Genomic DNA, 144179 nt, shown 5'->3' with positions numbered 1-144179 from the left:
ATTTGGTTTAATAATATACAAAGTCGTATGAGATATTTATTTTTATCATTAATCTGACATCTGACAGTTACTTTCTTCAGTAATCACTTGATTGTTCAATGTAGAACACGTATGTTTGACCAACAGTCTGCTGGTTGTTTTTCTGGGTGTCGGAGGAAATAATGAAACTGTCAAACGCTAGTGGGAGTTAATCCCAGCATGGACATGGACCTACCTGGACGTGATGAGAGGGAGAATGAGCATCTTCAACATCCTCATCAGCAGCTCTCCTGGAAAAGAGAAGTAGATCTTGGCCTGTGGTGAGAAATGAGAGAAATGTTTTCATGTGAATGTTCACATCAATCATCATCATCATCATCATCATCATCATCATCATCATCGTCATCATCATCATCATCATCATCATCATCAGCAGCAGCAGCAGCAGCAGCAGCAGCAGCAGCAGCTGGGAGCTACAGTTCATCCTTCAGTATGATGCCTCCATCACTCTCAGGTCCCTCAGATTCTGCTACTGTGGTGAAGCTGGAGGTTGAACTGATAGATCAGCTGCTGTGGTTTGTCTACTGTAACAGCCGCTGAGGCTCATGGGTACTGTAGTATTTAGAGACAGAAATAGACCAACCTGAGGGGGAAAATGAATAACATCTATAGGATCACACTTCAACTTGAGGAGGAACTGAAGTTATGCGATGCTGCTGTTAGTCGGGTTTGTTATGAAGGAGCCGTGAGCAGTTTGCTGGGCCCCTGATATCAACCTCAAACCCTGAAGGAACTCTAGTCTATTTATGTCCAGGCATTTAAAGCTGCACTTATCAATACATGTTATATGAATAATGAATCAAAACTACTTGTGAAACCCACAGGGAATTACAGAGTCTTTAACTCATAATTACAATAAAAGATTTCAAAATAACACAATGCTTTGTTGAAAATAAACTTAATTATATTGATATTTACATGGATTTTTATTATATAGGATAGCCAATTAAATCAGACAGTACCATGGAACATCTGGCTTATCAAATGTATAACCATCTTAATCTTTTGATCATGAGGTCCAGATCTCATCATTATGACAAGTCATAAGTACGAAATTAAGTCTCCAAAATGTTTTTATTTCTACTTTCTCAAATAAAATGCACTTCTGTAATAATGTCATTAATATGTTTTTATCTTGTTAATCTGCCCTCAAGAGACCAAAATAAATCCATTTACACAGCTTCATTTTCTTAATCTTGTGCATTTGCTTGTTTTTAATGTATTTTATCACTACAGTCTTCCTGAGTCTCCTGATTTTATGACTTTGTGAAACTGATATTTTTACTTTTATTTATTCAAATGAGTTTTTATTGTTTTTAACACATCTGTTTTTTAAGATTAACTTACAAATGTGCAAACGTGCAGAAAAATAAGCAATAGAATATATAAAATATAAATGTACAAAATACAACGAGATAATTTAGTTAAATCTGAGTTAAAAAAAAAGATAAATATAAAGGAAGCTAAATAACCCTCCTCACTGTTGCTTATTTATTCTTCCTCCCTCACTCTGAGCTGAGCACGAGACACGTCTGCAACCTGCTTACACCTGAACCTGGGAAACTACCTTTTAACACCAGACAGATCCTGTGAATGTGAAAGACAAAGTCCACATGTGAAACCAGATCAAGTGTTTTCTCCGTGACCTCCATGTTTCTGTCCACTCTATATTCAGCTGCTGTTGAACTTAGTCTTCCTGAGACGGATCAATTCTTCCTGGAAAGACAGTTCACAGAGAAACAGCACTATTTTTAACTAAAAGTCCAAATGCTCAGTATATTATATATGATTCATTTAAAAGGCTTTAGTGTGAATAAGATTAGGACGTTCTGAGAATTTTTCACCCAGTCTGATGAAGATCATGGTCATCAAAGTTAAGATTTAAATTGATCTAATGCAATAAATTGACTTTAACTTTAATTTAACTCTTAGCTCTTGTTTTTATTCAGTGCTGTAGCTTTTTTTCTTTGTTAGTGCAACTAATAACTATTTTTATTATTGATTAACCTGCTGAGTTTCACGATTGATTGATTCATCATTTCATTCAGTCATTTCATTCAGTCGGGAAACAATGAAATATGTTGATACTGGATATTAAGCAGTTCAAACATTTCCTCCTTAAGTTAATTTAAAAAACATAATCAATTGGGAATTTGCTTTCATGTAAAATATACAGTAAGTCTTAATAATGCTTATTATTTGCAGGGTTGAAACATTATTTTTTTTTACTGATTAATTGTTGTTGTTAAATGTTAAATGTTCTATTCTATTGATTCTTCTAATTATTTTCTTTGGTTTTGAAAATAGAAAAAAAGATATTGCCTAATAAAAGCTTGTTATAGCAATTTTTTAAACTTATTTTAATGATTCATGGTTCATTTTATGTCTTTTCATGTAAAACACTTGGTGTAATTTCTTTGTTGTAAAGCACTTTGTGCTACATTTCTTGTACGAAAGGTGCTATACAAATAAAGTTTATATTATTATTATTATTATTATTATATTATCACCATTATTATTATATAAAATCATTTTTAAATTATTTAAATTCTTTTATTATTTATAATGTTTTTACCTGTAAAGTGATTGTTTACTAAATGCCAATGAAGTGATTGTTTAAGTGCTAATTCAATTAGCTCCTCAACTATTTTCTGTAATTTATTTTCCCAAAATGTACTGTAGGTCTAAAGTTGAGTTAAAGCTATCGCCACACTGCTTGGGATAAAATTCCTGTTTGAAATATTGATTTTTTTATTTAATTTTTGTTCACTTATTTGAATTTAAATATTCTGAAGTCAAAAATAATGGAATCAGGTTTTAGGTCCCAAAAAGCTGCAAACTGCCTGAATAAAATACAGTGTACACTACCTTGGCGTCTTTATCTGGCATCTGTATCTGTCCTGTTTTAATCATTTAATTCAGTTGTAGCTCCTCAAACTCATCCCTCACTGAGAGGAAGAAAGCGACGAAGTGGCTGATAGCCACTTATTGAATGGAGGGATTAATGACTGTGGATTTGACTGGCTGCAGTCTCTCTGTGCTTGTTAATGCTCCCTGACACTGTTTTTTACAGGAACAGCATGTACTGCTCAGAATGAATGGGTCAGTAGCTCCCATGTTGATAAGGAAAAAATAACTTTAATTTTAAGTGCAACTGTCATTAAAACTTTAATTACCAAAAGGAAAAAAATAAATTACATTCTATTGATTATTGATATTTGCCCCAGTTAGCTATTGTTGCTCTTCACTCATTAACGTTTACAGTGATAAAAGGGGTAGATTCACCGTCAGACTTAAAGTTACTTGTTAAACAACAGGCAGACAAAAACAGCCTCTCACCTCTGGCCAACAATCGTCCATTTTCCTAAAATGACTAACTTTTGCTGCCACATTAGCTAGTTAATTAAGCTAATGCTAGCTGGATGAATTGGTTGAAAACACTAGCTGTCTCTGGTTGATTTTTTTGTTTTAAAACAAGAATCTCGTAAAATAGTTTGACCTTTGCCTTTGAAGGCTTTATTAGCTATGTGCTAACAGACTGAGGCTAAAGCTAACAGCTCTCAGCAAAAGCCATACTTTTGTAGTGCAATATTTAGTCCTTGTGTTATTAGTACAATAAGGACATATTTAAGATCAGACTGTTATTTTATTTTAATATCAATTTAATTAAGGTTTAATTACTTAACTTACTTGTTTTTATTCTAAAACAGTATGTTTCACATTTGATGTTTCCGAATGAGGGCTAACCGACGGGTTCAGCTACCGTAACTGCTGGAGTGTAAACTACCCCAAGAGCTACAAACATTAGCCACTCTGACAGCATCCAGACTATACAGCTACTGTACAGTGGACATGCTTTTAACCCAAAACCCAACAAACATAGTTAACTAATGATATACTAACTAGCTATGCTAGCTCTTGCTGCTGGAAATTGTGCTCAGTTACTACGCCCTTTTAAGTTTAAAGGAAAGTATCAACATATGAGCTTCATGGGAAATTTCAAGTTAAGTATCAACAGGAAATTTAAAGGAAAGTATCAATGGGAAAGAGTCAAAGGAAAGTATCAATGGGAAATTTATGGAAAAGTATCACCAGAAAATGTATAGTATAGTAAGTAAGTATCCATATGGGAGCTAATATTTCATGAGTTGTTCTTAATGTGAAATTTTAAGGAAAGATTAAAAAAATCTTGAATCCTGAATCTTAATTGGAAATTTAACAGAAAGAAACAGGAAGTTTGAAGGAAAGTAAAAACATGAGCTGAAATGTCCATTATAGCAGGTTGAGTCTTGACAGGTAATTTAAAGAGAAGCATCGACATGGATGTTTGATGGGAAGGTATTAGGTTTATCTGGGACATTTTAAATTTGGTAAATGGGGATTTGGAAGTTCTCTGCAGGTGAATCCTGGCCTGAGGTGGGTCACCCCGCCATGTGAACAGTACCTGTGTGGAGAGCTGGGTTCCTCTCAGCATGAAGCCCAGCGTGCAGCCGGTCAGCACGGCGATAACCGACAGCGTCAGCAGCGCGTTCCTCTTACAGAAATCCCTCACGTTCCTGCTCAGATCCCCCTTCACCGTGACCCGGAGGAAGGACTTGAGTCGGTCCCCCATCGTCCTCCCTTCGTTTCCCGGGTCATAGGAACTGTGCAAGGAGCGCGCCTCCTCCTCGCCGCTCGCTAACAGAAGGTCCTCCATGCCTTCCAAGTTTTCTGTGGTTCTTCTGTCTGCTTGTGTGGGCGGCTGGCAGGATGACAAACCTGAGCAAGCCAAAGACGAGCGAAGCAGTTCCACTGAGGGATTAACTCATCACGGTGTGACTAGAGCCAACGGCAGCGCTGCAGGGCGGCTGCAGGCGGGCAGGCAGGCGGGCAGGCAGGCAGACTTACAGGGACTAAGAGGCTTAAGGAGGTGAAATAAAACCTCACACGCCTTTGTTGTGGCATCTGGTCGTGCTCCTGGACCTGGTCCTGTTGTTGTTAAAGTTTTACTCCTTTTGGCTTAAGTGCCGGGGTCAAAGAGTCACCAGAGGGGTCAAAGGATCCTGCAGATTTACATGGAGCTGTTGAACTCTCTCTTTCAGTGAGGTTTAACATGAAAAGGCTTCAGTGTGCAGTTATAAAGTATTTCTCTGTGCTTTAAAGTCATATGGGTGTTCAAGTTTGATTCTGCAGATTCACAAAGTTAATATCACAGAATGATATTTAAACCTGCTTCATGGTCATAAAGTATGAAAGATGACAGTGAAAACCAGAAAGGTTCATTAGGCCTTGAATTACATACAAATTACACGAATACTGACATTTACATGACCTGTTTTCCCTCTCAGCTGTCTAAAGCCTAACAGTACCTCCTAATAACATCATTAATTAATCATTAAACAGAGCCTGGACCTGGTTATTAAGCAGAAAATGAATGGAAGGATTCATTAATAAAAAAAATGTATAATGAAGGTCCACATATGGATTTTAAATAACATCAGAGGTGTGGAACATTTCAAAAACATTCAATTCACATCATATTATTGTCCTGTGATGGGAGACACAGTGTTCTCTGTTTAAGCTGCTGCATTTTCTATTAATCTCTCTAAAACAAAAGTTACCGCATGAAAGAGCGACTCAGCTACATATACATATATGCATATATGAACAAAACTGTTTACAACTGTATATTTTACTTGTAAATATAGTATAGTTACTTTTAGGTTTATTTTTCCATCATCGCTAATAAAGTTTTCTCTCTTCACCTTTTATTCTTCTATTTTAAAGCCTTTCTCTAAAAAAAACTCTGTAACACAAAGTTAGGGTTAAAAACAAAGTGCTTAATATTTTCAAAAAGACAATAAACGTATTTAAATAAACATTTTTAACAAACACAAGCAGAAAATGTTAGTAATAATAATGAATAAGAGCAGATCAGGGCAGGAAGCTTCAGAATGCAGGTTTAGAGATCTGTTGTTCCTAATACTTTTGTTTATACATTTTCAGTGAGAGTAATATAAAGTCACTACAACTGCATCTCATTGCGCAATCCTGTATAAAGACAATGACACTCAACCATGGGACAATAGAGAATGTGTAAAGGAAATTTGTCCAATAAACACTGAGGTTACAGTTTCTTGTTTTAACCTTTATTTAAGCCTGTACTACTTTAACAACTCACCTTTAAAGACTTCACAGCTGTGTGTCAGTGAGTCCTGCTGCAGATGTAGATGCTGCTCCGAGGAAACATGAACACAGGACATGGACAGAGACAGAGACAGGAGACGTGACTGAGTTGCAGTTGTAGGAGCATGTGAATTTGACCCATTGTGATTAACACTGATTAATTCATCCACACCTCCATCAAACAAGGAAAAATAAATAAGATAAAACAGTGCACATTCCTTTATACACATGTCTTGGTCTGACTCTATATGTCTGATCCCGCATGATTTTAGCTGCTAAATAGCAACGACTTTGCTGATCTGTTAGCAAACGAGTGTCAATATAATCTGATTTAAATCCTGTTTAGGAAACACATTTGAGAAGTGGTTGATTCTGGTGAGACACAGTGAAGCCTGTCATATAATGTTGTTTATTTTCGAAAAATAATTAAAGAATTTTTAATGCATTCTGGGAAGTAGCCTATACATTAAAGACCCCATCCAATAAAAATCAAGTTCTTAAAGCTCCATATTTTCCTCTTTTCCTGTGTTTTTTCTGAAGTGTTGATCCATAAGAAGATATATTTGTGGTTTTAAGAACCAAAAACCATCTCAGTGTAGTTTTACATCTCCTCTCTCAGGCTTCTCTCTGGAGATCTAGTAACAACAGGTCGGTGAGCCAATCAGAAGAGAGGAGGCTCTGAGCCTCTAGGGATCTAGAACTACCACCTCACAGACTATGACAGACCACCAAAATCTAATCAGTTCATCATTGAGTCTTAGTGGATATGTGCCAAATTTGTGCCAAGAAGTTCACTCAAAGCGTTACTAAGATATCAAGTTCATGAGAATGAGACGTGTGGTACATACTGAACCACAGTCTGTTCATGCAACATTACTACAACAGTAGCACTCCAAAATGTAGGATCCTAATCTAGGTGGCTGGATTGAATGTGAGTTTCTGTGCTAGAAAAACGCCATCGTTTTGAGACTGCACGTCACCGTGGCAACTGCAGGAATCAAACTCCCGCTGCACCACAAGGCACAACTCTAACAGATCCTGTCTGATAGGAGAGAACTCTGAGATTAGAAAATCTTCATGCACAGAAAGTTAAATCTTGATCAGCCAATCAGACGACTGCTAAGCTCCCTCTCTGTGATCTCAGGTGCAGCTCTTGTTGATCACATTACAGCTGACATGAACTCTGCACAGGTCCAGGTCCAGACCGTGACATTAGGCTTCACAGTATCAGAGCTCGCTCTAAACTGTGTCAATAAACAATCAAATTTAGGTGCATCAGTCCTAATCCAATCACTGCTGTGAGAGTCTGGCATCACGCCTAGATCGGGTCTGATGCTTCAGGATGTGGAGCTGAGGAACAGGAAGCAGCTATGATATAATGACTGACCTGGAAGTCAATGCAAACTGATTCAAAGTCACAAAGGAAATATTGGATTCCAGGACTCAGGTTAGGGTCAGGGATGAGGGATCAGGTTTAGTTAAGGGGATACTGTCTTTACTTGACCCAGAATCTACTCCTGAACACCGGTGTCTGATGCTGGCCAAGTGACAATGAGACCAGGTCAGACCAGATCGGCTGCAGGTGAACTGATTCCCTCTGCTGTCTTCGGCCTTTTAGCCACAACTAGATGACAACACTGGAAGATTATCCATCAGTAAAATGTAAATTTTAAAGTGTAACGTTAAAGTTATTACTGATTATAATCAGTTTATTGGTCAAATTATTTAAGATCCATATTTTCCTCTTCTCTCGTGTTTTTTCTGAAGTGTTGATCCATAAGAAGATATATTTTTGGTTTTAAGAACCAAAAACCATCTCAATGTAGTTTTAAATCTCCTCTCTCAGGCTTCTCTCTGGAGCTCTAGTAACAACAGGTCGGTGAGCCAATTAGAAGAGAGGAGGCTCTGAGCCTCTCTTCTGATTGGCCGACTGTTTTCTGAGTGATCCAATAAAAATATAGCAGATTTCAGGTAAACACTCAGAGAAACCAAATCCTGCAAGGTTGGATGGTGGGTCCAGGAGGGCGGGGCTTTGTTGACTGCTTTGTTGTGATATCACAAAGTTCCAGACGTCCTCACAGCTGGTTTTAACATGGACATCTACCTTAATACTATATGGACCTTTAAGGGTTTCCTTTGCGATGTTATACCTTTATTATCAGTAGTTATCAAAGCCTCTCCACCAAACTCCTACTGTCTACTGTCAAAGGTTAAAAAACGTTAAAAATCACATGGTTCAGGCTGAAGAGCGTCGTGAAGCAGCAGAGCTCCTGCTGAAAAAAAACAGTCTGCAGCAAACAAATACACTGAGCTATTCAGAGGTTTTAATCATGACAATAATCGTCCAATGTCAAATAACATGAGATAAATATCAGACAAAAAATAAATACAACACTCACAATATGAAAAAACAATGAAATCTCACAAAAATAGAAAGTAGATGTACATGTTTTTAAAGGCTCCAGTGTTTTTACAGTAGAAATCAACCTCTGGATTCATACAGATGTTCATAAAGATAGAAGAGGGGTCTTATTAAAGCCTTAATATAAACTCAGTGACCACTTTATTAGGAACCCTCCCAGAACAGCTGGATGCATTACACTGTAGGGGTGTACCCTAATAAAGTGAACACTAAGTGTATCTAAGACAAAATGACCAACAGACCTGGAGAAATTAATTTCTTACGAATATATTATTTCATGTATATTTGTTACTAACCATAGTTCACTGTTTGTCAGTGTTTTCAGTCTGAGTGCTGCACCTGTAAGCACACCCAACAGTGATGTCACACTGGACTACAACCTGTGCATCTCAGCAGTAGGTAAGAGGTTAAATGTACTCTGTGGAGTTTTTGACCACTAATAGCAACATTTATAGGAGAGGGTCCCTGTTTCGTTTTCAGTTTGTGCCGGTGACACACAGACCTGCAAGGAAATTAGGAATGCACCAAAAAAAAAGCAGTGAAGAAGAAAGTAAACATGAACATGTCATTTTAAAAACATTGTCTCAATAACTTTGATTTGTTATATTTCTGTTTAAACACATTACGGACACAGCTCAGGATTTTCCTTCAGAGGATAATAAATGGCTTCTTTCCATCCAGCTGCTCCAGATGTTTCTGCCTTTCACAGCTGGACTCAGTGTCTTTATTAAAAGAGAAATTAAAAGGAAAGTTCCACATTTCGGGGGCATTTTCATATCCTCTCTCTCTCTCTTACTCTCTGCCTGAATATGAATAAGAATATTTTCCAAAATGCTGAACTGTTCCTTTAAGATTTTCCTTTGGTATTGTTGTGAATCAGTCACTTCGTATCCATCACCACTTGATGAAGATGAGGACGGCGAGTGCTGCGTATCCAAGGATAAGGAAGAGCACTTTGAGGAGCCGGTCTTGTTTGTCATCCAGCTCTCGGGACAGGATCTCAAAGAAGGTGACAAACAGGAAGGTGCCGGCAGCGAGTCCCTGCAGCACCACCGACACCACGCTGCCCGCCAGAGTCTGAGCCGACTCAATGCCCATTCCCACGACCATGCCCAGCGGAATCATCATGCTGACCGTGACGCCCAGCTTGACGGCGTCCTTCATGCCAAGCGAGGCTTTCGCCACGCTCACCCCGAGGGCAACAGCAGCCAGGGTCTCATGCACGGCCACGCCCAGGAAGAGGCCGCCCAGCTTGGCTCCGTCCTCCTGCAGACCGAGCGCCAGGCCCTCAAACACCGAGTGAGCTGACAGAGCCAGGACCAGGCTGGCCAGCCGCAGAGGCCCCGCCCCCGCCAGCTCAGCTGGGCTGAAATGTCCGTGTTGGTGTCCATGGGTGCAGTGACCGCTGCCGCTGCCCGGCGATTCCCGCGCTGAGGAGATGAAGGGTGTGTCGTACTCTGAGTCGCTGCCAGCCTCAGACCCGCCGGCATTGAAGGTCTCAAGGTTGATGAAGGAGGGTTTCTCCTTCCTGAAGGTGAGGACGGTCTGCTCCACGAACACGGTGAGGAAGAACCCGAGCATCATCATCGTCTCAGCCAGAGGATAATCACTGCTGATCTGCAGCTGCTTGAAGACGTCACCCACCTGAGGACAGGACACACAGACACACAGGATAAGCCACAACTCATTATTATTCTTATCATTAATCTGATCATTATTAAAATTTATACCAGGTTCCCAGGGCGAAATCTTTAAATGTTTTCTTGTTCAGAGCACAGACTGTGAATGGTAAATAAAGGGGGACGTTTCTGTCTCTGTGACAACAGGTTTCTAAAGCTCAGAGTGAGCTGCCACACCGTTGTCATCTTGGTAGTGACTAACTCCGCCCCCTACTACCAGCTAATCCAAAAATGGTCAAAGAGGAGGGGCGTGTGTGGAGTTGAGACTTCGATGCATGATGGTTTGTGACAAACATACGCTCACCCCCCTGTCACTCAAAGAGGCCACACCCTCAATTCTCCATGACCTTAATAAAATTAATAAAAAACAGGTGAGTTATATAAACAGTCGTCATGAAAGAGGAGATTAGCTCTAGAGACCAAAACCGTTTTTGTACCAGGCTGTAAACATGTTTATTTCTGCTGTGAAGTTGGACATTTTAACATGGGAGTCTATGGAGACTGACTCACTGTTGGAGCCAGACTCTAGTGGTCATTAGAGGAACTACTTTTGGTTCTTCAGTGCTGGCTTCATGTGTCAGCCTCGGAGGTTGATGCTTGATACACACCGATACTTTACTGGTACCTCCTAATACATGTATGTTTAGTTTTTTACAGTATTGTACAGGACAGTCACCAAACGTGTCAATAGCTTAAAAGACATGTTATACAAATACATAAAGTCAACCCATTTTTAACAGTAAAATATTGTAAGTTAACATTTCCCCTGTTTGATGTTATTTCCTGTTGGTTGGTTTTGGATTTTCTTTCATTAAAAACATCCAAAAGAAGCACAAAAGTGTGGAGTTTTCCACAATTTGAAACAGTCAGAACATCTCACAACATCTCCCTATGTGTACGACATTACGACATGATAAACACGGTGGGATATTAAAGTCCAGCTGCAGTGTGTGTGTGTTACCTTGTCTCTGACGGCGGGCAGCAGAGCGTTGAAGCATGTTGCGAGGAATACGCCTCCTCCGAACGAGTTGCAGAGAGACAGAGCTCTCCTATACCTGTGTGCCTTGTCATAGTCCACCAGCAGGAGCCGTACTGGGACCAGGATGCCAGCCAGCATGAGGCCAAACAATCCCAGCAGGCCGAGCAGCTTCGCCACCAGGATCCTCATCCTGAAGCAGCAAACACTCCGCAGACACTAAAGTGAAGACAGCATCCTCACGCACACACCTCCACTCTGGTGCGTCCACTGGACTCTACTGCTTCTACTGCAGGAGACACACACATAGACAGAGGCTGTTTTACAGAGCAGGAAAGTGAAGACCAAAGCAGACTTAACCAGTCCACCTTGATTCTCCACCTGAGGACTGTACTGTGACACTGTGAGGAAATGAAATCCAATACCAGTGAGTAAAGAATCAGGGTCTGTCATAGTGATTCAAAAACACAGTCAGTCACAGTCAAAAACACAGTCAGTCTAACTATTAAGTTAGAGCTGGATATCAAACCTAGACACTGTAAAATGTATCTGTAGCATTAACTCTTTAAAAGTATTGAAGGTCTGATTTCCTGGTGTAATTGAGGTAACTTCATTTAGGAACAATTCTTTATTTAAGCATTTTGAAATACACTACGCCACCAGTGGGATGCTGTGGTGTCAGTGGTGCTGCATGAAGTGTGTTTTGGTCTTTGGTGTATTCATTTCAGGCGTGTGCACAAATATGGGGGTGTCTGGGCACAGGATACAGCAGCAGCCACAAGTGATCATCACTGTGTGGGACAATGGTAGAAGATAAGACGTATAATGCAGCAAATAAAGATTCATAAAATCAGACCCAGTCAGACACACACATCTGTGACAGTGAATTTCTTTATACAAGTAACAAGTAGCTAAACACGTCACATAAATATAGTACAGTGAAAAGTACGAACTACTTTTACTCTGAAATGTGGCATGAAAAGAAAAACTAAAGTAGAGCTGCACGTAAATGCAGGTAGATAGTGTTTGACACATTAAATAACTAAATGATAATTATAGTTAAATAAAACGCTCCACCCTCACGTTTTGAACCGGTTGTAACGTGAAACACTTTAAAACTTCGTCGTTACCGAGATAAAGCTACAAACCCGTTGTTTGTTTGACTGTTATGGTCCGTTTTTAACGTTAAGTTCACGTCACCGCTACAGGAAACATCAACCACTTCAAAAATAAAACATTATCACGCTTCATAATTATTTACATATAAACTTTTTGACTTCCTTTTTGCCACATTTCTTCGCTTTTTATGATACATTTCTTTAGCAAGTGTATCTTCACCTTTTCATTTTTGATTAAAAAACATTCTAATAGTTCACGTTGAAAATAAAATTCCCCCCATTTCCGCTCCTGGTCCTGGCTAACAGCGACTAACTTGACTGCTAAACGTTCTTAGCTTCCCTGCAGCTAAATGTGACGCTAAAACCTAAACTCTCCGGTCATAAAGAAAAGCAGCTGTCCACATTTGTGTTGTTCAGGATAAACAACTCAACGGCTCAACTCAACATAACAACATTATACCACAAACATGAGTCATATAAGAGGTGTTTACCTGTCCGAGCCTCTGTCCGAGCCTCTGCAGGTGCATGAAGATACTTCCGCGGTGACATCACGCACTCCCTGCGCACTGAGTGGTGGGTTTCCTGATGACGATGGTTAGCTGTTAGTCATCCTTGGAGCTTTACAAAAAATATATGATATAGGCTATAAAATCGAGATGTCGTTCATTGAGGAAAATAGAGGATTCTTTAAAGACGTTCCCCGGAAGTCTAAAATAATTATCTGGATAATAGAGAAAAAAAGCAAAATTTTTTTTTACAGAAAAATTAACTATGATCCCTGTGAATGCATCAGCTACACCCTGACCACCACCCTTTTGTTAACATTTTTGTAAGGTCTGAATCAGTTTAATATTTTCCTCTGCAAAATCTGTATTGTCAAAATAAAATATTCAAGTACTTTTCAGTTGTAGAAAAGTAGAAACAAAATTAGCCCAAGTAGCTTTGTTTGCCTAATAAAGCAAAATAAGTTTATTTCATTTATTTCTCCAGGAATGTGGATGTAGATCACGTGTATTCATTTGTTCTTTCAATGTGACAAAAACTGACATTGTCTTGATCTAAATTCTTTTTCAGAACCACCAACAGTACTAACCATTTTAATCTGATGTATTACTATAACACGAATAACAAATCTCTAGATTGTTATTGGGAAATGTTTTATTCATTTACATTAGGTTTTAAGTTCCCAACCCTCATCTCTTTTCTCCATAGTTTAACTCGCTGTCTAATTTCTTTGTTCATTAATTATAAAATAAAGCAACAGGTTTTTAAATATTACATAGTGATTTTATTTATTCAAATTCTTTATGTTTACATATGTTGCTTGGAGGAAGCCGGACATGATGCTTACAACTGATTTTCCTGGAAGTTTCTACCATCTCCACGCAGGTTCTCTGGAACTTAGAGAGACCATCAGGTTCTTGGTCTCCTCCCTTCGCCCTGATGTCTAAGTTAGTCCAGGTCCAGCTCTAGAAGAGTCCTGCTCATGTTCAGACTTCTTGGGATACTTCAATGGAGCAGAAATGTTTTTGAGCCTCGACACAATCCTGTCTCTGAGTTCTGCAGCAGCTCCTTCCTCCTCACGGTGTGATCTGTGTTGTCAGCTGTGAGACCTTATATAGACAGGTGTGTGTCCAATCAGCTGACTTTACCACTGGTGGACTCCAGTCAGGGTATAGAAACATCTCAGAGATGATCCAGAGAAATGGAGGAACCTGAGTCACAGTTAAGTGTCTGAATACTTGTGTCTGTGAGATTTCACTTTTTAATACATTTGCAAACATTTCTAACATGCCATCATCATTATTATATATGTGTTTATATTTAATTGAAATAGTTATCTGTTTTCTTCCCTCTGTGAATTTAAAGCTGCCGCCCAGGAAGATAAAGCACGACACATTTGATTGACAGGAGTGAAAAGTCATCAGACAGGAAGTGTAAAATGTTGAGATGCTCTTTTAATTTCCAAACTGTGTTTAAACAGCTCTGTCTCCGCATAGCTCCATGTCACCTGCCACACACAGGATTAGCGCACACACACACACACGCGCACACACACACACACACACACACACACACACACACACACACACACACACACACACACACACACACACACACACACACACACACAACACACACACACACACACACACACACACACACACACACACACACACACACACACACACACACACACGAGAAGGTACTGGACCAAACGTTGCATTTAAAGTTACACTGTGTAGTTTTTAGAAAAAAAAAAAAAGAAGACATTTCAAGCTGTTTTAACCTGCTTCACTACAGCTGTTTAACATCTGGGACCATGATGCTATCAGAGCACGACTTATTAGAATTAATCTGTGTTTGATATCAAAGTGTTCTTCCTAAAAACTACACAGCGCTGCAGAAAGTGGGTGTAGTTTTTGGTGGCGTGGCTCCTGAATCTCTCTCTCATGCAGGAATTATTCAGTGATGGAAAAAACAAAAAACTTCCTTTTAGTCCTTCGAGTTATAATGATCCAAATCAGAAAGAAAAAAGGGCAGACGGTCTGTTCGTCTCCTCCACACACACACCTGTACAACCTGAAACACAGAGGAAACACAAAAGATCAACCACCGCTGAAATAAAACCGGAAACAAGACAACGGAGGAGAAAAGTCAAAATAAAAAGGAACAGACTGCATCAAAATGTGCTGATGTCAAAGTCTGTTTATAACCTGTGAGGCTGAAGAATATCAGGCCAGGTAACAGCTTTATTGTAGAGACTTTATTTCTACTATTTTGTCTTTTATTTGAGTCCTTCCCATTTCCTGACCTCCTGTTTACAAGGAAATCTCCACACTTCCTCCATGTTTACCTGTTGTCTTGATAAATATTGTATAATGTTCATTTCCACAGCAGTGATCCATCAGTACAACAACTAAGTCACCAACAGTTTCTGCTCTCTAACAGAAATTCACAATTAAAAAAAGAGGAAGTTGTAGAGATGAAATGTTTAATGTTGTTAAACACAAATTGTTCTAAGTTAAAAACAGTAAAATAATTATATTTAAAAAGTTCAGCATTTTCCTCTTCTTCTGTGTTTTATTTGATCCATCAGAAGATATATTTGTGGTTTAAGAACCAAAAACCATCTCAATGTAGTTTTACATCTCCTCTCAGGCTTCTCTCTGGAGCTCTGGTACCAACAGGTCACTGAGCCAATCAGAAGAGAGGAGGCTCTGAGCTTATCTTCTGAATGGCTCACTGTTTTCTGAGTGATCTGATAAAAAATATAGCATATTTCAGATAAACACTCAGAGAAACCAAATCCTACAAAGTTGGATGGTGGGTTCAGGTGGGCAGGGCTTGGTGACTGCTTTGTTGTGACATCACAAAGTCCTGACAGCTGGTTTTAAGGCTCAGTTTCTGAATACAGGCTGTGTGCATTTCTCTGTGGACTGAGACTTTGATACTTTCACAGTATTAATAAAGAACATAGACCTGATCTATAATCAAACAACACATGGGCATCTACCTTTAGACTGTAAGGACCTTTAATTTCACAATAAATGCACAGCCCTAGCCGATTGTCTTAGTTTTTACTTGTTTTTAATTGGCGTTTTAACATTTTGTGATATGTTTTAATTAACTGTTTCTTATCGTTTCTATTGTTACTGTATAAATATATCTATTATTTTTCTTTTTCCTTTTTTCTTTTACGGCTGCAAACTAAATGTTCTCTGTGGGAGGGTAAAGACAAGGATCAGGCGTCTCTGATCTGTCACCAGGTGAATGTCAGACTTCTCACCTGGACAAACTGACCTGAGAACAGTGACTTTACCGTGTTGGGACCCACAGTCTTCAGTGAGTATTTACCATATCTGATGTCACTGCTGCTCCTCGTTTCCGGCGCTTGGCGTTCGGTTGCGGATTTGACTCCTCAGCTGTTCGATAAGTTCGGGGTTCTGCTGCTGCATCTGCTGAGCGAACTGCTGACCTCTGCAACACAAACAGCAACAACACCTGTAAACATCAACCGCCAAAACAACACCGTCTCCCAGCTCCACAAGCCTGCTGGGAAACACGTCTATTCTGATCACCATTACACTTTGATTCAATACGTACGCCTGGATCAGTCCTGATAAATCTCCTGCTCCAGCAGCTCCGGGGGCTGCAGCCCTGGGGGCTGCACCTGCACCTTCACCTGCACCTGCACCTGCACCTGCACCAGCACCAGCACCAGCACCTGGACCTGGACCTGGACCTGCACCTGCACCTGCACCTGCACCCAATCCTCCTCCCAATCCTCCACCTCCCCCCATCCCACCGTATGCTCCGGACATCATCCCTGACATCCTGGAAGAGAACAAGTGGACAGGAAGTCAACTTTAAGAAACCAGAAAAGAAAACAATGACTGAAGGAGCGAATAAACTCGACTTACAGCTGCTGAACCTGAGGGTTGTTCATCAGAGACGACGCCTGCAGAGACAGAGACACAAATCAAGATTAACAACAAATGAGCACTGAGCTGAAACTCACTGTAAAGCTCAGTGAAGCTGAGAGGAGCAGCAAGTTCAGATGATGATGCCTCTGCCACGGAGGTTATGAATTTACTCATCTGTTTGCCTGTCTGCAGGATTACACAAAAACGACTGAACTGATTTGCACCAGACTGGATGGAGGGATGGGTATTTTTAATCACTTTCCTTAACATTGTCTGTCGGGATATTTTTTACATTTTCATCAATTTCTCAGAAATTAAATGACCGGATCTTAATGCAAAATATTCATGGTGTTGATCTATGAGTTTGTACGAGTCAGTGCAGATTCAGATAATAACCTGGATCTCACACTTGTGTAGGACTGTAGGTTCATCACCATCACAGATACCTTCCACACTGACACATTTCATACAGTAGTATTATTAAAATATTTATTATAGCCACTCTAACTGTAACAACTGAAAGAAAAAAAAAAGACATAAAGAAGAAGATCTAGAGCTGCAGTCTGACAATGATCCACTGCTTGGTTTATGTGCTGTGCTCTCTGGTAACACCACATGTGACAGTGATAGATGTTTGGGTTGATGAAGATAGTCCGTGTGAATGTGTTCTATCTGAAGAAGAGAGAAATGAGCTGAAACAGAGTCTGAGGTCTCACCATGTTCATGAAGCCGGGGTTACTGAGCAAACCGGCCAGGTCGACTCCGCCCATCCCTGCCGTCTGAGAGAGGAGACAGAGGAAGAGTGAACACAAACCCAGCTCAGAGTCTCTGCTCAGAAAAGCGTATGTGGTCTGTTCTTACTGGACTGGAGGTCTCCATCTTCTCCTCAGCGATCTTCAGGTTGGTTTTGTAGGTGTCATTGTCGGGGTCGAGCTCCAGAGCTTTTTTGTAGTAACTCGCTGCTTCTGTGTGTTTGTTCAGGCTGGCCAGAGCCAAACTGAAACACAACAACAGGAAACATGTCAGTGACAAGGACTGCGACAGTATCTGTAAAAATTCAAATCAATGAATCAGTAGTTGAAAACACCTCCGTGCTGTTTCTTCAAACCAAGTTTCATTTTTCATAATCTAATGCTCAGAGTTTGGTTTGTAGATGTTTGATAGTTTTATATCGTTAAACACTGACAGCTACCAAAAGGTTGAGGTACGGTGGCCTGGATGTGTCGAGTAAGAAATAAATATGAAACCAGAAAAAAAAAAAAGCTTTTCTGGAGAAAAGATTGAATCACTGAGTTTTCTTGCAGGTTTCTGCTCTGCTGAATCTCTCTCTCTCTCACTCTCTCTCTTGCTCTCTCTACTCGTTTACAGACTACGGAGCCTCTCGCCTATTTTTCACATGACTGTGAATGACTTTTGCTGTGTCTCCCAGCAAAAACAGAAAGAGAAAAGACCAGTTGATGTCATAGTGACATCATTGCAGCAACATCACCTCCCACTATAATTTCTCTGTCTAGACCGAATCTGAATATGATACATATGAATATAAATATATTTTCTAACCATTGTAGCAGTTGCATGTGGAGATAGTGACATTTTAGTGATGTTTTCTGTCAAAAATAAATCAGAAATGAACTTAGAACGAAAAAAAATCCATCATTCAGTAACCTGCAAACTCTATGTAGAGAGAGAGAGAGCTGCAGCAGCTCAATGACGCAGCCATCACACACGCAACACAGGCAGTGGGATCTTGGAGACAAGCAGCTTTTCTTACCCCATCCTTCCGTAGGCTTTGCTGTAGTTTGGGTCGATGCTGATGGCCTGTTCACAGTCCTGCACTGCTCCAGCATAGTTCCCCAGTTTACTGTATGCTGCAGCCCTGCACAGGAAAAAACAACACCTCAACTTAATGGTCAACTATTTTGATAATAGATAAACTGTTTTATGTTGGTCCCAGTTTATCCAGTGTCTTTCATGTTTAGTTTTCTCTTTCACTGAACTGAATCTCTGACAAAAAAGACATTTAAAGATTCATCTGTGGGAAATGATGAGCGGCTTTTCTCAGTATTGTCTGACATTTTATACACAATACAATTCAGAAAATAATAAAATGGATAATATAAATAATTGTTAGTTGCAGCCCTATACATAATTCAACCGTGGGCAACACAGGAACCATAACGTCTCCTCAGAGACAGAAAATACAGCTCATTTCCAGCTGATATGAACATGTGATCTGTTTAAATCCATCAGGATATTTTACAATTTGAATGTGACCGAATCAACAAAACAAGATGGAGAAATTTGTTCATTTGTGATATTTTACTGTTGAAGTTTTAAGCATCTGAAACTGTTTAAGATCTGATCTCCATCATGCCTTTGTGAAGCCCGTCACCACACTGACCTGTTGCAGTAGTAGACGGCGTTCTGAGGGTTGAGGGCGATGGCCTTTGAGTAAAACTCAACAGCCGCTCCAAAGTTCTCCACCTTCATTTGGTCATTACCTGAAGACCAGACGAAACAAAACACATGAACTCGTTACTGGAAAATAAAATGGAGAGAAGAAACCACCAATCAGCTGTGTGGACACTGTGGACCTCCTCTTCCTCCTCGTCTTACCATCTGTTTTCAGCCTCTCGGCCTCGGCTCTCTGTTCCTCACTGACGGAGTTTGGGGTGGAGTTGTTGTTGACCTGTGACTCAGCTGGATGCTGGGATAGACACAAACACTGAGTCAGACACATCCAGGAGAATGAGCAACGACAGCACCACTGCATCAGATGATGACATCATTTCACAACACACTAGAACAGTCCTCATTCTTCTGTTACAGGCGAACTCCACCTATTTCACACGTCAGAGTCGCCTCAGCTGTTCATATAACATCTGTATCACCAACATGCAGGACCTGACAACAGGCTGTTTCTGTACCTTGGCTGTGGCTGAGGCAAAGATTTCTGGTAACGTCATGGGGACGGCGAGGCTCTGGTCATCGGTCGACACCTCAAACGCCGTCTCCAAACACTGAACAGCCACTGCAGAATAAGGTCATTTTAACAGGGAGGAAAGACACAAAGTAAGATAATCAAGAAGAAGAAGAACTGATTCATCTGTAAAATCAATGTAAAAATTCCCAACACTTGATTATTCTTAAGTGGTGTCTGCATTCTAGAATCATACATCTTATTTACATTTTGTTTGAAAAATAACTTTTTGTTAAAACTAAGGGTGGCAGCAGGATCACAAACAATATCACAACTCAGTATAAAATAAACAGACATTTATTTTTTAAACATCAGGTCAGGTTTGTGCAGTAGTCAACCACAATCCTGTAATTTTTGAAGACAAAAAAAATCATCACAGAATCATTACATTTTTAACCATTAACATCTTGATTTAAAGCAGCAATTTATATTTTTTTTTGTCAGCAGCAGATGGTGGTGATTGCCTCCTGACAAGAGCCTCAGTCATCATTGTCTTTATAAGACAAGAGGTTATAATACGTCCTCTGAGCAGCTACATCTTCAGGACAGACTGGAGGTTGCAGCGATGAGACAGACTGGGGCTAGCTGGTTAGCATGCTAACTTCAGTAGAAGAAAAGCTGTGATAGAGACAAGAGTTAACATTGGTGTGTGTTTCCACCTCTAGAGACAGCTGTTGGTGAGTACAGGAATGAAGATTGATGCTGAACTCACAATGTTTCCTCTAGACTGGTAAGTAAACAGCTGCTGATGCTAACGTTAGCTATGTAGAAATAGCAAAAACTTATAAATGACTCCTTTAAAACCTTTTTCATAACTCAATAATGTGAAGATTCAGGAAGTTAACGACCTGTAACCTTAACTGTTAAGAATCATATCAGTTTTAGTATGTTCATGTTTCAGACATACATCATAAACAAGGCAACAGTACTAACAGCTCAACTTCCCTGCATTCAAGCACTGGTTATCCTACGCTACACAGATGCACGTGTTAAACGGTTGTTACTGTTATTGTTTTTTTAGAAGTCGATGTGTGCACATTCGCTGTGCTGCTGCCAAACTGCTGAAAGTAGCTTAAACCTGGGTTTAGTTTCACCCACAAGCAGAACCCTAACTTAGCTCCAGGAGCTTGTCCCCAAAGGAGAACCAACAACATTATGTTCAGTTCCTGTCACAGGATAGAACCGTTCCGCCAACTCAAACCGGATCGCAGGACTGGCTGTTTTGGTCATGTATCCCCACATCAGCTCTGACTCACCCTCCAGACTCTCCTGGGCCCCTGAGGACAGATTCCCTGACTGGAGCTGATCGTGAAGGAACTGGATGATGGAGAAGGCGAGACGCTTGTTGTCTGTCATGGTGACGGAGGCTCAGACCTCTCTGTGTTCACTGAGGGAGGGAGACCCTGAAACAGCAACAAGAGGAAGAACTGGTTGTTATTTAGCTAGTATATACCATGATAAATGTCTGATAAACACATTATTACTCATGTCAGAATCAGAATAAGCTTTATTGTCCAAATGTTTATGTGTACAAAGGATCTGAAAAAAATTATATAAAAAACAGATACAAACTATAAATTCTAGTTTTACATGGTTGTTATTGTTGTTTGCTGTTATTACGACTGACTCACGGTTCATGGGACTGATGTCATTTCAGACTGAATCTCACTGCTGTTTCTGTCAGTTTAACTGGCTCCCGTTAGCATTAGCCTGGAGAATATTCTGCCAGCTCAGACTCACTGTAACTGCCTAAGCACCGCTAAAAGCAGCCAGCTAGCAGTCGCTGTGTTTGATCATGAATCAGGGTGAAACTGAACTGCCGACTTGCTGATAACAAGCGGACAACTAACTAACTGTGGGTCCGAGATGACATTTGAAACCGCAGCTGCTCACTGTGAAGAGGTTACTTGAACTCTTACTCATTTTAAATGAACAAAGGTTCATTTTTAGCTTAGCCTGCTAGCATGCCAACAAAACAGCAAATGCACAGCGCACGCTCCAATTACGTTTGTATACCGTCACTTGGAAAATAAAGTTTTTACGAAACTCCAGCCAAAATCCTGACAGTTAAACGCTTCCACGCATATCAGCCACGGGAAGTGAGTGTCACAAAGACATTTAGTAGAAATCGCGACACGCTCATATCTTGTAAGGAAATTCGGCAGATAGTTGACTCATAGGGTGGGAACACTTTCTGATTTAAGCCAGTCACGACCAACGGTCACTAATGTAGGTGTTTTAACAACAGGCAACCCCCCAGCTAAAAGCTGCAATTGAATAAATATAAATGTTACTTGGTCCATACAACTTATGCCGAATTAAAGATTGGTTCATAACAGTTTATTGTACGTTGTGACTTGTGTTCTAATGGACGCATGGTTCTACTCAGAATCAAAACCGTGTTCTATATCCAGAGTTTTGGAAGGAGCTTGGCGTGACGTGTTCTGCCAGCCACAGCGGCATGATGCTAACGGCTAGCTAGCTCCAATATCACTTTCCGTTGACTGCAACGATGTTGCCATCTACAATAAACTGTCAGGCTGCCAGATCTAACGGCAAAACACGGTAACGTTTTTCCTACCAGCTGTCTTTCCGGTGTGGATTATCCCGGTAACGGAGAGTTGACGTTAGCTCCGCTGCTTCGAGTGGTCGTAGCCGCCTGCTAGCCAATTAGCTTGTCGCGGAGTTATGTCGTCATGTGAAGGCGTCGTTGTGGTGTGCTTTGCTATGATAGACCGGAATACCGGAAATGTGGCAAACTCACTTTCAGAATAAAGTAGTAAAAACTTCAAACTAATATACTAGCATAAACATTTAGTCCAAATTAAAATACCAAACTGTTAGTTCAGCAAAGCAGTGCTAAATAGTGTCTTACACTGTATTATTGTAGTAAAATTTTGAAGGACTCCCATTTAATGCTACTATATACTTCTTCTCCACTATTTTGCAGGGCAAAATATTATACTTTTTTACTTACGCTGCTCAAAAAACCTAAAGGAACACTTAAATCACACATCGGATCTTGATGAAAGAATTACTCAAGTTGAAAAATCTTTACTGATGTACATTGTATAATTTGTTGAGAACAAAATGATGTAACAACTGTCAATGGAAACCAAAATCATCAATCCACTGATGGCTGGATTCACAATCACACTGAAAATCAATGAAAAAAATAGAAGTCACAGGCTGATCAAACTAGCGTGAATTTCATCACAGCAAGTCATAATGTGACTCAGTAGTGTGTATGGCTCACGCATGGCTGTATGACTCCCTACAATGTCTGGGCATGCTCCTGCTGAGTTGGCGAATGGTGTCCCTTGGATCCTCTCCCAGACCTGGATCAAGGCATCAGTGAGCTCCTGGACAGAATGTGGCAGTACTTGGCAGCGGCAGATTGCACCGATGCATAACGTCCTATAGGTGCTCAATTGGATTTAGTTCAGGGGAACATGTGGGTCAGTCAATGGCATCAGTGCCTTCATCATCCAGGAACTGTCTATACACTCTGGCCACATGAGGCCTGGCGTTGTCCTGCACCAGGAGGATCCCAGGGCCCACTGCACCAGCGTCAGGTCTGACAATCAAGGATTTCATTCCGGTACCCAACAGCAGTCAGGGTACTGCTGGCTGTGACATGGAGGTCTGTGCGGCCCTCCAAGGATCTGCCTCCCCAGACCATCACTGACCCACCATCAAACCGGTCATGCTGGATGATGTTACAGGCAGCATAACATTCACCACGTTATCTCCAGACTCTTTCACGCCTGTCACATGTGCTCAGGGTGAACCTGCTCTCATCTGTGACGAGAACGAGGCACCAATGGCAGACCTGACAATTCTGGTGTTCTCTGGTGAATTCAAATCTAGCTGCATGGTGCTGGGCTGTGAGCACAGCTACCACTATAGGATGTCAGACCCTCATGCCACCCTCATGGAGTCTGATTCTGACACTTTGGTCAGAAACATGCACACCAGTAGCCTGCTGGAGGTCATATTGTAGGGCTCTGGCAGTGCTCCTCCTGTTCCTCCATGCACAAAGGAGCAGGTACCAGTCCTGCTGCTGGGTTGATGCCCTTCTACGGCCCTGTCCAGCTCTCCTCGTGGAGTCTCCTGGTATCTCCTCCATGCTCTTGAGACTGTGCTGGGAGACACAGCAAACCTTCTTGTCACCATACATATGGATGTGCCATCCTGGAGGAGCTGGACTACCTGTGCAACCTGATTGGGCTGCAGGTACCACCTCATGCCACCAGTAGTGACAAGGACACCAACAAAACACAAAACTAGGGAAGAACCGGTCACTAAGGATAAGAAGAGAATGTCTTTTGCCACCACATGCAAAACTCTTTCCTTTTTGGGGGTTGTCCTGCTTTTGCCTCTTCATTGCACTTGTTGTTACTTTCATTTGCACCAAAGCAGGTGAAACTGATTTACAATCACTTGTGCTTCCTAAATGGACAGATTGATATCCCTGAAGTTTAACTGACTTGGTGTTATACTCTGATGATTTAGTGTTCCCTTCATTTTTTGGAGCAGTGTACATTTATTTGGTAGCATTAGTTACTAGCTACTTTTTAGAATTTAACAAAATGTTGAAGTTAAGTCCACACAAATGTGTTTCTGAAAATTTGCTTGTTTAGCAGTTCATTTCTCTTTCTCTAAAACAATATACCTAAAGATGATTAAAACTCCAAAGTAAATTGTTACACACTGATTTATTAGACACTGTTAAGTTATTATTAAAAAGAGACCACTGACACAGACAGTTTATATCTGTTTATTCAGCACAAATCACTTAAAGCCATATTCATAAGAAGCAAGCAACATTATCTGGTAGCACTTGCTTTGCATATAGGAAACATGAACCCACATATAGAACCATTTTCATGACAGCAACTTCAAGTTTATCTAATTAAGATACAAAATAAGTTTCAGGGGGTTAAAAGCTGTTTTAGTAATTAAGAATGATAACTGATCACTAATATTTTACATAGATTAAGACGATTTCATAATAACTCAACTAGTAGTTCCTTGTCTTTAAAGCGGCATTAATCAATGTCTTCATATTAGAAACAGGTCATGTGAGACTGTGATTGAAAATTAATCAGTTGTAGTGATGCACTCACTGAGAATCTGCAGCTTCACTGAGCTTTTTAGCCTCTTTAGCTCCTAGTTTTGGTGATTAATTAATTAATTGAATTCTATTTAATTAATTAATTAATTAATTAGTTAATTAATTTAAACTCAGTTAAAAAGATGGAAGAAACAAAGACAAGAAATAAAATAATGACACCCCAACAAACCAAAGAAAATGCAAAGACATCATCATTATGTACAGTATATCATCTTTGCTTGATGATTTATAAAACATCATCTGATTTCTGGTTGTACCAGAGTCCAGAAGCCCTGAGAGAAAACATTTTAACTGATGTGTGCACAAGCTTCATGCTCGTCTTGATATCAGATATATACCTCTGAGCACAATAATGAAACTCTATCAGGTCGTATATGAATAATTCTCCCAGCTTCCACAGCAGAAGACGAGTAACACTATCTATCAGAGTGACTTTGACAGTCGCCACCACATCTTGTGGTGACAGTCAGATAAACTGATATCAACTTCACTGACGTTCAGGTTTCAGAACGTCATCTTCCTTTATTTGTTTATTTATGTATTTATTTAAATCAGCTTGTTTATTTCCATTCCCTTATCTGTCAATCATGGATCATTTTTTAGTCACTGCATTATTGTTTAACTGTGACCTCTGACCTTTGGCCTCCAAGATGGAGCCTCATAAGATTTGGGATTTAGGATACGAAGCCTGTTTCATTGATGGAGTCGCTGTAGCTGTAGCCCTGATACACCAAGACAACCACTGTTACTGAGGACTGTTGGGTCTGAATCCAGAAATGAGTCTCGATCAATTTGAAGTTCTCATAGAGTCCAGTTAGGTTTATTTTTAAACATTTTCCAGTGAGTAATCTTATTTTTCATGAGCTACTTGCTCCAAATATTGTTGGTTCTGATTCAAAATTATTAAACCTATAAGTTTGAAATATGATATGATACAAATACGATAAAAACTAAAGGAAAAACTGAGCTTTAACAAAAGCTATAGTGTGCCAGTAAGTTAAGAGGACAACTTTTAGTCCTGTCTTGACTACAGTTGTTTTCCACCAAATGAGTCTGAGATCCTCTGAAAGATCCATTCTGGTCTCTCCACAGACCAGGCTCACCACTTAGAAACATTAAAAATATCTTTTTTAAAACTGAAGAAAAACAGAAGAAAAAATTCAGTATACAGAAAATCCTGTTCTTTCTTTTTAAACCCTTGTGTTTTTTATGAATATTTGTAAAAACAGAAATCAGCGAGTATAAAATGGTCTGTCTCTCTTTGGGCTACTGGACTTTATATATATATATCATTATTATTGAATATATTATTATATTATTATTTATTATTATATTAAGCAATTTAAAACATTTTTAATGATAAAAATATATAATAATAATAATAATAAAGTGCTACAATATTATTTTTAATACTATTGTTGTTTAAATCACTCATCATAGGATCAGCCAGACTTCATCCTTGTTGAGCCACTGTTGTGTTTTACCAAATCAAATTATATTATGTCTTATTTGTTTTCCAATCTGAGTCATAGCAGCTGGAGTCTATGACACTGGCAAGTCGGCAGTCTTCTACGCTTGGAGCATTTGGAGATAACAAACCAGATGACCAGACCCACAATGACAACAGCAACTATGATCCCGCAGATAACAAGTCCAAATATCAGATTGTGCAAACGCTGAGTCTTAGAGAGACAGATCAAGGAGGTGTTCACTGAAAGGAGAAAAAGACAAGAGGAAACAGATCATAAACACTGACATTGACTTAGACTCAAATATCTCAATAGCTGTTTGATGATTGTGATGAAATGTGGTTCAGACATTCATGCTCCCAACGGGATGAACAGTAGTAACTTTGCTGATATTCTGACTTTTCCTCTAGTGCCACCATCAGGTCAAAATACTTTGCTTTGTGACCAAACACCTGCAAAACTAATGGGATTTCCCATCAGCCTTAGCTGTACTTTGTGTTTACTAATAAGTATGAAGTGTTAGGATGCCAACACGCTAAACTACAATTGTGAACATGGTCAACATTATGAAAGTGCAAATTTTGAGCTAATTCAACAATGCATATTTTCATTTTATGCTACTTTATACTTCTCTCCTACATTGTTTTTTTTTATCTCTGTTACATTTATTTGACAGACGTGATTATTGTTACTAATTACTTATCAGATTAAGATTAGATAAAAAATGATGCAGTGTTTTACTTTAAACTAACCTGTAGCATGTAAAGTGCCTAAAAATTGACAAGTCACAATATCAATAATGCCCCAAAATAATAATAATAATAAAATAAATTGTTATTAATAATATAACAAAGGAGTTTCTGCATAATGAGTACTTTTACTTTTAAGTACATTTTGAATGCAGGACTTTTACTGATGATGTCCCCAGTATTTGATTATTTTATATACCTAGACATATTCTATATTATTAGGAAAACATAAAAATAACATGCAGTAAAGGTTGATATTGATCATGATTGATACTGAACATGTGAACTGTCTCTGACCACAGGCCTTTGTATTTAGACCTGGTACACAAACACTGATAAAAGGTCAGTCTGCAGATCAGGTAGTTTATTTACACTTAGTCCCACACACTGTTCTTCTGCCCCAGATGCTCACTACAGTTCCACAACAACCATTAATCTGCCGCTAAAAATAGTCCCCAACAGATGCTTAATGTGTTTCTTCCTGTTAGTCTTTTAAGATTTACGTGTCTAACATGTGGTAACAGTAAATACCACTATTTAGAGATGTCGATTACACCTGGCCGCATCCAAATAACAATGTGGTTTCAAATTCTGGAAGCAAGATCTGAAACCACAGCAGCATGAACACTTCATTAAATCTGACATGTGTGGTAACTCACCAATGCACGAGGGAAGATCCTGTTCCAAGTAAAGGCTGCAGTTCACTGTAAAACAGAAACATCATGTCAGGAACAAATAAGTACATGTGTTAATGATGAGTAAAAGCTATGATGAGAAAGTTGGACTGTCATTGTTCATCATCATGTCATAGTTTTTATTAAGATTAATTTAAATGACGCTTTCGTTTGCCAAAACAACAGCGGATATGATTCAGGTTTCCCTCCAAATTTAGCACAGACTTTAAGACTTTGATCTGTCAAAAGAAAAAGCAATTGTTTCCCGCCTATGACTAGACTGGTTGATGGAGACAAACAGCTGGTGGAGCTGATTCTCCGGTCGCTGCCAGTAAACCACAGAGTTAGAAGACGATGAGCTTTTCATGATATTTCAACTTGTTTCCAAATTGAAATTTTGCATACACACAAGTGGATGGAAACACTGACACACATGTAAAACATGACTAAGGGAAATAACCACAACTACCATGTGAAGTTGTGGTTATTCTAAATGGTCACAAGTGAAAGAAGCTGAGAACGACCAGATTAATTTTAACAATGCATTGTATTTTAAAAGCTTATTGTGTGTTTTTTATTTTACGTTTTTTATGTAAAATCCAAAACTGTAGCAAAAAAGAAAATAGTTCCAACCACTGTCAGATACATGTAATGGAGTAAAATTTACTTAAAGGTTCTGTAATGAGATTCTAAACAATAAGCAGCAAACAGATAATATTGGTATAGATAGATTGATATGTTGAACTTGTGATCAGACAAATGGAAAAATGCATCAATAAAAGCAAAATGCAACAAATAAGATGCAAATGTTCACTTGTGCCCTTCTCTAATGCAATGGTTTAATGCTGTTTATCAACTACTCACATTCACATCAGAGCTGTGGATGAAAATGTGGATCCATTTGCATTTTCTTTTGCTGACTTTCTCAGAATTTGGTTAAACTTTGCACGACATTTGGATGGAAACCTGGCTACTGTAAATTGTATTTTTGTGTCATTGTTATTATTATAAAAGTATTATATATATCTAGGTGTAAATATTGCAGCTGCTTTAAGTGCAGTACTTGGGTAAATGTAGTTTGTTAAATGGTGTTCTACTCTGCTGAAACACACAATGGTTTGATTTTTAAAAGTGTAAGTTCAGTATGACAACATCACTGAGTTCCTCAGTCTTTGTAGCTACAGTGTATTCAGAAAGTTCCCAGACCCCTTCGCTTTGTTCACATCTTTTGATGCTGCAGCTTTATGCTAAAATCCCTGCATATGATGGAGCCAGACTCGCTGAGTCATCAGGGGAGAGGCCCTTTTAATAAATTTGCAAAAATTTCAAAAATGCAGACTTCACTTTGTCATTGTGGGGTATTGAGTGTAGACTGATGAGGGGGAAATTTGGGAGTTTCAAGAGGGTCTGACTGATCTGCAACTTTGTTTTGCGGTGTTGCAAATGTGGCAAATTCTCATAAATGACTTTTATAACCTTTATACTGAAAACAGATAGTTTCCGTTTTGCAACTGGAGGTTTTCATGCAGCACTCACCCATGCAGCGTGTGGTCTCCCTTACCTAAAAACAGAATAATGGAGAAGTGAGAGTTAAAATTAGATTTTCAGTGCGGAACTCAGGTCTGCATGTAAAACTCAGTGCTGGTGTTTTAGTTTGGTGTCAGTTTAATAGTCAGTGACTTTTCTCTTTTTAATTGATAAATTGACTTTTGACTAAAAGTCAATTTAAAAAATTTGTTTGATTTAAAGTGGACATTTCCGGACATGTCAGGACATGTCCAGGTGTGGGTGGCAGGAATAAGTGATTACTATAATGAGATGTTGTTACAGTGGTGACTGATGACAAACAAACATTCACCTGGACTCAAGGATGAACTGATTTTGGCGTTGTGAACGCAATATCCCAGTAACACCTTGAGGGAACTTCTTGAAATTTTGTGCAAATATTAATTTGGACTCGAGGACAGACTGATTAGATTTTGGTGGTCAAAGGTCAAGGTCATGGTGACCTCACAAAACGCAATTTTGGCCTTGTGAATAAGATATCTCAAGAACACAAAAAGTGTTTTGGCAGAGGCACAAACAACTGTGAAGCAGTAATTCTATGTTTTTTTTAATTTATTTGAAGGGAGTTCAACTACTTGTATTTCCACCTCTACTCCCTTCTGCTTTTTTCATCAGGTCAGTATGAAATTTGACTTTTGTGTGAAAGATTGTAAGGGTCTGATGTTGGCACTTAGTCTGAATATGAAGCTCTTGTTTACCCCAGAACAGTCCCTTAAGTAGGTCAGGTGGTCCAGGCAGGACTTCAGGACAATGGACTGGTTGGTGAGAGTCTGGACCAGGTCTCGATCATAGTCAGCGTTACGAGCAATCACAGTTTTCTGAAAAATGAAAACAAGATAGACGCCCATCGGCAGTCGAGTCAGTTTGTACACGCACAGACCGTCGTGATCAGGTGGGGCTTCCCCCGGATTTTTATCATCACATTGTTTATTTTTAAAAAAAAAAGAAGGCGGAAGAAGAAAAGAGATGTGTGAGTGGGGTTGTCATTGCAGAATATTGTGGAAAACATCAAACACGGGGAAGTAGATTAAAACATCTAGACTCTCCTTATGACAATCTTTCATCACAACATCTGAATTTGCTGCTCATCAGCAACAACTCAACAGCGTTGTCTTAGGAAAGTGAACACACTGTGGAATCCACAGAAAACAAGAGTGACAAGCAACTAAGCCAAGAGACAGACTGGTGCTGACTCATCATGCAGCTGTTTTATTCCTCCGGCAAGAGTTAAACTCCCTCCGGCACAGATCTCAGGGTCTTTGAGACACACAAGTCTCTCCACCAAATCATGACCTCAGCATCAGAGCTTATTAAAGATCCTCACTGCAAACACATGTGGGGCTGAGTGTGTGGGACTTACGTTGCGGTCCTCCCAGCAGGTCGTACACCTGGATGAAAGGGGCGGCTCAGTCAGCTGGTACCTGAACGTGGCATCAGACTGTTGTGTGACGTTGCACTTTAGAGACGATGAAGACTCGGCTGCAGCTGAAGAAAGCTGAAACAGCTGAGCCACAAGAACTGAAAATGAATGACAAAGAAGGCAGTCAAGACACTTGAGTAAGACTCATGTCTCTGCACGTAGAATCAGAATCACTTCCTTGTAGTTTCAGGTGACATCCCTGTTTATCTAGAGTCATATAAAATATGAACCATTTGTGTGAAATATTGTCATAATTGCTGTGTGAAGTCTTGAATAATAGCTAAAAAGTGTCTTGTGGTTAGAATGACCTCTGACCTTTGACCACCAAAGTCTCATCAGGTTGTCCTTTAGTCCTAGTGGACATTTGTGCCAAATGCGAAGTGATTCCTTTGAGGATTTCTCGAGATATTGCATTGACATGGCCAAAAATCATGTTTTCTGAGGTCACTGTGAACTTGACCTTTGACCCCCAAAATCTAATCTGTTCAGTGAATGTTTTAGCCAAATTTGAAGAAGTTCCCTCAAGGCGTTACAGAGATATTGTGTGTTCTAGAATGGGACGGACGGGCGGACAAGTTGAAAACAATATGGCTGCCGCTCTGACTGTCACCACCGCGGAGGAATAAAAATTAAGTAAAACCAGCATGTAAAGTTTTTATGAACGCACGTAGCAAAGGAGGAAATGACTTCAACCGGAAGGAGGTGAAGCGGCACATCAGTCAGAGTGAATCTGTCATTTACTATAGAGTCTGGTGAAATGAATGTGCTCCTGCAATATAGTTTTGCATTTCCATTCACTCACAAGACAATAATGCAGGTAAAACTTAACAATCCAGCCTGTGATTTATCTGATTCACACAATTTCATATGAATCAGGTGCCAATAAACTCCTTTCTCCTGGTACTTACATGTAGGGATAGTGGAGGCAAATAGGGGAGAAGGAGAATTAAATGATGCTCTAAGCTCGAAAGCTTCAGGCTGGAGGAGTCAGTTACTAGCTTCTTGTCTCTTTTCTTTCCCTCTGCTGATGACAACACTTTCCTCTGACAAAAACAAAACAATAATGAATCGATGAAATCAAATTTAAATCATGTTATCGGACCTTATCTTTGTGACTGTAGGACGTGAGGACGTTTGCAGACGCCATGATTGCTTCTAACTTTACTGCAGGATTTTATCATTTGTTTATGTGTTAACTTGCAGCGGCGCGATGCAGCTGATCTGTGTCTGTGAATCTGAACGTCAGCTGAAAGGAATTTTCCTCAAACACATAGGCGGACATTCCCCGTCGAGGGCGTGTGAAAATGAAAACCAAAAGACTTTCACTTGCGCCTTCCGCTGTCGGTGTGTTGGTGACTGATTTTTTAACTGACTAAAAGGAGAATGAGCTCATTCTATTAGAGAATTAGTCTGGTGACACAGTGGAGGACTTGTTAAACTGTGATATATCTGATTCCTCAAGTGTCAAAGAGCATCACTGTTTCCAGAAACTATTAAAACTCCCCAAACAATCACTACATCACCAAATGTGGATTCATCCGCTGCTAACAATAGTCCAAAGTTCCTCCTGTTTGATAAAAAACTACAGTGAACAGCTGTTTGAGGAAACTAAGCTTTTTAAAAATGAAACTATGTTTCACTGACAAATTGGGCGCATGTGCACAAGCCTCGATTCCACTCCCACAATTAACCATAAATGGATGAAGACACTCCCTTAATCAATCACATTGTATAAAAAACTCTGTCTCCACCACAAGTTATCAGACACAGAGAAGAAAGATGAGACAAGAACAATTTCACTGATTGTGAAACCGAGGTATAAAAACCTGCATCAATTTACTTTAGTACAATCACTCTAATGTAAAGTCCTGTTTTACTCTGAACTTCATTTACTGGGACTAGAGAGTCTTAACGAGGCTCCAGAGGTTTCAACACTGGGATTAGTCAATATTCAAATAGTATCAAACAGTTGACACAATGACTCACAATAAATAACAAGGACATGAATAGTATAATTGTTATTGCTCTGTAAACTAATGATGATGATGAATAAAGCTCTGTGAAGTTAGTTTTATTTTGTTAAATTACAGGTCTCGGCTTATTTGGTTTTTTCACTTCACTGTAACTCGGATCACTTTGGAAAACTGTGTGTTCACATGGTCAAAGGAATGAGTGACATATTCTACGTTTATAAATTCCATTTTAAGTGTGTGTACGTATCATTTATGTGTTTGTTAAATGGATTGTGAGACACTTTCATCGTTTTGAAGACTTGCAGACTCTAATAAAGTTTCTGGAGTCACCACAGGTCTTTAAAGTCTTGATTTATTGACTTCAGCCCAGCGATGTGATTTCACACACTTGTGTTTCTAAGAGATTATGTCAGGGCGTGTGGAGATTAAACACACTCTGACGGGACGGTAAAACCTGAGTGGTTTGATATGAGTAATGTCATATAAACGTGAATGGAAAGAGTCCTCAGCCGCTCACCACTGCTGTGATCTTGGTCTGATTTCCCGCCACTTTTACACTTTATCACCAGCTTGCTGACATGCTGCTGTAGCCAGAGGTGCACGACTGACTGCATTGCATCAGAGTTGCGTCACTTAGTCTCTCTCTCTCTCTCTCTCACACACACACACACACACACACACACACACAGGCCCTCATTTATCAATCTTGCGTGAAAACAGGCGCAGATCTGAGCGCAGAATTGGTGATTCATGAAACATTGGTATCTGAGCAATCCCAGCGTACGAATGATCGGGTCCTGATAAATGCGGCGGCTGAATTCGATCGTCATTAACATGTTACGCCCTTAAATATTCCTGGTTCGGAGGCCTCGCCCACTAAGGTCAAACATGGAGAGAAGCGTTACTGGCAAAAAACCAAACTTTTCAGAGATGGAGATCGACATCCTGACATCCGAGGTGGCGCAAAATAAGGATGTGCTTTTTGGCAGTCTGAAGAGCGGGATCACAGGAGCTCATAAAACCGCTGTGTGGAAGAGGGTAAAAATAAAACAAAAGAATCGTGTGTGTGTGTGTGTGTGTGTGTGTGTGTGTGTGTGTGTGTGTGTGTGTGTGTGTGTGTGTGTGTGTGTGTGTGTGTGTGTGTGTGTGTGTCGGCCACCTGCCCACCACGTTTAAAAGTGATAGCTTGGCATCACAAATCACCTGTACATTTATAGTGGTAGTTTTGCGATTGATGAATGCGTAATCATTCATGGATGGTGCCTTCAGACGCACATGAGTGAAATCAATTGCTCCAACCACATTTGGAAACCCAGCAATCTGGAGATCCCTGCGGTCTCTGAAAACGCGCTCACGTCTAACACGCGCGTATTGTTCCCCCAAAACAAGTAAATCTGCCATCGTTACGATTTGATAACTGTCAAAGCATCTGTTTAAATAAGGGAGTGAGTAAACATCTGACCAACCACAGTGCAACAATGATTATCTCACCAGATGCTTTTAATTGTTGTTCCAGTTGTGTCATACCCATCGGAAAAAACAAAAAACAATTACACAATTTTGCCATGAGTTAATTTGCAAACACACGTTTCTGCTTGTATTTATTATTATTTCAAATTTTAATGTGCAATAATTAGATGTCATGTCAGGCTATTAGCCTATCATATTGTTTTATTGTACAAAAAAGTGGTATCAGTAAAAAACGTGGGCTTTTTTAAAATTCAAATTTTTTTTATCTTGTTTTATTCGTTTTAAGAATCCGTTCTGATCTGTTCTAAATATGTGACTGTTTATGCAAATGACAGCTGAGGTTTGTTTAATAATTATTTTCAGACTCAGCCAGATTTTGCTGCTGCACCGCAAATCCAGACTCAGATTTGCGTACACGAGCTCAGACCTGACGTGAGATCTGATCTCAGCTTCCCGCTCACGTCCAAATTGATAAATGCCGAAACTTGCGTGGAAACGGTCGTACGCGCGGTTTTCTGCCGTACGTTCGTTTGATAAATGAGGGCCAGTGTGCGACCACAGGTCTTCTCATTCTTCACTGGCTGAATGTTTCTGTGTTCATCGGTGCAGCTTCACAGTTTAGTGTTTGCTGGTGAATTGTGGGAGAAAGTTTACTTCTTTGTCTCCTCCTATTATGATCTGTATCTGACATCTATCCAGAAGGCAGTGAAAGATTTGAGTTTTCAGCCTTTTCAAACTTTTTTACACCAAAGTTAGCTGATGGACTCCTTTTCCACCGCCTGACGGGTTTGCCGCTCTGTTCTGTCACGACCACAGAGTCACACACACACGCAGGAGAGAGACGATGAGCTGCAGCGGCCGAGCCTCAGTGTGAGACTCTCTGCTCCGTGATTGTGGGTTTTTAAAAAGCGCTGCAGTTCAGTCTCCAATGTTTCCGGACAGGACACCACTGTAGACTCTGAAAGACGTCACAGCAGGGAAGAAAATTGCCATTCCCTTGTTTTTCTGGAGTGGGCTGATGCTGATAGATGTGTTGGTCATATTATTTTAATGTTTTAAATGCAAACATTCACTTGGTGAAATGATTTCAGGTTGTTTTTTATTACTTTTTGAACATTGAGATGTTTTTTTGTTCTTAAAACCACAAAAACATCTTCTTATGGATCAACACTTCAAATAAAATACAGGAGAAGAAGAAAATATGGAGCTTTAAGAAAGAGTCAGATGAATCGACACCATAAAGCTCCTCCACCTGAGTCAAACTCAAAGCATTTACACATAAAACAATAACACGCTGTGGTTTTTCTTGTGTTTTATCAGTGATCTCTGCCTTACTTAGAAAATGAGAGAATGACTGTGCAACACTGGAGAGGAGCACAAGAGACAAACACAAATAATCCTATTTATAATGATTCTAAGGTCATTTTATTTGAATCTCTAATTTTAATCTGACTCTGACTGAATGAATACAGTCCGGCATTGCATCTTCATGAACACCATCGTAACAGCACCGCTGCTGAAAAACATTCAAGGGGAAACACTGAACTTGCCCTCTGTGGATCGTCAGTCAGGTTTACATGTCGTCTAACATGGCTGACTGAGTGTTGGAGAGGAAATGGCTTCATCATCCACTCACTCACTTATCCTGACTGAAAAGATCGTCCATTTTACCAAGAACTAATTCTCAGTTTACCTGCATTGTATTTTATGTGGGAACCCAGTAACATTTCCAGTGTTTTCATTTAGTTATTACACCTTTTATAATAACATATTTTTCTGTCTACGATCTAGTTATCACTGAGTCATGTCACTTTACAACCAAAGGTGAAAAGTAAGACCTGAGATGTGATACTGAACTTAACAGTAGGATGTGGTCATGGAAAACACGGATTGTAACTGATAAGACTCAATCAGGGAGAAAATAAGGCCGTCTGTGTCATCATTTCCAAAACTCAGAGCCACAGTAACCATCAATATCTGATGAGTCTAATGTAAAGTAAAAAACTTGCACTGCAAAACTGTACACCAAGCCGTATGAAGGGTGATGCATTTACTGCAGGTACATGATCAAATGTGACCTTATAGGTGTCATTATCATCTCACAGTGAGTCCAGGTCCAGGTCTAAAACCACTACACTCAGATTTTCTCAAATCTGGACGAGATCATCCCAGAAAGGCTAAACACTCCTTAAAACATTCTGAATGTGATGCTGTTAGAAATAAGTCAAAAGCATTTTCAACTTTTATTCACAAACAGATATTTTGCTCTATTTGTGCAATTTTGTCGACGTGAATTCATATAAATGTGCTGGACAAAATATATGAACACCTATCCGAATAACCCAATACATTTCAACAGCAACACAAATTACAGCCTCAAAAATGAGCATAAAATAAATCTACACATATCTCAAACACATGACACGTGTCACTGCAATCCGTCTGAATTTGTGGTCCAGTATTTTCTGATTAGGTATTTCACAAAAAGGGTCTATAATTATTACCATTCTCATAACACACCAGTGACATGGAAATCAGGCTGAGGATGATGATGATGATGATGATTACATTACTGAATATAATATAGCAATATTAATGAGATAACAAGCACATTTTGAACAGGCACAGCACTAGTATTAGAAACGCAACCAAAAGTTGTCGCTGGCCATGGATGGGAAACTGAGAAATATTTCTTTCAACCAAAAGCAGACACAAAAAGCAGGAGCATTAAAAACAGGGTTTACTTGTTTACTTGTTACTTGTTTACTTTACTGTTATGCATGTCAGCATGCATAACACAGGACACCAACAGGTTAAACAGGTAAAGGGTTAAGGCAGATAGACAGAAAAAAGTTTTTAAAAAAAAGAAAAGAAAAAAAAAAGTAGAAGAAAAAGAAGCACAATCGCAGGCAGGTGCCAGGTCAGGCGACTGGCAGGAGCAGGAAGGAACATAATGAGGACGAATGATGAGCAGGAGAAAGAAAGTCGGTTCTGGAAGGATGACAAATGTTAGTGAACAGATAAACAAGATGAATTAAATGATTTTACAATCAACTGTTGATCATTTTGATGAATTATTGAAGAAAACCTTTTGATAAAAATGGCATCATAGATATAGATCAAATGAAGAACAAGTACACCAATTGCTGCACTGTGGTTGTAACACAGGCCATGGCTTTGGCAGACGTAAGGAAAATGACAGTGGCAGAAGCAGTGAGAGAGATTGACCCGGCGAGTTAGAGGGAAGGTCAGAGAACAAAAGGAATTTTTTGAAAGAATGACTTGAAGAGTAAATTAAGCAATTTACAAGTTGGGGAAGATGTTTTGATTGTATTTCAAAAGGTTAACATAACCTTTGGTCTTAAACTAGAAACTAGACTTATGCCATGACATGACAACACAAAAGCCATGTTGTGCTGCCATGGTGTAAATAATATTTTTCTTTATTCACATCTGAATAGCGGTTTCACAAATCTGACAGAATGTTTTAAAGAGTCTTTATCTATCTTTATCTTTATCTAGGCCAGATTCCACATGTCTGTGTAGTGTGGAGTGTAGTTTTAGATCTGGACCTGGTCTCACGTGGTCTAGATGCAGAAAAAAACAGTGGAACGTCGCTTTTTAGCATTTTCACAAATGGGATAAAGGTTAAAGTCAGACAGCGTTAAAGTTTTACCTTAAATGAAACACGCGTTTTTAACAGTAAGAGGTGCAATAAACGGAGGATTGGGCGCTCAGCTGTCTAAGTTTCCCTTAACTTTCCCCTTAAATGCCGAATCGACGGATAAGTATCACCACGTAAATTCAGCATCTTGTTTGACCCCTACAGTACAGACGGTAGGGGTGGGCGGATCGATTTAAATATCGATAGTATCGATACTAACGTTGGTATTGGGTATTGATCGATACTTGTGTGATGAGATCGATTCTTAAGTTTCAGTTTATCTTCTGTAGAACTCCAGGCATTTACAGAGTGACCGACTGGCCGTATAACACCGCTCTTCTCTCTCTTCACTCATGCTCAATTAGCCCCTCCCCTTTCCTCCGCTCCGCGGCTTCCATTGCTACACTCACTCACTCACTCACTCACTCACCCACTCACTCACTCACTCACTCACTCACCCACTCACTGCCTGTGGCTTTTTATTTGCCTGAAAACTTTGTCCTGTGTTTTATTATCATCATAAACATGATTAATTAAAGGAAAACTTACAAAATAATTAAATAATCATGAAAATTCAAGTTTTCATTCAAATTTGCATATTAATGATGCATTCACTTAATAAATTATGATACATTGCTCCCCCCTACACAAAAGTACATGGTAGTAGTAAAAAGTATCGGTATTGGTATCGGTATCGGCAATACTGGCCCTGCATTTACTTGGTATTGGATCGATACCAAATTTTGCAGTATCGCACAGCCCTAACAGACGGCGGAACTTCAAAACACCTGAATGGCTGTAAAAGCGCCCCCGTATCGCCCCTGCGGTGTGTTTGAACTTACCGAGCAGCGCGAGCACGTTCGCCACACAAACTCCTCTGGTCATCTTCATAATGATGAACATGTAGCTGCACGATGGTGTAACACGTCGTTAGATATATGTCTCTGTTGATGATGATTAGGATCAAAGAAGCGGCTCACACAGCTGCACACCTGACTGATCGATTTTAAATCCGTCCGCTGGTTTTTTGTTTTTTTGAGCTGCCTATTTCGCTACGTCATATAAGGACCTCCCTCCAGTCAATGATGAAGGGAAAACGAAAGTGAATCTTATGATGTAGGTAATGTAAATGTCTTTACTAGCATGGTTTACCATGGATGTGGTTTACTAGTTTACTGTAGTAAAAGTACAAGTGTCACAATATGAAAATACTTTCTTACAAGTATAAGTAATGCATTCAAAATCTTAAAGTTTAAAAGGCAAAATTATTATCAGAAAAATGTACTTCAAAAAAGTTCACCATTAAAGTATAACAGTAAAAGTGCTTCATATGGTTAAAATAGCACAGTAAAAGTACTTCATGTAGTTAAAGTATAACAGTGAAAGTACTTCAGTGACTGATCTCTGATCTGGTCACAGAACTAGTTGTGTTGCCCTTGCCAAATGAATGATAAACAAACAAATCATAATCTTTTGTTGCTTATTTGACTAATATGGCGCTCGTTGAACTGTTGAGCTCGAGGTCGTGAGGTTGGCCTCCGGCCTTATACCTATGACTGAATCACAGCCGTGCTGATATTCAGTACATCACTCCCTCTCGTGGGATATTGCTTAATTATATTTAGACAGCAGTGTTCTTCTAACCTTGTGCCAACAGTTTGTGTTTGTTCCTTTGTTGTTTCAATATGTTCCAGCACCTTTCAGAAGAACTGGACACTAGTGTGAACCAGACCTTATCACTAACCTCGGCTCTGGACCATCATCAGTTTAGATAAGGTCTGGCTCGCAGATAGTGTCCAGTTTGGGGGATATTACTTTTTCCAGACCTACACCACTGGTTTCAGGTCCAGCTCAAAAACCACTGCACTTAGATATGTCAAACTGGGCTTATCCCAGAGAAGTTTCCATTTGTAGGTATGTGGTGTTTCACCCATCCTAGACTCAAAAGTTGTGCTGCACTTCTCTGGAGTGTGGCTTGTAAACCTGAATCGACTCTCAGATATCACATGGAGTATTTTCCTTTTATGTATTATGTATTATTCATAAGCCTGATTCTGCACACACAAATCACATTATCTTTTATCAAAGTCTTCAGGCTCACCACAACCTGACTGTATGTTCTAGTGAGCAACAGGTGTAAGTTACAGCACCATCTTCTGGACACCACAATGTCTGACACACTGATTTTTGAGACATTGTTCAGTTTCTATTAAAAGGAGACCACTGACAGTTTAAATCAGCAGCTGTTTTTATAATTAATAATGGTAAGTGAAATTAATTTTAAGTAGAAATGATAGTCAATACTGTCTTATGAAAAGCTGCCTAAAATGTCCTGGTGGAAAGTTTTTTTTTTTTTTACTGTAATTATGTGTTTTTATGGGGATGCCAGAACGCACCTCAGGCCAGTAGCACACCTTATGGGCCCCCACAACCACAAAGAAATGCCTGACCTGATCAGCTCAAGTTAGGGTCAAAAGGGTTTTGAAATTGTAAAGTGATGTTCACAAATAATTCCAAATGTAGTTGTAAATCACCTTTTTTTAAATATAGTTTTCTTAACCTTCCATATATTAATTAAATTTATATCATTATCATACACGGTTGCAACCTGTTATACAAATTAAAAATTCATCATATAGATTTTTTAAATATGTGTACATATACAATTTTCACAATGGGTATTTCATGTTATAAACTTATATCTTTATATATGCAGAGGATGTACATATGTGATAATAATATATTCCCTTGTAGGTGACACATATGACAACATCACTCTTGATATGGGGAAAACTCTGAACTGTTTTTAACATTAGTTTTTCTACGTTGGCGATGGAGTAAATAATTTACAAATACCATAAATCACATTAGAAATCGCTGAGATAAAAAAGTAGAGTAAAAGAAACATTAAGTAGAAAACAACATAGAATAATTAAATATTTATCAAAATTGTCATTGTCATTGTACATAATTGTGCTTTATGTGTCTGACTGTAAATCTTCAGTTTGGTGGTTTTAGTTTTGTTGTAATATATAATCCTTAGTTAGTGTTTTATTTTGAAATGTCTGACCGGAAATACTTGTTTCCTTTTGAAGCCGCTCTAACCCTGAAGCTACTACAGTGAAGCACATTAACGAACCTGCACGCAATCTGAACCATGGGGCCGACAGGTGAATAATCCTCTGATATTTTTACTGTAACTGACAGAGTTTAGAGAGAAATGGTGTCTGTGATCGACAGGTCTTCTGTCTGTCTGTGTCTGTTGTCATTTACAGTTAATTCGCTTTAACCTTAGTCTTAGCGCTAACGTTAGCTAGCTGCGGTGCTCTGGGCTACAGCTAACTGAGCCAGGTAATTCAAATTCACCTGAAGAATAACGTCGTTAACGGCTCAGTGGATGATGACCGAAAGGAAGCCGCTGTGTGGGTAAAATGTGTCACTCGTTTCTCCGCAGTTCTGGCGTTATTCTCTCCGGTTGTAGCGTGTTAGCTCGCTGTGCTAACGAACTGTTGAGCGATGTGTAGTTCTGTAACGGAGAAGCTACGATTTCATCCCCGCACACGGCGCTGTCGTTAGCTGATGTTAGCAACTGATTTGGCAGTTGATGGGAAAGTTAAGGGAAACTTAACCGATCGATTTTTGCTCCTCTTACTTATGTGAAAGCGTGTTAGACAGTTTAGATAAAGCCTTGACACTGTCTGAAACTCACTGTCACTATGTGAAACCTTGTGAAAATGCATAGGGACATTTCACTGCTTTTTCATGTCTATAATAGATCATATCAGACTAGGTCCACACCAAAAACTTCTATTTGGCCGTATTATTATATACATTTATTATATAGTGTATGATGGTACATAGATATATACATATACGGTGCTAAACTGCTTATATTTTAATTGCCAAGTACTTTGTGACGTATAAATAACTGAACAATATATACAGCTTTCTCTGTGTTTGCTGTCAGTGTCACTTGCCCCTTCTGCCTAAACTTCCTTTCCATGTTGGCTGCTCTCTTCCTCCTCTTCTCATACAGCTCTCACTTCAGTAGCTGCTCTCCCTTCCTCACCCTCTCTTGTTGCTATGTTTGAAGCCTGGACATATACAAAACAAATAAGCTGGTACCACTTTACAATAAGACTACGCTTATAAGGTTTAGAACTAGTTTATTAATTAGCTTGTTAACACTTTATAAATCATTTATAAGCTGTTATAGCACATTAGATCAGTGGTTCCCAACCTGTGGGTTGAGTTCTTCCTTCACCGCTGATCTGTCTTGTCTTTTTATGTCTGTCTGTTCTTTCCTATCCCCATGATGTCCCATCTTATCTTTTCCTTTCCCGTCCTTCCTCGTCAGAATCAGAAACAGGTTTTCACAGTAATTTGCCGTTGTGTTGTTGTGGTGCATAACGGTCAAAAATACACAAAGTAAGAGAAAAAACACAGACCACAAAATATAGTTTCATCACAAGTGAATGATGAATCAAAGGATGTTTCTGTCTTCGTAGATCGCGTCCTGCGAATGATGCAGCCCCTGAATTGGGACACAGCTGTACACTGAGCAGCTCAGAGGCTACCAGCAGCTACCGGCATCTTTTAATGTGGCGTTATGTTATGTAAACCTATGAGCAAGAGAGAAAGAGGAGTGACCAAAAAAACGAGTTTATACTGTTTTGCTGCCCAAACGTTTTATTTACAGACATAAAAAGCAGCAAGATCAGAAACTGAACTAAATGATGTGTTCTGTCTGACTGTCGTTCTCCTCCGCTCTATAATCACAGTGCAGGTCCCCCACACAACAAGCAGCTTCATTACAATCAGTTGATGTTGCAATCATGGTTATATCAGTTATATACGTGAAACTGTGGCAGGCAAATTAAATTTAGTATTTATTTAATACACCAATAATAAGTTACTATTTTAATGGGAAAACAAACCAAATATCGTCTGAAGTCATCAAGCATCAATTGGCGATCGTTCTGATGATCGCCTATCACAGTCAAAGTCCATCGGCACTCCCTATGTCCAGTTATATCTCACCTGTCCTGTTTACTTGTCACAGGTGAGGTGGTGTTTGGTAGTCTGGTGCCAGTCTGCTCTGAGAACCGGCTACGTTGGGACCTGAACCCGGAGCAGATCCAGCAGTTCTCGGATGAGCTCATCATCAACACCAAAAAGGTGTACGACCGCGTTGGAGCGCTGGACCTCGACGGCGTCACCTTCGAGAACACGCTGAAGGCGCTCGCCGACGTGGAGGTCGAGTACACCGGTCAGTGTCAACAGTGATTTTCTACATGCTGAAGCATTCCCATGTTGTCCAGTGTCTTTAAGTCTGGTCGTTTTCACAGCTGAAAGCGTGACGCTGTTTTTTTATTTACCTGTTCATGTTCCTGTACATGTTCCTGTACATGTTGCTCACAGACAGAAGTCTGAAGACGGACAGAAGTTGGACAGTTCTGTGTGTACGACTGATTAAATGAGACACAAATAAGACAGAAGTGCTGATTAACAGTTTATCACTAGAGCCTTCACTTCTGTTGATGTGCAGAGCAGCCATCTTGGATTTTGTGGTTGAGGTTCTTCCAACTTTCTGAGTCAGAAATTATACATTTTTCTCTTTTTCAAAGATTTTTTAGAAGAGAAAAGATCATCACTTTTTCTGAAAGCACAAGTTCTCATCTTCAAACATTCTGTTAAACCAACAGTTTAAAATGTAAATATGATCAGTTTATTATTTCTTTAGACAAAGAAAAGAAGCAGAGCTTTACACATTTTTACTGCAATTATGATCTCTGTTGGACTCACAAATGTATCCGCAGTTTGTTTGTGATCTGCTTGTGAGCTCAGTCAGTAAAGGGTCAGAAATCTCATTTACAAATGTTAAAGCTTGTCTCTCTCTTTTAGCGTGTGATGTAAAATGTTTTCTGTTTGTGATTTCAGCCGTCAGGAGACATCACACACTTCTAAACTAAGTGTGATTGTTGACAGTGGATTGTTCAATCCTTTTTGAAAAAGTAATTCTGATTTTCCATCAGACTTTCATATTTTAGCTGGTATGATTGTGGAAGAAAAAAAAAATTTAAGATAAAAGTTAAAAAGAAACATAATTTTTGCATTGTGAACCTGTAGAAACCCTGACAGAGCTGAAGTTAGTTTGAGTTTTGTATTGTTCAGCTGCACTTTGATGAGATTACCGCCTCAGGAGAATGGAGTGTTAAATTTGTACTGGGCTCCTGTGGGGTTAGTAACTCATCTTTCTTCATGGCTTTGATCTGTAATCCTGAACAACACCTGCTACATTAGTTATCATGGACTCTGAGGTTTAACCCCAAAATGATCTGGTTAACACACTAATCCTGCTTGGTGATCCCAGGAACTGTTTTTAAAACTGTTCTTGACGATGTGTTCAAGGATTCTCTGATATTTGAGATTTGATAGACAAACAGAGCAAACATGGAAGCTGTGATAATGTAACTTAAATCAGAAAGGCAACACTCACAGGCATCAGCAAGGGCGAGTTTAAAATAACACTAAAAAATTCAAAAATATATTTACAAAATGTACAATAAGTAAAACTTTTTTAGTTTTCCAAGATAAAAACGGACAAAAATCAAATGACTTAAATGTGACAAACTAAGGTGTCAGTAAAAGTTTCTTATAGTAGCTAAAACAATGTCACAGGTTAATTGACCCTCCAGATACTTCTGTACAGTTGACAGACAATGAACCTGAACGTAAAGAGGGAAAACAGCATGAACCTGACAGCGCGGGCAGGTCATTGGTCCATTGTGAGCTCTGCAGTGACGCTCTGAGTCAGCACAGTCAGTATGTGAAGGTAAAGACACGTCAGCAGTTTGTAGAGAAAGCAGCTGAACCAGCTGCAGTTTTTACAATAGACTCGGAGGCTTTGTTTGGAGGCAGCTGAAAACCTGAAAACACCTCCAACATAGAAATATTTTTACTGCAGCTCTGATTTTATCATCAGATCACACAAACTCTCATCGGTGTAAAAACTTTTAGTGATGACTGAGAGCCTGCGAGAAGGAAAATAAGCACAGTGCTGGGAGAAAAGAGAAAATCAATGAAGTTAAAGACATGATAGAAGTCTAATTATGAGATACTTCAGAGTACAGTCTACAACTGATGACATGTCCCCAACATCTGATGGCGGTTGGTTATTTATCATCAATCTAGTGCAGAGGGGCTTCAAATGTACGAGGGATAATCACCATCATGTCTTATGTTTTAAAATGAATTAGACCTGGTCTATATGAAAAGTGTCGTAGGATAAATTCTCTTGACTATTTTTATTTGGCAATTCCAAGGGACTTAGCTCAAAGTACTATATGAGAAATTGAAAATAATAAATGGAAATCAAAAGTTAAATTGAAATTATGAGACTGAATCCAAATTGTGACTAAATTTCAAGAAATCACAGAAAATGAAATTAAGCTGCTTAAACAAAATATCAAAATAGAAGATACTGAGGCATAATTATGAGACAGTAAAATGAAATCACAAGGTGCTAAATTGAATGTATGAAATGCTGCATCAAATTTAAGAGAATATAAATTGAAATAACGAGATGCTAAATTGAAATTGAGATGGTAAATAAGTGAAAATTTTGACCAATGCCTGTGTGTAAAGATGGACAACATCCCTCCCTAAAACTAAAGCCCAAAAGTTTCACTCACCTCTGGCGGCTGCCTGTAGTGGCACACGTTAAATACCTTTTTCCCAAAGATGGTTATTTCAGGTCGTTTTTATCATGTTGATTTATGTTCAAGTGTTCATGTTTGTGATAAGTTTGGTTTTAATTAGTTACTTGCTGCCAGAAAAACAAGGTGTGACATTATTGACAAAAACAGCAGCAGATTAATCACTAATAAAAATATAATAATGATGGTTGCAGTTCCAGTCACCTTAGATCATGTTGGATTTAGACAGTTCAGTTGAATAAATCCATCAAATCAGAGTGATGTTATGTTCCATCTCTTCTAACTGACCCCGCCCCTCTCACGTCTAACTGTCACGCATAACCCCGCCCCTGTGTCTCAGTCCAGAGGAACATGCTGGACTTCCCGCAACACGTGTCTCCGAGTAAGGAGGTCCGAGCGGCGAGCACCGAGGCCGACAAACGCCTGTCGGAGTTCGACGTGGAGATGAGCATGAGGGAGGACGTCTACCAGAGGATCGTCGCCCTGGAGGTGAGCTGACCTCACAGCACTGTTGACCAATCAGCAGACAGATCGATAGGTAGATGATTGATTGATAGGTCTGTCGGCCATCCTAGTCTCCTGCTTTTTTTCCCCTTCTCACATGGGACACTTCTGCTCAGCTCGTGACTCATGTTCTACCTGAACCTGTTGCGACAGAAGAACATATGGCCTTTATACCTTTATACCAGACCTGCTGACATTTCAGCTCTATACTGGTGAACACTATCAGAAACAGTACGGTAGTAGAAAATCAGCTACTGCTGCACTATCTCTTATTCTATTTACATATATTTTATAATACCATATGAACATATTTTTTGTCGTGAGATTTATTTATTTATTTTTATCGAAAGGATATCATATAAATTATTATTACATATTTTTGTTGGCGTATATATATCTGTCCATTATATGTTCTCTTCGTGTCACACTAGTTTTTGTTATGCAAAGTCAATAATAAAAAGAAGAAGGAAGAAATCAGGTACTGCTTTTACAAGTTCCAAAGAATATTCTCTTTGAGGTAAAAACCCATTTAAGTTGCAGCACTTCTCATTTCAGTTTTAGTTTAGGATTTGCATCCACTCTGTCGGATGTTCCTCATTCTCACTGAGTGTTTTTGTCTCTGTGTGCAGAAGAAGATCGACCCTGAAAGCCTGACTGCAGAGTCCAAGCGTTATATGGAGCGACTGATCAAACTGGGGAAGAGGAATGGCCTCCACCTGCCCAAAGAGACGCAAGAGGTGACCACTGCTTCTTCACACAGGACACATTTAAAAAGGAAAGCCAGTGTTCCCTTTAGCAAAGAGAATCATTGGTCGAGGTTCATCACCTTCAAATTCTGTAGTAAATTCTATAGTATACTAAATCTGATTAGATTTTGGTGGCTAAATGTCAAAGGTCAAGGTCATGGTGCTCTCACTGTTTAGCCATTACTCAAGACTTCACAGCAATTATGACACAATTTCACACAGATGGTTCATATTTTCTAAGACTGGATAAACAGGGATGTAACCTGAAACTAGTCTGAGTGGAGGAGACAAACAACCACCAGGAGGTGATTCTAGTCTGTCCTTTAATATTGACTGACCACCTGGAAGTATAAGTAATGTATACTCGCATACTCATAAAGATTTCAATAATATTTTGTGATTAGCTTCCTATAGTATTTTCTATAATGTCTGTGCGGAGTGTTATTGTGGATTTAAAAAACCTCTTTTCAACTCCAGAATGAAAAAAAATCTTCAAATTTGAGAAACAGCAGTTTCATGTCAGAGGTTTACCTGAAGACTGTGGCTGAAAAGCACAGCTCTCTTCACAACGAAGGCTGAAGCAGCTCTGTCATTAACTGAAATGTTAACTGATTTTCTTTTTTATTTGTTTTACTCAGTTGCAGCTCTGTTCAGCTCTAGCTGAGACATTTCCGAATGCGGACTCACCGAAAACAAACAAATCAAGTAACAGAAACGAATCAGACGTTCTGCAGTTAAACCAGTCCAGTACTGATGCTGTGGATTAGCTCAGCAGCAACATGTAACAGATGATTCTCCTCATGAGTGTGAAGCTTTACAACACAGGACGTCTGAGATCAATTTATAATTTATATTCGTTATTTCACATCATTAAGAGAAACCGTTATCTGTGGTAATGGTTATGCTGCTGATCGGTTGTTGAGGAACATGGGTCAAATCCTCTTATCCCTGTTTATTTAACATTGATACAAAAATCTGCAATAACCTACAAACCCAATATTTCCATGAATCAATTCTGTTTATTGATCAACAACATTTCCCATAAAAGTCTCATTAAATATATTAAAGGAGTAGCGCAAACGTAACATCAAAATCTCTGACTGACTTATCTCTCTTGTCTCGCAGTGTATCGTTGTTTTCAGATCTGATCTCAGGTCTGGTTTCAAACTCTCTGTGGTCTCTCCTCCTCTTTCACTCTTCTGTAACAGGAGATCAAAACTATCAAGAAGAAGCTGAGCAACCTGTGCATCGATTTCAACAAGAACCTGAACGAGGACACCACCAGTCTCTCCTTCAGCCGAGACGAGCTGGGTGAGTCTGCTGCCCCCTGGACCTTTCAGTCAGTCCCACCTGGTCTTCCTCTTTGTCTATTAAGACCTGTCTGTTTCAGGTGGCCTTCCCGAGGACTTCCTGAGCTCTCTAGAGAAAGACGAAGAGAAGCTGAAGGTCACTCTTAAGTATCCTCATTACTTCCCCACCATGAAAAAATGCTTCGTCCCAGAAACCCGCAGGAAGCTGGAGGAGGCCTTCAACTCCCGCTGCAAAGGGGTGAGACGGGAACACTCTGTCTCTGTCTTTGTCCCTGACTCTGTCCCTGACTCTGTCTCCATCTCTGACTTTGCGTCTGTCCCCATCTCTGTCTTTGTCTCTGACTCTGTCCCTGACTCTGTCTTTGTCTCTGACTTTGCCTCTGTCCCCATGTCTGTCTTTGTCTCTGTCTCTGTCCCCATGTCTGTCTTTGTCTCTGACTTTGTCTCTGTCCCCATCTCTGTCTTTGTCTCTGACTCTGTCCCTGACCCTGTCTCTGACTCTCTGATTCTCTGACTCTGTCCCTGACTCTCTGACCCTGTCTCTGACTCTCTGACTCTGTCTCTGTCCCTGACTCTGTCCCTGACTCTCTGACCCTGTCTCTGACTCTGTCTCTGTCCCTGACTCTGTCCCTGACTCTCTGACCCTGTCTCTGACTCTCTGACTCTGATTCTGTCTCTTACTCTGTCTCTGACTCTGTCTCTGTCCCTGACTCTGTCCCTGACTCTCTGACCCTGTCTCTGACTCTCTGACTCTGATTCTGTCTCTTACTCTGTCTCTGTCTCTGTCCCTGACTCTGTCCCTGACTCTCTGACCCTATCTCTGACTCTGATTCTGTCTCTTACTCTGTCCCTGACTCTGTCCCTGACTCTCTGATCCTGTCTCTGACTCTCTGTCCCTGACTCTGTCTCTGACTCTGTCTCTGTCCCTGACTCTGTCCCTGACTCTGTCCCTGACTCTGACTGTATGAAAATAATTGTCTGTAATGCAGCTGTTAGCAGAGACGTCCTAAAGGATGTGACCGTGTTAAATTCTGTTTTAGTTTCAGGATTATTCTGGTTTATTACAGCTTGAGTCTCATTTCTATCAGTAATAATAACAAATAATAATAATAACAACTGTTGAGACCTGGGAACATGGTGAGGTTGTTAAAAAGAGCAGCAGCATCCTGTAATTATCCTTTAAAGGCCTGAACCATTGTCTTAATGCCCCGTGTGTTTCCAGGAGAACTCTGTGATCCTGAAGGAGCTGGTGGAGCTTCGGGCCCAGAAGAGTTCTCTGCTCGGCTTCAGCACACACGCCGACTTCGTCCTGGAAATGAACATGGCCAAATCTGGAAAGAAGGTGGCCTGCTTCCTAGGTGAGTCCTGTTGTTCATGTTGTTCTTCTTATTTTCATACTAAAAACTGTCGCACATTCCACTATTCTAACTGCACATTGTAATATTTGTATTATATTTATATTTTATTGTAAAATCTTCCTTTTATATTGAAGCTATCTGACCTGCAGTACAGTTCCTGTATTTATTGTTATGAAGCAAACATCCTGTAACATTAACAGCTCCAGACCTCCTCCTCTGTGTCCAGGCAGTTATCATCATCTTATCTGTGTTGCTGTCACCTGATACGACTTGCAACAAACAGTGAAGTAACTGTTGAAACAAGAAGCTACTGATGATTGAAATTCTGTCCTATCACCAAACTTGGCTCCATGTTTTCTGCTGTAAACGGTTTGGAAGCATTTAGTGTTTTATTTCTGCTGCGAGGCGTCGAGAGGTCAAACAAAGAGAGTTTACCTCTGCAGGTGATCAGATACCGTGAAGTCATTCACTTCAATGTTGGGACTTCACCGTGCATGAACGCAGCTTTTTTCCTCTCCTCTCCTGACTCTTTCCTCTCGTTCTGTCGTGTTTCAGAGGAGCTGGCCTGTAAGCTGAAGCCTCTGGGTGTTGAAGAGCGAGCGGTCATCCTCAAGCTGAAGGAGAAGGAGTGTCAGAAAAGAGGCCTGCCTTTCAACGGAGAGCTGCACGCCTGGGACACCCGCTACTTCATGACCCAGGTGAGAGCTGCACACCTGGGTCACCTGTTACCACAGACATGTTTACGTCCCTTCAGCGGACACGGGACGTCTTGGAGTAGCTTGAAACTGAGACTGCTTACCTTTGTTTCTCTGATAACTTATGAAGCAGACATTCAGCAGGTTTTTACCAGCAGCTGAATTATCCACAGAGGTGTCCTCCTCTCCACAACAAACAGATCAGGGGATCAAAACCGGCAGAAACACCCAGAAAGCAGTTTACCTTTAAAAATCACTATTTCGTGGCGCCCCGGCTGAGCTGCTCACCTGTTGGAGCGTATACCACAGAGGCTTAGTCCTACCAGTCCGACCCGTGGCCCGCACTCCATCCCCACCCCCACTTCTCCAGCAGCTGGGAGCTGAGCTATCTAACGTTTTCCTGCTTTGTTTCTCTGATAACTTCAGATCCAGATGTCTGATAACTAAAATCCTTCAGGTGTGAAAAGTGTATGTAGCGTAAAACTAGATAAAAGTCAATTTTGAGCTCCTGGCAGGCAACTACAATCCAGGCCCATGCTCATAGAGGATATGATGTCATTGACAGTAGACCACATGACACTGAGCGTTATCATATTAAAATTATGTATTTCTCTAGGTTTTGCGGATTACTAGACACAAACATCAAATGAAACAAAGCGTCAAAGTGAAACCGTTCGATGGTTTACTGGTCAAGGTCTGAATGATGAATCATATTTACACTGGAATCTGGATTTAAATCACAAATACCTCAATTTTAATTATAGCTTATATAATTAACAAGAGCTGTCAGTGTTGAAGGTCCTCAGTCAGATATCAAACATTGTTGAACATAATTTAATTTTCTCTGATTTTATTCTGTTGTAACAGGCTCATAACATTTTGTCATTATGACTGTAACTGGATTAATATGTAGCTCTTATTAATAGATACAACAACACTTAAATATATTTGACTTTAGTCTAGGGCTGCACGATATGCAAAAAAAAATCATATTGCCATCATATGAAAAATCATATTGAGTCACGATTTCAATTGGAACGGTCACTTTTTCATTTTCACTGAAAAAAATATAAAAATGATGATATTGTCATTTTTGAATTCTTTTTTTAATATTGTGATTTTTCTTGGTCTTGTACCAAACAATTTGTAGTCCGGGCGTCTCTGTAGCACCACAACACTTATAGTGCTAACAATGCACAACAATGTGACATATTTTACTTTTATCAAAAAAATTGCAACCCCTGTGATTTGGATATTGCACTTGATCATATTGAGATCTTGATTATATTTCAATTAATTGTGCAGCTCTACTTTTTTGAGTAATGAAAGTTTACCACCACTGTCATATCTTAATAGCACGTTTGTCATTATTCTTGGTACAAATAAATCTTTGAGGTTTCATTTACATATTTTCCTAAAAGTGTTAATTAGATTTTTGTAGATTGTAGATCACTGATGGTTTTGAATCTTAAACGCTTTACAACCCCCCCCCCCCCCCCCCCCCCCCAGGTGGAGGAGACCCAGTATGCCGTGGACCAGAACCTGTTGAAGGAGTACTTCCCCATGGAGGTGGTGACTCAGGGTCTGCTGGACATCTACCAGGAGCTCCTCGGTCTGTCCTTCAAGCTGGTGGACGGAGCTGCCGTCTGGCATCCTGACGTCACTCTGTACTGTGTGAAGGACCGCAGCAGTGGACAGATGGTCGGCCAGTTCTACCTGGACCTCTACCCCAGGTGAGGATTCACACGGCGGTCCTGTTAATTAGCTTCTTTTGTCAGCAGTATATTTATGAACACACTCTGTCCTGCATCCAGGAGGAGGGAGGCCTCAGGCTGTTGCTCACAGATATAAACAGTGATCACCAAACATGAACAACAACAATTAAAAACAATTACAGATCAAACTGTATCAATAAAACAAGAAGAGTTGAGCTGAATGTGAAGATCAGAAAACGATTGAATATTTCTGTTGTTGAAAAGAGAGAGACTAGAAACAAACTGAAGAAGAAAAATTGTGTTGTGTGTGTGTGTGTGTGTGTGTTCTTACATTATCACAAATATTTCCATCAATTCTCAGGCTTTAGTCATGGTAATGCTCCGTTTCATTGGTTGCCTGTCAGTGACATCATATCCTCTATGATCATGTGTCAGTGTGTTTGTTTGACAGAAGATCAACATTGACTTATCTATTATTAATCTACATACACTTTTTACACCTGGTGGTTTACAGCTCTATATTTGAACCAGATGAAGGATTTTAGTTGTCGGACGTCTGCACACGTCCTGTGTCCACTGAAGAGCATCTGTGGATCTCTGGTTTTAAAGTCAAACTGCTTTAATCAGTGTTTCTACTGGTTATAATCACCTGGTCAAACTGGGAGGAGCTTACAGTAAAAGACAACAACTCCCACGATCCCATACTATTTCATGACATCCCCCAACAGCATTTTTCCTTATTGTTTTGATTGAGAGACCCCTAGAGGCAGAAGTGATGGACTGTGTGTTTAACTCTGCTGTCAATGTCTCCATCAGTGTAGCAACTGAAGCACAGAGTTTGGAACGTCTGCTGGAGGTGGACGACGTGACTTTTCTTTTTTTAAGAAAAATGTATTTTTGGCTGATGGTTTTCAGGCACTTCCGTATCATTAGTTGCCAGATTTGTAGCTGTAACTCACTAAGCAGTGAAGTGTGTCAGCTTTGTCTGAATGTCCTCAGGTGTTCTCATTGTCTCCTTTCCTACCTGTCCTGTGCAGGGAGGGGAAGTACGGTCACGCCGCCTGCTTTGGCCTCCAGCCTGGCTGCCTGCTGCCCGACGGCACACGGCAGATGTCGGTGGCGGCCATGGTGGCCAACTTTAGCAAGCCGACGGCCGACGCTCCATCTCTCCTGCAGCACGACGAGGTGGAGACGTACTTCCACGAGTTCGGCCACGTCATGCACCAACTCTGCGCTGAGGTGAATTTAAAAGTCTGGTCTCCAGCAGGAAACACTTTTCTGTAGACGCCATGTTTGGGCCTAAATGTTTAACCCGTCTATAGTTCAGAGCAGCAGCTTGGGTTCTGTGGAGATACAGAACATGTACTAATGATTCAGTAGTGATGCATCACGTCTGTATCACTGTATTAGCTGAATAAAATAAATCTCAAATTTCATTTTCAGAATCAAAACAAACGATATGATCTGGGCTGGTAGTTTCAGTTTTTGTTTATTGGAAGTCAGTGTAGTGTCATCCAGCTTTTAGTCATGACTGAGAGCAGCAGCTTTGGTTCAAAGAACAATGAGTAAAGACAGAAACAGTTTTTAAAACTGAGATTTGGGTGGAATTAGTTTTTGAGACAATGAGTGAAATAAGTGTGTTTGCAGGCGGATTATGCCATGTTCAGCGGGACTCATGTGGAGCGGGACTTTGTGGAGGCTCCATCTCAGATGCTGGAGAACTGGGTTTGGGAGAAGGAGCCTCTGCAGAGGATGTCCAAACACTACAAGACCGGCAACAGCATCCCAGACGAGCTGCTCGACAAGCTCATCAAGTCCCGCCTCGCCAACACCGGCACGTACTACTACTACTACTACTACTACCACTGCTACTACTGCTACTACTACTCCAGAACCACGAGTACTACACAGGAAACGCAGCTGGTGCAGTACTGACCGTGGATCTATTAAAAACTTGTCTGATGTGATATGAGGGAGTTCGCAGTGATAAAATACTAGATCACAGACCCCTGGTGGATCATCATGGCGTTCAGCAGTCAGTCACTTCCTCTTTCTGTCAGTTGAAGTTCATTTCTATCCAGTTTTTAGTGCCTCAGTTGAATTTTTTGCAGAATCTTAATTTCATAAAATGCTCCAAACTAACAGGATGTTGACAGGAAAGGAAGATACTTTTACAGTGCACAGAGAATTGTTTTTAGACTGGCTCTTATCTTTGTTTTTATTCTCATGAATTACTGTTTAAGTTTATCTCTTTGGGATTTTAATATATAAAAAAATCACTTTTTGGTTGACTTAGTAAAAACAGTCAAACGTGGACAATGGATCACCAGAGACAGTTCTTGTTTTTAATTGATCACAAGCTGAAGAAGTTGAGAACCACTGATATGATGTCGGTTTTAATCTGAGCTGACGTCCAAAACATGTGCATGAGGAGAAGACGTGATGAAGTTTGTCTTACATATGTCGCAACAGTAAACTGAAGTAACAAGAGGACTTTGACACGTCATGGCGGATTTACAGAAAAGTAACTAGAAGGAAGTCAGAGGTCAGATCTCTGTCCAGGCCAGCGTCAAACAACATGCACCAAACTTCATAGAAAAAAATTCAAATTCATAGTAAATGATCAGGATCTGTCCCAAAATGTACCTGGTCCATGTTTCATCTCTGCACTAAGTTCTGTGAAAAATGGTTCAGGACTTGTTGTGTCACCCTACAAACAAACAAACAAACAAACAATCACACAGACAGACAGGTGAAACATTGTGGAGTGACACGTGTGTCTGATGCTACAAAAGGTGAACTTGTCTCAGGGTGTCTGGTCTGTATTGTTCACTGTGATCACTGTGACTCCTGCAGGTCTGTTTAACCTGAGGCAGATCGTTCTTGCTAAAGTGGATCAGGCTCTTCACACCAGGAACGGACTAGACCCTGCAGAAGAGTATGGACGCCTCTGTCAGGACGTCCTGGGAATCCCTGCTTCACCAGGTGACACTTTAAACACTTCATATTAATTTACTCTTTTTTTTTCATCACCAGTTTATTTACAGGAGGAATGAACGAGGATTTCTCAGTTAACAAGTTTTTATAGTGATGTTTTAAGTGTGGGTAGATGCACTTTTCCTTTTTATGGACTAAATATGGTGTGAGGCCTGTCTGGTACAGGACACACCCCTCACCTGTCTGCCCACTCAGGGCCTGAAGTTACATGAACGACACCAGATTAGCCTACTGGTTGTTATGTATGTGTTTGTGTCTTCTGTATATTTTAACCATTTAAAATGTATGTATTTCAAACCCTCTCATGTAAATGTTGATGATAAAGCTGAAGTGTGTGGGTCTGACAGTGAAGCTCTAAAGTAAGTGTTTAAGAACAAGGCTAGTGGAAGTCACTGCTGCTGTGCTGTGAGGATGTGGACAGATGACACAGCTAAAAAATCTACTGACGTTTGGTTTGAATCTATTGTTCCTCAGCTGATGATGATGATAATAATAATAATATTTATATAGCATCATTCAAAACACAGTGACAAAGTGCTTTACAAGATAAAATTGAGGATGAACAATAAAAATGAATGATAAAAAAAAACTAATCAGATTAAAAACTTTAGATTAAGAAGATTAATTTAAATTTCTGTGACATGTTAGTCAGGTGATAAAATAAAATAACTGGGCCTCCAGACTTTATCCTCACTGCTTCCGCCTCTGATCTCTCTGACCTTTGACCTCTCCTGGGTGTCCCACAGGAACCAACATGCCAGCAACCTTCGGGCACCTGGCCGGCGGTTATGATGCGCAGTACTACGGTTACCTGTGGAGCGAGGTGTTCTCCATGGACATGTTCTATGCTCGCTTCAAGCAGGAGGGAATCATGAACCCCAAGGTCAGATCTGAGGACAGTCTATTCATCCTGTGCTCAAATCACAAGATACTGTAAAGAAAAACAGACACGTCGACACAAACATAAAAACAGACAACAAATAATATAAAGTATAAAACCGAGAGAAACAAGTGGGGAAAAAAGCATTACATTGGTGACTTTACAGCTTGTATGCAGGGTCTGAAAATGACCTCAGTAGTACATAGTGATGGGTTCTGATGGCTGGGTCCATGTTGGTTCATTCCAACGAATCCCTCATCAAATCTTTCATTCAGTCGATGTCGGTGGTGTCAGAATCAAGAGACTAATTTCACATTACATTTACTAATTAACCGACATTATGGGTCAGGCTGCTCCTCCCAGAACATATGTAGACCAGGACTGTCCCTCACTTTCATTCCTATTTTGAGCCAATAAAGTCACACACCTAAAGTTTGACCTGATGCCTCATTGTTAATTCAGTCAGTCAGGAGGTACTTTTAGCCTGAGGATATTTCATGAATACGACTCCCGGATTGCAGAGCAGATGTCGACTGACTGAGTTTCTGTCTTCTGATTGGTCCTCCAGGTGGGTCTGGACTACAGGAGGTTCATCCTGCGGCCCGGCGGCTCTGAGGACGCCTCCGAGATGCTGAGGAAGTTCCTCGGGCGGGAACCCAAACAGGAAGCGTTCCTGCTGAGCAAAGGACTAATGGTGGAGCAGGGCACCAGCACGCCGTGTCCCTGCTGACCAATCACAGCAGCCGGCTCCATCCCACCCCCCCACAAGCACTGGCCCACATAACAACGAACTGAGGAGATTTTCTAGAAAAAAAAGAGAGAAATGTTCCAAACATGGAAAAAACGACCCGTAAATAAAATGATTTGAGGTGATTTCTGTGTATGAATACCAGAAAACACAAAGCAGTGATTTGGCAGTCATCTTTTTTTTTTTCCTTTTAATTTGGTGACAGAAAATATAACACATATTAGACTGAAGAGCCTCATACAGGTAGCATAGGCTTTGACTTCATTTTAAACCTCATCGCTTTTCCTGTTTCCTCCTCCGTCCACATGACTGTGCAGTTTTTGAGCCCCAAAAACAGAGAGTTTAGATAAATAGATATAGATGTGAATACCAGCCGTGAAACTGAGTACAGAGCCTCCACAGGTTCATTTGGCAGACGTTTAGTTCAACAATCTTTTTCCACGAGTTTCCACATCAACGTTGATTTCTAGATGCTCTGATCAAACTGAATGATTCGAAGAGGAAAACCTTCAACTTCTGGAATCAAGTGTTTAACCTTGTTAACGTCCATATGATGTTTTTTATATAAGACATATGATGAGTGAAATAATCATCAATGCCATTACTGAGTATTTCCACCTTGAACTGCAGTGAACCAATGACAGTCTCATAAAAAATGATTCAGGGTTTCATACGTCACAAACCTAAGGAACCAATCCTGTCAACTTGTGGGTTCGGGGGGCGGGGCTTAATAAACCTGACATTTTGTCAGTACAGAGAGAGAGTTAGCATTAGCACAACCACTAACACTGTGTCAGCCACTGCCAGTTACAAGCTAACAAACAACATAAACAAATAAAAGATGCTAACTACGCTAACCGTTCTGATCCGTCTGCTAGTCTCTGGTTCTGGTCTCAGACTCCTCCTCTGAGTCTGGGCCTGACTGAGGCTCAAACATGTGGCTGAGTCTCTGATGTTTCCTCCTCCCACCATCTTGATGCTCTGATACTTTCTCAGTCAAGAAGTAAGAGGAGATGAACTTCAGACCCAGTTTAATGTGTGAAAACCTTGTTAAACTATTAATCAGAGCAGAGGATCTTTACAGTTTAAAACATGTGGAGAGGAATTTTAAAATCTGTTTGACTGACAGGTGTCACCTGCTGTGATGGTTGTGGCTCTGCCCTCTTTTCCTAAATGGGGCTTTTCAGACTCCATTAAATGATGTAGGTGCTGAGCTTCAGACTGTCCACAGACTCTACAGACAGGTCCGAGTCTGAAGGGCTGGTTACTAGTATCAGTGGCTGTCAGCAGGTACAGAGGTGGTGTTTCCCGGCTGGAGTTTATGATGTAATGTCCTCAGAGAGCTGCATGTCAACAGCTCTGCTTTTAAAAAAAAAAAAAAAAACAGCCTGAAGGTAAAACTGTTCACAGGAGAGAGAGCAGGTTTAACATGAGCACAAACAATTTGTTGCCTGTTGCTTCTGTTCAGGGTTTCTCTTTATTAAAACACCAAGCGGCATTAACTTGACTTCCGCTTACTGTTTAGACTCGGCTTACAGAGAAGACCTTGACTGACTCCTGAGAAAGTCAACCAGGTGTAATGAAACAAAGTTTACTTCTTCCATTAAAGGACTTCTTCCTCAGCAGCCGAGTACGGAAGAAATCCTGTGTCACCTTTGGTGTTTTTCTTTGTTTATATTGATTTCAATGACACTAATATTTGTCTTTGAGAATTAGTCAGAAGATGTGCTGTCAGTACTGTGTTTACATCACATGGTTCTTCATGTTCAATTAGGCCCCAGTATCTGGTTTTAGAGTTGGCAGCTGAACAGTGACTTTTATTATGAAAAAATTGTCTATAACATAGTTTATCACTTTAACTCTTCGGAAGCCACAAAGAAGAGCTCTGACAGCTGCAAAAGGCCAAACCTCTGCTGAGTTTTCCTTTAATATTTTCTCAGTCAGGAGAAGAAAGGTCCTGTAAAGAGATTTTCAGATTAATTTTCTTGGCATTTAAGTTTCCTGAAACTATTCAGGACAGCTGTTGAAAGTTGCCTGAATAATAGTTAGAAACATTCATTCCTAGAGCATTGTTATAATTATGCAAAATCTTATTAACCTTCTTGAGCTTGAAATTGTGTTTCCTAAAAGTGGTGTAATTTATTACACTCAGTTATTACCTAGCTCTAACCCTTATTATCAGGAAACATACAATAAAAATACCACAAAACATGATAAATAATAACTAAACAAAAAAACAGATAAGTAAATAAATTGAGTTTAATGTTCTACACAGACTCTTGTTCAGTGAAAATAATTATATAACCGTTTTTTAAAAACATAATCTACTGTTATAAAAATAATAAACTTTATTTGTATAGCACATTTCACAAGAAATGTAGTGTTTTACAACAAAGAAATTACATGCACCAAGTGCATTATATGAAAAGACAAAATGAACATAAAAACATTGATGTAAAAACAAAAACATTAAAAACACTAATGCAAAATTATGATAATGAATTAATAACAGAAATCATGAATAAATAATATAAATAAATTCTCTCTTCACTGTTGGTAATAGTTTTCATATTAACTGAGGCCATGCAGACAGACACAGCTGTAACTGATGAACACCTGTGTGACGTTTGAGGTGTTTTTCTTCTCACCCTGAGGTTTGTAACTGTCTCTGGTGTAGCAGGTGTCCTCGTGCTAGACAGTAGCTTTGTTATCCTCATTATCATCCTTCGTCTTCGGAGTAATTAGCGCTGAGCTGCAGCTGTGAGCGGAGGCCCCCACGCCTCAGAGGGCCCCCACCTTTTCCCACCGGCCCTTTCCGGTAAACACTCAGGTGAGTACAGCGCCGAGCAGGTGAACTGAGCCGATCGAGTGTGTGGTTCACAGTCGAGGTGGTAACGAAGGTGCTGAAACCCTCAGAGGACGAGGTCAGGCGATTTATCTAAAGGAGCATTAGCCTCACAGCTAATTGGCAGGTATCAGAGATGGATGGATATCAGTTACACCTGTGTCTCTAGGACCTTTAGCCTAGCTTAGCACAAAGATTGGAGGCAGGGGAAAATACAGTAATTTCATCAAAAGAGAAAAAAATCCAGCTCCAACAAATCCAACTTTATAGTTGGGTTTAGTTGAGTCAAACCAAGACCTACGAGTTTACTCCAATGAATCTACCAAAGCACAACTCAGTTACCGAGATTCCGTTATCGCGAGAAAATAAAGCTCAATTATGTCCGGATAAAATATTTCCGAGTATGACCTTTCGCGGCTTCCGTATGTATGTTAAACCCTATTCTTAGCAAAGATGTCTCTGCTCTGAGCAAACAGATTTACTAATTTTAAAGGATTCATGTGCTGTTTGTTTGTATCTAATAAATGCAAATATGTGAAACAAGCTAATTTAGGTTATTAGTGTAATTACAAGCTGGCATCTTGGGACATATGTGAACACTGAATTCTAGCAGGATTTCTTGATATTCCCATTATGCCAACAGAATACTGGATTTAGAAGCTAACTGAATATTCTGGTTTAGCAAAGCTTAGCTCAATATGTTTGGTTCAGTTTATCTGTTAAATTGAAAAATTATATAGGCTACCATTATTAACAAAACCATGTACTATTACAAATACAAAATGTATCATTAAATGTGTTGATGTTTAAAAACTAGATGTAACTAATTTAAAGTGCGCTGTAGCTAACAGTTCATTTTAGCGGTTTGGTTCAGGTTAGCCAGGCTATAAGTTTATTAAAGCCATAATTACATGTTTGTTTAATGTAAAACAGAATAATGTAATCAGAATATTTCATGTCATGTTAACTGACATTATTAACCTTTAGATCATTACTGGTGAAATTAAACATTTAAAACCAAATAAACCAGTTATTGTCAATTGTTTAGATGTGCTGAAGTTTAAATTCTGAGTTCTGTGATACCTTTTGTGTTACTGTGTCATTAGACTAGCTTGTGTATCATTAGTATTTTAGGATCTTTACCACAGGACAGTACCACAAGTCATGGGGTATTATGTGGTACAAGGGTTTTGTGGTGATGTACCATTGACTCTGTGGTACTGGTACCATATGTTTCTATGGTTCGTATTTTGGGATGTTTATTGTCTGATGGAAATTGCTTCATTAAAGACTCAGACAAACAAAACACTGATGGGTTAAAGAATAAGATTAATCTGTTGACAACACCTTACAGGAGTCAGAGGTCAAAGAGATATGCCCCTTCGTCAGTTTACACATTTCAGCATTTATAAAGTTCCAGGAAAAAGCAAAAACACACATGATTGGCTTTATGTTATTTAGTCTAGTCATCCAATGGCCAACTGCTGGACCTTAGAAAGAGTTAAGGTCAATGTCAACACCATCCTTTATAGCAATCCTTTATATATATCTTAAAATACTACAAGTCACTCAGATAAGATCCCATTTCAAGGAACCCTATTCAGGAACGGGCTGAGACCGTCTGCACAGCCAGCATGTGGTCACAACACAGTTACAGAGGCATACACTAACACAGTGAACAAAGGAGTGAATAAATGATTAACTTTCATGTTATATGCTATTTTATTTTTTTCATAATTGTACTATAAAATGTGTGGTAAAGTACCTCAGAAACTACAATACAATCCTACATCCCAAACTACCACACAGGTTTCTGAGTGCCACAGGGAAAAAGATTTCATTGTAGTGTCTTGTTACACCAATAAAAATTTCTAGTTTTAACAAGATATTGATATTGTGTGTAATAATGAGAAAGTTTAGCCATAAATGATCAGCAGTGATGAAAAATATACATGATCAGTAATAAGCAGGTTACATTGTGCAGAAACATTACAATGGGCTTTAACAACATCTACTTCAGAAGATGATGTTGTGGTCTCGTGCAGTTAACCCAGTCATACTCGGGTCCAACACAGTGCTACAGTAGTATTCAGTGTGCTGCAGGTACGGCAGCAGGTCATGTGGGAGAGCTGGTTGTCCTGGAGGAAAATCTCAGAGGGGACAACACAGACAGGAGACTGAGGAGCAGCTGAAGGAGGGAAGCTCAGACAGAAGGCAGAAGAAGAAGAAGACGGTGGTTTCAGAGCGCAGACGATGGCAGAGCGTCCAGCAGGAGAAGGAGGAGGTGTCAGTCTGCAGGACGTCCTCAGAGGACGGACAGACGGAGCTCAGAGGACCAGCTCCAACATGATCCGGGTCTTCATCAGCTCCACGTTCACAGGTCAGAGCAGATTAACTCACACAAAGATATTAGAAGTTATTAAAGTCTTACATTTTGCTGATAAGTCATCGTTTATAAAGGCTTTATTAATGGTTAATAAATCATTTATTAATGCCTTATTGATCAGTTATAAGCCATTAATAAGAGCAACTTTTGGGTTGCCAGGTTGTGGAAAATCCTCCTCCAAGAGTCATTCAAACTCTATCATTCTACCATAATAAGTCTTATAGTCTTATAATCATATATATATATATATATATATATATATATATATATATATATATACACACATATATATACATATACAGTTACTGTTATATTTATTTCACTGAGCACCACCTCAGCCTACAACAGATGAACTTATTGAACTGTCTCTGTTCTCTGGTCAGATATGAGCAGTGAGAGGAAAGCTCTGCTGGAGAAAGCTTACCCAGAAGTCCTGTGTTTCTGTCGCAGTCTGGGGCTGGTGTTTGAGGTCGGGTCAACATTTCAACAGTTTCCTCTTCAACGGTTTCAACGAATCCAGTAACTGATAAGGTGATCTGTTCTGTGTTCAGTAAACCGCTGCTCACTGATCAGTGATATTTCCTCCTCAGGTGGTGGATCTGCGTTGGGGGATTCGAAATGTGACGACTGGAGTTCACGAGTCCTGTGAGATCTTCCTGCAGGAGATCGAGACCTGTAAGAGGATCTCAACCGGACCGGCTTTCATCGTGAGTCTCTCATCTTCTTTCAATTCTAATTCAGACCTTTACGCACATTGTGGATAATACCAAAGCTGGATATTTATTTTTCATAACTAAACTTAAAGTCCAGTATCGCATGATCCTCTGTGGTTTGATCAAATTCTTTGAAATACATTTTGATTGATTTGTAACAGGGCTCTCACACGTCTAAGAAATCTGAAAAACTTTCATCTTTCAGTCCTGGAAAATGACAAAATAGAACTAAATGTCCTGACATTTCTGTTGGAGCTGAAGTGAAAGTGGATGCAAAGTGTAAAAGATTTTAATCCATGATCTGATTCTCTCCCTTTGTATTCATGCCTCGGCTCTCAAGGCTCTGCTGGGGAACCGGTATGGCCACAGGGCTCTTCCCCGCCTTGTCCTGCAGAAACATTTTGAAGTCCTTTTGTCTAAACTTTCCAAAAACCCTGAAGGCGTCAAACAGCTGAATCAGTGGTTCTTAAAAGACTGCAATGCGGTTCCGCCCACCTACGTCCTCCAGCCTATCACGGCTCACTTCCCCCACTACAGCGACCTCCGACCTGAGAGTGGGCCTAAGCACGACAACGACGTCCTGTCCTGGCGTTTCACAGAAACTCAACTGTTGCAGCTCCTACGATCCGCCGCCACCGACGCCGAAGCCGCTGGAGACATCACCGCCGAGCAGGGACAACAGTTCTACACATCAGGTCAGAGACGTCGCTCACAGTTGGTCCCCTGTTGTCTCAGAGGGTTTGTGACATCAGTGTCTTCTTCTTCTGTCCACAGTCACAGAGCGGGAGCTCGAGCACGGTTTGTGGAAAGACGATGGCGAACCGTCGGCTCTGCTCTTCGTCCGAGAGATTCCCCGGCAGAGGGTGAGGGACGGTCCCAAACGTCTCGCCAAGTACATGGACCTGAATGCCGAAGGGCTGCTGGACGCTGAAGCTCAGTCACTCCTCACCGGCCTCAAGTCTCGGCTCTACGCCTCATCACGGAAGATCCTCAACCTGCACTGTGTGGAGCTCAGCAAGGGGAGTGTCGACCCCAAACGCAAAGAGCACGCTCAGTACCTGGACAGCGTCTGCGAGCAGTTTGTGACGCAGATGAAGGCCCGGATCACAGCAGCGGTCGACTCCCCGCCTGAGGGGAGGCGGAGGAAGATCTGGGGAAACACTGAGGAAGAAAATGAGGACACGTCAGACTGGGTGGGTGAAGAGGTTGCACAGCATGTCGCCATGAGTGCTGAGCTGTGCAGAGGTCTACACGCTAGAGAGGGTCTCCTGGGGAAGCTCTGCCTCGCCATGTGGGAGTCCACCAACGTGCTTCACGGCCCGCTGGTGGTCCACGGGGCTGCCGGGATGGGTAAGACGGCTCTGCTGTGCAAACTGGCGCAGGAGATGCGAAGTGTCCTGGAGGCGGGATCGGTGGTGGTGATCAGGCTGCTGTCAGCTCGTCATCCTCAGAGACCAGACATCGACCACGTCCTCCGCAGCATCTGTCTCCAGGTCTGCCTGGCGTGCGGTTTGTCTCCGCCCTCGCCCCTGACGGCCGGCACCCACCTGGAGCTGCTCCGGTTCTTCAGGAACGTCCTCACCCAGGTCTCCCAGCAGGGGAACAGTCTGCTCCTCATCCTGGACGCTCTGGATCAGCTGTCAGACCAGAATCACGCTCACAGACTCCGCTGGCTGCCCACCGACCTCCCGCCCAATGTCCACCTGGTGGTTTCCATGGACACCTACAGTGAGGCATTTGTTAACATGCGGCTGAAGTTTGAGTCTTTGGGGAGCTTCTTTGAGGTGGAGCGTTTGTCTCGTGATGAAGGGAAACAGATCGTGGAGTCAAACATGCGAGCGTCACAGCGAGCGTTGACCCCCGAGCAGAGCGACGCCGTGCTGCAGAGCTTCGACTCCACCGGCTGTCCCCTCCACCTCAAACTGATCCTGTCTGCAGCCAGACGCTGGACCTCCTTCACCCCGCTCACAGAGATACATCTGGGCGCCAATGCACAGGAAATGATGTCACAGCTCTTCCTGATGCTGGAGGAGAAACATGGGAAGGAGCTGGTGGGCGGGGCCTTAGGATACCTCACTCTGGCAAGGTGAGACAGTCACACATATGTCACAGCATGAGAGCATTGTTCTCCAGAAATGACATTACAAACATTATCAGTGTTTATCCGACCTGCAACCAGCGAACATCATCAGTTTGGATTATTTTCTTGATTCACTGAATGACAACTTTGTTTCCTGAGGAAACGGCTTTAAAATAAAATCAGGCAAAACAAAAACACTTGGAGAATTAAAGTATATTTAGTTTATTAAAGTATATTAAAGTATATTATTTAAAGTACATTTACCTGATATTACCAAATGTAAATGAAAACATCAATTAATAATTCAATCCAAAGAACAACTGAGCTTTAATCAGTCAATATGAAACACGAGGAAACAATAATGAATAAATAAATGAGCAATCAGTTGTCAACAGACTAAATATGTCAGATGTCAGTCAATTCAATTTTCAATTCAACTTTATTCATTCATTCAACACAAAATCATAACAAACACTATCTCAAGGCTCTTTACAGGGTCAAGACCTGACAATATTATAGAGGAACCAGCAGATGATTTTCTGTTTTATTTCACAGTAAACTGAATAATTTAGTAGAGCCGCTCTGATTAATCAATCAGTCGATCAATATAAAAATAATCAGAAATGATTTTCATAATCGATTAATCATTAAAGTATTTTTTTTATACAAAAATTGAAAATAGATTATTTTTTGTATCATTAAACAAAATTTTTAACTGTTGGTTGGACAACAAAAAACATTTGAAGACGTTACCTTGAAAGTTATGATTGGCTTTTATCACTGTTGTTTGTGTATTAAGTGGTTGATCTGAAATTGATAATGAAATGAGTCATTACTTTCAATTTGATATAAAACTCATCAGGCACCCACAGTTGCTGTCTGTGATTGGCTGGCTGGGTGGAGTGGAGCCATCACAGCAGTGACCTGCAGTTTTGCTACTGAACTATAAATAATACAAAAATAATCACATAAGAAAACAAAACACTGATTGACTAGTTTTATCAGACAACTCATAATCAAGAGAAACACGAGTTCACACAGTGAAAAACTAATTATTGCTCCAGTGGAAATGAAATTTAAAGTATTTTTTATCAGCAAAATAAATCTGGCCCATACACAGCATGACTGTCAGATGCTACTTCCGCATCTGGACCAATTCTGATGCACACACAGAAAATCCTCCAGCTGTCAGACAGTCCTGAAGGGTAACAGCTGCACTCAGCCCAGATGTGGAAGTATATGGGCCAGACCAGAAATTTCATTTGCAACAAACAGTATAATAAATGTCAAATGTATTTACTTGAACAACATAATGTAAATCACCAATGAAAAAAGCAATAATACATGTAAATGTGAAGTTAAAGAGGATGTGATCACATGTAGACAAAGTGTTATAACAAGCTGATGTTATGATGTTACAACCCGCTGATCAAAAAATCAAAAAGTGAAACTGCTATGAAATAAAGGTTTAACAGGTAAATATATAATGATAATGATAAATGTCCACAGGGAAGGTCTGCTGGAGGCTGAGCTACGTGATGTCATGTCCCTGGACGATGATGTCATCAGTGAGGTGTATAGGTACTCGCTCCCTCCAACGCCCTCGTTGATCCGGCTGCCCCCCCTCCTCTGGGCCCGCCTCAAGCGGGACCTGGAGGACCATCTGGAGGAGCGGTGGACGGGCGGGGTCGCCGCCGTCGCCTTCAACAACCGGTACAAGAAAAAAAACCTGATGGATGATCACAAGATTAGATTTGATTTGATTCACACACATGACCTTTGTGTACTTCAGGCGCCTGGTGGAGGCGGTTTCATCGCGCTATCTGACGTCAGAGCGGCGGGGGCGGAGCCTCAGGATCATGGCAGAGTACTTTCTGGGTCGGTGGTCGGGGAAACTGAAGCCTGCAGCTCTGCCGGGTCTGTCACTGCTGCTCTCCGACAGAAAGGTACCAACGACTCGATAACAGGAGGGTTTCCTCACATACAACATGTACACCATCACATCCAGCAGCTGTAGCTTACATCAACAGGATGGAGGTGAAGAAGTGGAGAAGTGAGTTGTGTCTCCAAAGACACATTTTAATAAAGCTGCACTGATTTAAAACAAAATTTCAGTTCTGGTCCTTCAGATTTTCTAAATATCAAATATATACTGTATATACTGTACTACAGTGGTACCCAAAGCCACAAACTTATACATCATAAGGTCTTATGAGGTTGTATTTCTTAATGATAACACAGACGTTAAAGATAATGCAGAAGTAGGCCTATTGCTAAATATAGGTATATTTATTTAATTTAACCAGATAACACAGGAATGTGGATAAGACAAGTTTAGCAGCAGCCATCTTGTTCCAAATAAAACCTACCCATAATCCACAGCAGTAAAAGAGGACTGAGGCTCCATCAAAGCTGACATGGAATATAAAAAGAACTGAGTCCCTTTTCTATTGGTCGACTTTTCTGTGCATGAGAGCTGCTGCATGTTTGTGAACCTGCATGTGTGAAGTATCAAGATTTAATAGGAAGACTTTAACGAAGTTTCATGATCACATCCTCATCCCCAGCAGTTGCTGTGTGACTGATGAGCTCAGCGCTGGACACATGGCTGCTCTGCACAGCCCAAATGTCCGTACAGTGTGTACAGTGTGCAACACATATCTATTCTTAGACCTTCATTTCAGATGAGGAAAAACTCTCCAAAAAACATCCAACAAACTTTGTTGGTGAGCTTTGGAACAGTTAATCTCCCCACATACAAACATACATGTGTGAAAGTACAAAACAGGAAAATAGAGTGTGGGTGGGATGTGTGCCGCTGTACAGGTTATTGTTGAATGGACTCAGACACTTTCTGTGGTGTCACAGGTCCCTCCCCAGCCACTGTGGTTTGCTCCAGGATTGGCTAACGTCAGGAAGCTCCAGGAGTTGCCCTATCACCTGCTGCATGCCGGTCTGTGGGAGGAGCTCCAACATGAGGTCATTGGTAAGATCAGATTAATGTTAAAGTCCCACCCACTACCACCACACGCCCGGACCAGAGTCAGACAGGTACCTGTATTGTTCAGTTATTGGTTCAAACATGGACAGAAAGAGAAGGACACAGAAAATCCAATCCAATTTAAATCCAACATAAAAATCTAAAGAGCAGTGATGCACCATGAGAGTGTGGTTTATCTTTGTCCAAACAAAGCCTTCTCCTTTTTCTTTTGATTATTTTATCAATTTAACAAACAAACAGAATAACAAAGGGATCATGTTCCCTGCTGCCTCTCCTGCTCTGGTAAAAACCATAGGCCCACCCAGGTGCATTCTGGTCCTAAACCTGTCTACCTAGCTAAATAACCTCAAGTAAACCGGGTTAAAACCAGGTATGAACCTTCATTCGGTCCTGAGACTGAATGAAGGTTCATACCAGGTTTAAGACAGGTTTAAACCAGGTTTAAACCAGGTTTAAACCATGGCCTGAGACTGAATGAAGAAGTCTCTGTTTTTAATAAGATGGTTTTGACAGAAGCTTTGTATTTTTCAGGCAGCGCTGAGTGGCTGTACTGTAAGAGCAGGGTGTGTGGGGTGTCCAGTGTGATCCACGACCTGGACCAGTGCTCCCAGTACATGGACTGCACTGAGACCAGACTGATCCGAGACACTCTGGTCCTAATCAAACCCAGCCTGGACTTCTTGGACAATCACTTTGGTCAGTTAGTTTGGCTCTATGTTCCATACTCATGTGCTTTTTGAACGTTTTCAGTCTAAACGTGTAAAAGTGTAACAAGTTTCCCTCGAAATTTGACTTTTATGTTTGTGACAGAGTCTTTTGAAACAACAGTTAGATCAAAAATGAGTTTAAACAGTAGGAATGTGTTAAAACCTGTAACATAATACACACGCAGTGTTTTCAACCATCTGTTCCAGATATGTCTCTGTTCTACACTGAGCTGTTGGCCAGACTCTGCTCCTTGGCCTCGACCTTCCCCTCTGTGATTGGCCAGCTGTGCAGTCAGTGTGAAGAGTGGCTGCTGACGTGTGCGGAGCCGATCCTCGTCCCAAAGTGTAGTTTCCTGCAGCAGCCTGGGGGGGCGCTGCAGCACACACTGAGCGGACTGCAGGGAGGTCAGACATGTTTAAATCCAACAAAGAAAAAAGCAAGAGTGGGGCTGAATGATTGATATGATTAATTGTTTTTGCATCAAAAATAAAAAAATAAAATTTCCAATCCTAAGAGCTGCTGTTTTAATATGATCTACAGTTCACATCAGTGACAGGAAATTTACTTCACTCACCAAAGTCTGTGATCCTTCAGCTCCTGTGACCTGGTTCTTCATGCAGCACCTTATCACGTATTTTATTTTGGTAGCTGTTGCCGCCGTTTTATTGTGCTCGGGCCACAAATCGTGATAGCTGTGATTTAGATGTGCTGCGAGTTGGGCATTAACACAGGTTTACCTGTCGCTGTGTCCGCAGGTGTTCTCTGTGTGGACGTCAGTGTGGAGGCGGAGCTTCTGGTTGCAGGTTCAGATGACGGGGTGGTGGCGGTGTGGAGTCTCAGTGACCAGCAGCTTGTCCACACTCTGCTGGGACACACCGGTCAGTCTGATTTGATTCAAGAATAATAATGAAATGATAATAATAATAATAATAATAACTCACAGTGTAATCTGTGCTGTGTAGGTGCTGTCCTGTCAGTTAAAGTGATTGACAGCTCGTCTCACTGCCTTTCCTTGGCTGCTGACGGCTCTCTGAGGAGGTGGAGCCTCATGAACGGCCAGCAGCTGCTCTGCATCCAGGAGGCTGTACCTGTTGACTCCGCCCCTTCATCAGTACACCTCCACCTGTCTGAGCAGAGACAGCGGCTCTGTGTTTACACCATGACTCAGGTAATAAAACTATTATAATAATAATGCTAATGCTAACTCATACTATTTCTACTGAGTCCACCAGTTTGACCATGACCTGTTAATGATCTCCTCAGTTCCTCTACATGGAAACACCCAGGTGTCTTGGAAGGGTTTATGCTCTGTCCACCATTTTGAATTAGAAATCATTTTTTTCTGTCAGTTTGACGGATGTTTTCTTAAATACTACAATACCCATGAGTCTCAGCTGCTATGGCGAAGAAGGCGGTCAGAGGTGTGAATCAGACCTTCAATGTTCATGTTTTTGGACTCTCCCACTCAGACACTAGAAGTTTCCCTCCGTGTTAAACACGAGGAAGGTTATTATATGGTGTACGCCACCTCTGGGAGCAAGAAGTGTTTTGAGTGTGGAGATGTGGGTCACAAGAGGACTGTTTGCCCGTGCAGGCAGCAGGCAGCAGGTAGCAGGCAGCAGGCAGCAGGCAGCAGGCAGCAGGCAGCAGGTAGCAGGCAGCAGGCAGCAGGCAGCAGGCAGCAGGCAGCAGGTAGCAGGCAGTAGGCAGCAGGCAGCAGGCAGCAGGCAGCAGGTAGCAGGCAGCAGGCAGCAGGCAGCAGGTAGCAGGCAGGAGGCAGCAGGCAGCAGGCAGCAGGCAGCAGGCAGCAGGTAGGAACTGGACTCTTTAGATATGACTGGTCAGGAGTTTTTAAACACTTCTGGGGTGAGCTGGGGCCTGACATGCTTGGTTTTAAGGTCTTAGTTGTCCTGTACCAGTCAGGAGGGGGATCAGGCAAGGCTGCCCCGTCTCAGGCCAGCTCTACAGCGTGGCCATCGAGCCTCTCCTCCACAGACGAGGTCCAGGCAGTTTTTGTCTGGGACCGGGGGGACGTCCTGGAGTTAGAGGCCGGCCTGGCTCTGTATGAGAGGGCCTCCTCAGCCGGGATAAACTGGTGGAAGAGTGGAGATTGTCTGGCGGGGCAGTAGAGTTCAAGATGCCCTCCTGGTCTTCCTGGGGGCCTTAGCTGGAGAACAAGAGGAGTAAAGACTTTAGGTGTTCATCTAGGCAAAAAGGACATAGAAAGACAGAATTGGGAGGGAGTGCTGGGGAAGGTGGAGGCCAAGTTGTCTAAGTGGAAATGGCTGCTTCCACCACCAGACCTCATAAAGGCGCTGCAGTGGCTCCTCGTGGACTTCTTCTGGTCGGGTCGTCACTGGCTGCTGAACAGTGGAGTGAGGGCCACGAGTATGTGTTCCTCTCCCTCATCGTCAGTCCAAATTCATCTCCTGTGGGAAGAAGCAGCTGTATCACAGCTGTGTAAAGGTCCTGAACCTCGGCTCTCTGACAGGACTCAGGGAGTCCAAATGGACTGAGGTGTGTGACACAAAATGTTCCCCTAAAGGCTGCTGGCGGCTCCTGGATAAACCTCCTGCTGAAAAGCTGATGGCTGCCCTCCAGTGGAGGATCACACACGGAGCTATAGCTACAAACAGATACAGGGCTCACCTGGACCCCAGCACTGGGGAGGGCTGTTCTTTTTGCAGGCACACAGAAACTGTAGAACACCTGGTGGTTTCCTGTCCTCGTTTGTCTGATTTATTCAGGCTGCTGCACGGGTGGATGGAGGCTTCAGGAGAGGGTTTTCTGTTTCACTTTTTGTTTTTGGGCCCAGGTGCACTCTTCTTCTTCTTCTTCTTCTTCTTCTTCTTCTTCTTCTTCTTCTTCTTCTTCTTCTTCGCAGGTGAAGGTGTGGAAGCTGGACGGGGCTGAGCTCTTCAGCAGCAGCAGTGATGAAGGCTCGCTGGTTCTGGGAGTTCTGGAGGACTCTGTAGTTTCTCTGTCTGACTGTGGTCTGGTCAGAATATCTCGTCCTGTTAACGGCACTCAGACTGTGGAGACTCAGCTGGAAAACGCACAGAGGTGTTTTAATCTTGTCAACTCTGTTACGTTACCAAAACGTGGGAAAGTGTTTGTGGTTACTACAGAAGGCTTCCTCTATCAGGTACGTCCGTTTTGATTGGCAGGTTTGATGGCTTTCATGGATGTTTAATTGGCAGTTGTTACAGCTTGATATTAGAGTTAAAGGCCGCAGAGTCTCTTTGAGGCCAATAACAAGGAAGACTTCTGTTTATCCCCATTTAAGTGTGGGACATTCGGACCCTCATAGTGTCCAGGGGCCAGTTGCAAAAATCACCTTAAGTTTTGTACTTGAGTATAACAGTTAAGGTTTAATTTCTCCTTAGCTTAGGGAGTTACTTAAGGGTGTTTTATATTGAGCAATGTTAGAATGGATTCACTTCCTCAACAGATCACTCAAGAAAATAAAGTCTAGTTTTAATCATAATTCAAAATGTATTTACTAAAAAGAAAAATAAATTTTTTTTCCTTTTCATTCTTTGTCATTGTGAAAAAACACTGATTGTTTCTATTCAACATGTTTTTCCAGTAGACTGTTGCTCCGTCCTATACAAAAGACAAAACCTTGTCACCAGTAATTCAGCATAAACAGTCAAACCTACAGGGACGTTATTTCTTCTGTTGCACATGATCATAACTCAGATAATATTTAATACATTTATCTGCAGATTTCCGGGTCGGGCAGACAGACAGCTGTTGAGTTTCCTCTGGTTCCGTCTTTACTTTCTGTTACAGAAGATGAAAAAATTCTGATGGCAGGTATGACTAATAAACTAACTCAGTGTTTTTTCAAACCATAACAAGCTGCAGCTACAAATAGCTTGAAAAGGTACACATCAGTAGCTGATATGTGGAATTCCTTCCTATTGATGAGAAATCAAACTGGAATTTTAGACTTTAGAGTTTTTCTAATGTGAAACTGAGCTCAGCATTTCTGTCCTGCTTTCCTATCTGTGTAATGATTTGTGCTGAAGCGTTTCTTTCAGTCAGTGTTTACGTTTCTTGTTTATATCTGTAAATTCTAACAATTGGGTTTTTTTTTTATTCAGAAATTTGAATTATTAGTATTTTAATGGTAAAGGCACGAAAATGTCATCATTTAAAATGTGTGAATCTTTATCGGCCCATGTGTCATATTCCTGCCTTTATACTTTTCTGATATGTGAGACTTTCAGCTGAGTTCACGCTGAAAAACAGATGATATGCAAAGATAAAAATGAGGACACAGAAAGTCGACAAAAGCCTGCAATCATGAGGGCTCCAGTCTGCTTTTCATCAGCATCATTAAAATGAGTAATCCTCTTTCCAGTATCTGAGCAGGAGATAAGAGAAACATGGTTTCCTTGTTCCAGCTGGATTTCTCCTGGAGATGCCACTAAGTTTCTCTCAAACATATTTACTGTTGTAGATTAACAGAATAGAAATGTAAAGTCTAACACTCTGGGTTACATGTGGATTTAACCTAATCAGGTCACTGTAAACATGTTTTCCAATTACCTGTGTGATGTAACCTGGCGTCTTATGTGCATGTGAACGTTCGCTCGGTGTGAACTCTGGTGTCCTGTGTTCATCTCCCAGCTGATCTGTGTCTGTCTCTGCAGGCGCTGAGCGAACTCTGAGCCTCTTTAACATCGACATAGACTCTGTGGACAAGTTCCTTGACCTCCAACATGAAGACAGCGTCTTGTCGGCCAGCATCTCTTCGGACGGCAGGCAGCTCGCCTCTGGAGCTGCTGACCAGCTCATACGAGTAAGAGATGACACACTGAATAGATAATGTAAACTTTATTGAGCAAAGGACTATGACTGCAAATATGCTACACTGTAGACGCTTAAAATCAATAAACTATGTTCTTTTGCAACTTTATTTAATTCAAATTCATTAATACAATACAAAGGGCTTGGTGGCAAAATCAACATCTGCATGTGCATGTTGTATCAGGCAGCTGCTTCACAGTAAAATCCCTTCCATTTCACCACATTAAAGGTTAATCCAGCTGCTTCACAGTAAAAAGTCAATCTAGCTGCTTCACAGTTTGAACTAATCCAGCTGTTTTACAGTAAAACTAATCCAGCTGCTTCGCAGTAAAAGATTTTCCAGCTACTTTACAGTAACAGCGTGGATACGTATTTCAAACATATTGTAGCTTTGAAGAACTCAAATTCATGAATTTCACTTTGAAGGACGACTTCAAAAATGGTCTTTGAGTTAAATCAACAACTTTATTCAATTAAATTATACATGTCATGTGTTCCCATCCTGTGTAAATCTTCTCTCTGACAGATCTGGTCGGTGACCACTGGTGCGTTGTTGGACACTCTGTGTGGTTCAGATGCTCCCGTCACCTCTGTGGTTTTGTATAAAGGCTTTGTGGTTTCAGCCTCGACAGCCACCAGCTCTATCCAGCTGTGGAATCTGAAATATGACACCCAACACAAACCCACCGCCCACATCCCATCAGGCTGCGCCCATGTTGCCATCACCAAAGACACAGATCAGGTTTTCTTCATCCGACAGCCGAGCCAGACAGAAGTCATCAGCTGGAACAACCACACAGGTCGGTGTTACCAGAGCAGAGTCACTGCAGACGCACCGTTAAAGAAGGAATTCAAAGGATGTTATTGATTCTGATTCTTTTATTGATTCTGGAAGCTGAAGTCTTATAAGCTCTGTTGAGTCAAAAATAGACTTTGTAAATCGATACATTACTAATTATACAGAGAGCTGTGGCCAGAACTAACAATCTGGAATAATGGTAATGCTATTAAAATATGAAATTAAAGAAATACTTGATTACTTTTTCCTGTGGCATCCCTGGTCCTCCATACATTACTGCCTCATAACAAACACAATATCACACCTTCAACATTCCCACGTCCTACCCATCCCTAAACACTGTCATAGGGTAACTGTACTGTCGCCTTACATCACAGATCAGTCTGCCATGCAATGCATAAACAAACGTCTAAATACAGACACTCAAACCAACTTCCAGTATACAGCATGTGACACAGACTGTTAAAGCAAAACAAGGTGAGACAAGTGAGATAAAAGGTGGCAACCCTGGCACAAAGGACCAAGACCACTTAATTAAGAAGAAAATACAAATAGAATTAAATTAAAGGGTAAAGAAATGCATAAATAAAAGTTTATTCCTGTACCTATGTGATGGTTTCATCAAAGAATATTAAAGTAGATTTCAGATTCAGGAGTGTGTAGTTTCAGATTTGAGATAACATCCCTAATCCACTGTAGGTAAAGTGTGGGTGGAACAGCTTCACTCCATCTCAAAAGTATCAGGCGACATGCACAAAGAGCATAGACAGAAATGATCTTATGACCACCTACAGGAAGTGGTGTCCCTCCTGGAACGTGATTGGTTTGCACTCATTTTAACAGCAGGTAAAAATCGCAGAAAATGACTTGTGTTGTGTTTTTGCTTGTGAATTCAACTTTTTATAGGTAAGAGGAACAGTGTGTTGTTTCATCTTTCAAAGGTTACAGTCTGGATTTAACTGAGAAAGTCAGTTTTCCTCCTTCATAGATAAAAGTGGCTGGCACCAACACAGGAGAGGAAAAACACCAGACTTGACTATTGTGTCTCTCCCTGCAGGTTCTCTCTCAGAGCGTTTGGCTGTCTCTGCCCAGGTTTGCTGTCTGGAGGTAGCTCAGCACAAACGTTTACTCCTGTGTGGTCTGACCTCCGGCACTGTCCTCATCTACCCGTTAGCCATGCCCCAGGAGACACTCTGCATCCCCCCTCCAGAGAGCCTCTCCAGGGTGCTGTGCATGGCTGTCAGCTCCCAGGAGAAGCACATGGCGGTGGCCTACGAGGATTTGGTGTGTCTGTTCGAGATCACCACCAGAGACAGCTTTCCCACGGTGGAGGGGCCCCTGGAGAGGTTCCCCCTGTCCCTCCTCCACGCCCCGCTGTCCTCCATGGCGCTGCTGTCCGACCGCAGGCTGCTGTATGGAACGAGCTGCGGGGAGGTGAAACTCCATGATTTCATCGGCGGCGGCAGCTCCAGTCTGGAGCCTCATCGCACCAGAGTGACCTGCGTGACGGCCAGTAACTGGGGGAGTCACGCAATGGTGGGCTCAGAGGACACTGTGCAAAGGTTGTGGGCCCTGAACCCACTGGCCCTGGATCACACCATGGAGTACAAGGTCAGGGTTACTGAGCATCTGCAGCCTTAGAGCCAAAAAGACATTTAACCAACAACTCTGACAATAATACAGAGACAAACCAAGAATAAGCAAAGAATAAGGCAACATTTTATGTTAACCAATATAACTTATAAGTAATCAGTATATAAACATATAAATGGTTTTTAACAGACTACAATGTAGCTATAAGCAGATATAAGGACATTTATTTTCAACTGTTTATTAATGTAGAGCATTTTCAACAATTATATCATCTCCTTTAAGACATATTTTATAATATTACGTTTGTGTTATGTGTCATTATCTGTTTATATATCAGTGTGTTTTTCTAGTGTCTCGCTATTGCTACATAGCCATCGTTAGCATTAACAGCTGTTTACTTACCGGTCTTGTCAAGAGCTTCAGCCATCGTGTTTAGAAGACAAGATGTTATAATATGTCCTCTTAGCAGCTACTTCTTCAGAATGGATGCTACAGTGACTTGGTATCGGAAAATGACAAGAAGAGTCGACCAAGCTGGAGTTAGCTGGTTAGCATGCTAACTTCAGTATAAGAGAAGAAGTGATAGAGACAAGAGTTGGTGAACATTGGTGTTTGTTTCCACCTCTGGAAACAAATGTCGGTGAGTAAAGGAATGAATTTTGATGCTTGGACTCACGTTTCTTCTAGACTGGTGAGTACACAGCTGCTGGTGCTAACATTAGCTATGTAGCAATAACAAATAGCTCCTTTAAGACTTAACTTGTATCCATGTACAAATGCATCATAGGAAGTGTTATAGTAATAATGTTATCATTAGGTCCAACAGTAGGCTACAGTGTTCCCGTCCAGTTCATTGTGCTGTGGTTTTGTTGGTGTTCAGGGTTTTTTCTTCGAGGGCGTCCTCTCTGCTGCTTTCTCTGACAGCGACCAATTTGTCTTCACTGGATCTCAGGACAGAACCGTCAAAGTCTGGGACGTTGCTACAGGTACGTTCAGGTGTGTTTGGACATGTTTTCACTGAGGATGTACAGGAAATATCAACTGGTCTTAAAAAAAAAACGAACTGACAGAAAACCAAACTTTCTCGCGAGTCAGAGGTTCGTATGTGCAGAGATGTTGGTTTCATCTTATATTCATTTTCTAAATGAACACTACATGACATTCATTTTGGTTTTACTAAGTTTATGTTGTGGTCTCTATTTTTAGTTATTTGTATTATTAAATAATGTGATTCTGAATGAGGTTTTATTGCCCCTGGCACAGAACACAGCAGTTCTGAAGCCTCTGCTCAGTGAAGTGTCACTGATGTTGTAGTGGATTTCTTCCTTGTTCAGGGAACCTGTTGTACGTTCAGTTCGTCTACTCACCTGTCGTCAGGATGGTGACCTACAGGAACGGCTTTGTGGCGTTGACTCAGCAGGGGTCCATCATCAGAGAAGTGTTTCGCTGTCCGGACCACATCAGTCCGGACTACAACCCTCTGACGAACGTCAAGGCCCAGTACCGAGTCACCTCCAGGGAGAAGAAGCGGGACGGCCAGCAGACCTCCGTGTCCGACCTCCAGGACTTTAACCCAGCCCAGTTCAACCTGAACCTCATGAGCATGCTCAGAGCCAAACCCTCCTCCACCTGTCTCATACTGTAGGACGTTTGGGCCCCGGACCTCCAGGGACCTCAAGGTTCTCTGAGGTTTCACGACAAATTAGGGAACAAAATATTTTCATTGTTAGGAAACGTATTTGTTTAATTCTCACTGAGGTTCATGTACTTGTTAAATATATAACACACACACCATCTATTATCATGTGAAAATTAGTGCAAATGTTTAGTTTTGATAAATCATTGTGAAACCAACTGCTATTTATAATCTGAAAAATGTATTAAAACATCTGTTTATGTTCCTGGAACTCACCGGTTTTTACCAAAATATGGCGAAATACTTTCTTCTGCTTATTGAAAGCAACTGCTTACATAGATTACAAGTTAAAAAATGTAAACAGGCATGTCCAGGCATGTTAACATGCTATCAACAGCACATTTACATAATTTAGCAACTCAATTCATCAGCATTCAGATGGACAGAGGAGAGGTGGGTTATGCTTCAGAGGTGGTTTGACGCTGACTGCAGTTGGCATCGTCTGTGAAGAAGCAAGATACAAACTGTCCAGCAAAGCACAAGCTTTCCTCATTTTCTTGGTGCAGTAACAATTCTTTCCATTATCAATTAATCTGCAGATTATTTTTTCAACTAATCGGTTAATTATTTCATCTATAAAAGGTGAGGATAGATAGAAAAATGATCATCACATTTTTTCTTAAGTGACGTCACCAAATGTCTTGTTTTGTTGGACCAACAGTCCAAAACCCCAAAATAGAAAACCAGGCAAAAACAGCAAAATCTCACATTAGCGATGGTGGAGCCAGAGAAAGTTTGGCATTTTTGCTAGAAAACTGTCCTAAATGATTATCGTATAGTATAAATATGAATAATAATTCTTGTATATCCTTGTAATTTTCTTTGTAGAACAGTCTCTGATGACTGCTAATCATCGGGCCCTCCCTACTTTTAAAAGCCATGTTTGTTTATCTGAGTGAAAACAGCTCAGTCATAAACTCTGAGGACAGAGAAAAGCTCTTCCTGTGAATCAGAGCTTGTGTTGTCGGGTTGAGTTGAACATTAACAGAATTGTGCCGACCTGCTGATCCACCTGACACACCTGAAACTCTCAGCTTCACTCCGCTCGCGGTTTAACACTGAGAGTTTAAAGTTTTAAATCGACCACTGAAGCGTCACTTTTCAATTTTTTTTTAACAGGATTTGATTGTTTCAGGTTTCAGTACTTAGTTTTTTCTTCAGTCAAGAGTTGGAGAAACAACAATGGGGAAACCCTCTGCAGTGATTTCCTGCTTGTTGCTGATTGCGGGAGCAGTGACGGCCCAGACAGGTAGAAAGTGTATTGACAAGTGGTTATTACTACTGCTCAAAGAATATGTTAGATTTAGTTGATCCTCTGAAAACATATCAGTGACTATCAGCATATTTCATTTTACTTACATATATATATTCAGTTTACTGTTTACATTTGAGAAGCTAAAACCAGCAAATGTTTGTCTTTTTTGCTTAAACAAAACGATTAATGATAATCAAAGTAGATTTTCTATCATTCAGCTAATCCATTAATCATTTTGTTAATTCAACTCCAGAATATTCCTATCAATGATTCATTGTTTATAGAAATAATCAAATAATATCTGCTTTATATGAGTAGAAACTGAATCTCTTTGGTCCATTAACCTTGTTAAGAGAAAATAAGCTGTTTGAAGACATCAGTTTGGACTCTTTATTAATCCCTATCTTACCTCTGATAACCACTAAATATTAACCAAATACAATGAATGTGATAACTGAATTTTCTCCTCACATCAGTTCTTATTGAAAAAGGCATGTACATATCACATATCATACATATCATATAGTATTCAGGAAGAAAGTTAGGAACAATTAATGGATTACTATAGATTTGGGCATTTTAACGTTTATTCTTCAGTGGTTTGCAGCAACAAAACCACTTTAAGTTTAACAAACGCCATTTTTACCTAAGTTAAAAAGGTTCAGGTTGAACTTTTATTGCAATTAAAATAGCTCACCATAATACTGTTTGGTTGAGGACAAGCTAATGGTTTAGCAGTTAAAGAGTTAAGTTCAGGTCAGTTAATGGTTTAGTTTAGCAGTAGTGAAGTAGTGAGTCTTTGAGGTGTACAGTTTACAGGTAAAGAGAGAGACACACACATTTAACTGACCATCGTTTCACACTGAGTTTGAATGACCTCCGATCTTTGACCTCTGTGTCTGTGTTTTAGATCAGAGACAGGTCAGTGAGCGTCTGCTGCCTCAGTGGCTTACTGGCATCATCGCCGTTGCCGCCTTCCTTTTCCTCACCTTCGTCAGCTTCCTGGTGAAAAAGGCCTGGTGTGAGGAGTCCAGTAGGTCAGTCACACTCAGCAGTTTTAGTATCGTTCAAAAAGTAAAGACAGTCACAATCATGTATTAAATGTCCAAACTAAATAATTGATTTTCTAATCTCTATAATGAAAGTTTAAATGGTGAGTTTCCTTTGTTGTGCAGGGCAGCGACCTCTGTGGAGTCAGAGAGAGAAAATGATCTCGTCATGACCAATTGTAACACCTATGAGACCACCCTGGACATGGTCAGGTAAAACCAACAAGTCCTCGCGATACTTAAATAAGATTTCGGGTCAGCATCCTGACGACAGCAATATTCTGTATTCTTTCTTACTTTGCAAGCTGTATTCACTTGTACTGTTTGCTGTAATAAATCCAACATTATTATAACTAATATTTTAAAGCTTTAATGACAAAGTTTGTGCGTGTGTTTGCTGATCAGGAGCAAAGAAGACATGAACGCTTACGACAACCTGGTGATTGACAGCACCGATGACAAAGTTACCGCCATGTGACCAACCTGAACTGATCCTGCATCAGCGTCGTCCTCAGCATTACTGGACAGACACACAAGACATACATATGTTTATAGTAACAAATGAACATTTACAGTTGATGTTTTTATTAATTTTGTTTGTTTTATCGTAGCTGTCATCCCAGGTGGGTGGAGTTTACCATGATGAACTTCAGATATCATCCATGTTGAATTTACGTACAAATATATTCTGTGACTGATTTTTTTTCTGTTTTGACTGTAGCACATTTCTAGGGAGAACCTGCAAATCATTTAGCATAATATGTACATAATATGTATTCCTGGCTTTTTAAATCCTCACTCACCTTTCAGAGCAGCTGACTGTCCTGTGAGCTCTGTGCTAATTAATAAGTTATCTTTTTTAACAAACTGCTGTGTCGGCTCTCGTTACTGATCAGTGAAAGAATAACCTGTGATTAATAATTAAACAGTTTTACAGTAAACAAACTACTTCTTACTCTTCAGATTAAGATTTTAATATTAAGATTTTACATAACATAAACATATAAGCTCCAGTAATACACATTTGCTGAAGACTAAATCAGTTGTTTCAATTTCAACATGTGACAGTTAGAAAAAAGCAGTGTCTAGTTGGGTTACACTGAATTTCGTTTTTCTTTCCTCTCCCATGAATCATATATACACTAACACATACACATACACACACATACATATACACATACACACAGACACACACACACACATACACATACACATACATATACACACACACACACACACACATACATATACACACACATACACACACACACACACATATATACACACACATATATATATATATGTGTGTGTGTGTGCTCATATATATATATATATACATATACATATATATATATATATATATATATATATATATATATATATGTGTGTGTGTGTGTGTGTGTGTGTGTGTGTGATCCAAGATCCAAAATAGAAAAATCTATCATTGGTTGAGGTAGGTGGGCTAATATTCCAGTCACTGATTCCTAATTTCTTGGTGATATCTGAAAAACCAACACAAAAACACTCTTTTTTGATTTAGACATTTTCCCAACTCATTTTTATAATTTGCTTAGTCGGGTGAGAATCTTTATGGCCCTGCAGATTTGCCAAATGATTAGCCATTGATAGTCTCCTTCTTAAATGAAAGACTATGTAACTCTCATCATTTGTAAATGAAGAAACAGAACAGCTCTTCAGTTTCCCGCAGTGAGTTGTGTGAATAACATCCTGCTGTGACACAGGTGAACTAGCGCTACGGGAAGTAGACGGTTGTGACTGTCACCGGCAGCTCACGTCAAGTCAGGCGCAGTCAGTCGAAGTCAAACTCGAACGCACCTCTTGAATGAATCAAAAATGCTTGATCGTCACGTGATTCCTTTAGCGCTCATATAGTTACCAGAAGTTCGTAGCGGGAAATTTGAAAACGTAAATACAGAGACAGAAACGTGATCGTTGTTAAGACTTATAATGCTTGCTTACATTATAGTATTATCGTTTACCACTACCCCCTTAATTTTTTTTTGTTTTATTTTTTATTTTATTTTTTCATATATTGTTTTTCTTTTATGTTCGTTATTGAACTGTATATTTGTTTGTATATATGCTTGCTCTGACGAGCTGTTTGTAATGTCCATGCTTGTTCATATATACTTTTCTGAACATTTAAAAAAAACAAAACAAAAAAAACAAAACTCGAAGCTTCAAAACGGCAGTTAACAAACCAATGGGTGACGTCACGGTCTAGTTTAGTGTCAGTTAACTACAATGTTTTGAACCTTGAACGAAGAGGAGACATTTTCCAACCGGACTTTGCTTTTGAAATTAGTGTTCCATGAGTTGCCCACTTTCGCTGTGCGCGTTCCCGCGAAGAGCGGGGAGCGGGGAGCGGGAGTGGGGTGGGGGGGGTGGGGGTGTGGGGGGTGGTTTGGGCAGAACAAGGAAGAGGAGCAAGAGAAATATTTCATTCGAGTCGATGAATATGTGAAGGATTGTCCGGCAAAAGGAAGCTGGTGAGTCACATATATGTTCCCTCCTACATGTTTCATGTTGAAGTGACCGAGCTGCGAGCGCGTAGAGAGGCGGACAGACCGAAAAGAGACGGGGAAGCGCTGTGGAGACAGACACCTGGCTCCTGTTAGTGACGGTTTGACTCACAGCGCCCACACACACCCGAGCCCTGTACGGATAGACAAGTTTAACACACCCAGGAGAGGTTTTCGTTATCTGGTTTAACCGAACTGCCCCTCCTGCCTGTAGTAGGATACCCTGCAGTACTAGGCCATTTATCCACCGGCTCAGTCAACTCTGGGTTTATCTGTCCTGCCCCGAACGTGTTCATGTGAAAAATTGTGAGTTGTTAATTATAAGCAACATCATCAGAACCATTAATACATTTCTTAGAAGAAACGCTGATACCTGCAAATAAATTCCGTTACACCAACATCTAAAAGTGATATCCAACCCAGGCTGCATTTCAAAGTTTATTTACCGTCGAATCAACGTCATGCATCAAGGACGAATTACCGTTAAATTAGGTTTCCATTTTGAAAGATCAACGTCGAACGTCCTACCTTTCAACATGAGTGAATTTACGTCTTGGGCGTCAACTTTGAATTCACACTGAATTAGGTTTCGATTTTGAAAATGAATCAACGTTGAAATTGCGGCTTTGTTTCAACGTCTTACTGTTCAAGGCTGATTAACTTGGTTTCATTTTCACTCAGTTGCACACAACTGTGCAAGTTTGCAATTTGATCAACATGACAATGATGACAGAATCAGTGATTTACTGTACATATCTCAGGTTTTCAACTGTTAACCAACCAAACCAAACAAAAATATTCACCTGACGTCAGTGGTAAACCCTGAATATAATCTAGTGAAACTCCCTGGAAAAGAAATTATGGCATCTGTCACAATTAATCTACCAGAGATGGAAGGCCATTGTTCCACACTGTATATCTTTTATTCAGTGAATAAACAGACCATTCAACAAACCGTAGTAGGAGACATTTTGTATGGGTTTGTAAGGAGAACTACATTTGAACGACATTTTATCTATAAGACAGAAATAGAGGCTCTGTTATTGAGCTGAACACCCAGGAATCATTTCATCATTTCATTGTGTGTTTGAGTCGGAGCTGCATTTGAGTGGCTGAGAGATGGGTGGAGATAAAAGCTGTGTTAATCTGCATATTCCAAGATTACGAAATACTAAATGCTATTTGAAGACTTTTTTTCTCATGTAATTTTGAGGAATAGAGATGAGTTTTCAGTTTGTCAGTTTAATCAATGCCAGGAGAGGAACTTTAAAGTTGTTTATACAGCGTTAATTTGTTTCGGTCAGTGTGCAATTTATTTTTGCAAAGAACCAGGGCTTTGAAATGTGCCCCACTACTTTGAATCTGTGCTCCTTCTGCCCCCCCCCCCATTCAGAAGTTTCTAAAGCCACCACTAATGGTGGTCATTGTGCGTGTGCCTCCAGTGTTACAGGATTACCTCTCAGACTGACGGAAGATGAGTGATTTGGAGGAAGAGAAGGACGGATTAGGGTCTCCAGCATGGATGGAGATTGATAGGTCCAAAGAGAGTCCTCCAAGCTTCAGTAATGAACCTGGACCCTCAGACACAAAGTAAGAGACTGTTTCTACTGTGTACAAACAGATTGGATATGAGTATGGTGGGGGCTTTATCCAGTCTACTTAGTGAATCTGAATCTTATCGTCTAATCCCTTTTCAAACCTGAATTGTTTTAGCTGTCAGCTGAAACTCAAAGGCTGAACTGAGACTTCTGTTGGCTACGAAGTCAGAAAAAGTTCAGTGTTGGTCTTTACTGTTGACAGCCTGCAGCTCCAACCTCCCAGCTCCTTCATCCAAATACTGAAGGTCCTTATGCACAATTATGAAGTTTCAGTTAGCGATCTGATGTGAATGACATTTCACTGACTGTGTGATCACTTTCATCAGGCAACGCTGTGTGCAAATCATGCTTGATGTGTTGTTCAGTTTTCTAAGTGACTTCTTTTACAGACTGGCTGTTTCTTCACTCTCTGACCCAATGTCCCATTTTGTGACAGGCATGCAGCCAAGCAATGTTTGTCTTTACTGTTGTTGTATTTTCCCCACACATTTTCTTTTGGCTCTTGCACTGCTGTGTAGTGTTCTGCTTTTACTGCTGTGCTTGTATGTAACTGTGTGTACAGTCCCTGCTGCTGCTCCTTGCAACTCACTCTGAGCGCTCTTCAGAAACCTGCGGGTGATGTCACGGAGGCTACGTCCATCTTTATTTACAGTTTATGGTGAAAACATGCCGCTCATGGATGACTTTTCTGACTTTACTCGTCAGCATGACGGCAGTGTTGTATCAGTGTTCATCCTCAGCCAGCAAACTGAAACAACTTCTAATGTTTTTGGCCATAACTCGGGAATTCATACACTAATGAACTGCAAGTGGACTGGCTGGTTGAGGCAAACAGTCAGAGTGACTTGCTATCTGATTAGGTAGGCACTGTTGTTAAAATCGTTTTGTTACAATGATCGCTGAAAGCTTCGTCATTTAAAAAGAGGTGTGTTCATGTCCACAGAAAGAGGAAGAGGAGTGGTGTCTCTGTGGAAGAGCAGCTGTCCTGTTGTGCTCTGTGTCAGGACGTCCCGAAGGATCCAGTCTCTACCAGCTGTGGACACCGGTTCTGCAGACAGTGCATCACCTCATACTGGGACCAGTCTAGTTCATCAGGAGACTCCTCCTGTCCCTGGTGTGGAAAAAGACCCAGAACAAGACCTGGACTGCAGACAGCCGGTCGGACCAGCAGTCTACATGATGATTTTAATACCACAACATTACAAATCTTTTCTTTGCTTGACACTGTCTCTTCTCTTTCAGCAGATGGTGGTCTGCAGGAGGTTTTAGATCAACATAAGATCAGACTGAGGAGCAGATGTGAGCGTGTGACTGAAGGAACTGATGGAACAGGAAGTGGAACCCTCCTCAACAGCATCTACACTGAGCTCTACATCACAGAGGGACAGAGTGAAGAGGTCAATACCCAACATGAGGTGAGGCAGCTGGAGACAACTTCCAAGAAGAATAACCTCCATGACGCTCCAATCAAGTGCAATGACATCTTTAAGGCCTTACCTGACGAACAGAGACATGGAGTCTTTAAAGTCTTACCTGACCGACAGAGACCCATCAGAGTGGTTCTGATGAACGGCGTCGCTGGGATTGGAAAAACCTTCTCAGTGCAGAAGTTCAGTCTGGACTGGGCGGAGGGATTGGAGAACCGAGATGTCAGTCTGCTGGTTCTGCTTTCATTCAGGGAGCTGAACCTGATCAGAGATCAGCAGTACAGTCTTCTCAGGCTGATCCATGTTTTTCATCCAACATTACAGAAGGTCACAGCAGAGCAGCTCGCTGTCTGTAAAGTTCTGTTCATCTTTGACGGCCTGGATGAAAGCAGACTGTCACTGGATTTCAACAACAGGAAGTCTGTGTCTGATGTCACACAGGAGTCATCAGTCAACGTGCTGCTGACAAACCTCATCAGAGGGAGACTGCTTCCCTCGGCTCTCGTCTGGATAACTTCCAGACCTGCGGCGGCCAATCAGATCCCTCCTACATGTGTTGACAGGGTAACAGAAGTCCGAGGCTTCACTGATGCTCAGAAGGAGGAGTACTTCAGGAGGAGATCCAGTGATGAAGAGCTGTCCAGTAGAACCATCTCACACATTAAAACATGCAGGATCCTCCACATCATGTGTCAAGTCCCAGTCTTCTGCTGGATCACTGCTACAGTTCTGGAGCACATGTTGACCACAGACCAGAGAGGAGAGCTGCCCCAGACCCTGACCGACCTGTTCTCACACTTCCTGCTGGTTCAGACAAAGAGGAAGAAGAACAAGTACGATGAGGGACATGAGACGAGTCCACAGGAGCTGACGGAGGCTGACAGAGAAGTTCTTCTGAAGCTGGGGAGGCTGGCGTTTGAACAGCTGGAGAAAGGAAAGACCATGTTCTACCAAGAAGACCTGGAGCAGTGTGGTCTTGATGTCACAGAGGCCTCGGTGTACTCAGGACTTTGTACTGAGATCTTCAGAAGAGAGAGTGTGATCTTCCAGAAAACAGTCTACTGCTTTGTTCATCTGAGTATTCAGGAGTTTCTGGCTGCAGTTTACATGTTCCACTGTTACACCAACAGGAAGACAGAGGTCCTGGAGAACTTCCTAGGGAAACAACATGTTGATTCAACCCTGGATGACTTCCTGATGGCAGCCATGGAGAAATCCCTCAAAAGTGAGAATGGTCACCTGGACCTGTTTGTTCGCTTCCTTCACGGCCTCTCTCTAGAGTCCAACCAGAAACTCTTAGGAGGTCTGCTGGGTCAGACAGAGAACAGTCCAGAAACCATCCAGAGAGCCATCAACAACCTGAAGAAGATGAAGAGTGACAGAGTGACTCCTGACAGAAGCATCAACATCTTCCACTGTCTGACGGAGATGAAGGACCACTCAGTTCATCAGGAGATCCAAGAGTTCCTGAAGTCAGAGAACAGATCAGAGGAGAAACTCTCTGAGATCCACTGCTCAGCTCTGGCCTACATGCTGCAGATGTCAGAGGAGGTTCTGGAAGAGTTCGACCTGAAGGAGTACAAGACATCAGATCAGGGACGACTGAGACTGATCCCAGCTGTGAGGAACTGCAGAAAGGCTCGGTGAGTCCAGACATGAGCATTATAATAATCAATCAGTAGATTGGATTAGTAGTTCCATGAAATTCAGATATACATAGTATCCATTTATTCTTATTATAGTTTTACATCAAACATTACAGGTCATTTGTGGTTTAAATGCTCTGAGCGCCAAAACTGTAGATTTTTCAGTTGGTTGTGATTGTTGTTGTCAAGTTAAGTTTATTGTATTAATTGTTTGATGCTATATTTGTCAGTGTTCGATGTTGTATAGGCGTGTTTTTGGGTTTATTGAAATCTGCTAAAACAAATTAAAGTGGGACTCCACTGATCTCACTAGATGTAGTTTGCGCTTGAAAGTGTTGACAGAGCTGATCATTTCGATTGTTTTGTTTTTTCCCCGCAACTCTAAATTCAGTTCATTCAGAGTGCCAGTCAAGTCAGTGAGAAATGCCAAGTCCATGAGCCACTGCTCATCATCCAGCTGGGCGCACAGAGCATCTTTAGACTGCCTGAGAAAATCTTTCACTTCAGGCAGCAGTTCAGAAAATCTCACCAGAAACTTGCCTCTGCTTAGCCATCTGACGTGGACCCGTATGCAGCAACAATTCTGTGTTCTCCGCTTCAGTATCTTCCACCTGGGCGGAAAATAGCCTCCTCTGAAGGCTTCTGGCGCAGATGGAGTTCACAATCTTGACTGCTGCCATGATTTCAGATTTATTTTTAAAATCTCTGAACAGAAATGCTGTCCAGAAATGCCTCCTTCACCCTCTTTGAAAGGCTTTTTGTCAGGCCTGGACTATAAAGAGGACTCGGATGCAGAGAGACCAATTAGGCGACTTTATTAATAAATTCCAACCTCGACAGAGAGTGACAAATTAAACCAGCTATGGAATTTATGCTATCTAGACAAGACTAAACCTATCAGGGAAAAAATCTAATAAACAAAACCCACTCCAAATGGAGGGACAAAACTGCAGAAACAAAAAGGAATAAACCAACAGAAAATCACTCAACAGGGAGGATACAAAAACTGCTATGAACTTGACAAAACAGATGAATCTATACTATGAAAATACAGCAAAAAATCACTCGCATGGAGCTAAAGAATAAATCCAAAAAGGCAGAGACAAGGCAAGATCTGTGATAACTGGCTGGGGTGCACGGACGGAACGAGACACTCTGGCACAAGACAAAGGGAGACGCAGACTATAAGACACATGAGGGCAAATGGGAAACAGGTGGACACAATCAGGAACCAGGGAAGACACTCAGACAGGTGACACATGAGGAAGGGCAAGTGACCTGAAACGAGAGGAGAGTTACTTTTCAAAATAAAACAGGAAATGACAAGACATGGAGACAAGACAAAAACCCCAACTTGACTTCACTGCGTAACACTTTTTATGTTTCAGAAGTACGCGACTTACTCAATATGATGCAATAGTGGCTGCTTTTCCCCTCATGTTGGGCCTCTTGAAAATGGATTGCTAGATGAGATTTCAGTTCTTTAATCTCCATAGCTCAGATTTGGCTGGAACACAGGTCCAAATATATCAGATCAGAGTGGAGAATTCTTCTTATAGACACCTTTGGTCTTGATGACTTTCTGTGAAGACGATGCAGCAAACAGACATTAGATCTATTTGTTCACTGAGTTAAACTCAATCAATTTCTAAAAAGTGGACAGTAAAAATGTTTTTCTAAAGAAGATGCTCCATTCTGACTCTGGGGATCAACTCACTTTATGAAGCCTAGACGTGACGTCATTTTCACTCCGTCATCTGTAAAACAAAGATTCCCATTAAAACAAAAACAATTATTGTTTCATGTCAAACCCAATAAGATGTGCTGAACCACAGATATGATGAGCAGATGTTCATCAAATGATGTCATGTTTTGTCATCATATGCATCGTCTGTATTTTTATTACAATTTAAATCTGATTTTATTCTAACACATTTTATCACTTCTATAATCACAGGCTTGTTGATTGTCAACTCTCAGAGACTCACTGTGATGTTGTGGCCTCAGCTCTGAAGTCCAACCCCTCCCATCTGAGAGAACTGGACTTGAGTGAAAACGACCTGCAGGATTCAGGAGTGAAGCTGCTGTCTACTGGACTGGAGAGTCCAAACTGTAAACTGAAGACTCTGAGGTCAGTTCACTAACTGAAGCTGTTGTTATGAGTGCATGAATTATTATGAAGTTTCTTACTGAGTATTTTCCCATTTCAGTCTGATGATGAACAAACTGTTATGAACATGAGATACAGATAAAACAGTTAAGTTAATGTCAGACTGTTTCTGCTGCCGAGAGGAGAAGGAAAAGAAAAGTAGTTGATGTCTGATGAGTCAGTCTGACTGAAATGTAAATTTATAATCATGGAAATATTTAACAGTGTGTGGATCATTGTTGGTTTAGTTGTCTTTTTTTCACTGAGTCTCCTCATGTTATTCTGAGCTGTAGTGATGAAGAAGAGTTAAAGCGTCATCACTGTCAGAAATCCTTCCAGTCTGATTAAAGAATCTGTGCTAAACTAAAATGAAGCTATAATAGTTATTATATTTATTTAGTGTGATAAACTCTGTGTTTGTTAGAAGCTATGTTCTAACACCAGAGTGGACAAATGCAAGGTCTGGAACAGCAAAACGATTCCACTGATTTATATAAATGTGTGGGCATACTATTCGTTATTTTTTATCACTTGATTGTTAAGTTTGTTCCAGGTATCTGATTGGTCAGTGGTTTGGCTGTTGACAGGTTTTGATCTGATCCTGTGCCGCAGCAGTTCAGCATCAGTTACCGTGGTGATTTACCAAGAAAACAAGTTAACCATCGTTGTAAGAGTGAAAACCCAGAGTTAAACCGGAAGTTACCTCAGGAACCTCAAATCCTGCTTCATAGTAAGAGCTTAGATCTTGTGTCGTGGTCAGGAACACAGCAGGTTTTGTATGTTGTGGACCTGAGGGTACCATGGGGGAGGACACAGTAGAAACTGCCTATGAGAGGAAACAGCTCAGATACACAGAGCTGGCGGCAGAGGGGCCTGGTTGGAAATCTGCGGTCCAATGAAAGTGAGCTGAAGGGGCGGATTCGTTGGAGGATCAGTCTCGTCCCTATTACCTGAACTGGGTATAAGAGTGCCAAGTCTAAAGCAGGCAGTGAAGAATGTGGCAGCCATTTCGAGTGAAAGACTATGGGTTAAAAGAAAGGTGAGACAGGCGAAGACAGGTAAAAGCAGAACTTGTAGTGTGAATTCATGATGCTGTAGTGTAGTTGTAGTGTGAATCCAAGACTGTTTGGATTGTTGCTGCTAAAATGAGGAAGCTGAAGAGGCTCGGCTGGTTAGGATTACCAAGATGAGGTAACTGTTGTTTGGTTGATATGGTGGCTGATGGAGCATACTGGTTAGTTTAGCACACTGTTGGCGTATTAGTATGCTAATTATTTTAGCAGGCTAGTTGGGTAAATAGGAGAGGATGTAGTCTGTTAGCAGCATGCTGTGTACCCAGACATCAGGTTGGCAGGTTGTTAGCATGCTGGTGGCTGGTGATACTTTACTGAGTTTAACTTGTTATGGAGGGTTGTATTGAGTGAGTGGGTGCAGGTAAAGAGGGGATTGGTTCTGGGACATTGGGACACTGTTGAAACTTCTGGGTGTCATGGGCCCAACTCAATGAAACAGCAGTTACTGAGAGGCTGCCCACCTGATGACCCTGTAGACTGACTGCACCCTCACACTCACACAAACTCATTTTGACACTGTGTTACTTCAGTTGATAAGAGGTCAAGGTCTGTCCTTCTTTCAGAGTGGTTGATAAGTTGTGGCTATTGGGGATATTAGTGGAAGTAAGACTGAGTGGGACTGATTCTCAGATGATGCTGCCTAACAGTCCAGTTGGGCCAGCCACTATAGCTTAAAGCAACATTATGCAGCTGTTTTACCTTAAAATAACAAAATCACTTAGATGGTACACTGACTGGTGCGGTCTGAGTTTCATACATCAGGCTCAGGATCTGTTTCCTTGCTGAGCTGCAGGAGAAGGACAGTAACTCAATGAGGGAATTTTCTACTAAATATTCTGTAACTCTGGTTGACACAATGGATCTGTTGGACTCAGACTGTTGAAGCTTCATTCAGCTTCAGCTGAACTCATCAAGTCATTATTTTGAATGTAGATGTGTGAGGAGGAGACCACTTAACAGTCAGTGTGGACTGCAGGAAGGATTACTGCCACCAACAACTATTTTAATCTACATATGACATGTGACGGTTTTAAGATAAAAACAAAAGTGAACTTCTCAATTTAATTGCACAAACATTCTAAGCTACTAAATATATTGATTCTATATTGACAGACTGAGGTCAGCAGTAGCTGATGAATCTGTGTTGACATATGGCTGTTGTGGTGACATTTGGATGATGTGTGTAGAAGGCTGCTATTATGATGATCCACAATAACAGAAGGACAAAGTCACTCTACTCATTTTAGAAAAAGCTCATTGATTGAGACATATCTGATTGATAATCAGTGATTATTATATATATGTTTTATTCTTTATTCAGGTTGAAGGACTGCAGTTTGTCAGAGATCAACTGTACTTCTGTGGCCTCAGCTCTGAAGTCCAACCCCTCCCATCTGAGAGAACTGGACCTTAGAGGAAACTGGGACCTGCAGGATTCAGGAGTGAAGGAGCTGTGTGGTTTTCTGGAGAGTCCAGACTGTGGACTGGAGACTCTGAGGTCAGTATGTTTGTTGGTTTGTTTGTTTGTCAGCAGAAAAACTGAACTGATTTGCACCAAACTTGGTGCAGGGGTAGGTCCTGGGCCAGGATTAAATGGGCCCATTAAATTTTGGAACTGATCAATTTGGTGAACAATTTGGTGCAGATCCAGATAATCATCTGATAATCATCTGGATCTGACAGATGTGTAAAATAGTTTGGTTGGAGGAGGTATGTGCTGTACTGAGTGCTAGTCTAGATATTATTATAATTATCACAATAATAATAATTATTATTCTCATTGTTATTAGAATTGTTACAATAATGAAAATGACATTTCTGCTGACCATTTTCCAAAGTTTCCCATTAAATCATCTGTAATTTGAGATTAAAACAGTTGAAAGCAGTTACAAAGTTTTTGTTCAGTTGAATTTGTGTTTGGTTTTGGATTTCCTGAGCTGATCTGCAGGATCAGAACCAGGACCAAGCGAGACCTTTTTACTGGATCAGGACGGGATCTTTAAAGTCTGATCATTTTCAGTCATGAAAAAAGTATTGTAGTAAGTTTTTAGTCCAACGTGTATGGTCTGATATTGATTCTATATTGACAGACTCTACTTACGTCAGCAGCAGCTGATGAATCTGTGTTGACATTGGATGATGTGTGTAGAAGGCCTACATTATGATGATCCACAATAACAGAAGGACACAGTCACTCTACTCATTTTAGAGAGAAGATAATTGATTTTGACATATCTGATTGATAATCAATGGTTTTTATTCTTTATTCAGGCTGAGTGACTGCAGTTTGTCAGAGATCAGCTGTGCTTCTCTGGCCTCAGCTCTGAAGTCCAACCCCTCCCATCTGAGAGAACTGGACCTGAGTCACAACCGGCTGCAGGATTCAGGAGTGAAGGGTCTGTGTGGTTTTCTGGAGAGTCCAAACTGTAGACTGGAGACTCTGAGGTCAGTTCACTGTGTGTTACTGTTGTAGAGAAATGTCACTATTGGGGAAATTGTACTTTCAGTGCTCTTCTTTACTTGATCTCCTTGCACTTATCGAATAGATGTAGTACTTAGTACTTACACCAAGATCTCCTACTGCACTGAAGCTTTAGTGATGTCCTTCACTGTAAGTTGCTTTGGATGAAAGTGTCTGCTGAATGAATAAATGTCAATGTGTCATTTTTGTCAGTTTCTCAGGAAATGTTTGGATCTTCATATAAAAATCAGACTTATCTATGAGTTCGTACATTTTGGTGCGGATCCAGACCTTTTTACCGGATCAGGGCTGGATATTTAAAGTGTGATCCATTTCGGTCATGATTAAAAGTATTGTAAGTTTTTAGTCCAACGTGTTTTATTCTTTATTCAGATTGATGAACTGCAGTTTGTCAGAGATCAGCTGTGCTTCTCTGGTCTCAGCTCTGAAGTCCAACCCCTCCCATCTGAGAGAACTGGACCTGAGAGGAAACTGGGACTTGCAGGATTCAGGAGTGAAGGATCTGTGTGGTTTTCTGGAGAGTCCAGACTGTGGACTCAAGGCTCTGAGGTCAGTTCACTGTCTGTGACTGTTATAGATCTTATATCTTTATCCCAACAACTGAACCTAATTTATCTTAATACATAATTTGAATCCATTCACTTAGAATTAATTAATTAATGACATTTTAAACTGTTGTCACATATTTTAAGACTGAGAATTTCAGGTCATTTCATTGAGTCCTGACTAATGTGTATTTGCTGAAATTGTGTGTTTGTGTCTGTTTGTGTGTTTTGATCATGATCAAGTGTGAAATTTTTTGTATTTTGCATTGTGTAATTTACTAGTGTTTACTAAATGTGCTAAGAAGGAAAAGTCTTAAAGGACCACACTGTTGGTTTTACAAGGTTCAGTCCATTTACTACAAATCCAAATCCAAATGTACTGTAAAGTTTCCTGAGCTGTTTTGAAAAGTGCCAACAGATTAATGTCATTACCTCCACCAAGGACGTTATTTCTGTTTAGGTTGGGACATATGTGACTGATAATCAATGATTTTTATCTATATGTTTTATTCTTTATTCAGGTTGAAGGACTGCAGTTTGTCAGAGTTCAACTGTGCTTCTTTGGCCTCAGCTCTGAAGTCCAACCCCTCCCATCTGAGAGAACTGGACCTGAGTGACAACAGGGACCTGCAGGATTCAGGGGTGAAGGAGCTGTGTGGTTTTCTGGAGAGTCCGGACTGTAGACTGGAGACTCTGAGGTCAGTTCTCTGTCTGTTACTGTTGTAGAGCTTATATCTTTGACCTAATTTATCTTCACACATAACTTGAATCAGTAAATTTATTTAGGGATATATATTTAACTGGACCCAAACAAAGACAACACAAAGGGGTTGGTAAAAGAAAGAGCTTTTATAAACACAAAAGTCCAAACACTTACAGGAAGTAGGTGAATAACTTAAGTTCAGGGATGAAATGCAAAACTCTGAAAATTCAAATGAAACTGGTCAGCAACAATCACAGGAGCATGAGGAAAAATCAGGGAAAAGTGAAGAGATGGCTGAGGACAGGAGGTGAGAAACACAGGGGAACAGCCTGAGGATCAGACAGGGGCAAATCAACAGGCCTCAGGTGGACAACTCAGGGGCAGAACAGAGGCTGAGCAGAGAAATCGGGCCGGAGACAAAGGCTGGGCAGATGGGCTGGGCAGCTCGAGAGGATGGCCCAGAGGCCGGACACACAGGTGGAGCCCTTCTGGTGGGCGTCGCCAATGATGATGGCGGGGCCTTTCCAGATATGGAGCAAGAGGCTGACAGAGAAGACTGGATACCTCTGGAGGTCAAGCTGGAGGGCAACAGCGAAGGCGGGGTCGCCTTGAGAGCAGGGTTTCTGCAGGTTTCAACACTTTAAATTTAAGACTTTTTAAGACCTTTAAAAGACTATTATGAATGAAATTTAAGACCGATTTCATGTCCACACTGGTAAAAAAGTAGAAGGGATATAGAAAAAATCGGAGTCATAGAATTACTTGAAGTTAAATGAATTTATTGAAATTACCAAACTATGTATTCACATTCACAACTGTGTGAGAAAGAAAAAGGGATTAACACAGCAGTAGTCCTATATAACAAGGCCACAACAACTCAACAAGTTAATGCCCATCAACTACACTGTGTGTGTGACTAAGAGAGACATAGAGAGACTTGAGTGACTGAGTGAGTGAGAGAGTGACTTGTTTGTGTGTGAGTTTTTGTATTGGTTGTCTATAGTCTATATGTATATTTGTGTATGCAAAAGTGTGTGTGTGTGTGTGTGTGTGTGTGTGTGTTAAAGAATGCTCTGTCTATGTGAGTAGGCATGTCTAAAAGAGCAGTGTGTAGCGCTGGGGCATGCAGAGCGGGTCGTGCTTGGGCTGAGTGCCGGGATAACTTCACAATAATGCGTTTTCTGGAGACTTTTGACAGCAATTTGTTGTTTTTCTGATTTTTCATGCGACTCCGGGGCCTTTACACCAAGCGTGCCCAACTTCGGCGTCTTCTTGCACAGTGTGCAGTGGACAGGACTCGCTAAACTTGCACTTCCCCATATGGACTAATGTTTGATAAAGGAAAAGTAGGTTAGTGGAAAAAACATTCGAAACGCAGTTACTTCACAAACCATGACCAGTTGTGTGTACGGCGATAAATTCCCACCAGGCTGCAACGTTTGTATCAACTATCACTTTCACATTGGTCTCGTTTGTAGTTTTAGTACAGTGTGGTATACGTGGACCATTGAAAGAAAGAACTACAACACAAAACCAATATACAGTGTGCTGTCTCAGAATTTGCCCCCCCCACAAAACAAACATTTTGACATTTTTGGCAGATGGGATCACCCTGGAGACTGGCAACAAGTCTGATCTGATATTCATTCTATATTGACAGACTGAGGTCAGCAGCAGCTGATGAATCTGTGTTGACATGAAGAGGTGTATGAATGATGTGCTGACATTTGGATGATGTGTGTAGAAGGCTGACATGATGATGATCCACAATAACAGACGGACAAAGTCACTCTGCTTATTTATTATATCTGATTGATAATCAGTGATTTTTATTTATATGGTTTATTCTTTATTCAGGTTGAAGGACTGCAGGTTGACAGAGATCAGCTGTGCTTCTCTGGCCTCAGCTCTGAAGTCCAACCCCTCCCATCTGAGAGAACTGGACCTGAGGTACAACAGGGACCTGCAGGATTCAGGGGTGAAGGAGCTGGCTCATCTTGTGGAGAGTCCAGACTTTGGACTGGAGACTCTGAGGTCAGTCGAGGGCCGGAGTCAGTCCATAGTTGGTATCAGAGCAAAGATCCAGTGTTTCCTGTAAACCCTTAAACTTCTTAGTATTCCGTTCCCATGGAATATTGTTGTGGGCCTGCAAAATAAGAAAAGTGGACTAAAAGTAAGAACAACATTCCTTCCCTAGTTGTGAGGGAGAGAAGATGACAGTGCACATCTCCACCTAAACCCTAGGCCTAAAACAATTTAAGCAACTTTCTGATCCAGATATGATTAAAGACTCAAATTTGATTCAGATGAGGAATGAAAATTGGTTCCGGTTCTGGTAAAAGCAAAAATAGACAAATATTTTCCATCATTGACTGATCTGAAGGCCGTCCGTCATCTTGACAGATCCGAGCAGAGTTACACATTTACATTTAATCATTTGGCAGACGCTGCAGGTACATGGTGGAAGTAACTAAATTCCCCTCAAAGTTTTACTATCCGGGCGCTGACAGGACGTTAATGACGGATGGAAAGAAACATCAGCAGCCATTTGAGAATGTGGCTTGGCATACCAAAGAGCTTCAGGAGTATTAATATAGCTCAGAGACCGAGCTCCAGCTCTCGATCAAGGGCCTAGTCCTGGAGTTTCAGGTGACCAAGATGAGGCTGATGTTGCATTACTGCAAAGACAATAAGGTCAGGGCAGCAGGAATAGAATTCATAATAATAATAAAACCTGATTATTTTCCACTCACTTTGTAACTGTTGTGGTTGTGTTTGTCTACACAGGGTCGCCATGGACAGGCTGATTAAAGATTCCACAGACATAACCTGTGAGTACTGAAACACTGTTAACACTATAAATGCTTGTGAGGGGGTAAAACACTGGTATGGGTCGATCTTTTTTACCAACTCCTCGTCCTCTTTGTTGTGTGAGGCGCTGTCAGGCATTTTTTTCATTTCATTCATTACATATCAGTATTGGAAAAATATCCATACATTGTGATTGATTTGAGACATGCTGCCCAGCTTTAATGTGCATTTAGTTGTTCTGGAAAGCATCTTACATATTAGTTTAGCTGAGCTGGTGAGCTGGTTTTATACACTTAAGGATTGGGGAGATAGTGAGAGGCAGGTGTGGTGGCAGGTGGGGATGATATGGGAGTAAGTATATTCAGCTGGAGCCGCAGCATGAATGTGAAAGCAGTTCAACTTCCAAATAGGGTTAGGTTAGGCGTGGTTAGGACTCGTCCTCCCCGCAAACAAATGACTGCTCCAATGACAATGGGTGTGGTTTGATATGATTTGTAAGGTGCAAGGCTGCAGCTGGACCCTTCTCTACGGGAATGTAAACAGGTGGATGTTGGAGTCAGGTGAGCAGATTGGTGGGAAAGTCTGAGGACATCTGATGGACACGTGTAGAATGGCAGGTCTGGAAAGTGTCTCAGAAATACATGGGCCTGGAGGAAGTGAGAAGTTTCTGTAGACGAAGACAGAGAGGTGGATTGAGCAAAAGAAGATCAACCGAGGCAGCCATTATGACAACATGACCATGAGCTCAAATCTAATTATTCATGAAGAATGTGGTCTATGAACAATGAGCTTTTGCAATAATGGCCTCTGTGTTAGAGGGAATGTCTGTTGTTTTTCAGAGAAAACAGACTTTAAGTGTCACTGCAGGTCTGATCCACAAACATTAAACCCGACTGCATCCCATCAATGCAGCTGATGCAGGACCAAAATAATGATACGTAAAAACAAATGAACTGCTGACATGGAGCAGAAGTTCATCATCATTCTCTTCAGATTTGACTTTCTACAGTACAGCTGCTGTTTATAGCTGCTGTTGGCTCATATTCTCTGAAATCAGATCTGAGGAGGAACAGTAAAACCTGATTTCTGACATCCGCTGTGTCTCTTCTCCCCCCATCAGGTGACTCTGATATCAAACTGGACACCGCAGAGACAATGATGAAGGTGAGAGATAAACCATTGTGTCCTAATATTCCAGACAGATTTAACGGCTCAACACACAGCAGGCAATAGAAAACACACATTCAGAGAAGTCAACTTCACTGTGACATCATAACGTAAACACCTCTGGCCATTATTCAACTTAGGAAGGAGAGATTGTGACCATATTTACTGACTTGGCTGGTTGGTGGAGGAAACAGCCAGGAGGCGGGAATTCTAATTCATGACTTTTATGCTTTCATAACTTTTCAAACTTCTTTAGTTTAAGTCAGCTGTTTGGGTGTTGAAGTTAAAGTCTGTCACATTTTCTTCTGCTTCAATTTTTTTGTAAATAATTACAATGGCAGCTTATACTTATGTAACACTATCAGTCCACCAAAACGCTCTGTTGGCTCTGACTTGTGCACTGTGCTTCAGTTCAGTGTGAAATGTGTAAGAATATTTGTTTTTTGCTGTTATTAACACAAGTCCTTTCTAGTAAAATAGCTTATGATGTTTCTTTCTGAATAACAGCCTCCATCAGACTTCATGCCTGAGCTGCAAACTGAATCTACACAAGTCTCACACAGGTAATCATATAAGAAGAAGCACTTAACAACATTTTAGGCAACGTACCTCCTTCTTTCCCCGCATCTTTCCTCTTATGAGCCACAGCAGTCCTGATGTTCTCTCTGCAGTGTTGGTGGTCTCATGGATGGCTCTTGTCCCCCTCCCTCAATGTGTTAATTGTTATGACGCCAAGGTCATAAAGTGAGATTGGGTTTTCATACACACCCGTCCCAGAGCAACACCCCACAAGCACCACCACGCTGACTAACGCATACAGTACATGCATCCACACATGCATCGTATGGGAAGCCACCACGTTCCACGCTTCGTAACACAGACAAAAGAGTAGATGCCGTCCCCTGCAAAACTTATTTTTATAGTACTTATACTCTGCCCAGTATTTGCAAAACAAAATCACTTACATAAAGTTCTGTCACAAAACTATATTGTTACATATTCTTGCACATTTTTAAACGAGTAAAGGGATATCCTGGATACTTCTTATTGTGTATACGGCGTATACCTGCGAATCATGTTGACTACACCACTGCTTGTTCGTTTTGTTACTGCTACTGTGGTTCCAGTTTTCACCGTGTATTTAAAGGTCTTCAGACCGTCTTCTCTGATCATCCTGGAATGGTTTTGGATATGGATCTCAGCGATAGTCAATTTGAAAGTGCTATTTGTAAGTGCTGTCATTGCTACATAGCTAACATTAGCATTAACAGCTGTTTATATAACAGACTTGACGAGAGCTTGAGTCATCGTTGCTTTACAAGAGGTTATAATACGTCCTCTTACCAGCTACTTCTTCAGACTGGACGCTGCAGTGACTTGGTATTGGAAAACGACCACACAGTCCAACCAGCCCAGGGATAGCTGGTTAGCATGCTAACTTCAATAGAAGAAAGGAATAGAAGCAAAACAATAGGGTTGTTTCCACCTCTGGAGACAGCTAACCCTAACTCACAATGTTTCCTCTAGACTGGTGAGTAAACAGTTGCTAATGCTAATGGCTATGTAGCAATAGCAAAACTTACAGTTAACTCCTTTAAAGGTTCCCTTCGCAGTTTCTCACCAGCAGTAGTTGTTGGGACTCAGTACCAGTGTTGTGCCAGTTCACACTTGAAAAGAACTAGTTCAAAGTTCAGTTCATACAGATAAAAATGAACGAGTTCACGTTTATAGTTCTTTATTTTTTTTCTTTTTTAAATCCTTCTACCCATCCATCACCAGCCCCAAATCATTTCACTCCCAAACTAAATGAATTATTGTACATCACTGAAGAATCTCAGACATTAGTTACATTTAAAATCAGTATATAAATATAATCCGTCTGAGTCTTCACTTAAAACTGCTTCAAAAATATAAACGAGTTCAACGAACGCCCTTCATTGAATGTGTTCAGGCACAACACTGCTCAGTACATCCAGTACATCCTGCTCAAGCCACCCAAATCACTGGACTCTTCAACAACACTAGAAATGACCTTTCTCTTTTGTTCCAAGGACTGGGTAATGTTAAATGACTGGGCCTAAGGTCAGCAGCAGAAGTCTTAACCGTTGTACAGACTGCAAACACACACACACACACACACACACACACACACACACACACACACCTACCTGTATTTACTCTAGATTAGACATTGTATGTTTTTGTAATTAATTGTAAATAAATGTCTTTAAGTATGACTACTGGTTATATTAATATTTTATTACTTCATGATAGCCAATAAATTGATAAACCAAAGAAGGCCCAACATATGGTGCCCCGCTTGTGAGGCAGAGCACAGACCCAACATAGTGCTATGGAACAATTTTTTTCATGAGTGGGTCCCCATTTTGAAACCTATAGACTGAGCGCAAACAGCATTTCTGCTTCTTTTTATTCCCTAAAGATCATGAGTATGTGTAACAGGTTCATTGTGCTCATCCAGCCCTCTATGCCCTACAGGTTCAGGTGTCCTGGTCCAGGTGGGTTTCGGTGCACATCAACTGGACTAGTATTTGTTATGGCTCAGGAGGCGGAGCTTTTCTACAGGATTGTCCAATGGGATGAAGGACTCCTCAAATTAGCTGGCAAGATGGCTGCAGGGCCACTGTTCGAAATCCAGTGTTCTAAAGATGCTGTCTGTCAGCTCCACCTCCCACACTGTGAAATAAAGGCTGGTGAGGAAATTATTGTGCTTTGTTTGAGCAATGATGAAACTCTATAGTCCTGTTAGTGCCCCCTGTAGGCTGCAGAGTCCATCACAGACCCAGTCTCATCTGTCACATCTGTCCCAGCACCCACACTGTGGTTTATGTCTGGTAACTTCCACACCTCCTATTAAGACCTCAAGCATGATGAGTTTCATCAGAGCTCACTGAGGCACTTGGTTAATGTGGCTATTACAAATACATGTCTTTTTGGAACTCACTTTTATTAGTTTTATTTAATTTGCACACGGTTAATTATCAACCAGACAGTGTTCCAGTCAAATTGTGAGTAGTTATGTTATTAATAAAATCATGAAATGAAATTGTCTAGAAGCATGTGGGTACGCAGTATATAAAGAAGACGTAACGTTGCATTATTTTTGATATTTTCAAACTGTTAGGGAATAAACTTAATAATTTAATAATTCATGTTGATAGTGTCAGATATGTGATATAAATTGTACGGTCCTCATTAAGAAGAATACAACACTAAGCTCTGAATGCATCTTCTAAGGTATTAGGGAAGGCGTTCATCCTGTGGGTTACGTGTACAGTGTGTTGGCTGTAGTCTATTACAGCTTGTGACAATGCATTCAAGCAGTGCTATTTGTAACTATTTGCTATCACTACATAGTTAGCACAAATAGCTGTGAGTTCAGCATCAAACTTCATATCTTACTCACCAACAGCTGTCTCCATCAGTGGAAAGTAACACCAATGTTAACTCTTGAACGTGGTTTTTGTCCCTCTGGGCAACACTGCATCTTCATCCTCTCATGTTGGACAAGTGGTGACCAGGGTGAGAGGGGTCTCTCCTGATACTGTCCGCCCGTCTGCAGAGACGGCTTGAGTGGATGTCTCTCCGTTTATGTAAAGGAGAGCTAACAGTCCACTGTGCTTTCTTCACCTCCCGCTGCAGGTCTTTCCTAATTAATCAAATCACACATTTGGAGAATCATGACACTCCTAGTAGATATAGAATATATGAGGTTGTTGTCAGTAAAACAGGTGTTGAATGTGTCTGTGTTTTCACAGCTCTGCTCTCTGAAGGCCTGCTGTCTGTTGCCCACTGCACTGATGATGGAATGAGCATCCTTGAACCGCTGGAGATCACAGACACTCATGTGATTGTCAAAGTCCTTCATCTCTCTAGGTTTGGCATAGTCCGGCCTTTGAAGGCTTTAAGGAGGTTTTGGAACAACCTAAACCCAACTAGCGGCCAAGTCTTGCTGTTCCTTAGAAAACCAAACCCCAAAACACAGAAGAAAAACCTCAATGTGCTTCTCTTTCCAAGCAACATCCCTCTGGAAGAGGTAAGACTTGTTACAGCTTCACTTTAAGTCAAATCCATCAGTATTGATCAGATATTGTGATACATAGTTACTCACCAGTTACACACCTGATAAAATGGCCTGTTGATTTATCAGTCGGAGTCTACTGAGGACTAACCATGTAATTACAATGTTCTTGTATCTTAAGGTGAGGAGAAAACAGACAAATTCTGGGTATATTCAGGTACCTTCCAAATGCGAACTCATCGAAGAACAAAGTTACACTGTTCACTGTCCGACGGCCTGTATAGTACAGCCTGAGGTGAGAATTCAAATGAAATGTTCTGTAACATGCTGATAAGATTCTTAAAACTTGTTTTAGTTTACTTTGGATACTTCGAGACACTGATTACTACTATTGCTACTGGTTTTCAGAAAGCGATCTTTGACCAGGATGTTGGACCAAATTACCATTCAACGTTTGAGATCCGCCTGCCTACAGTCACAGAACAAGTGACTATAGCAGTACGAGATGAAACAGATACAGATGTCTGGAAGCACAATGCTGACCTGACTGGTAAAGTCCTCATGTCCCTGCAGGGGGGAAGTCTTTAAAACCTTGTCTAACACCCTGTCAAAGTGCAAGGATATTAGAATGTCTTTCTCTGTTGACATCAGCATAAATGCTTCTAAATACTCTTGGGTGAGAGTGCTCCTAAGTCTGTTTTTAGCAAACTTAGGTGTAGAGAAGCTCCTGTCACAGGCCATTGGGTGACTGATAAGGTCAGGAGAAACTCTGCAAGTCCAATGACATGATATGCATCACTCAAGAGACTATATCATGACAGGATGACAATTGGACAAAGTTTTCTGTGACGCTTGTCTGACTCTGCACTCATCCCTTCCAACTGCTGCATGTGTTTATATGATTCACGTATGAAGACTGCAGCGTCATTCAACAATCCAACAAATGATGCAGTCTGTAGAACACTGCCTGTTGTCTCGGCCAATACCGGATTTAAAATATGTGTATAGCACCAGACGGGAATTTGGTTGAGGGACTGTTGTGAGAGAAAAGTATTTTTTTAAGTAAATTTTCTCACTACATCCTCCTAGCCCTGTGTTGGTGAATGTGAAAGAGAACTTCTATGTTACAACAACATGAAATCTATTTTCCTAATTCCTTCAGTACCGAGAGTGGAACCGATAACGTTGGATGGTTTTTGTAGGGGAGCTGAAATTTGTTATGAAACAGAACACCGCACAATAATTGTTTTCTCTCGGTTATATTGTTTTTATAATTGTTGGAGGCCAAAATCTGAATCGAATAATAAATAATAAAATTCATTTAAATGCACAGCCCTACACTGTGGTCATAAAGGGATGGACATGGTCAGCAACAATACTCAGGTAGGCTGTGATGTTTAAAAGATGCTCAGTTGGTCCTAAGTGGCCCAAAGTGTGCAGAGAAAATATCCCCTGCACCATTACACCACCAGCAGCATGAACTGTTGATACAAGGCAGGATGGATCCAGGCTTTCATGTTGTTTACACCAAATTCTGACCCTACCATCCGAATGTTGTAGCAGAAATCGAGATTCATCAGACCAGGCAACATTTTTCGAATCTTTTATTGTCCGATGTTGGTGAGCCCGTGCGAATTGTATCCTCAGCTTCCTGTTGTCAGCTGACAGGAGTGGCACCCGGTGTGGTCTTCTTCTGCTGTAGACCATCTGCTTCAAGGTTCCATGTGTTGTGCGTTCAGAGATGCTCTTCTGCATACCTCAGTTGTAATGAGTGGTTATTTGAGTTAATGTTGCTTTTCTATCAGCTCGAACGTCGGACTATTCTCCTCTGACCTCTGGCATCAACAAGGCATTTTCACCCAGAGAACTGCCGCTCACTGAATATTTCCTCTTTTTCAGACCATTCTCTGTAAAACCCTAGAGATGGTTGTGTGTGAAAATCCCAGTAGATCAGCAGTTTCTGAAATACTCAGACCATCCTGTCTGGCACCAACGACCATGCCACGTTGAAAGTCACTTAAATCACCTTTCTTCCCCATTCTGATGCTCGGTTTGAACTTCAGCAGATCGGCTTGACCATGTCTAAATGTCTAAATGCATTGAGTTGCTGCCATGTGATTGGCCTATTAGATATTTGCGTTAACAAGCAGTTGAACAGGTATACCTAATAAAGTAGCCACACACACACACACACACACACACACACACACACACACAGTGTGAACATGTACTTTTCTTGTTCAACTTATAGATGCTGAGCCAACATGGGCTCAGAGTGTCCAAGCAGAAAAGAACCTGGCGTCTGTTCGGACAGATTTCATCGACAGTGTGTCTGAACCTCTTCTACATAAGCTGCTGGATAAACTCCTGGAGTGCAAAGTGGTAACTCAGGATGAACTGGAGTCTGCTGAAGCACAGAACACCAGGGCAGACAAAGCTCGAGTGGTGATCGATACGGTGCTAAGAAAAGGACCAAAAGCCAGTGCAGCTCTGATTGCTGCTCTCTGTGAGGAGGATCAGTGTCTTTCAACAAAGCTGAGGTTAATGTGAAGCAGAAACAGTGTATATCAGGGTGTTTCACATCTTTAATTCTTAAGTTTTACCTTTAAACTTTTTCTCTATTGTTTAAGAACATTTGGTAAAAACTTGATAATTACAAAGAAGTAAATCTTGCAAGTATGGGACGACTAAACACACTATATCTGGAGAGACTTAATGCGTTTTGTCAAATGTAAAGCAACTTGCTGTGTATTTCCTTTTTTTTTACTATACTTTGTGTATACAACTTTCATTATTAAAAAAAAATGCGCTGTGTTTGTTGGCGTTTGAAATTGTTTGCATTCCTTACTCTTTCTTGTTATTTTGTTTGTAAGTAATTAACATATTTAATGTGACAGTATAGGAAATCCTGAAGATGTGCAATAGTATTTTAAGTCATAAAAGTGCGCCATGGTATATAATATGTAAGTAATTAAAAAATTTTCATAATGTACTATTTAATAGAAATAAGTAATAATAAATAAGTCGAACTATGTCATAAAAAACAATTGAACAATAATGTATAAAAATGTCATAGTAAAGTATGTCATAGATAATGTCATAGTAATAGCATAACATCACAAAAATATTCCTTATGTCAGAGTATATTCAGTCATAAAAATGTCTTAATGTAAGTCATAAGAAATTCATATCATAGTATTCCAGAAAAACTTGCCATAAAATAGTAAGAGAGAATATGCCATAGAGTATATTTCCAGATAGATGTGAAAGATATATACTAGTAGAATCTGCCCAAAAATATATAGATATACAATATGTGATCTATTATAGTAAATCAAATTGTGCAATAACATAGTATAAAAATGTCAAATTGTGTCATAGTATAGTAAACGTCACTATAAAGGATGTCATTATTAATGTGCAATGTGACATACACAGATACACACACATTTACACATCAATGTATACTTATGTATAATATAAATACACAACTGTGTCAATGCTTTTACTATATATTTCATCACATTTAGCTCAGAATAACATGACGAGACATTCAGTCTTTCACATTCAGTCATGTGATCATATAACTGAACACTCCTACAGGTATCAGCGTTTCTTATATAATATTGAGTATTCCATTCATGGTTCAGCTTATAATTAACAACTCCGCCTCTTTCACAGGAACGCGCTCGTAACAGGACAGGTAAACCAGGGTTAACTGAGCCAGTTAATAACCCGCTTCCTACTACAGGTTATCAGGACGGTCAATGTTAGGTTCAGTTAACCCAGATAACGGAAGTTACGAAGGTAACTATGGTTCTGTTTCATTCCTTCCTGACTGCCAGTGGCCGTAAACAAAGTGGATGAATCCACCAGCAGTGACACTAGGAACTGAGACCCACCTACTGTTCTGTTTGTAGAAGGGCAATGGAAGCACAGCTGATGCGAGCGTGGACCCGGAAGCCACCTTAAGACGGTAGAACCTCGTGAACGCGCATGGCGGTGCAGCACAGATATCCCGTAGTGATATTCCTCTCATTGCTGCCCATGACGTGGCCACACCCCTGGTTGAGTGACAAACAACATCGGAGAGGAGTGGTTCACCGGCCACCTCGTACGCCTCGTAAGCTGTAGCACAGAAACAGCTGCTCTGAGCGTCTAAGGCTCTGTGTTGCTTCAACATATGACTGCAGCGCCTGGACTGGACACTGGCAGTCAGGAAGTAATGAAACAGAACTAAAAGTGATCCTGGGTATTTTGAACTTGCTTCGTAGTACAGGCTTCAGGATGTATCCTGTTATCCACGATGCTCTAGCGCTGTCACATGATTTCTCAGAAATGTTGAAGCCTTCCTCTTGTACATAATGTTTCACTGCACTTCCCCCTTTGACGGCAGCTGTGAACCCGCCCGCTGCTCACTGTTACTTTCTGTTTAGCTAACTAACGGTGAAACTGACGAAGCCGTCAGACTACACAGCAAGAGTCTCGCACTTTAAACTCCTGAAGAGTCAGTAAGTTCAGTTTTTTAAATATTTCATCAACTTATGAACTTATTTCATCAACCAACAGATAAAACAAAACACAGAGCCTGTGTATTTGAATGCATTGCTCTGCATGAATCGACCTAAAGCAGACATCAGGTTGTGATGAAACTTGTTCTTTTAATGTCAAGACACGAATCAGTAAAATGTTCACAGACAACGTGTTTGTTTTCCGCCAAAATATCTCCACATTATTAAACTGTTCTGTATTCTTCAGTTCAGACTCTCACAGCTCCTGTTTCACGTTAAAGATCCTGAGGTCTGTACTACGAAGCAGGATTTGAGGTTATCGAGGTAACTTCCGGTTTAACTCTGGGTTTTCAGTCCTACTACAGTGGTTCACTGGTTACCGGGGTAAATCACCATGGTAACTTATGCTGAACTTCTAACCTGCTCTGGCGCAGTTTAACTTTAAAGGATCAATTACTGACCATTCTGATATCTGGAAAAACTGCGTCATCATTCCTACAGGATCCCGACGGGAATGATCAATAATAATGAGCAGTTAGTGGAACAGTTTTCCTGTTTGGGTCTTTCCATGTGTCCACTCTGGTTTTAAAACAAAGCTGCTAAAAACTGAGTTTATCAGGCAAAATAAATACATAATAACTATTATAGCTTCATTTTAAAATAAACAAAGATTCTTTAATCCAACAGATTCCTGACAGTGTTGATGCTCTTACTGTTCTTCATCACTGCAGCTCAGAATAACACGAGGAGACTGTGAGCACAACTGGAAATAAAAACTAAACTTCTGATGTGTTTTAGTAGAAAAATTATCTGTACACTGTTAAATATTTCCATGATTATAAATGAACATTTCGGTCGGCCTGACTCATCAGACATCAATTACCTCTCTCCTCTTTTCTAAGAAACTTAATGATAATTCATCCACGTATTTAAAATAAATCCTTAATCTGACTTTAATAGTAATTATATTTATAGATTTTTTTTTATTCTAGTTATGTGATAATACATTTCACCTTGTTGAATATCGCTTTTGGACGTGGTTATAACCGAACTTACTGGCAGGTATCAGCGTTTCTTCTCTTATCATATTAAGAACTTCATTCATGGTTCAGATGATGTTGCTTATAATAAACAACTCCGCCTCTTTCACATGAACGCGCTCGTAGCCGGACAGGTAAACCAGGGTTAACTGAGCCAGTTGATAACCTGCTTCGTAGTACAGGTTATCAGGACGGTCAATGTTAGGTTCAGTTAAGCCCAGATAACTAAAAGTTATCCTGGGTATGTTGAACTTGCTTCGTAGCACAGACCTCAGGCCTCTGAACCACAGAGCTGTTGTGGAAACCACAGACTCTGGTGTGTGTGATGTGACCCCCTTTCTCTGGTGTCACAGTTCTGCATATTGTAGCCTATGTGTATATGTATCTCCTGAACCACCACATGGTGACCCTGCTGTTTATAAATGAACCACATCATCCAAAATGTACGTTGCCGGTGAACATAATCCAACCAGTAATTACGTTTGTCATCACAACTAATTGTTTTCAAGCAATTAGGAAAACTTCAGAGTTTTGGTATCACTGCTCTGAAGATGCATCGTGGCAAATGACAGATATTGTGGTTCTGGGGGGCAGGTGTTCCCCTGCTGTCAGTACGGAGCTCTACTTCTGGAAGTTGGTACTCTCTGAAAATTATTTAGCATGTGTAACAGACACAATTCATGCACTTGAATGTTAAAAATAAAACCTTACAAAGTCTAAAACTAAAACTACATTTGAGAGTCCATTGCTTTTCAGTTTTTTGTTTTCCTTTGTCTTGCTACCAATGTCAAGGAGCAAAGGCTCCATTTGTGTGTGTGGCTGGACCTCATGTTTAGGGTGTTAGGGACATGAATATGTTGTGCAGGAAGTCTTAACCCTCCTTGTTGTTGGAAGTGATATTTTTTAATCTCTCATCTGTTTTTATGCTGGTTTACCCAGTGATCTACTGACTGGACAGTAAGATTAAAAGTTGGTGCTCATCTCTGTGGGTGATGAAGACCGCATTGTTATAAGTTCCCTTTCCCTCTTTTAAAACTTGCCTTGACCTCTACAACTCCTGACAGAGCCTTTGAAAACCCCTTCCTGTTTAGCTGGATGTTGCCTAGCAACACCAACAACAGAAAGTCATAAGTACAGGAATTATACACCAATCAGCCACAACAATATAACGGGTTACTATTTCTAATTGTTGTGGCTGATTGGTCTATATCTGTGGCCAGTTTTAAGAATTTATTCTGAACTATTAGTAATTTGATATAAAACTTAATTTGTAGTTTGAATTTTTTGCCACAGCTTCATGGCTTGATTCACTCAAAAAATATCACAGATCAGTCACAACATTAAAACCAGTCACCTGTTTTAATGTTATGGCTGATGGTGGATTTATCATGTTTAAAATAGGATCGTGAGATTATTCTGTCCTCAGCTAACGTTCCAGTATCAGACTAGACAGATAGATAACAGAGTCCAATAAAGACCAAAGGATGTGATGGGTTTCTGTACTTTACTGAAAGTCCTTTAGACTCATAGAACAAACTGTAAAACTGAAACAGAACAACATAGCAGAAATATTACATTTAAAACATTGAATGTAGCCTTGTGTACATTATTTTATACAGTATTTCAAATAAATAGAATGAAACGAAGCAAATACATACAGTAGCCTAAAACACTGTAGCCTAGCTTATTTGGTGTTAGCCATTTAGCCCTTTACTAGCTTAATTAAACCATCCAACATTTCTCCATAAAACAACCAAAAACAGCATGAATTTGACGTTTTCAACACTTATAACACAAACAAAATACTGCAGCACTCACAGACATATGCGATCCATATCCACCAAGGACAGAGAAGTGATGAACTGCATGCTTGATCCACCATTCAACTAACATATCTGCTATTTCAGCATGTCCACAAGAGGGCACCAAATCACCCTACATGAGACCAGCACAGAGATTAAAATGAACTACTTCTGTTTGTAAGTTAACAAACTTTTAGTCGGTTCCTTTGCCATCCATTATAATCATGGAATTAACCATTTGTCCAGTATTATCCCTTAATTGTATTCCAACCGGCACTAGATATAATTTAAAGGCCTGAGGATGTTTCTCGTCAGATTTGTGAAAGGGAGGACAGGACTAGAGAGACAGGACCAGAGGTCCCACAATGCATAGTGAGCACAGCTGTCCTCATAAATACTTTGACACACAATGTCACCGATGTTTCTTTTTATTATTATTGTGATTTATTGAATTATAAGTTTTACCTCTTTGCGTCTTTGACAGTTACTCTAATGAAAAAAGCCTTGGGTTAAACTGCTCACAACCCATAGACATACTCAACCTGTGAGGAGGTGCAAGTAGACCCGGCTTCATTTGTAGTGGGCACTGGTCAAAGATGTTTGGAACTACAGGTATAGACAGTACTCGTTTCCTAGAAGTGATGTGGTGTTAAATAGCCGACACTATAGCTGACATCTGCAACTGAACTGTCCAAAGAGAAGCAGAAATCAGGATTCATAACCCATTATTTCTGTACTATAACATGTAATACTCAAAAAAAAATATGTCTGAATGTAATAACAAATAAGAATAATTAGATATGGTTGTCACTGCTAAAGGTAAGGCAAACTGGAAAAGTAGTTTTGTGGTAACACTGCATTTATAGGGTTAGCCTGTTAGTACATGTTTTAACTTGGTCGTGATCTCAGTATTGCTCATTTCTCGTCAATTTTGAGAAATATTATTTTACATACACCTGTGAATAAGGAAAGCGTTTCCCCTCTCAGTGGCCTTGTTTGTATTCTGACGGATAAAACAACCAGACCTTCATTAGACCTCTTGCATAGAAGGCATTTTTAAGTGTCACAAAAGCACTGGTGTAAATAATAAAATCAATCATGGCACACTTGCTCTCTGCACCTACAATGTCCTCTCAAAACTATCCTCACAACAGCACATACACCAGCTAAAAAATAGAGATAATAACTTATTTATCTGTTTAACAGATTTAAAATAAATGTCGGCTTTGCAGGGACAAATGAGTAAAAATGTCCTTAAAAAGTGTTTTAACAGTGTTTGAAGAGGTTCTGGCCCCCCTTTGTTAAGAACCAGGACTGAGGAAGAGGGTTGCCTGGGGATGGTCATTTAGCACCATCTAGTGGACAGATAGTAGAACTACACCATCTGAAATGTGATTTCGACTGGGAATGACCTCGCTCTGATGTTTTTCAGACTTGGACTTTGAAGTTATGAGGGTGTGACTCATCCTCAGATCAACTGCACGAGCAGCTTCTTCTCTGCAAATGTTTCTTCTACACACGAAGGTGCAAAGTGTTTGTAAGTCGACCTGAAGTGAGTTCAGCAGGTGAGAATCCTCTTAATACAAACTCAACACTTTCTCCATGTTAACCTGTTGCCCTGATAAATTCATTTCCACAGCGCTAATTCATCAGCGCAGCAACAGAGTCATGTCAGCAATTCATTTCCCCCAACAAAGATGAGCTGCCATAAATCAAACTCAACATTTCCTCCAGAGTTTTCACATCAAAAGTCTCACCAGGATTTCATTAATAGGTCAATTTTTAATCTGAAAAACATGAGGAAGTCTTTGGTTTGGTGAAGGTAACTTAACATTGATCAGGAGCATCAGAACAGAAGAGGCACTGGTATTAATTATAACATGGAAACATTATTTCTGTTGAACAGAAACTCAGAGCAGCCGAGTGGTGAGTAGAACATGACTGTTGTTGTATTAATGGATTATTGCTGTGAAAATGGACATTAGTCTAGATTCAGTGTGTCATATGGTATAGTAGACTAAAGGTAGTTCCACCCTCTTCAGTGTGTCCTTTATATGTTCATGCATTACAGGTTTTTATATCAGTATGTAGTACATTATTGTTTTTACCACTATTATTGGCACTAATAGCAGTAAACAACAGTCAACTGTCTTCAATTATTCATATATTATTGAGGTGTCATTTTGACTGTAGTAATACAGTTCATGAGTTTTACCTGGACAGAAGTTCAAATGTGGTCTGACTTTTATGACTGTGATTAAAAGCATGAGATGAACAGCAGGTAGATGTGCAGTACAGTGTAAAAGTCTGTGTTAAAACTCCAGACTTTCAGAAAAGGCCTTCAAGTATGGTTTACTTTAAACGTACGTTCTGTTTTCCTGGATTGTAAATCAGGTCATACTCTGCTACAACAATGTTGACTGGTTATAATTCAGAAGAGTAACTGTGCAGTTCTTTTTTAAAGTACAGATTATTTTGTCATGCCTTTTGGATCTTTGCAGGGAAAAGATGGCGACACCTAAACAGTTCCTCTTGATGACTTTGGAGGATTTGGGAGCCGAGGACTTCAAGCATTTTAAGTGGTTCCTGCAACAGAAAGAGGTCCTAGAAGGCTTCCCATCAATCCCGAGGACTCAACTGGAGAATGCAGACAGGATGGACACAGTGGATCTAATGGTCCAGACCTACTGTATAAACACCATTAAAGTCACCAGAATGGTTCTGGTGAAGATGAATCAGAATGATCTAGTGGAACATTTCACAGACATCATCTCAGTACCCACAGGTAAATTATGGAGAGATTTAAAATGGGACGTTACAGAGATATCGAGGAGTTATCAGTCAAAGGAAGGTGGACTTGTTTAGATGGGTGGGGAATCAGAGGTGTTTAATCTCTGTGGGGTCATTTGCAGCTTGAGAGGTCATACGTGGGTCAATAGACCCCCTGGCTGTCCTGTGAGAGTAGCTAGAGTCTCATGATTAAGATGTGAATGTGCCCTAACAGCTTCACTGAGCTCTGACCAAGCATCAACATCCAGGGCTGAAAAGCACTGAAGAACCCAAACCTGCAGTTCCTCTAATGACCACTAGAGTCTGGCTCCAACAGTGAGTCAGTCTCCATAGACTCCCATGTTAAAAAGTCCAACTTTACAGCAGAAATAAACATGGTCTACTCCAAAACGGGCAATATACATACAATATCAATGAGGCCCTAGTACTAACCTCGGCTAAAGAGGCAGGGGGATGCTAACAGTTCATTAGCTAACTTACCTTTGCCAGGGTTACTGATGTGTGGGCAGCTTGTAGATTTGTACACTTTGCACCCAAGCTATTGAAAAGTGGGCATGGGTGTCCAGTGATTTATAATATTCGTACTCATATATTGAAAGTTATGTACTGAGACCAAACAGGAGGTAGCATAAATGTCCAGATGTTTCAGTGGAGTTAATGTTAACTGAGTGGAGGTCTCATCCCAAACAAGACCATGATTCAGCACTGATCATCAATGAGATGAGCGTGATTTGAATATGTCTGAACTACATCTTTTTTAATTAACCTTCAGTATCTGTCATAAACTGTCAAAGCACAACCATCTGACTTAAAAAGACAGAGATTTGCATCTGCATTTTAAAATACTACAATGAAATATGAACAAAGTGTCAGGTCAAAATTTTACAGCTCTGTGAATATGATCAATGTCTGCATGATCCAAATTGGACAAAGAATTTGAAAACTAGCAGTAACTGTTATATGTGCTATTCTGTGTTGATGCAATGGTGTAACTAAACACAGCATATACAGGCATTGACCAATATCCATGTTACAAATGAGTAATTCATTTGAAAATACAATATCAAAACAGACACGAAAAACATATTCTGTGTCCAGAAGCCATACGTTTCCACATTTTTAAAGGTAATGGACACTGGTACAACAACATTCACTGCCTCTCAGATTCATTGATAACATATTCTGGTTTCTTTTGAATTCATGTTGAATGTTTGAATCTGGTGAAATGATGCATGAAAACCTGTGGAGGAGGTTCACAACAGTCCTATCATGGAGAGGTTTTGTCTCTGGAATGTTTCTTCCATTAAACCCTCTGAACGAATAGATAACACACTCATTAGAACATGTTTTCATGATTCATGTTTTCTATAGTAACTTTTGTTTCCTTATTCATTCAGAGATTCTCACTTACTGCCAACGTAAACTCAAATCTAACCTGAAGAAGAAGTTCCAGTGTGTGTTTGAGGGGATCTCTAAAGCAGGAAACCCAACCCTCCTGAATCAGATCTACACAGAGCTCTACATCACAGAGGGAGGGACTGGAGAGGTCAATGATGAACATGAGGTCAGACAGATTGAAACAGCATCCAGGAAACCAGTCAGACCAGAAACAACCATCAGACAAGAAGACATCTTTAAAGCCTCACCTGGAAGAGATGGACCAATCAGAACAGTGATGACAAAGGGAGTGGCTGGCATTGGGAAAACAGTCTTAACACAGAAGTTCACTCTGGACTGGGCTGAAGACAAAGCCAACCAGGACATACAGTTCACATTTCCATTCATCTTCAGAGAGCTGAATGTGCTGAAAGAGAAAAAGTTCAGCTTGGTGGAACTTGTTCATCACTTCTTTACTGAAACCAAAGAAGCAGGAATCTGCAGGTTTGATCAGTATCAGGTCGTGTTCATCTTTGACGGTCTGGATGAGTGTAGACTTCCTCTGGACTTCCACAACACTGAGATCCTGACTGATGTTACAGAGTCCACCTCAGTGGACGTGCTGCTGACAAACCTCATCAGGGGGAAACTGCTTCCCTCTGCTCGCCTCTGGATAACCACACGACCTGCAGCAGCCAATCAGATCCCTCCTCAGTGTGTTGACATAGTGACAGAGGTCAGAGGGTTCACTGACCCACAGAAGGAGGAGTACTTCAGGAAGAGGTTCAGAGATGAGGATCAGGCCAGCAGGATCATCTCCCACATCAAGAGATCACAAAGCCTCCACATCATGTGCCACATCCCAGTCTTCTGCTGGATCACTGCTACAGTTCTGAAGGAGGTGTTGAAAACCAGAAGGAGAGGAGAGCTGCCCAAGACCCTGACTGAGATGTACATCCACTTCCTGGTGGTTCAGTCCAAACTGAAGAACATCAAGTATGATGGAAGATCTGAGACAGATCCACACTGGAGTCCAGAGAACAGGAAGATGATTGAGTCTCTGGGAAAACTGGCGTTTGAGCAGCTGCAGAAAGGAAACCTGATCTTCTATGAATCAGACCTGACAGAGTGTGCCATCGATATCAGAGCAGCCTCGGTGTACTCGGGAGTGTTCACACAGATCTTTAAAGAGGAGAGAGGCCTGTACCAGGACAAGGTGTTCTGCTTCATCCACCTGAGTGTTCAGGAGTTTCTGGCTGCTCTTCATGTCCATCTGACCTTCATCAACACTGGAGTCAACCTGATGTCAGAGCAGACAACATCCCGGTGGACTATACTGTTAAGACACAGAGAAACACAATTGTACCAGAGTGTTGTTGACAAGGCCTTAGAGAGTCCAAATGGACACCTGGACTTGTTCCTCCGCTTCCTCCTGGGTCTTTCACTGCAGACCAATCGAACTCTCTTACAAGGCCTGATGACACAGACAGGAAGTAGCTCAGAGACCAGTCATAAAACAGCCCAGTACATCAAGAAGAAGATGATTCAGAATCTGTCTCCAGAGAAAAGCATCAACCTGTTCCACTGTCTGAATGAACTGAATGATTGTTCTCTAGTGCAGGAGATCCAACAGTCCCTGAGATCAGGAAGTCTCTCCACAGATGAACTGTCTCCTGCTCAATGGTCAGCTCTGGTCTTCATCTTACTGTCATCAGAAAAAGATCTGTATGTGTTTGACCTGAAGAAATACTCTGCTTCAGAGGAGGCTCTTCTGAGGCTGCTGCCAGTGGTCAAAGCTTCCAACAAAGCTCTGTATGTGCACTTATGTCCATCCACATTTACTATATCTTCTCCTTTAGTTACGACAAAAAACAAATTTTTATTCCTATATTCTTTTTTCTTTGCTGATTCTTTTTCAGACTGAGTGGCTGTAATCTGTCAGAGAGAAGCTGTAAAGCTCTGTCCTCAGTCCTCAGCTCCCAGTCCTCTAGTCTGAGAGACCTGGACCTGAGTAACAACGACCTGCACGATTCAGGAGTGAAGCTGCTGTGTGCTGGACTGGAGAGTCCACACTGTACACTGGAAGGTCTCAGGTTAGTGTTTAGCTGTTTCGTACTTATGACCTGTTGTTAGCTTAAAGGTTCTGCATAACATATTCACTGCCACTAGATTAGATCAGACCAAAACAAATTCTTTGTTGGCCACACCTCCTTTCAGCCACATTTCCCCCCTCCCTTATTGCTGTCAGCCACAACCATTACATTTAAGCTAAGTTAGCTTACATTATCATAACATTCTCGGCTGCGTTGCTGAACTGACTTCAGTTTAGATATTGAAACTACAGTGGAATGTGTTAGTTTTATGTGATCTTGCAGGTGTGATATCAATATCACATCAACAGGTCTTTTTTCTGTCTATTTTTGCTGGGAGCTGCACATCAGGTTTGAAAAATACGCAAGATGCCGAATCTGCAGATCATGCAATGCAGCTGTGAGGCATGATCATGTGTCATGCAGGCAGTGTGTCAGCTCTAACCCGTTAACATGGGTGCTGAAATGAAAACCAAGCCTTCCGCAGTCGCCATGCACATGCCACACAGCCAGTGTTTTTCTGGCCTTACAAATGGAGGAGAAGAAAAAACAGTTCTGAGTCCAGCTGGACCCTTTAGCAGCTTGTAGGGGTCTTTCAGTTAATCCAGACCAGTATTAGCTCCACGATCAGACTGGGAAAGAAATTCAGCCTTGGACTGATCCCCTGGGACCGGCTACATGACAGCGACAGACTTGTAAAGTGTATGAATGTGGGGGAGGGGCAGTGGTTAGGCATAGGGTTAGGGTTAACAGAGAGGGACTCATATGCACTAACATGCAAACGCTGCCAGACAGCTACCAAAACAAAGAACAGAGAAGCTCTGATTACAACACATACTGAGGGGGTGTGGCTGTTATTATTCCACTATTTCTTTACATAGAAAATATATGTTTGCTGCTACATTATTGTCTAAAATCTTGTATATAACCTTTTAAAATATTGAGTATGTGAATGTTTTCCTGGAATTCCTCCTCAGACTGAGTGGCTGTAATCTGTCAGAGAGAAGCTGTGAAGCTCTGTCCTCAGTCCTCAGCTCAGCCTCTAGTCTGAGAGACCTGGACCTGAGTAACAACAACTTGCGGGATTCAGGGGTGAAGCTGCTGTGTGCTGGACTGGAGAGTCCACACTGTACACTGGAAGGTCTCAGGTCAGACACTTTTATGATCTTGCATTACGTGTTGGTTATAATGTTGAACTGAAGACGTTTGCAGACTCAGGTGATTGTCAGTGCAGTATTGATCACAGTTCCTAAAGTATGTTCATCTTGGCTCAAACACCTGTGTGGTCTCAAGAGAATAATCCCCATAACTAATGAAATAAACCACAGGTGAGAGTTGAAACATAATAAACTAATAATTTAAGAGCTTCAGGAGAAACTGAACAGAAGAAATAGGAAAAAATGAGGACAATGAGCAGATGAACATAAGGAGACTGAGGGAAAGACAGAGGCTTAAATACTCAGGGGAAACAGGTGAAACACATCAGGGCATCATATCACATCATATTTCCCAGGATGATAAACACAACAATTCAGTCACAGACAAACATGAACTATGTTTCTCTTCCTCTCTGCTTTGGCAGCAGAAACAGTCTGACATTATTTTCATTTTTTTAACTGTCTCACATATTCAGAACAGTTTGTTCATCATCACAGACAAAAAACAAAAAGCATTCACTCTATAGTAAAGACATTTAATTCTTCATCCACTCACATATTTGGAAATGATCTCTAGTGTTTCGACAGCTTCTTATTCTATTCTAGTCATGTGATCATGTACTTTACATTTCACCTTGTTGAAGGCTCATGATCCAGGGTTACCAGTGTTAGACTCAGTGTAGCAGGTAAAACTCCAAGAGAGCCAGACTGAGTTGAAGTAGCTTTGTGGTCCAGGTCAGACACAGAAGTCCAATAAAAACATGGCTCAGATCAGACAGGAGAGACTCTGAGAAGGCTGGATACTCAGACCTGCTGTGTAATAAGCACAGTTCAGGGAAACTACCAAAGTTATCGGAGACTTTATTTTGGTTTTTACTGTCAGTGGAGGAAATCAAATAAGCACCAGATTATCATAGAACAATGATCCCTCATCCACAGTTATGGACAGAAGACAAGTTTGAGTCAGAGACATTTGAGTCAAGACTATTTACACCAATCAGATTTGGTGAATACAGCTCTGCTCTGATGAAGCTTTCAATGAGCCGGAGCAGTGATTATGAATCTGCAGAGAGCTAATCCCCCCTGAACAAACACACATAAACATTAAATCTCAGCTCAGTCAACATTATGAAAAACCACATCAGGAGGAGGTTTTAGTGGTGGAGGATCTGCACAGCAGTGTTAAAATGTCCACGCTGCACAGCTGCATGAATACAATTGGATGTTACTGGTGACAACTGTGAATGAGCCAATGCATGTGAAGAATACTAGAAACAGCTGATACCAAACAACCAATATAACTACGACTTCAGTTCTGTGTCTGAACCAACACACAGCTTCATTAGTGCCAGTGACAGTTACAGTCTTGTTACAGTTGTTAACATGTATGTATAGGTTTAACATGGAACTCGAACTTAGAGAGGTTCTGTGTGTGTGTGTGTGTGTGTGTGTTCAGTCTGTCAGGCTGTCTGATCACAGAGGAAGGCTGTGCTTCTCTGGCCTCAGCTCTGAGCTCCAACCCCTCCCATCTGAGAGAGCTGGACCTGAGCTACAATCATCCAGGAGACTCAGGAGTGAAGCTGCTGTCTCTTGGACTGGAGGATCCACACTGGAGACTGGACTCTCTCAGGTATGGTCAGACAACAAGAACTTAGTCTCTGGAGATCTGTCTCCTTTCTTGTATTTCATGTTTCCCTGCTCAGGTCCGTCATCATGAAAGACGTCTTATTAGTGCCCGAGCAGCAACTTAGCGAGGACTCATTGAGCTTGTACTGCGCCGTTTGAGTGAGCCATAGATCACATAATAGGCATACATGAGGCTCTGTATCAGACCTTACAATGAAAATATTAGTATGCAGGTATCTTCATTGTGAGACTGTTATCAAACATGTAAAATTTGGGGAAGATTGGGCAAAGTATCATAGAATCATAGCCACTTCCTATATTTCCATTAGGTGCGCTATGAGTGTTACTAAATATGAGCATGTACATATGTTCAGGGCGGGAGTCTCATCAAAACTATAAAGTTTCGGCCTGTTTGGACACTGCATGCTGGAGTTATACCAACTTCCTGTTTTATGAAATTTGGCGCGCCGCCACAGGCCGGTCCTTTGACAAAAACTCTAAAGCTCTGCACTGTAAAACTGCACTGGTCTGAAGATGAGAATAAATCAACAATTATCTTGGAATTGGACAATGTGTCACAGACATAAAGCCATGTGTGTGGTTGTGTTTATCTCTTCAGGGTTGGAAGAAACAGGGTGATTAAAGCGTCCAGAGACAAAACCTGTAAGTACTGAAACACTGCCTCCTATTGAATAGGAGACAACACATGCTCAGTCAGATTGTATTGACAATACAATCACCAAAATATTTGTAAATTAGATTTTGTTTGAGCTCTGGAAAACATTTTCATTTATTAAAGAACAACAGGCTGTTTGTTTTGAGGGTATTTTATCCTGAATTTTAAGGACAGAATATATGTGTATATTAATGTTTCAGCTGTAATGTTTCAGTCAAAAGTGGAAGAAAGTCATGTTTGTCAGCAGGTGCATACAAGACTGCAGCTGTGGTCAGAATGAATGTTTTCTATAAACAATTGTTTTTAAATGAAAACAAATTATGAATTTTAATGAAACAATTTTCATGCTTTGTAAATATTTTCAGTGAATGTGCTGGGTGATGCTGAAGATGATTCGTGCTCAGAGGATCCGTCATCAATAAATAAAGGTAAGAAAAACTGAGGTACTTTTTTAATAATGGCCTCTGTGTTAGAGGGAACTTGTGTGTTGTTTTCAGAGAAAACACTTAATGCCAAAGTGTCACTGCAGGTCTGATCCACAAGCAATAGACCTGACTGCATCCCATCAATATGATTACCTGATACCTAAAAACAAATGAACTGCTGACATGGCGGAAACGCTTCTAATCATTCTCTTCAGATTTGACTTTCTACAGTACAGCTGCTGTTTATAGAGTATATACAAAAACAACATGTGGCAGCAGCTGGTGAGTTTCACTGAATAAAGCAGCTACCAACAGCTAATATATCTATATTATAGACTGGGTTGACTCAGTAGCAGATATTTGGACCAGCCACTCAGGTTGATACACAACCAATAGAAAACCAGGAACATCTGAAAGTGATGTACCACTTTACAATAAAGCTACCCTTATGAAGGATTTATAAATGCTTTATAATTAGGTTATAATTATGGTTGTTAACACTTTATAAATCATAAATAAACAATTATAAATAAGTCGTAACAGTTTTCATACATTGATGCAGGCTCTCTATTTGGCAAGTTAAACCTCACTACCCATTAATCTGACTAATGAGTTACTACCATTTTAACTGGTTAAAAGAGCCTTATAGGAACTCTTTAATAAATGTTGATGTGGTCTACACTTTACAATAAGGCTCCATTTTGCGGTTGGTGAGAGCAAGTCAAGGTCAGCAATACTGCCAAGGCCTTAGAGGATGAACCTGGTCATTTCATATGATCATTGGATCTTTATAAATGATTTATAAAGTATTAACTAACAAGCTAATTAATAAATTACTTATAACCATTTTTAAATCCTTTATAAGGGTGGTCTGATTGTAAAGTGGTATTGACTCTACTCACATTCTTCGACTTCATCTCTGACTCAGACCTGATGAAGAGAGGAACAGTAAACACTGATTTCTGACATCCGCTGTGTCTCTTCTCCCCCCATCAGGTGACTCTGATGTCAAACTGGACCTAAACACCGCAGAGACAAAGCTGGATGTGTCTGAGGATGACACAAAGCTGATGAAGGTGAGAGATAAACCATTGTGTCCTAATATTCCAGACAGATTTAAGGGCTCAACACACAGCAGGCAATAGAAAACACATATTCAAAGAAGTCAACAAATATCTCCTGTACCTGGGAACTTCCTCATCCTTTTGTACAGCTGGAGAATGAGAAATGCATAAAGTGCCTCTTTGGATGAGCAAACTAAAACATCTATTGTGTAGATTTTTGCATTGCGTGGTAGATGAGGAGTTTCTCAAAAACTGAACAATTTAAAAAAGACACTGTACAGATTCAGGCCAATTTATGCCCCTAATTTGTCATCTCAAGTCATTTAAGAATCTGGACAAATTTCTGTCAGTTTGAGGTCACAATGTCCGATCAATCACCTGAACGATCATCGATCTGGTTTTCAGATGATCGCAACACAAGTTGGTTCTTTCTGATGCTGACAGCTAATGTTGTTTCTTTCACAGCCTCTATCAAGGTTCATGCCTAAACTGCAAGCTCAATCTACACAAGTCTCATACAGGTAATCATATAATAAAAATCTCTCAACACTATTTTAGGCAAAGTACCTCCTTCTTCCCCCACAGCTTTCTTCCTTTGAGCCACAGCAATCTCCCCATGTTCTCTCTGCAGTGTTGGTGGTCTCATGTATGGCTCTTGTCCCCCTCCCTCCTTCGAAAATGTGTTAATTGTTACAACCCCAAGGTCATATAGTGAGATTGTGTTTGTATACTGTGTATATGTGTGTGTTAAACCTCACTGTGGATCCTTCCCATTTCACTTAATTAACCCACATTTCCCTCACCTGCATGTTTTCCTTGCATCTTAATCTGTCCCACTGAGGACATGGGGAGAGAAGAACTGAGGAAAACACGTTTTTAGAGAAATGAGCCCTTTGCTCTGAACTGTCATCTAAAGCGACTTCAGCTTCTGATGACGACAGCAAAGCTGACTCAGCTGTCAGTCGGCCTTAACAGCTGTGATGTGCTTTTTGATCTTTCTGGTCTTAGTCAACACACATGCAGCTGAGTTTTGGAGCAGTTGTAGTTGAGGTATGCTTTTCTTTGGGAGACCAGAAAGCAGAGCATTACAATAGTCGATCCTGCAAGTAATAGAAGTCTGTACTGGCTTGAGATACTTGAGAAACAGTCGTACTCTGGCAATGTTCTTTAGATGATAAAATACACTCTTAGTCATGTTTCTAATGTGGGGCTCAAACTGAGATCTGAGTCAAAGATGACTCAGATGGAATGGAAATTGATCCCGTGGCCCCATGACAACGTCTCCAAGTGGAAGCATGTAGAAGTTAAAAAGTGTCTGAGCTAAAATTCAAACTTGAGGAAAACTACTATTCATTTTATAACTTGTACATGTACATTCATTCATGCATACAAAGAATTATCTATCAGTGAGATATGACTTGAACCCGTTAAAAACAGTCCCAGAGAGGCCAATAAGACTGTGAAGCCTGTTTAAAAGAATGGAGTGAATGGATCAAAGGTTGCGCTTAGGTCAAGTATTACTCATACCGATAGTTTTTTCATATCCATATTGGACCCAAGGTTCATTTATAGAATGCAGCCAGGTTCAGCATGTCACTTCCAGTCTGAGAAACGACCATCTATCATTTTCCAGCAAAGGACCATGGCCCTCAACCATAGTACCCAACATAGACTGTATGACATGTCTCTACCGCCTATTAGGAAACACTGAGATATCCCAACCAATATTTGGTCCTAATTATCTTGACTAAATGCGCTTTTAGACTGAGTGCAAACAGCATTTCTTCACTTTATTCTTTAAAGTTCATGAGTATGTGTAACAGGTTCATTGTGCTCATCCAGCCCTCTATGCCCCACAGGTTCGGGTGTCCTGGTCCAGGTGGGTTCCGGTGCACATCAACTGGACTGGTGTTTGTTATGGCTCAGAAGGCGGAGCTGTTCTACAGGACTATCCAATGGGATGAAGGACTTCTCAAATTAGCTGGCAAGATGGCTGCAGGGCCACTGTTCGAAATCCAGGGTCCTGAGGATGCTGTCTGTCAGCTCCACCTCCCACACTATGAAACAAAGGATGGTGAGGAAATTATTGTGCTTTGTTTGAGCAATGATGAAACTCTTTAGTCCTGTTAGTGCCCCCTGTAGGCTGCAGTCTGTCACAGTCCAAACATCTGTCCCAACACCCACACTGTGGTATATGTCTGGTAACTGCCGCGGCTTCATTCATATATATTCATTTTGAGAGAAGCCAGGGCTTGAGAGAAGCCACCAAATGCTGAAAATCTTTCATGTATAGCCAATCCAGCTTCTTCACCAACAATTATTAATCCCAACAGTCTGAGACAGACTGTATGTGACCGAGGTCACTGTATCCAGGAGGTACTGCAGCGAACTGAAATTGGCAGCCTCGGGTTAGTGTCCTCAACATCCATTTTGACGCAGTGCACCTTTTCAATATTTACTTTCGCAAAGTAAGAGAGGAGTGAAGCTCTGTTGAGTCTCCACAATCTTTGGGGAAGCCCTTTGGCAGTACTGTGCTGCCCTTTGGTGGCTGGCGGACTGCACACTCAGGTTCTACTGTGCATGTGCGTACTGATAGACTCGGGATAACTGGGGTGAAACAATTCACAGCAGAAAGAGCTGTGGCAGCGTCATACAGGGAAACACTTAAGTGTTTCTTCCCTTTTTTTTTGTCACTTTTTCTTTTAAAATTCAAACACTGCACCCTTGGCTGCATGCCTGGATGCGTTAGAGAAAAGACCTTTGTTTGGACGGTGTGTGTGAGTGCTTGTGACACTTAAGTGTGGCAGTGGAACGTCTGACCCTCGAACTGAGTCTTGTGTCACCGTGAGGGAGGGGTGGCGCTGGGGATCTTCTTCTGCAACATAGGCAGCCAGAGAACAGGCTGAGGTTGTGCAGCCTCGCTGTTGCCTTTAGTAAAAGACAGGCACAAAGGGGTGACGGTCTGGGTCAGCCGGGCAAAGGAAGAGTCATCTTTGTCCTCCTCAGCCAACATTAAGAAGTCCTAGCCAGTTGAGTCTTCCTCTTCCTCATAATGCAAAAATGAGGGGTTCCTCAACCAGTGGGTTCAACATAATTCCAGTGCTGAGCCCCAGCGGCAAATCTCTGGTTTGGAATAACACACAAGCTGCGGTTGTTGATGGTGGCCTGGGCATTTTCCAGCTAGAGGCACATTAAGTGGGGTGGGGGTGTGTCCTTATTTGAGATTTTCTTCCCACAAGTGCACAGACAGGCTCTGGGATCACCTTGCTCCATTGTGCGAGGTAGCATGGCAACTGAATTGATTTTGCTGGAATGCTAAAAGGAGAACGGAAATTATTTGGAGTGATAATCATCACTAGCTAGCTCTTGCGGCAGGTGAGCAGGAAGGTGGCTGTGAGACCCGTTAACATTAGCATGCTTGAATTAGCCAAAACTAATGTTCTAGCTAGCTTGTAGAAGCCAAAATCTCAGCTGTTTGGGGACAGGCCAGAGTTGGCAGAACAACTACCTATGGTGAAGACAGTTGGAATGGTATTGCTAGCTGCTAGCGCTCTACGACAGAGTTGTCCACTCCACTCTAAGAGCAGTTAAGCTAGTTAGCTTTGATGTACGTGGGATACACTTGGCTCCTGACGCAAGAAAAGGTGATTGAATGACAAGGACACTGTATCAGTAAAGGTGTGGGGCCCCGACGTGGACGTCACAACTGCCTGCCACTTGGGGCTGGCATAATGATATAAGTGCTTCTGAGAAAACATGAGGGGGTGTATCCCATAGTGAGACATTGAAATGAGTGCTAGGAAAGAGAACGTAAGTTATGAGTGTAACTATGGATGTCACGGTGTGGGTAAGGCTGTACCCAAATGCAGCCAACACAGGGGAATGAGGTGCAAAAAATGTTTATTCACTGAAGAACTTACAAAACGGGTGAACAAACAGAGCAGGAAACCGAAGTACGAGGGAACACAAGGAACAACAACTGGAGACACAGGGGATACCACAGCCGCTAGAACAGGCAACATGAACAGACTGAGGACAAACCAGACATGAACAGACGAACCGACACAGACAAAGGGGAGCACAAAGACTATATAGACACAAGGGAGGCAAGGGTGATTGAACACAGGTGAAACACATTAGGGCAGGGGAGACAATCACCACACAGAAAAACAGGACCAAGACAGGAAGTAAAAACATTAAGACACACAAGGAAACCAACTACAAAATAAAACAGGAAGTGACAAAATCCAAACAAAAAAGCAAAAAGTGTCTGCCATGGCAAACAATGAAAATGGATATGTGAGACCCAAGGATGACCATAACTATGGTCTTAATAGAATGATAACCTTTGATCTCCCTTTTTTCAAGGCCATTTGTAGAGCTAAACAAAGTCCCCTGAAGTCACCAGTGTGGAAATATTTGCAAATGTGTCATTTACAAGAAAACAAGTTTGTTGGTTAATGTGAAGGTAGCACGGTAAACGAAGAGTCACTAGATGGCAGAGGGGTATCCTCTCTGACTTCTTTTTGTTTTTGGCTTTACAGTTTGGCCCCAGCTGACTGGTGAAATAAGTTACTGGTACATTTTAAATAAATTATTTAAATTTGACCATTTGTTGTACATTTCAAACAAAAATTGTAATTACAGTATCACAATTGATCATGTAGCCTGTCTTGTAAAATGCAAAAAAAAAAAAAAAATGTAAAAAAGATTCAATAGTCAAAAATCTAATTGAATCGTGACCATTAAATCCAGAGTCAAATCAAATTGCAGTTTTGGAGAATCATGACACTCCTACTAGATATTGAATAAAATGAGCACTACCATTGTGATGAGGCTGCCGTCAATAGATGTCGATTGTGTCTGTGTTTTCACAGCTCTGTTCTCTGAAGACCTGCTGTGTGTCCTCCACTTCACTGATGATGGAATGAGCATCCTCGAACCGCTGGAGATCACCGACACTCACGTTATTATCAAAGTCCCTCATCTCTCTGCGTTTGGCGTAGTCCGGGTTTTGGAGGTTTTCAAGAGGATTTGGAAAAAAATGAACCCAATTAGCGGCCAAGTCTTGCTGTTCCTCACACCACCAAACCTCAAAACACAAAACCTCAATGTGCTTCTCCTGCCAAGCGACATCGTTCTGGAAGAGGTAAAGACTTGAAATGTTACACCTTCATTTTCAGTCCAAACTCAGCAGTATCTATCAGATATCCAAAGACCAGTGAGTCACCAGGTGAAATTTTATTTTATTTTTTTCTCTGTTAAAGAAAAAAATTTTATTGGTGAAGCTAAACGAGGATAAACATTACATTACAGAACGGCAATTCAGTGTTGTGTGTGTGTGGGCTAGGAAAGGCTGTGGTGATGGGGGGTTTATCTTTTTTGAGCTCTACTGAGGATAGACCATCAAATTACAATGTTCTTGTATCTTAAGGTGAGGAGAAAACAACCAGTCTCTGTGTACATCCCAGCGCCTTCCCAATGCGAACTCATTGAAAAAAGAAATTACACTGTTCACTGTCCGATGGCCTGTAAAATACAGCCTGAGGTGAGTATTTCAAATGAAAGGTTCTGTAAAATAGTGCTACGATTCTTAAAACTTAGTTAACCTTGGATACTTGGAGACACTGATTACTTCTACTGCCACTGGTTTTCAGAAAGCAAAGTTTAACCGGGATGTTGGACCAAATTACCGTTCAACGTTTGAGATCCGCCTGCCTACAGACACAGAAGAAGTGACTATAGCAGTTCGAGATGAAACAGATACAGATGTCTGGAAGTACGATGCTGACCTGACTGGTAAAGTCCTCATGTCCCTGCAGCATCACTCCACCTGATAATAGAATAAAACAGAACACAAGCGAATGGAGTGATAGTTATTAATTGATACATGGTACTTTTATTCTTCTTCTGTTAGAGATCATCTTCATTGTGTTTTTGTTCTACAATCCACTGGGTAGCCAGTTGTAATGGACCAGGGCCAGTGTGTATAAAATTAGTAAGAAGTTGTTGTAAACTTTGACCTGTGAGTCACAAAAATCTAAATATACACACTCTGTGTGTACAACGACTCACTGGTAAGGTGATTGGTTACCTCATTTCTCAGATCAACAACAATGACCATTAGTCATTAGTGATCAGAGTATGCATATATGTATTAATATATATATGTGTGTGTGTGTGTGTACTTGTGTACTTGTGTGTACTTGTGTTTACACATACTTTTCTTGCTCAACTTATAGGTCTTAGCCCAGCATGGACTCCCAGTGTCCCAGCATGGACTCCCAGTGTCCCAGCAGAGATTCTGAATGTCCCAGCATGGACTCAGGGTGTCTCAACAGGGATTGCAAATGTCCCAGCATGGACTCAGGGTGTCTCAACAGGGATTGCAAATGTCCCAGCATGGACTCAGGGTGTCCCAACAGGGATTCCAAATGTCCCAGCATGGACTCAGGGTGTCTCAACAGGGATTGCAAATGTCCCAGCATGGACTCAGGGTGTCCCAACAGGGATTCCAAATGTCCCAGCATGGACTCAGGGTGTCTCAACAGGGATTGCAAATGTCCCAGCATGGACTCAGGTGTCCCAACAGGGATTGCAAATGTCCCAGCATGGACTCAGGGTGTCCCAACAGGGATTGCAAATGTCCCAGCATGGACTCAGAGTGTCCAAGCAGAAAAGTACCTGGCGTCTGTTCGGACAGATTTCATCGACAGTGTGTCTGAACCTCTTCTACATAAGCTGCTGGATAAACTCCTGGCGCGCAAAGTGGTGATTAAGGGTGAACTGGAGTTTGCTGGAACACAGAAGACCAGGGCAGACAAAGCTCGAGTGGTGATCGATACGGTGCTAAGAAAAGGACGAAAAGCCAGTGAAGCTCTGATTGCTGCTCTCTGTGAGGAGGATCAGTGTCTTTCAACAAAGCTGAAGTTAATGTGAAGCAGAAACAGTGTATATCAGGGTGTTTCACATCTTTAATTCTTGAGTTTTACCTTTAAACTTTTTCTCTATTGTTTAAGAACATTTGGTAAAAACTTTAAAACTCTCCAAACATGAATCAGGGTTTTCTATACTGTACTGGTTCACATGATAAATTCATTGTAATGTGTATTTTCACAGCACTAATAACATCAGTGCAACAACAGACTCATGTCATAGAAGGGGTTTAATTTGGATGTGGACCCTGTGTTCTCTGGCCTGGAAAGGAAAATCTGTCCTGACTTGAGCCATTGAAGATTTGTATATTTTACAAATGTAGCTCTACGGTTACTAAATGTGTCTGTTCCTGGGAATTTAAGATCAACAAGTTACAGTTTGTCTGTTATGTTGAGCGTGTTGTGGCCCCGTAGAGCTGATCTTGTAAAGAAAGCTATAGCTACAGCTATAGGCCGGCTGGCGCTGACATCTCACCTGATGAAGACCCTGGAGCGGCTGGTCCATCTTCGGCCCCTGGTAAGCCCATCGATGGACCCGCTTCAGTTTGCTTATCAGCCTGGCATTGGACTGGATGACGCTGTCATCAACCTAGCTGCAAAAGTCTCTGTCGACTCCGCCGTTGTCGGCCTCATCACTGATGGCGACGACAGGTAGTACAGAGAACTGACCCAGGTCTTTGTGGACTGGTGCCAGCAGAACCACCTCCAGATCAACACTGGGAAAACCAAAGAGCTGGTGTTGGACTTCCACAGACGGAAACACACTCCTCCCACACCGGTGAACATCCATTTTGTATCTTGTATATTTTGTATTTAATTGTACATATTATAGTTTATTTCATTTTATTCTATTATTTATCTTCTTTTTTTGGTTCTTGTCATTTGGCAATCTGTTTGTCTTTCTTTGTAATGTCCACTTTGCTGCTGTGACGTGGGAAATTTCCTCCCTGGGATTAATAAAGGAATATCTTTTCTGAAACACTGATATGAACATAATAAAACTATGACTGTGACTATTATAAGTGTTGTTATGTTGTATGATGCGCTGTGTTTGTGGGCGTTTGAAATTGTTTGCTTGTTGTTATTTTGTTTGTAAGTAATTAACATATTTAATGTGACAGTATAGGAAGTCCTGAAGATGTGCAATAGTATTTTAAGTCATAAAAGTGCGCCATGGTATATAATATGTAAGTAATTCAAAAAATGTCATAATGTACTATTTAATAGAAATAAGTAATAATAAATAAGTCGAACTATGTCATAAAAAACAATTGTACAATAAGGTATAAAAATGTCATAGTAAAGTATGTCATAGATAATGTCATAGTAATAGCACAACATCACAAAAATATTCCTTGGTATACTATTTAAAATATGTCAGAGTATATTCAGTCATAAAAATGTCTTAACGTAAGTCATAAGAAATTCATATCATAATATTCCAGAAAAACTTGCCATAAAATAGTAAGAGAGAATATGCCATAGAGTATATTTTTAGATAGATGTGAAAGATATATACTAGTAGAATCTGCCCAAAATATATAGATATACAATATGTGATCTATTATAGTAAATCAAATTGTGCAATAACATAGTATAAAAATGTGCCACAGTAAGTCAATATGTGTCATAGTATAGTAAACGTCATTATAAAGGATGTCATTATTAATGTGCAATGTGACATACACAGATACACACACATTTATACATCAATGTATACTTATGTGTAATATAAATACACACATTTCCTCAACATACGTAGCTGCATTCTTACTTACAGACATTTCGACATATATACATACATATGTACATTCATCTTTACAAAATGGATACATACCTACATTCATACCTAAATACTTCCATATATACCCACTTACATTTATATATTTACATACATACATACTATATACTGTACATATTCACATACATTCATGTATATAAATATGTATATTCAGTCAAACTTTTCATATCGAAGCACACGTACATACATACATACTTACAAACATCCTTACATACATATGTAGATGCCTATATACGACCATATCCATACAAAAAAACTTACCTGCCTTACTTCATCCTCGTCCTTTGCTCTTGCAAAAGTGTAGAATACACTGCAGGATGATTACACCTTGTGTCTCTCCAGTGGCTCATGATATTAGTTACCAGAGGAATGTTGAAAATATAAATCCACTGGAAACAAACCATGGAACAAATTACAGCTACAAGAAAGGTGATGGAGAAAACAGTGTTATTACGAAATGTATATTATTTTGGATTTGATAGAAAAGTAGATAGAAATACAATATTTTAATAAATGAATGCACTTTTTTGTGTTGTCTGTCCATGTCTATGATCTCTGTGCTGTTTTCTGTATTATCGTAAAATATTTAGTTTCTGTAGAAAATGTCTGAAAGTGTGTGATTACTGTGTTTAGAAGTGGCTGTTTTCCTTCAAAGAAAATCTCCGTCTCTTCATATTTCATTTATCGTGCACTGACTGAACAATTCAACTAAACAATATCTGTATTTTCTCTATAAATAAAACAAATCACAAATCACACAGTCATTGAAGAAATGCTGAATAAATGAAGTCAAATAAAAAGCTGCAGCAGCTGCTTTAATGACAGATGTCAGAAAGCTGCAGGGTTTCTGTTGTGATTTCTGACATTCAGTGATTCAGACGCTGGAAAACACATGATAACAATAAAACAACATTACATTGTTAATTTGCAGCAAGATCAAAAATAAATTACAGTTCATCTGTTCTGACATCTACAAATAAAGTAACAAAAATTAAGACAATTATGACACAAAAAGCTGAACATAAAGTATCTTGCACTTGATTGATATGTATAAAGGAACAAACTGTTCTCCCTTCATTGTTAAGACTGACGTCGACCGCTGCTGCTGAGTCAGATGTCAGTATCGTACGACACTTACACTCTGTTCACAACTATCTTCATGTTGTAACATAAGATGGAAGCAACCGGCCGACAGTTTGATCCTCCTGTTCAAATCCACCAATCACAGCTGAGTCCCTCTCAGATCCCATCAGGTTCTCAGAGAGCCGCCTCAGACCGTGTGATCAGAGATTTGTCAGCTCACTGAATCTGGCTATTTCACCAAAATGGACGTGAATCCAGAACCGGCGCTGGCAGTCAGAGGGAATCTGTTAGATACCTTAAAGTCTCTCTGATTTACCACTGACTAATGATTATTTTCATTATTGTTTAACCTAGTGATTGTTTTTGGTTGTTTAATCTACATAATATTAAAAGAGCCCAAAATGACATCACAAAACCTTTTACTGTGATTTATGAGCAAATCGTCATAACTGAGCAAATATTCTGAATTTCACTACAAAGAAATTTCTGCCAATCGATTAATCAAATTAAATTTTTCTGTTTTTCCCCCTTAAAATGACTTAAATTCTACTCATTAATTTTGATGCAATGTTGGTGTTTTTATAGGTTTTTAAGCTGAATAATGGATTAACTGGTTTTTATCAGGTTTCAATTTTTCCAAATAACATGAGCAATCAGTTATTTTACACTGTGAAAGAATCACTTTAATGCTAATACAGACAACATGCCGTCAACGCTGTAACCAAGCAACAAGTCTCTCCTTCATTTTGATCTTAATTAAAATTTAAAGCTGATTTGAAGCTACAAATTCAGGGGTGTTTTAATTTTCATCTGTAAGTTAATCATTAAAAACCGTCATCGTTGGACGGTGGACTTTCCAGGCTAACAGTTTCCCTCTGACGACGGTTTCACAACATGTCGGCCTGTAGCTGTCATGCACGCCTCTCCTCCATGTGGAAGACTCTGTGTCTGTTGCCGGGAGCGACAGGGGATCTCCAAGCCCAAGTCCTGAGAGTCACATCAGTGTTTAATGTTTATTTATGTGTCATATGGATTCATGACTGAGTAATAATGGAAGAAGGGAAGAACATCTGGAATCAGGTTTAGCATCTGTGTGTGAGTGAGGCATTAAATACTCACCTTCTTTGACTAAATTAGACACTTGAACAGCTGATTTCTTTAATGATAAATGTTGTTATGTTTGTGTGTATAATGTATTTAGAAGTGTGTCATGACGGGACACTGTAGTGTTGGCTGTCTCTGTCTCTGGCTGAAAGCTTAAAAGTCTGTTGCACCTGTGGCCACGCCCAGCAGTGATGTCACAGTGTGCCGACACACTCACATCTTCATCGCTGCTGCCAGGTGAGAAGTTAAAAATCATCATAGCAGTTTAAAGGTCACACCTCAAGAGGAGTTTCACTGGTTCAGCCTGATAAGACTGTTTAGTACCACGTTCTGTTAACACATCGTTATGAAGGGTTTATAAGCTGTAATTACTCACTTATCAACAGTTAATAAGTCATATACTAATGATTAATAGATCAGTTATAAGACATTAATAAGAATAGAACTGCAGAAGCTGCAGAACATCTGGAGAACATCTGGACCAAACTCCATTTACAAACTCATTCTTAACATTAACAGCAGCAGACTTATAATGGTATAAATATGTATTAACTTCTACACAGAGTCTGACTGGCTGTTGATCAAATGTAGAAAACAACACTGAGGTTCTGTAGTGAAAAAAATTCAGTTGTGTTGTTTGAATAAAGACTCTGTTAAATCTAATATGATCAAATAATAATTCAGGGTTCGTCATAACTCATCAGGTCTGCAGGTAGAAGTGCTAGTGTGACATAAATAAAGTTTGTGACGAGCCATGAGTCAGTTGTTGATAAATCATTAATAAAAGGTTCAATAATCATCAGATCTGCAATGTTAATAATATAAATGGATATAAATGGAGTCGGCTCCAGATGTTCCACAGCTGTTCTCCAGAAGAAGCTGAGTGGTCAAACTGGAGAGATATAAAGAAAACGTGTCTGCAGGAGGAGGATTTTACACAACCTGGCAACACAAAGCTTGTGCTGATTAATGTCTTATAAATGATCTACGAAGCATTAATAAATGATTTATTAACATTAATAAAGCCAGTATCGGGCAGTGACTGTGTTGGCTTTAACAGATTGTGCTTGATTGGTGTCACCTCACTCTGCTGCTGCACCTGTGACATTTTTATCATGTAACCTGTCACATCATTTCATCATCATTTCATCATCATTTCATCATCATTTCATCATCATAGCTCTGCCTGATACTGAGACACAATCACTGACAACACTGCATTCTCCTCTGCAGCTGAAAACAGATCATGATGTACTTCCACTGACACAAAGAGAAAGAAAAAAAAGTCATACTCATTTTAAAGAAATAGAAAGTGTTTCAATGATAATATTATTTTAAAACCTCATTTCTACCCACAGTTTTGTATAAATGGAGGGTAATACTTCACTTTAAGTGCCCCTGTTTAGCATTTAGAAGCAGTAAACACATGTAATTAATGGTTTATAACTGTAATGTAATTTATAAGTGGATCTAAGTGTTTATTAAAGTTTGGTATTTGTCCCACATGTTTTATATCATTCCAGCTGTTTTAGTGTAATTCATTATCTGTTTATACAGCCTCCACTGATGTGTGTCCACAGGAGGAGTTAGGTCTGATTACAGCTGCATTAAAGTCTGTTAGTAACCAGTTATTACATCTTTATTATACAGATAAATAAACCGGTTATTACATGTTTATATACTGATTATAAAGATAAATAGAGGGACTTCAAATGTTGCACTTCTTAATCTGATTTTGATCATTTCTGAATATTAAATATGAATGTACATTTCTTCAAGTAAAGTGTGTGAGTTTACACAACCAAACCAGCTGAATGATCAGAGTGGATGATCATTCTGCACCAAGTGACCAAAAGTTTGTGGACAGGGCTCTACTTTTCTCTGGGTTTGGGCCTCTTAGTTCCAGTGTTACAGGATACGATGGTATTTCAGAGGACAGCGGAGAAGCTTCAACATCTGACTGAAAGCAGACCAGTGGAGGCCGTTAGAGCAGCAGACTATAAAACATGATGTCACAATCACATGTTACACTGTCACATATGGAGGGAACGTTCAGCTGTCCACATACTTTTAGACACATGCCGTAAGCTCTGATAGTGATGGCGGCAGACGTTGACGAGATTTTGGAACGATGGTTGACTTGGTGGCTATCAGCTAACCAGTCTGTATCCACAGAGGAGATGCTAAGCTAACGCTAAGCTCTGTCCAGTCACATCTTTCCATCAACGTTTCCCTTTTGTTCCTCTGGATTATAAATATGATCTGTGTCTGTGTTAAATGGTGCAGGTTTAAATAGCTTGACTCCACTGTGAGGACGTCTTGTTGTAAATTCTGAATCGATAACAGCTCTTTGTAACAGAGTCTCTCAACCTTTCTGACAACAAGTGTCCCATTTAAACACATTAAAGGATGGATTTGATATGAAATTGTGCACAGAAGAGATGAATCCTACTGACCTCGGCAACCCCTCTACATGTTGAGGTTTGGACTACAATATCTCAACAACTATTTAATGGATTGCCATGAAATTTAGGAGTTGTGATTATTTTTAGAGCAAAAACTATTTTCACTATCAAATAATATTGATTAATTGTTTGGTTGATAAAATGTTAGAAAAGAGCGAAAAATGTGCATCTTTACCTCCCAGAGTCCGAGGTGATGAGTTCAAATGTCTTGTTTTGTGCGACTAACAAAGAGATTCAATTCTACTGTGATAGAAAACTGCAAATATCGAAATCTCAGAAGATGGAACCAAAAGATTTCTGACAGTTTTGGTCAATAAGTCACTTAAATTATCAATAAATTCTAAAGGAACTAGTTTTGGAACTGATCAGTTTTCATGTCGTTTAACTAACTGATTACTCGACTGATTGTTTCAGCTCTTAATAATGTTCATCAGGTCAAAATGAATAGTACCATTGTGTTCCTGCCGATCCACAGGACCAGTTAGTGTTTTGGTCCAGTCCAGTTCTAACACTGGCCCAGTTTAGGGAAAGGTTCTGCAGGTCTCGCAGGAAGAAGAGACGATGTGAGACACAGCGACAGTAAACAGACACTGTCTGAAGCTGAAGATGTGGATGTGGTTACAACTGCTGCTGTGGTTCAGTCTAAAATATGACTCTTCACTGCTCCTGATATCATGAGCAGAGAAACACTGATAAGCCACATGAGCTTCTTCTATTCAGGAATACAGCAGCTTCGGTACAACGTTTAGCCCACGCAGAAAACACACAACCTCAGCATGTTGTTAGTGTTACACCATTATAAACCAGTATAAACCAAAGCACTGTAGTTATTTATCCAGCTTTGCCTGAGCAGATACAGCTCAGACTCTAAAGCATAAAACTGTATGATAATACAGCTCAGCTAAATGCTATTGTACTGTGAGCTAACATAGAGCAATGTCAGAAAACAGTTCCACCATCTTTGTGGTTCTGTAGCTCTTTGACTAAATACCAGAGAAAACTAATGACATTCCCCTTTTTGTGTTCAGTGCTAATCAGTAATTGTTAGCATGCTAACATGATAAACTTATGAACATACTTCACTAATGCACACAAAGACAGAAGGGGGAGTAAGTGAAGGAAATGAACAGAGAGAAAACTCCTCACACTGATCTGGGAGCAGCAACGTAAACCTCAGATTTCATGGCAACCTGTCTGGTAGTCGTTGAGATATCACAACAAGCTGAGCAGCCGAGATCACCACGAACAAACACATATCAATAAATCAGATAGATATCAGTTTCTCGTGATCCCATCTACATATCAAGTGAGTTCAAATGTGGCCGAGAGCCCCAGGTTGAGAAACTCTGATCATCTGAAGGTGGTGACAGTCCACGCTGCAGAGGGTTTCAGTGTGTCAGACATCAGTGTGCACTGATTTCACCCACCAGTGTGTGTGTGTGTGTGTGTGTGTGTGTGTGTGTGTTGGCACCGTCTGATGCTGTTTCTTTTTTTTTTTGCACGTTGGGAAGTTCAGAGTTCTCGATCTGAGAGTCAGGGTGTGTGTGATGCATGTGAACACATCACAGGAGCTTCTGTGTTCATGTGTGCGATTCATAATTGTGTGTGCATGCCGACGTGTGTGTGTGTGTGTGTGTGTGTGTGTGTGTTATGACAGGACGTCCAGTGTGACAGTTCCTCTCTGTTTCTTCAGGATGGCGACCGCCTGTTCATGTGTGGCTCCCTGCAGACTCTCCCCATTCACCGACAGGATCTGATCGCCTCGTTTCAGACGCCCGTCCACCGCCGCCGCTCCCTGGAACACACACATACTGTACAATGACGCAATGCTACAAGTCTACAGCCATGCTACTGCCTAGGTGAGTCTGTAATGTTCATTACACATGATGTGGCTCACTGTAATGTAAGTGTTCACAGAGGGGAGCTTTAAAAATCACAGAATTAAAAAAGGTTAATTAAAACTGGTTCTTATGTACAGATGTTACTGAATATTTATACCCACTAACTGCAAGTTCACACCAGTTCCCACCTGTTTACACCAGTTCACATCTGTTTACAACAGTTCACACCTGTTTACACCAGTTTACACTGGTTTACACTGGTTTACACTGGTTCAAACCTGTTTACATCAGTTTACACCTATTTACACCAGTTTATACCAGTTCACACCTGTTTACACCAGTTCTCACCTGTTTACACCGGCTTTTCACTAGTTTACACCAGTTTACACAAGTTTACACTTGTATACACCAGTTTACACCTGTTTACACTGTTTCAAACCTGTTTACACCAATTTAAACCAGTTTACACCAGTTTATACCAGTTCACACCAGTTTACACTAGTTTACACCTGTTTACACCAGTTCACATCTGCTCACACCAGTTCGCACCAGTTTATTCCAGTTCACATCTGCTTACACCAGTTCACACCTGTTTACACCTGTCTCATGTCTGTGTGTTCAGTACAGAACTGGAGTAAGGAGCCGTTAGCATAGCTTAGCATGAAGACTGGAACAGGAATCAGTTAGCCTGGCTCTGTCCAGGGTCCAGGTTCTGACCTTGCTGAAGACGGTCTTGACATAGATCGGCAGGTCTCCGTGTGGACTGCCAAATCCTCCCACGATGCTGAAGCCAAGTCCCTCAGAGCCTTTCTCCAGACTGATGCTGCGGGGCCGCGGACCCCTGAGGTGGGGGGTGGGGGGTGGGGGGGGGGGGGGGGGGGGGGGGGGGGGGTTAATGGTGTATCAGATTCAGGTTCAATACTTCCTATCATTACTCACTGTACATCTCTGTATATGTGTGTGTGTGTCCTCACTCTGGCTCTGCTGTGTGTGTGTCAGTGTTGGCCGACAGACTGGAGCTGCTGGACAAACTCTCCACCTGAGTGGCGATGGCACTGATGTTGGTGTCCGCTACCACCTGAGACACACACACACACACACACACACACACACACACACACACACACACACACACACACACACACACAAAGAAAAGATAGTGCCAAATGCTTTAACAGAGTTTAATTTAAATAATTCAGCCTGTTAATAATGTGGCCAAAATAAAATGGCTCCTGTTCTGCAGTCCTTTTGATTTCAGTCATGATCCTGCTCTCCTCTTAATGGAAACTCTTTACATTTAAAACCAAACATCTAGAATGGATCATATCTTTCTCTGCCGAACTAACAGAACTACAAAAGTTAAGCAGAGACCCAATTAAAACACCTGGTTACAGACATCACTCTGGTATCTTAGTGGAACACATTCTTTAAGACGCAGGAAGAAGAATAGAGGCTGTTGTGTGCTTGTGTTTGTATGTGTATCTGCTGAAGGCTGATAAAAGCTCTATTAGCATGAAGGCCTGTCCTGGATGCAACAGCAAGCCTGCTGGACCACACTGATAACACACACACACACACACACACACACACACACACACACACTCACAGGTGCAGGGATGTTCAGTCAGCAGTAACTAATATTACACCGGTTTATGAATCCTTGGTTTTTGGTTCTTAAAACCACAAATATATCTTCTTATGGATCAACACTTCAAAAAAAAAAAAAAAAATAAATACAGAAGAAGAAGAAAATATGGAGCTTTAAAGTCATTGTAGATTGTACGTTTGTCTTTTTGTCCGACAGCAGGATTTATGTCTACTGATTTCACTGGAATTTGGTGGAAAGTAAAAAAAAAAAAATCTGTCTCATTGCAGATTCAGCTTCTGCACTTTTCCGAATGAGAACCAAACTAAGTCAGAAGCCAGATAAGGCTGGGATTTATTTGAAATTACTCTTTAAAACCTGTCTGATTAACAGTCATCATAATGACATGTCTTTGCAGTGCTGCTGTATTTCTATGATTTTATCCAGGATTATTCATTCCACACTTTTATTCATTCACTTTATTTACATCTCATCACATCAGGGGGCTCTTTAAAATGTTCTTCATTAATAAATGGACTGAAACAAAGACTATACTGAATTATCACTTTTTCTCTTGTGTGTGTGTGTGTGTGTGTGTGTGTGTGTGTGTTACCTGCAGGCTGATGTTTCCATAGCTGTTCTTCAACATGGTGACGACCTCACTGTGTGACAAACCCTCCAGAGACTGACCGTTAATACTGACTATCCTGTCGCCCACCTGAAAACACACACACATACACACATACACATACACACAAACACACACACACACACAGTTAGACATACAGACATACATGTACAAACTAACACACTATCACACGCTCCCACTACCTTGAGTCGGTGCGTCTTGGCGGCGACTCCGTTGGCCTGAATCATGGCAATGAAGATGGGGATGTCACCAAGCGGGCTGCCCTTCCCCCCTGCTATACTCACCCCGAGAGAGTCACTGACACCCTGAGAGGTGGGGGGTAATGAGATGATGAGGGGGATTAGAGGGTGTGAGGGATTCTGTGTGCTGCTGACACCATCAAGTACAGAGGTCAGGGGTTAAAGGACCTGCAGACTGAGCCCAGTTAGAGCAAGATTAACATGAAGTGTGTGTGTGTGTGTGTGTGTGTGTGTGTGTGTGTGAGGACTTTACCCTTGTGATCTCCACTGTACGGATCCCTGCATCTGCCCCTGCACATACACAGACAAGGTTGATTGACATTTAACCAGTGAAAAAAAAAAAAAAAAATTTTCTATCTGGTAAAAAAATTGATTGATCATTTAACTTCTAACCAACATGATCAATATCAGTTATTCTGATTATGGTCTTATGTCATGTTGGTGTGCTCTACCTGCAGAGGACGACGTGATATCAGGTGTGGGCTTCATGTTGCTATTGAGGGCCAGGGGCCCGGTGGAGGTTGTTGTCGGGGGGTCGGAGGTCGGGGGGTCGGATGAGGTTGGGGTCTGCATGAGGGGCGGAGCCACAACACCTGAGCTGTTCCCACTCACATGACTCAACTGTGAGAGAGAGAGTTTACAGTCATCTGAGTTTGTTATTGGTTTGTTACCAGTTTGTTAAACAGGCTGTTTAAGTGTTTACATGTGAACAAACATGTCAAAAAAGTGCTTTCATGTCTAAGTAATTCCTAGTTAAGGAAAAAGTTGCATTTACAGCAGTGAAAGAGATTTTACAGCAATAAGATTCTAATGTTTCCATGGAGACTGTAGCTTTGCTTCCATTAGCTTGTGATATCTTTGATCACTTTTGGGAGGGCTGACATTAAAGAAGTGTACTGCTATCTCAAATTTTAAGGAAAATTAACTCAAGGTGTTTTGTGCAACCCCCCCCCCCCAACCCCACCACACACACACACACACACACACACACACACACACACACACCACACACACACACACACACACACACACACACACACACACACACACACACACACCTGGCTTCCCTGTGAGTTGCGTCTGGATGATATCCAGGATGCAGCTTTGAGTCGGCCGAGCTCCAAATGGACCTGACCCCGAGCACACTGCAAAACACACAAACACACACACACACACACACACACACACACACACACACACACACACACACACATATATATATATATTCAAATATTCAAATATATGTTTACACCCAGTCAGTCAGTAAGTAAGTCAGTCAGTTAAAAACAAGTTTTGTCATATGTAGAGTCAGAGGAAGTCCTGGTGTCGGGTGATTCAACCCCTGAGCAGATAAATGTCTCATGTTCCAGCTACACACAGAGTTTGTAGGCAGTATGAGAACAGTGCTGTTGGCCAGGTGAGGTGGTCACATCTGAGGAACAGTGACACCGTTTAATATTTATTGAGCAGAGGAGGAGACAGAGCTGTCTTTTTGTTCTGCATGCTCTGTAGTTTTATACAGTGACATACAGACTTTTACTTTGCATCACGTCACAAACCCAGTGTTGCATCTCAGTGCTGATCAACATCAATAAGCTAAATAAGATTATCATGCTGGCTTTTGTGACAATCCAACCTACATGTGAGGATCAGAGTTTGGTTGTGTCCCACTCCCACTCATGTAACGACTGAACTGACTCTGAACTGTAAACTGTAACTCTGTGTGTGTGTGTGCGTTGGTGTGTGTATGTGTGTTACCTTCAGTATGGCAGCCACAGTTTCCTGAGAGGCGTGTCTCGTGTCGTCTCCATTGACTGACAGGATCTGATCTCCCTGCATCAGACGACCGTCCAGCTCAGCAGCGCCCCCTCTGACCACTTCAGAGATGAACACACCACTACCACTCCTAACACACACACACACACACAAACACACACACACACACACACACGCACACACAGACACACACACACACACACACACACACACACACACACACACACACACACACACACACACACACACACACACACACACACATTTTTCTATTACATTTAACAATAACAGAAGGTGTTGGTGGTGCAGTTGTATCTGTGTGTCGTTGTTTAAGGTGGACCTCTTTCCGACGATGCTGAGTCCCAGCCCTCTGCCACTCTTCTTCTGCAGTTCCATCTTAAAGAGGTCCAGGTTCTCCTCATCTCGGTACTGAGCCTCGTCCCTCAGCACCATCAGACAGACCTTCGCTGGCGTGTGACGCAGGGCGGCAATCGCCTCCTCATGGGATGCGCCGCGGAGATCCACGCCATTAACCTGAACACACACACATAGCCATACTCATGTGACACAATGCATTCCTTTGATTGTGGAGCCCAGCATTTTTGGTCCCCACAAAGCTGTTGAATCCCACAAGTATATTGGGCTCACTGTTTTCAGACCCCACAAATATAGTGTAAGAAGTCCACACACACACACACACACACACACACACACACACACACACACACACACACACACACACACACACACACACACACAACCCATACGCAAATATAATATATGAATATTGACATAAGTACATATAAAATAAAATCATATATGTAAAAATTCTATATGAAACCTATTAGAAATTGGAACAATTTCATATATTGACATATGTGTCGAGTCGATACAAATATGTATGTTTATGTATATTAGCTTATCTTTTAGACATATGTTACATAAATATATATCATTTCCAAAGCCTGTAACATAATAATACGATATATTATAGAGTTCAAAAGTCTGAGACCACTTTCCCACAATGTGAAGATGAACTTTTATGTATAAATTAAATATTAACATATATGGCTGCAACATGTTATACCATATAAAAATTTGTCATATAGATATTTTCAATATATGTACATACACACATTTTACTATGGGTATTTCATAAAGTTTATGAACGTATGTCTTCATATATCCAGAGGATACATATATATGTGATAATAATATATCCCCTTGTAGTTAACATATATGGCAACATCACTCATATACTGTCTGTCATATATCAGGTCTGTATGGGAAGCACCAGGCGCAGCAGAAGAAGTGAATGTGTTATCAGTGTTTGTCCAGCAGAGAGAGCCGTCGTCTACACTGCTCAGCCTGATGAGAGCCTTTAATCTGTTTGACTCATCGGTTTGTAACCATCTGTCCTGCAGCAGGAGGCAATAAAGTTTTTATCAAACCTCTTTTGTTCGTTTCAACAGTTTTTGTAAACATATAGTTTATTTTATTTTATTTTATTTTATGTCTCTACTCTTTAAGTAAGCCCTGAAAGAAAAGTCATGTTTTTTTCCATCTGTATGAAAACCCCTGAGAGGCAAGTGATTTTTTTTCTTGGAAAAAACAATCTTAAAAAATATATTATTTTTTCTCTTGTCTCATGGGGGCTTGTTGTGTGAAAACAACCCCCGAGAGACAAGTGAATACAAATATTCATTTTTCTATTTCTTCATTTTTTTTTCCCCACAGAAATAAAATCACTGCATTGCATTCATTTGCCTTTCAGGGCTTCCGTAGCTCTGAGCTGGACTGAATCTGTGCTTTTAGATCTGTGAATTAACGTGTGTTTTGTGTGTATTGCTTTATTGCAAAATAAAATCAGATGAAACCTCAGACTGGAGCAGAAATATTCAACACTGATGAACATTTAAAAACATCAGTCTGACTACATCTGTAACATCTGTTGATGTTGATCGGTGTTACTGTATCACATATCACAGTAACACTGCATTGCTGCTGCTCGCAGAGAGCTTCACACCCAGCAGCTGAATAGTAAAACAGTATTACTCCTGCTCTCTGCTGCAGTGAGCTGATTCAGAAACACAATCATTTACAGTAATAATACTAATAATTAGCAGTAATAATGATTATGAAGATGAACTCATGTCAGCTGTGTCAGAAACAACAAACAACACAACATGAACATGTTAAACAAGTGTCATTCACATGGCCACCAGTATCAGCACCAGTACCTCCAGTATCTGGTCTCCTGCCCACAGTCGTCCGTCTCTGGCTGCAGCTCCCTCTTCATAAACCTCATGGATCACAATGGCGTCCTGGTGGAGATACATAGACAGACAGTGACAGAGGAAGAGAGAGAGAGAGAGAAGGTACAGTCCAGACCATACGTGTGTGTACAGTTACAGTCTTTGTTCTTTAGGCTCTGAACATCAGCTCATTCACTCGGAAATACAATAATAGATTCTATATTAAAGTGCCGAGGGCCAGTTGCACAAAACACCTTGAGTTAAGTTTTTCCTTAAAGTCTGAGTTAAGGTTTCCTTAAAATAAAAACAATTGCACAAAACACCCTGAAGTCTTCTCCTTAAGGTTTCCTTAAAATGTTGACTTCAGTATTTAAGGATTTCTCCTTATCTTAGTCTTATGCCTAAGGAATCACTTAAACTGTTGCACAAAAGACCTAAGCAACCAAAACAAAAACTAGAATCACCTCCTGGTGGTTGTCTGCCTCCTTCACTCAGACTATTTACAGGTTACATCCCTGTTTATCCAGAGTCATAAAATATGAACCATCTGTGTGAAATTTTGTCATAATTTCTGTGAAGTCTTGAGTAATGGCTAAAAAGTGTTTTCTGAGGTCACCATAACTTTGACCTTTGGCCACCAAAATCTAATCAATTCATCCTTGAGACCAAGTGAATGTTTGTGCCAAATTTGAAGAAGTTCTGTCAAATAATTTGTGAGATATCATGTCCATGAGAACGGACGGACGGACGGAAGGACGGACGGACGGACGGACGGACAGACAACCTGAAAACAATGAGCCTCTGGTATAATGACTGTCGCCGGCATGGAAGAATAAAAACTTAAACTAAAGGTGACTCTGTCTGAACTGCAACATGTGGGAGTTTCATGTGATAAATGAAAGAAATGAACAGATCCCAAGAGGAGTTTTATCACATATATAAAATGTGACCTTGTTTTCATTTGTATTCAGAGTTTTCTACTGAACTGGAGCAGGAGACCAGAGACAAGTTCAAGCCCACTGTAGTACCATAGAAGTGTGTGTGTGTGTGTGTGTGTGTTACCAGCTGTGTGTCTCTTCCTCCCACTATACTGAGTCCCAGTCCTGATCGACCTTTACAGATCTCCAGCACCGTCTCCTGACCAGGAACCACCGCACAGCATGATGGGTCTGAAGGAGGAGGAGGAGGATTTGTTTAGTCCCTCCCTTTAAAAGATCATTGTTAAATTTATAATATTGTCTGTTTTTTTTTTTGTTTGTGTCTGAGGCGGCAAAATACACTGATGAGCCAAAACACTATGAGCACCTGATGGTCCCCCACCAGACCAGCTCCAACTCACAGACGTATAAACTCTACAGACCTCTGAAGGTCCCTGTGGTGTCTGGCACCAAGACGTCAACAGCACTTCCCGATCCCGCCTCGGATCAGACTTCTTCTGTGTGTGTGTGTGTGTGTGTGTGTGTGTGTGTGTGTGTGTGTGCGTGTGTGTGTGCGTGCATTGGTACCTTTGTTGGCGGTCTGCAGGTCAGGGCTGATCAGAGGAGGAGATGCTGCTGTCTGTTTACTGGAGCTGCTGTGGGACCTGCAGGACTGAACACACACACACACACACACACACACACACACACACACACACACACACACACACACACACACACACACAAACACACAGATCAGATGAAACTTATTGATCAGCTCTGAAGCAGCAGACAGATCAAGCTCAGAACACAGGGAGGAGACGAGCTGCAAACACAGAGGGAGATGAGGCTGCTGAAATGTAATATTTTAGAAGAAATCAGCAGGCGTGTGAATTTACAGCAAATATTAAAAACAAATAATAATCTCTCTCTTCCAGTTTTACACCTTGCAGGGGACTGATTTTTCTAAAATAAGCTTGGCTTCACTTTCAGTTTCAGAACATTCTGTGAGCTGTGAAGTTCACAGTTCTTTAGGCTAAGACCCGATCAGATCAGATGGAGTACACTTGGACCGGATTCACGTCAGTGTGATTCAGGTCCTGTAACATCAAGTACAGTTCAGTTTGAGATCATTAAATCCAAGGAAGTTGACTTTTCAGAGTTGCCTCATATCTAATATCAGAAACTTTTCCAATCAGATCAATAGACCTGGTTGATTTGCAGAGATTTGTTTCTGATCATT

General features: G+C 40.8%; 9 protein-coding genes across 16 annotated transcripts in view; 5 read left to right on the top strand and 4 right to left on the bottom strand.

The window, feature by feature from the left end:
* slc1a8a (solute carrier family 1 member 8a) overlaps positions 1–4724 on the bottom strand; it is a 15609-nt gene extending 10885 nt beyond the window's left edge. Inside the window, exons 1-2 of the mRNA XM_056378797.1 lie at positions 4484–4724; positions 215–294 (exon numbers count right to left, since the gene is read on the bottom strand). Coding sequence (XP_056234772.1) covers positions 215–294; positions 4484–4651 — 248 coding nt within the window. The 5' untranslated portion in view covers positions 4652–4724. The remainder of the gene's footprint in view (positions 1–214; positions 295–4483) is intronic.
* A 3782-nt stretch (positions 4725–8506) lies between these two features.
* Positions 8507–12971, bottom strand: LOC130170376 (zinc transporter ZIP3-like). The gene is made up of 3 exons (XM_056377586.1): positions 12891–12971; positions 11267–11570; positions 8507–10270 (listed from the first exon to the last, which is right to left on the bottom strand). Exons 2-3 carry the CDS (start codon positions 11471–11473, stop codon positions 9521–9523), a joined length of 957 nt encoding a protein of 318 aa, XP_056233561.1. The 5' UTR covers positions 11474–11570; positions 12891–12971; the 3' UTR covers positions 8507–9520.
* Positions 12972–14645: 1674 nt separating this feature from the next.
* On the bottom strand, positions 14646–22519 carry sgta (small glutamine rich tetratricopeptide repeat co-chaperone alpha). The gene is made up of 12 exons (XM_056379431.1): positions 22388–22519; positions 21063–21209; positions 19754–19857; positions 19443–19533; positions 19228–19327; positions 18598–18702; positions 17688–17823; positions 17543–17605; positions 16824–16861; positions 16507–16737; positions 16258–16380; positions 14646–14982 (listed from the first exon to the last, which is right to left on the bottom strand). Exons 2-11 carry the CDS (start codon positions 21160–21162, stop codon positions 16269–16271), a joined length of 1080 nt encoding a protein of 359 aa, XP_056235406.1. The 5' UTR covers positions 21163–21209; positions 22388–22519; the 3' UTR covers positions 14646–14982; positions 16258–16268.
* Positions 22520–41012: 18493 nt separating this feature from the next.
* On the top strand, positions 41013–56761 carry thop1 (thimet oligopeptidase 1). The gene is made up of 14 exons (XM_056379252.1): positions 41013–41098; positions 42991–43197; positions 45987–46135; positions 46780–46887; positions 48105–48207; positions 48287–48444; positions 49429–49564; positions 50120–50262; positions 51769–51992; positions 53012–53213; positions 53622–53808; positions 54831–54959; positions 55718–55854; positions 56420–56761. The coding sequence occupies exons 1-14, from the start codon at positions 41086–41088 to the stop codon at positions 56579–56581; spliced, it is 2058 nt and encodes a 685-aa protein (XP_056235227.1). The 5' UTR covers positions 41013–41085; the 3' UTR covers positions 56582–56761.
* A 4936-nt stretch (positions 56762–61697) lies between these two features.
* nwd1 (NACHT and WD repeat domain containing 1) lies at positions 61698–77443 on the top strand. Its single transcript, XM_056378647.1, is given in 19 exon segments — positions 61698–61824; positions 62214–62299; positions 62421–62537; positions 62884–63315; positions 63317–64629; positions 66133–66336; positions 66416–66569; positions 67492–67609; positions 68156–68320; positions 68539–68736; positions 69088–69210; positions 69295–69500; positions 71217–71477; positions 72061–72151; positions 72994–73142; positions 73677–73950; positions 75007–75560; positions 76423–76528; positions 76877–77443. Coding segments are annotated over 19 exon segments (4989 nt in total). The 3' UTR covers positions 77188–77443.
* A 783-nt stretch (positions 77444–78226) lies between these two features.
* pdzk1ip1 (PDZK1 interacting protein 1) lies at positions 78227–80480 on the top strand. Its single transcript, XM_056379060.1, has 4 exons — positions 78227–78487; positions 79404–79530; positions 79669–79755; positions 79948–80480. Exons 1-4 carry the CDS (start codon positions 78421–78423, stop codon positions 80018–80020), a joined length of 354 nt encoding a protein of 117 aa, XP_056235035.1. The 5' UTR covers positions 78227–78420; the 3' UTR covers positions 80021–80480.
* Positions 80481–81962: 1482 nt separating this feature from the next.
* On the top strand, positions 81963–104542 carry LOC130170766 (NLR family CARD domain-containing protein 3-like). 2 transcript variants are annotated; one of them, XM_056378382.1, is made up of 18 exons: positions 81963–82052; positions 83528–83675; positions 84627–84841; positions 84929–86753; positions 88714–88887; positions 91300–91476; positions 92250–92423; positions 92833–93009; positions 93527–93703; positions 95566–95742; positions 96496–96539; positions 97640–97683; positions 98194–98249; positions 100186–100400; positions 101466–101743; positions 101910–102023; positions 102137–102278; positions 103980–104542. In XM_056378382.1, exons 2-18 carry the CDS (start codon positions 83560–83562, stop codon positions 104276–104278), a joined length of 4404 nt encoding a protein of 1467 aa, XP_056234357.1. In that variant the 5' UTR covers positions 81963–82052; positions 83528–83559; the 3' UTR covers positions 104279–104542. The 2 variants fall into 2 exon arrangements, 1 of the variants encoding a protein (XP_056234357.1); XR_008828037.1 differs by lacking the exons at positions 101910–102023; positions 102137–102278; positions 103980–104542 and adding an exon at positions 101219–101349 and having other exon boundaries at positions 101466–101592.
* A 1302-nt stretch (positions 104543–105844) lies between these two features.
* Positions 105845–128243, top strand: LOC130170767 (NLR family CARD domain-containing protein 3-like). Of its 4 annotated transcripts, XM_056378384.1 has the most exons (17): positions 105861–106239; positions 109187–109258; positions 110514–110646; positions 111583–111866; positions 113269–115060; positions 115168–115341; positions 116316–116486; positions 117952–118125; positions 118741–118784; positions 119163–119225; positions 120219–120298; positions 120752–120807; positions 122146–122360; positions 125164–125435; positions 125721–125834; positions 125944–126085; positions 126529–128243. In XM_056378384.1, the coding sequence occupies exons 4-17, from the start codon at positions 111590–111592 to the stop codon at positions 127059–127061; spliced, it is 4107 nt and encodes a 1368-aa protein (XP_056234359.1). In that variant the 5' UTR covers positions 105861–106239; positions 109187–109258; positions 110514–110646; positions 111583–111589; the 3' UTR covers positions 127062–128243. The 4 variants fall into 4 exon arrangements, 3 of the variants coding, with proteins under 3 accessions (XP_056234360.1, XP_056234359.1, XP_056234358.1); XM_056378385.1 differs by lacking the exon at positions 109187–109258 and having other exon boundaries at positions 105845–106239; positions 110514–110633; XM_056378383.1 differs by lacking the exon at positions 109187–109258.
* A 1568-nt stretch (positions 128244–129811) lies between these two features.
* Positions 129812–144179, bottom strand: part of patj (PATJ crumbs cell polarity complex component) — a 129150-nt gene continuing 114782 nt past the window's right edge. For all 4 annotated transcript variants that reach the window (XM_056378377.1, XM_056378381.1, XM_056378380.1 and 1 more), the window contains 13 exons: positions 143525–143609; positions 143082–143188; positions 142005–142088; positions 140105–140298; positions 139747–139894; positions 139047–139133; positions 138441–138609; positions 138242–138279; positions 137932–138054; positions 137714–137818; positions 136490–136593; positions 136233–136356; positions 129812–135469 (listed from right to left, as the gene is read on the bottom strand). In XM_056378377.1, the coding sequence (XP_056234352.1) occupies positions 135323–135469; positions 136233–136356; positions 136490–136593; positions 137714–137818; positions 137932–138054; positions 138242–138279; positions 138441–138609; positions 139047–139133; positions 139747–139894; positions 140105–140298; positions 142005–142088; positions 143082–143188; positions 143525–143609 (1515 nt within the window). In that variant the 3' untranslated portion in view covers positions 129812–135322. The remainder of the gene's footprint in view (positions 135470–136232; positions 136357–136489; positions 136594–137713; positions 137819–137931; positions 138055–138241; positions 138280–138440; positions 138610–139046; positions 139134–139746; positions 139895–140104; positions 140299–142004; positions 142089–143081; positions 143189–143524; positions 143610–144179) is intronic.

Source organism: Seriola aureovittata, chromosome 6, assembly GCF_021018895.1.
Source record: "Seriola aureovittata isolate HTS-2021-v1 ecotype China chromosome 6, ASM2101889v1, whole genome shotgun sequence".
Classification (NCBI taxonomy): domain Eukaryota; kingdom Metazoa; phylum Chordata; class Actinopteri; order Carangiformes; family Carangidae; genus Seriola; species Seriola aureovittata.
Note: the sequence above shows the minus strand (reverse complement) of the source record. Positions and strands in the feature narration are given on the sequence as shown.

Coding starts and splice junctions, on each gene's coding strand:
- LOC130170766 (XM_056378382.1), top strand. CDS start 83,560: ATGAGTGATTTGGAGGAAGAGAAGGACGGATTAGGGTCTCCAGCATGG. Junction 93,010..93,526: donor TGTGGACTCAAGGCTCTGAG/GTCAGTTCACTG, acceptor TTCTTTATTCAG/GTTGAAGGACTGCAGTTTGT. Junction 102,279..103,979: donor GCACAATGCTGACCTGACTG/GTAAAGTCCTCA, acceptor TTCAACTTATAG/ATGCTGAGCCAACATGGGCT.
- sgta (XM_056379431.1), bottom strand. CDS start 21,162: ATGACAGACAACAAGCGTCTCGCCTTCTCCATCATCCAGTTCCTTCAC. Junction 16,862..17,542: donor ACCCCGGCTTCATGAACATG/GTGAGACCTCAG, acceptor CTGTCTCTGCAG/GCGTCGTCTCTGATGAACAA. Junction 16,381..16,506: donor TTATCAGGACTGATCCAGGC/GTACGTATTGAA, acceptor TTTGTGTTGCAG/AGGTCAGCAGTTCGCTCAGC.
- LOC130170376 (XM_056377586.1), bottom strand. CDS start 11,473: ATGAGGATCCTGGTGGCGAAGCTGCTCGGCCTGCTGGGATTGTTTGGC. Junction 10,271..11,266: donor TGCCCGCCGTCAGAGACAAG/GTAACACACACA, acceptor TCCTGTCCTCAG/GTGGGTGACGTCTTCAAGCA.
- thop1 (XM_056379252.1), top strand. Junction 48,445..49,428: donor TCAACTCCCGCTGCAAAGGG/GTGAGACGGGAA, acceptor GTGTGTTTCCAG/GAGAACTCTGTGATCCTGAA. Junction 49,565..50,119: donor GAAGGTGGCCTGCTTCCTAG/GTGAGTCCTGTT, acceptor GTCGTGTTTCAG/AGGAGCTGGCCTGTAAGCTG.
- pdzk1ip1 (XM_056379060.1), top strand. CDS start 78,421: ATGGGGAAACCCTCTGCAGTGATTTCCTGCTTGTTGCTGATTGCGGGA. Junction 78,488..79,403: donor AGCAGTGACGGCCCAGACAG/GTAGAAAGTGTA, acceptor TCTGTGTTTTAG/ATCAGAGACAGGTCAGTGAG. Junction 79,531..79,668: donor TGGTGTGAGGAGTCCAGTAG/GTCAGTCACACT, acceptor TTTGTTGTGCAG/GGCAGCGACCTCTGTGGAGT.
- LOC130170767 (XM_056378385.1), top strand. CDS start 111,590: ATGGCGACACCTAAACAGTTCCTCTTGATGACTTTGGAGGATTTGGGA. Junction 116,487..117,951: donor TGTACACTGGAAGGTCTCAG/GTCAGACACTTT, acceptor GTGTGTGTTCAG/TCTGTCAGGCTGTCTGATCA. Junction 120,299..120,751: donor ATGACACAAAGCTGATGAAG/GTGAGAGATAAA, acceptor TTTCTTTCACAG/CCTCTATCAAGGTTCATGCC.